Genomic DNA, 124325 nt, shown 5'->3' on the forward strand with positions numbered 1-124325 from the left:
CGCTGAGCTGCAATGTATTCAGCAATGCTTGCATTTGTGACAGAAGAAGTGTCACTGATTACGGGTTCAGTAGAGAAGTTCTCACTGATCCTTGTAGACAAAGAAGATGTTCTAGTAGATGCAGAGATGTTTGGTTGAACTACAACCGCTGGAGCATCTCTTGAGCTGACTGAAACACATTCAGAGGCAACATGTCCTCTGCTGCTACAAAAATAGCATTTTTTGTCAGAGGGGTTGCCTTCTTGATTCTGAATGAGAATGTCCCTCAGCTGAGAAGAAAGATCATTTACTCGCTGAGTAAGTTCATTTATTTGAGAAGAAGAGGAAGATGAAGCCTTGATCTTTTGCTTAGACTTGGATTTATTCCTTTGTCTAAGTTTAGGAGGGGGCAATTGAGGAACAGAACCAAGGATGGATTCACCATGATGATTTTGAGGATTTTGATGTCCTCTAATCATGGTCCATGCTTGCTTTCCAGTAGGATAGGAAGAAGAGGAACCCTGCTGAGACTGATTCACATGGTTAGGAGTTGTGGATCTGACTTGACGATTTGGAGTCACTGACCTCATTTGCCTATGAGGTAAGTACTCCTTGTTAGACACTGAGGATTGATTGTGTTGAGAAGGCACTTGTCCTCTTTGTGGAGTAGTAGGTCTCATTTGCTGATGTGGCAAATGTCCCCGCTGAGGAGTTATAGGCCTTACTTGCTGATGTGGTAAGTGTCCTCGCTGAGGAGTGGTAGACCTATTTTGTGAAGGCAGTCTTCCTCTTTTTGGAGTTATATGCCTTAGATTTGATTTTAAAGGCATAGATTGAGATGCCATATGAGTTTGAGTATCAGCAGGTACAGACTTTGTGGGAAGTACTTGCTGATGTCTTGTATCAGTGAACCTAACCCGTCTGTTCATTAGATGATCATGTTCAGACATGGGATTAGCATGGGTAGGTTCCAGCTGAGAGGAAAATTGAGCACTAGAGTGTTGCTGAACGACCTGATTAATCCGCTGAAGAGTACCATAGCCATAGGGAGCATCAATAGTGCTTCTTTTAAAGGGCTCAACACCTTTTGCAGATAGACACTGAGGAGAAATGGGTACATACCCATTACTTGAAATATCCCCTTTAAAGGTTCTGGGTGGAGAATGTGGTATTCTCCCTTCATGTGGCATCATGCCAACAATGGGAAGATGAGAGAACATGTCAAAAGTACTGGTTGAGGAACTGGTACTTTTAACATTTGAGGTAGAGGGCACACTGGTGGAAGATGTAGCCTTAGAATCCATCTAAGCGTGGTAGTAATTTTGTCCCTTGACAAAATACCACTTTTTCATCTCTTCATGAGAGATGGAAGATGAACAGGGTGGAGGAATAGAGATTTCAGGCTTTACATCATCATTAAATGAGTCAGCAATAGAGGCAGCATCATCAAAATTGCCACCAATCACTGCTTGTACTTGAGCAGGGACTTGCTCACTCAAGCATTGATGATGAAATTTGGAAGCCTTTGACCAGGAGGTCACAATCTTTTTCAGATTAGAAACTTCCGCCTTAAGAGTTTCATTCTCAAGCTGGAGTTTCTGAGTCATCAACTTATGAGATTGAAGTTCAACATGAACATTTTTCAATTTCATAAGTTTTTCAGATTTTTCAATTAACTCTACTCCAGCAGAGTTAAGTTTAGATTGAAGTTCAGCACGTAGACTTTCTACGAACTGAAGATCACAAGACAAAGACTCAATAATTTTGGTCTTGCCATGATCAGAAGAGGAAGAAAGAAGAGAGTGTACCTTTTTAACAGTGATGTTTACCCACTGACTAGAGGAGACTTGATCCTTTGTCAGAGCATCACTGTCAGCAAGTGCCATGAGGCATATGACATCAACATAATCATCATCATCAGAATCATTTGAGTCAGCCCAATCATGTTCTTCAGCAATTAGACCTTTTGCTGGAACTTTGGCATCCTCTGTTTCAACCACCTTAGCCTTCAGGTGATAGTATTTGTTCCTGTATTCATCAGCAGATTTAGAAGGGTTAGTTTTAGGAGCTGCAGGAGTGGGAATAGAGACTCTGCACTCCTTCTGGTAGTGGCCTTTTCTGCCACACCTCCAGCACTCTTCCTATGATTTATCAACAAGAGGTTTGAGGGGAGCAACTGTTTTGCGATTGTTCCACCTTCTGGAGTATCTTCTACCAGCAACAAGGGCAAATCCCATAAAGTCATTGAACAAATCTTGTTTTTCTTCATCATCTAGCTCATCAATGAGAGTCTGAATAGGTGCTGGAAGATTTGAAATACTGGCACCATCATATAGATCGATGGGCTCAGTAGAAACAAGAGCGATAGGGTCAGAAATAGGATGGGAGGAGATGCTGACAGAGGAAGAAGAAGACGAAGGGCCAACATGTCTTATGGCAACAGCAGAGGCTCGAATGTTTTGAGCCAATGCTCTCTCTTCAAATTGAAGAGTGCCAAAAAGTTCTTCAAGATGAAAATCTTGGATTTTCTTCATTGTACGAAGAGTTTGTCTTAAGTTTTGCCACTTAAGAGGAAAAGAGTCGATGAATTTATGACATACTTCAAAGTTATCATGAGTAATGCCAACATTTGTCATATCATTGAGCAACCCTTTAAAGCGAGTATAGGTGCTCTCAAGACATTCATCATGAAGAGAGAATAAGTTTTCATAAGCTCTTTTCAAATCAATTTTCTTGATTTTGATGAGGTTAGCAGATCCTTCATAGGTGCTAACCAGTCTATCCCATACTTCCTTTGAAGAGGGATACTTGATGACTAGCTTCACGATTTCAGTGGGAAGAGTAACTATAATCATGTTTTTCAACCTAGCATCAAGATTTACCAGCTTTCTGTCTTCATCTGTCCATTGAACCTCTGGTTTAACCAGGTCAGTGACTATCTCAGGAGCTTCAGGTGTAGCTCCTGGAGTCCTTTGGACATACATCGGTACGTATGGACCCTCAGTTAATATGGTCATTAAATAGGGTTCCACAGCAGAGATGTGAAGAAGCATGCTCTCCTTCCAAGACCTAAAATCCTTGGGCTTGAACTTAGGAGGTGTCGACACATAGCCAAAGTCACGTGTGTTCACTAGGCTGGGAACAGAAGACATGTTCTTGTTTTAGAAAGAAAGGGTTTCAAGAAAGATTAACGAACATAAATTTTAAATGTAAACACAAGGAGGCAAACAGATCTTGTTCCAATGATTTAGGAACGGTGGCTCTGATACCACTTGATGGTCCATGAATGCACAACTTATATTATATTTAAATTAGACAAGAAAGTAAATAAGCAGATAAATAACAAGAATAATAACAAGTTCAATTGTAATAAATCAATGCAAGGATAATCATATGTATCATTGATTAAACGATGAATACATGGTTGATCTTACACACTTGACTTACAAGAATACAAAAGAACAGGTAATTGCTAAGTCTAGACATACTAAAAACTTGAACAATTACAAGTGACACACACTTTCAAGGTGACTAACACACATGATACAATGCGGCTGTGTTGCTTTATATAGAGGAAGAACTAGATGGTGGTTGTCGACATTCCATTGGCTCCTTCTACTCCCAAGTAAGAGCCTTTGTCTTCTTTACCAAAACGGGTATGAAAGAGAAACCTCATTTTGGTCCCAACATGTACCTTTTCCATACAAGGCAAACTACAGTTGGTTAACCACCATGTGACTTCTTGTCTTCATTTGATTTAAATTCTTCCCGCCATGACCAACATGTTGGAGTATTCAACTTGCTGAAGAAGTCACTTCACCTGCTGATGACTTGCTGAAGACTCGCTAACGACATACGTCAGTGAGCAAGTCTTCTTCAGCGAATCCCAGACTTAACAGTAACCCATTGTTTCCTTTGGGTATCCTACAAAGATGCACTTAACGGATCTTGGTTCTAGTTTGATAGGCGTATCTCTTTTCACAAGAGCCTCACATCCCCAAACCCGTAAGTAAGACAAATTGGGAACACTCCCATGCCATAATTCATGCGGTGTCTTGTCAACCTTCTTGGTTGGAACCATATTGAGAATGCGTACAATAGTCTCCAGGGCATAATCCCAAAACGAAAATGGAAGAGTTGTAAGATTCATCATGGATCGAACCATTTCAAGCAATGTTCGATTCCTCCTCTCCGATACACCATTATGTTGTGGAGTATATGGAGGAGTAAGCTGTTGAATGATTACACAAGCTTTTAGATAATCTTTAAACTCTTGGCTTAAGTACTCACCACCTCGATTCGAATGAAGAATCTTGATGGTTCTACCGAGTTGATTTTCTACTTCACTTTTAAACACCTTGAATGTTTCAAAGACTTCATGTTTATGTTTCAGCAAGTAAACATAACCATAACGACTAAAATGATTTGTACACGTGACAAAATAGCTAGCACCTCTCCTTGACACATGTCTAAATGGGCCACATACATCCGAATGTATTAGTCCAAGTAGTTCCTTAGCCCTCTCCGGTTTATTTGGAAAAGGTTTATTTGTCATCTTGCCGGAAACACACGATATGCATTTATCAAATGATTCATCACTTGATTCTAATATCCCTTCACGTTGAAGTCTCTCAATGCGTTTCTTGCCAACATGAGCAAGTCGATAATGCCAAAGATAAGTCGATTCCAAATTTGTCTTGACTCGTTTGCTAACATTATACATTGAATTATTTGAATCACAACCACGCATATCAATTTCATAAATACCATCACAAGCAATAGCATCAAAATAATGAACATTATTTCGAGAAACTGAAATACCAATATCATTAAAAACATTAATGAATCTGTTGTCTTTTAACAAAGAAACTGAAATTACACCTCTAGTAATAGACGGCGCATAGTGACAATTGTCTAAAACAATAACTAAACTAGAATGTAAAACTAAATGATAGTCGCCTATTTCTTCTATAACCGCCGGTAGACCATTACCCACGAATAGTTGTAAAGATCCTGGTTTCAGCTTCTTTCTCCTTCTAAGCCCCTGTAAACAATTACAGATATGAGTACCACACCCAGTGTCATAAACCCATGACTTACGCTTAGAAAAGGAATATTATTCAATTGTGAAGATGCCTGAAGTACTGGTTGAACCAACTTGCTTCTTCTTTGCATTCAACTCGGCTAGGTATTAAGGACAATTCCTCTTCCAATGTCCCACTTCATTACAGTGAAAACAAGTTTGGTCCTTAGCCTGTTTTTCCTTTTTCGTTGGAGGCATTTTCTTTGGTTTTGGGACTGAAGTACTTTGCTTTCCCTCGCCATCTTTCTTGCCCTTAGCTTTTGGTTGCTTTCCTTTCTGGACTCTTCCCCCTTTGATCATGAGAACTTGGGGTGTAGGAGATTTCTTTGGAAGCTTCTTTTCATACTCATTAACCATAGCATGAAGTTCAGCAATGGTTTTATTCATGCTATGCATATTATAATTGCGCACAAACTCCTCAAAATCCTTAGATAAAGATTTGAGAATTATGCCAATCAGAACAGCAGGAGGGTAAGCATAATTCAACCTTTCCAATTGCTCAAAGTACGTTTTCATTTTCAGGACTTGAGGTCCAACCAGTGTTCCTTGCTCGTGCCTTAAGTCATGGAGTACATCAATTCGATCGAATAACTCCACTCCGTCTTGTTTCTCGTACAAAGACTTGAGTTCTTTGATCATATCACATGGGAAATAGTTCTTAAATTGCTTTTGAAGCTCAGCATTCATGCTTCCAAGCATCAAACAAGCAACCTCATTATGTCTGTCGTACTGAGCAGCATAATGAGCCAACTGCTCATTAGTAGCATTAGCTCTCAGAACAACGGGTCTCTCCTCTTCAAGGATTGCATATTTTCTTTCAGCTCTTAGAACTATTCTCAGCTAACGAAACCAATCATTGAAGTTTGGTATAGAAAGTTTTTCTCTTTTTAGCATCGACCTGAAAAGCCGATTGGTGTGTGTTTTGAGTAGGATTTGTTGTTGCCATCTACAAAACAGACAAAAGTTCAATTATCGGTATTTTCGATAATAATCCTTAAGAAATGTAATTTACCCATGTTAAATACTTATAACAATTAATTTTATTAAGGTTAGGATCCAATTTGACATACCATCATTTCATCAGTTGATCTGCTAGAAATGATTATATTCAAAATGGTAAGTAACGATTAGTAATTGCATATCTAATGCAACTCCTAGAGTTATGGAACTTACAATAACACTTAGAGATGTTTAATTGTTTTGTAAACATGTTTTGTTCCATCTTATGCCACGGGTCAAGGTCTCACCGTCTTAACTCGCCCAATTAAGAACGTGTAAATAGTCCGCCGCTGGTCTCACAGCGGGCCAGTAATCTACCCTCAAGAGATACCATCCGCCTACGGTCTAACGTAGGGTCAAATAGTACCTGGGAGGTGCTCTAAGCGAAGTGAGTGACAATGACTTAACTTTGAATGGGTAATGCATTTGATGTGAATCAAAGTTTATGTACGAAGACTCATGCAAATCTTCATAACATAATGTTTAATAAAATCATTTGTATAGTCTTAACAACACAAGGGAGCTCGGTAGCTCCATTTGAAAGCACAAAGAAGCGCAAGGGCAAAGGTTTGCGATGGACGCAATTAAAAACCCGCCCTTTTAGAAGGCTAGCGCACTCCGGCTTATACCTTTCTTAGAGTTTGTTCAAATGGGTGAGCCGATGTATCTCAAGGTTGTAAGACTCCAATTTTATTAAAAAATCTCTTATTTCTATATTGCTTAGTCAAGTTTATATTTTCTCAAAACTATTTTGCATCACCATTTATATCTCAATAAATACGTAAAATAATAATCTATTAACTATTAAGCATGCAACGAGTTATGGTAGGCCACCTAAAAATGTCACTATGGTTTCAATTATGTCTAATCCGACTCCCCCTTCAAAGAAGAGGACCACATACATCAAGTTGCCTTGATTGCGTAATCCTTAAACATATATAAAACAATCAATTATCACATAAGCACATAGTTGCTGACTGGAATTTTCCAGTAGCTTCACGACCTGTTTAGACCTGTTTCTGGTCCGATTCAACTTTCGACTAGAAATACAAAGTTTTATCCCTATGTGTTGAACATCTACAGTTCAAAGCACAGCCTCTAACTAATTACGGATTAAAAGATATGAACTTTTTAGTGAACTGTCGCAAAGCAGAAAAATCACACGAAAAATTCACATAGTCACATAATTATCTCATAATTAACCCTAATTATTGGATTATCATGCTATGCCTTTTATATCTCTATATCTTAGTAGTAATCACAAGGAATTTTGCATGAATCCCTTATGATTTTTACTATTATTTAACAACCTTAAATAAATCAAGTACACCAGCATACAATTTATATCAAATAAACATGCCAATTCATAATATCAAAAATTGCTTAGAGGGTTTGAATTAACCATTAAATTAGGTTGAACTTAATTAAACAAAACCCTAGTTTATTTAATTAAAAATTGACTTTTATAATAAAACAATTAAAACACAATTTTTTTAATATTTAATTATTCATAAAATCGAATCAATGCTAAACCCCCTTCAAGTTTTGATCTTTGTAACTAATAGATCACACAGGTGGCTCGTGATACCACTATTAGAATATATGAACATAAACACATAACAATCACGAGTATGCAACGGAAAAGAAACATTTATGCAATCATATTAATTAACAATGTAATGAATAGAATATGTGTACCTTTGTGCAAATCTTCCAATAATGTTGATAATAATAATAATTATTATTGTAGGGTCTAAACTAAAACCCCTCTACGATCGAACACTTGACACCCCTATATCGTACGCTAGTACCCGATCACGAACTCACAAACCCGTTGTGTTTTTCCCCTTGATGTCAAACCCCAAAACCGAAAAACCTTTAGGTTTTTGCTCACTGCCGAACAAGAGAGAGAAGAGAGAAGGAGAGATTTGTTTAGGGTTTTCAAAACTAATTGTCTTGAATGAATGAAAAACCCTTAACCCTTGATCTCTATTTAAGGGGATTAATTAGAAGGGTTTTCTAACTTGGTGAACAAGTTAGAGTGAGATTAGGAGACTCCCTAAGGAATTTCGGCCCCCCCTTTCCATATACATTTTGGAAACTTCTAATTTACAATTTAATTCTTCCTCTTTAATTAATTAAACACTATTAAACCTTTAACATAGTTTAATTAATAATTCAAGTGATCGTTTAATTAATATATTATTATAATATACTAATTAAATATATAACGTTAACGTGTCATTTTGTGTAACCCCGTAGGCTTAAATAAATACCGGAAATGCGTTTATTATAACGTGATCATATTCCAACATATTCGCTAAGGGTAGTTTCAATCGATCCAAATCGAACCTTGTACGTACTCAATATCATCTTATCTTTGTTGGAATATGATCACGTTATAATAAACGCATGTCGGAAAATCATTTAAGACTATGGGGTTACACAAAAATGACACGTTAACTCTATATATTTAATTAATATATTAAAGTAATATATTAATTAAACGATCATTTAAATAATTAATTAAACTATGTTAAAGGTTTAATAGTGTTTAATTAATAAAAGAGAAGGATTAAATTGTAAATTAGAAGTTTTCTAATTGTACAAGGAGGGGTGGGTCGAAATTCCTAGAGAGTTTCCTAATCCCACTCTAACTTGTCCACCAAGTTAGAAAACCATTCTAATTAATCCCTTTAAATAGAGATTAAAAGTTAAGGGTTTTTTCATTCATTCATAACAATTAGAATTGTAAAAACCCTAAACTTAATCCTTCTCTCTTTTCTTCTTTGTTTCGATCGACCAAAAGAAAACCATACTAACAAATTGGTTCTGTTTTTTCCGTAAAACTCATATAAATATTAGTTCATTCATGGAACATATATTTTACACAATAACCAATAAATATGCTTTATTTGTGGAGTTATTTGGTTTGACAATACAAGGCCTTCGTGCACAAGGGTTTATGAGTTCGTGATCGGGTACTAGCATACATCATAGAGGTGTCAAGTGTGTGATCGTAGAGGAGTTTTAGTTTAGATCCTATAATAATAATAATAATAATAATAATAATAATAATAATAATAATAATAATAATTAATAATAATATTATTGTAAGCATTGCGCAAAGGTACACATATTCTATTCATTACTTTGTTAATTAATAGTATTATATGTACGTTTCTTTTCTGCTGCGTACTCGTGAATTGTTATATGTTTATGCTCATATATTCTAACAGTGGTATCACGAGCCTTATATGTGATCTATTAGTTACAAAGATCAAAACTTGAAGGGGGTTTAGGGTTGGTTTAAATTTTAATTAATTATTAAATATTAAAATTAGTTTTCTTTATTTATTTTTAATTACAATTATTAAATTTTTGGCTATTAATAAAATAAAATTAGGGTTTTGTTTAATTAAGTTTAACCTAATTTAATGGTTAATTGAAACCCTCTAAGCAAGTTTTGATATTTTGAATTAATATGTTTATTTGATATAAATTGTATGCTTGTGTACTTTAATTATTTAAGGTTGTTAAATAATTGTAAAAATCATAAGGGATTCATGCAAAATTCCTTGTGATTACTACTGAGATATAGAGATATAAAAGGCATAGCATGATGATCTAATAATAAGGGTTAATTATGAGATAATTGTGTGACTATGTGAATTTTTCGTGTGATTTTTCTACTTTGCGACAGTTCACTAAAAAAATATATATCTTTTAATTCGTAATGTGTTAGAAGCTGTGCTTTGAACTGTAGATGCTCAACACACAGGGCTAAAACTTTTTAGTTCTGGTCGAAAGCTGAATCGGACTAGAAATAGGTCTAAACAAGTCGTGAACCTACTGAAAATTTCCAGTCAACATCTATGTGCTTATGTGATAATTGATTGTTTTATATATGTTTAAGGCTTACGCAATCAAGACAAGTTGATGTATGTGGTCCTCTTCTTTGAAGGGGGATCCGACTTAGACATAAATTACAACCATAGTGACATGTTTTGGTGACCTACCATAACTCGATGCATGATTAATAGTTAATAAATTAGTAAGTTTATTGATTTGCGTATTTATTGAGATATAAATGGTGATGCAAAATAGTTTTGAGAAAATATAAACCTGACTAAACATTATCGAAATAGAGATTTTTTTCTTAAAGTTGGAGTCTTACAACCTTGAGATACACCGGCTCACCCATTTGAACAAACTCTAAGAGAGGTATAAGCCGAAGTGCGCTAGCCTTCTAAAAGGGCGGGTTTTTAATTGTGTCCATCGCAAACCTTTGCCCTTGCGCTTCTTTGTGCATTCAAATGGACCTACTGAGCTCTCTTGTGTTGTTAAGACTATACAAATGATTTTATTAAACATTATGTTATGAAGATTTGCATGAGTCTTCGTACATAAACTTTGATTCACGTCAAATGCATTACCCATTCAAAGTTAAGTCATTGCAACCCACCTCGCTTAGAGCACCTCCCAGGTACTATTTGACCCTACGTGAGACCGTAGGCGGATGGTATCTCTTGAGGGTAGATTACCGGCCCGTTGTGAGACCAGCGGCGGACTATTTACACGTTCTTAATTGGGCGACTTAAAACGAGTTAAGACGGTTAGACCTTGACCCGTGGCATAAGATGGAACAAAACATGTTTACAAAACACTTAAACATCTCTAAGTGTTGTTGTAAGTTCCATAACTCTTGGAGTTGCATTAGATATGCAATTACTAATCGTTACTTACCATTTTGAATATAATCATTTCTAGCAGATCAACTGATGAAATGATGGTATGTCAAATTGGATCCTAGCCTTAATGAAATTAATTGTTAAAAATATTTAACATGGGTAAATTACATTTCTTAAGAATTAATTATCGAAAATACCTATAATTGAACTTGAATATGTTTTGTAAATGGCAACAAATCCTTCACAAAACATACACCAATCGACTTTCAGGTTGATGCTAGAAAGGGAAAACTTTCTGAAACCAAACTTCAATGACTGTTTTGTTAATAGAGAATTGTTCTAAGAGTTGAAAAGAAAACTGATGTCATTGAAACTCAGATGCCACTATTCCTAATGCGAGTACCACTACTTAGCAGTTGGAAACATAAAATACTCAGTAGAATAGACATATTGAGGTTGCTTATTTGATGCTAGAAGCATGGCTCCCGAGCTACAAAAAGAAATTCGGATTGCACAATCCATATGATGTGATTAGAGAACTCAAGTTTATGTACGGAAAACAAGTTGGAGTTGAATTACTTGAGTTAATTGAGTCACTCCATAATTTGAATACGAGTATGGGAAATCGGTGAGTGCTCATATACTCACGATAAAGAGTTACTTTGAGCATTTGGAAAGGTTTTACTATGCGTATCTTCTGCTTATTGTTATTGGCATAAGGGATTTTGAGAAGTTTATGCACAATTACAATTTGCACAACATAGTTGAACTTCATACCATGTTGATTGAGTATGAGAAATCCGAGACACCCCAAGTTCTTATGATCAAAGGGGGGAATGGTTTAGAAAGCAAACAACCGTAAGCTAAGGGCAAGAACTTTGGTAAGGGAAAACAAGGTGTTTTAGTCTCAAAACCTTTAAAGACCCTTCGGCAAAAGGAGCATACGGCAAAAGACCAGACTTGTCATCACTATGCTAAAGTGAGGCACTGGAAGAGGAATTGTCCTAAGTATCTAGCTGAGTTGAACAAGAAGAAATAGCAAGCTGGTTTAACCAGTTTCTTTAAATAGCTTCTTAACTGAATTATAAGTGTTGATGTGATTCAAATGATAATTCAATAGCAAAGGAGTCAAGTTTAACTTGGACTCTATCTATCTTTGACATTGTTATCTTGTTTAATTTTGTCAAGAATCGCATTTAAAGACTTCAAAATGAAGAGATCTTACAATCAAATGATGAATCATTTGATAAATGCATGTTTTTGGCATTATTGTTAACATGAAATGCATTAAAAGCTTTTAACGTGAAGAGATCTTACAATCGAATGATGAATCATTTGATAAATGTGTGTCTTTGGTATTGTCGTTAGCAAGAAAAGCATTGAAAGACTTCAAAGTGAAAGGATCTTACAACTAATGAATCATTTGTCAAATGCAAGTCTTGTGTTTTCGGCAAGATAACAAGAATACTTTTTTCCGTATAAAACCGGAGAGAGCTAAGGAACTACTTGGACTAATACATTCGGATGTATGTAGCCCTTTTAGACATATGTCAAGGAAAAGTGCTAGTTACTTGTCCATTTTTATGAATGATTTCAGTCATTATGGTTATGTTTACTTGTTGAAACATAAAACATGAAGTTTTTAAAACATTCAAAGAGTTTAAAGGTGAAGTAGAAAATCAACTCGGTAAACTCATCAAGATTCTTCGGATCAAGATGGAAGATACTTAAGAAAATAGTTAAGGATTATATAAAAGCTTGTGGATTTATTCAAAGCTTACTCCTATATAATGGTTTATTTGAGAGGAGAAATCGAACCCGGTTAAACATGGTTAGATTAAATGATGAACCTCAACACTCTCCTAATTAGGGATTATGCTCTAAATTGTTGTATGCATTCTCAAAATGGTTCCAACCAAGAAGGTTGACAAGACACCGCATGAATTGTGGCATGGGAGTATTCCCAATTTGTCTTACTTAAAGGCCTGGGGATGTGAGGCTCTTATGAAGAGAGATGAGCCTAACAAACTTGAACCTAGATCCGTTAAGTGCATCTTTGTAGGATACCCAAGGGAAACGATGAGTTACTACTTCTACTTTCCTACCAGAAACACTGTCAAAGTATTTTTGATTTGTTGAGCTCCTTAAAAGGAAACTCATATTTCAAGAAAACAGTGAGAGGATTGTTGACCTTGATGAGGCTCAAGAGCAAGATGTGTTAACTTCTGAAAAGATTAGCAATCATTAACATAGGGGGAAAATATTCAAAGAGATGAATCTCATGAATCTCAAGTTGAAGATAGTGAAAATGCGATTCCAATTCGTAAGTCCTTAAGGACAATACGTGCTCGTAAAAGATTAAATCTTATGATTGAGTCTGAAGAACACGTATTAGGAGACTTAATGGACCTCCTGATTTCAAATCTACATTGTCAGATCCGAAGTCTGGCAAATGGCTTGAAGCTGCGAATGTGGAAATGAAATCCATGAAAGATAATTAAGTTTGGAGCTTGGTTGATCTTCCACCAAATGGTAGAACTATTGGGTGTAAATGGATCTTCAAGAAGAAAACCGACATGGATGGAAATGTACATACCTATAAATCTCGTCTTGTGACAAAAGGCTATACTCAACTTTATGGAGTTGATTATGAGGAGACCTTTTCTCCCGTTGCGAACATAAGAGCTATTAGGATCATCTTAGCCATATCAGCGTACTATGACTTTGAGGTATGGCAAATGGATGTCAAAACCGCTTTCTTGAATGGTAATCTAGACGAGGAAGTCTATATGATTCAAGCATGAGGTTTTGTCGATCTAAAATATCCCAACAAAGTATGCAAGCTTCAAGGTCCGTTTATGGATTAAAGCAAGCATCAAGGTGTTGGAATAAAAGGTTTGATGAGAAAATCAAGAAATTTGGTTTTGCTCAAAATCCTGATGAGCCATGTGTATATCGCAAAGCTAGTGGGAGTAATGTTACTTGGGTAAAGTAGCATTCATTCTTGGAAACAAAATCTATAGAGATAAAAGTAAACGATTATTTAGATTAAGTCAAAGTGCTTATATAGATAAGATCTTAAAGCATGAAAAATTCTAAGCGTGGTTTCGTTCCCATGCAAGATAGACTTAACTTATCTAGCAAGAACGGTGCTTATACACCTTGGGAGGTGGAACGTATGCAAAGAGTTCCTTATGCTTCGGCTGTAGGATCTATCATGTATGCGGTAAGATGCACTAAGACATGACATTACGTTCGCGTAAAACATCGTTAGCCGATATTAACATAATCCAAGTAAGGATAACTGGATTGTTGTGAAGAAGAATTCTTAAGTCCATGTGTGCTATTAAAGAATTATTCTTGGTGTATGGTTGAAATCCCAATCCAAAATTCAAAGTGAATAGATACTGTGATACTGGATTTCAGACCGATAAAGATGATTCAAAATATCAATCGGGATAAGTTTTCTAAATGAAGACACAGTGGAATGCTATGAGCTAAAAACAAAGCACAGTTGCTATGTATGTGACAGAGTCTGAGTATATTGTCGCCTCAAGGAGCCGCCATGAAAGTTGTCTGGATTAGGAAGTTTATTTTTTGGGTCTTAACGTGATGCCCTCAAATAACACAGATAATACGGAAGCTATTATCATTGCCAATGAACTTGGAGTTCATAAATGTGCCAGACATTATTCTAGACGATATCACCTTGCAAGTGAACAAATCGAACTAGGAGAAATTAAGATACTCAAAGTTCACACAGATTATAACTTAGCTAATCCTTTTACAAAGACATTGGTAAAAGAAAGCTCAAATAAACATGCCGAGGACAGAGGTCTTATATTAGCTAGTTATCTCATGTAAATCTGTGATTAATATTTGGATAAGGGATGTTAAACAATTTTTATTTCAATAAATGAGTGCTTTCATTTCATAATGATTGTGTCATATATTTGTATGTTTAAATCTATGAATATTTATATATATTCTAAATGTCCATTGTCGATTAACTATATGGGAATATAGTTAAACTAAGACATATATGAGAGATTGGTAATATTCTGGTGAATATATGAAGATGGTTCTGCCAAACTCACATGATATCCATAGAGATGCATATCGGACTTAACCAACTTAACGAATTATCATTTTATCGATCGGCATCATTAAGTGAAATTCGTGAAATGGTTACTTTAGTTATCCTTAGACTTGAGATGCAAGTAGGTTAAGTGTGTATGGATCACATTCTCTTGATTTAGTTCTATGCTATCCTGAATAAGGTAGTAATAAGGGCTATTTCAGAAATGTTGAGAAGTAGCATGACTTGACACTTATAGTCAAAACATGATTTGTTCCTTCAATTTGCAACTGAAGAATGATACAATTTGGCGCTTTCACTAATTAGTTAAGATGTTTGTATGACCATACTCAAATGAACTCCAGAGGTTGTCTCGATTAATTTGGTAATCTTAATTAGTCGTAGAAATGAGAAACATGATCATTATATTATGGAATGACATTGATCCATATCCATAATTAACAAGGGTACCTGAAACAAAGGGATAATAAAGACTAAATCATTTCAAATGATATTTTAAGAAACTATACTTAAATATTTCCGGGAGCATTGGCGTGTTGCTAGACGCTAACCAATGTTATTGCTTTTATAATAACATGCTCAAGTTGGAGCTGTTGGAATATGATCACGTTATAATAAACGCATGTCCGAAAATCATTTAAGCCTACGGGGTTACACAAAAATGACACGTTAACTCTATATATTTAATTAGTATATTAAAGTAATATATTAATTAAACGATTACTTAAATAATTAATTAAACTATGTTAAAGGTTTAATAGTGTTTAATTTATAAAAGAGAAGGATTAAATTGTAAATTAGAAGTTTCCTAATTGTACAAGGAGGGGGTGGGTCGAAATTTCTGGAGAGTTTCTTAATCCCACTCTAAATTGTCCACCAAGTTAGAAAATCCTTCTAATTAATCCCTTTAAAGAGAGATTAAAAGTTAAGAGTTTTTTTCATTCATTCATACAAATTAGAATTGTAAAAACCCTAAACTTAATCCTTCTCTCTTTTCTTCTTTGTTCCGGTCGACAAAAAGAAAACCATACTAACAAATTGTTTTTTTTCCCGTAAAACTCATATAAAAATTAGTTCATTCATGGAACATATATTTTACGCAATAACCAATAGATTTTGCTTTATTTGTGGAGTTATTTGGTTCGACAATACAAGGCCTTCGTACACGAGGGGTTGTGAGTTCATGATCGGATACTAGCATACATCATAGAGGTGTCAAGTGTGCGTGCGATCGTTGAGGGTTTTAGTTTAGACCCTATAATAATAATAATAATAATAATAATAATAATAATAATAATAATAATAATAATTATTATTATTATTATTATTATTATTATTATTATTATTATTATTATTATTATTATTGGAAGCTTTGCGCAAAGATACACATATTCTATTCATTACTTTGTTAATTAATAGTATTACATATACGTTTCTTTTCCGCTACGTACTCGTGAATTGTTATATGTTTATGTTCATATATTCTAACAGTATTCTTTGTATATGCTAGCTTGGGTTCTTGTAATGTGGAGGTGAATAGTAGTTTCCTTAACGGACAGACTCAAAATCCCAAGAGACTAACCAATCGGACACTTCTTTATAACATCCCACGGACATGATACACGGCTCAAAATATATGGCCTATTACAGTATATGTATTATCATATTATTATGTAGCATGTACTCAAGCTTAATTATCAGGCTGCTGGCCCCTAGAGTTTTAATGATATGATCCTTGTCCTATGTAAATGTTTCATTGTGACAGATAATACTAATCCAAATACGAAAATGTCAGCACCTAGATAAATAAACCTGATGACATTATTACATGCTACATAATATGTCCATTGAAGTAATCATTAGCAAAACTTTAGAGTTGATCAAAATGTAACTCTCGTGAAAAACAATCATTAAGTAAAAGCAGACGTTAGACCTGCAACTCAATCAAATCTGCCGTGCTCACTATAAAATCTAAGAACAGACACAAGGACATTCTGAAAGAAAAGATAGAACTGGCAGAAAACCACGTTAAGTTCTAAGGCACTGCAACCAACAACCGTTTCCTAACGCTACCATGTAATTATGAATTTATGACCCATATAGGGTAATATGTATATGGCCATTGGCTCTGAAAAGACTTTCAATGATTCATGATTTCAAGGCTACCATTAAATTCTTGATCATGACAACATGTATATTGACCCAAACTAGTTGATATGTATGGGCACCGGATCTTGGAAGACTTTGAATGATTCAAGATTCTAAGTCTACTGTTAAAATCTTAAAAGACTTTTATTGATTCATGATTTCAAGGCTACCATTAAAATCTTGATCATGACAACATGTATATATGACCCAAAAAAGTTGATATGTACATAGGAACCGGCTCTTGGAAGAATTTGAATGATTCAAGATTCTAAGTCCACTATTAAAATGTCTTGTGTGATCCTTGACATCAAGTCTACTATTAAATGTCTTGTGGAATTCAGTCGATATCGACCTAAGTATACCTTCATAAAAGATTTTAAGGCATGCTGTGTTATATATGTGCCCCATATTCCCCAAACAATTGTTTGTCCAAAGATTAATAGAGCTTGATAATGGACTATGGTAACCAATAAAGAATATGTACCTGCATGCAATCTTGGTAACAGTGATTTGAGCCCGTTCAGAACGTTTTAAACTTAAATAGGCTCCTCTTCCAGCACTATACCAATTTTGACCCTACGAACCAGTAAAGAAAGGACAAAAAGAAAATAAAGATCTGAGAAGTGACAAATTTAATGATATGCAATCAATAAAGAAAATATAATCAATTGTAACAGCTTTAATGATATGATTAAAGAACCATTCTTAAACTACTCAACTACTATTGAACTTAAACCTTTCAAAGTGATGCAATCGAGCTCAAACACAATTACTACGATATGTCATCTTCTGTAACTTCAATTATATAATAACATATATATACACGTACAACATTCGAGAACAATCACTAACCTGATATAATCTGAAATGCATACCGCATCCACTACATCTTTGGCTGCTCGAAAAGACCTTGAACGCTATTGGTTCATTTTTGCCCTTGGGGCAACACTTATTTTTCAGTTGATATAAACTTATACTTTATTAGTTTTAAAAACAGATTTAAAAGTTTTTAATCACAAAACATACCTTTAGCCATGTATAGGAGTTTGTGTGGTCACACCATCAAATGAGGTTGAAGAAGGATGCATACATTTAAAAAGGTATATTATATACTGATAACCTTTCAACTTGAAAAGCTTTACTACTAAAGGAAACCACAATAACCGATAAATAACTAAGGGGTGAGCAAAGGTCAAAACACAAGCTGGCCCGACCCGGTGGGCCAAAAACTGAAAGTGCAGACCTGTATCAATATATTTGTACATGACCCAAACAAGTTGATATGTATGTGGCCACCAGCTCTTGAAAAACTTTGAATTATTCAAGATTCCAAGCCTTCTGTTAAAATCTTGATCACAACAATTGTGTGATTCATGGACACAAACAAGTTTTGCAAAATGCTGCAGCCAACAAGCATCATTGGCCCACAATAATAGGAGTAACACGTTAATATGTTATGGACCCAAACAAGCTTTTTCAATATGTCGATACTGTTACTTGAAAGACTTTGTGCGATCCTTGGCTACAAGTCTACTAATAGATGTCTTGTGAACTCAAGTCAATAATGGCCTAAATATATGCTCATAAAAGATTTTAAGGCATGCTATGTTATATATGTGCCCCATTTTCCCCTACTTCTACATTATACAACATACACCCTATCTTATCTAGTCCAAAATGGAATCCACTTTTCTTGTCATTTTTACATTATTATACCTGTTCTTTCAAACATCTAGCAAAAGCAGCAGCAACACCACGATCATGGCTTCCTCAAATGTTACATGTAACCAAAGGGAGCGGAAATCACTGCTTGAATTCAGAAAAGGCCTCACCGACGAATCAAATCGTCTGTCAACATGGACCGGAGTAGAATGTTGTGAGTGGCAGGGAGTTGGGTGTGACAGGAGGCATGGTCATATTGACAAACTTGATCTTCGATCTCCATCGTCTATCTGGGATGACACAAGCAAATTTCTCGAAGGTAAGGTAAGTCCTTCCTTACTCAACTTGGAGCATTTACGTTACTTAGACTTGAGCATGAACAATTTCTCAGGTCAAAATATTCCTGAATTCTTTGGGTCATTGAAGTATTTGGAATACCTTGACCTTTCTTACTCAGGTTTTAGTGGTGTTGTCCCTCCTCATCTAGGAAATCTCTCAAGGTTACAATATCTTAATCTTAACATCGGAGATAGGTATGACGTTTCGTTGATGATCAGGGATGATCTGCGGTGGGTGTCTTTGTTGTCGTCGTTAAAGCACTTGGATCTCTCAGGGATAAGAATCGGTAAACATATTGATTGGTTCCATCCGGTTAACATGTTACCTTCATTGCTTACACTGAACTTGACCAGGTGTGATATCAATATCTCCTCCATAAAATTCTTCAATTTCACTTCTCTAAATTCACTTGATCTCTATGGAAATAACATAAATTCCACCATTCCTGTTTGGTTATCAAACCTTACTAGCCTCGTGTATCTAAGACTTAAAAAAAACAACTTCCATGGCGGAATACCTGATTCTATTGGAAACTTGAGCTCTCTTTCTTTCATCTACCTTTCATATAATCTATTGTCAGGTCCAATACCTCCCTCACTTGGTGGCCTATCATCTCTAAGAGTGCTCTCTCTTTATGCAAATCAATTGAGTGGGAGCATACCTAAAAGCATTGGACAATTATCAATGCTTGAAACCCTTAATCTTTATTATAACCAATTGAGTGAGAGCATACCTGAAAGCATTAGACTACTCACAAGGCTACAAACTCTCGAACTTTCAACGAATCAATTGAGTGGGAGCATTCCCGCTAGTCTTTGTCAGCTTTCAAACCTCCAATACCTTGATCTTTCAAGTAATCAATTTAGTGGGAGCATACCTGAAAGAATTGGACAACTCACAAGGTTACAAGTGCTCGAACTTTCAAATAATCAATTTAGTGGGAGCATTCCCGCTAGTCTTGGTCAACTTGTAAACCTCCAGTACCTTGATCTTTCAAGTAATCAATTGAGTGGGGCTATCTCTGAATTTCACTTTAACAAACTCAACAATCTAACTGGATTGTCCTTGTCTGATAATCCATTAACGTTGAATGTAAGCCCTCATTGGATTCCTCCCTTCCATTTGAAGTATTTTTTTGCAAGCTCTTGCAACATCGGACCCCAATTCCCGTGTTTGATTCAGAAATCAACATATCTTAAAGTTTTACTTCTTTCAAATTCTAGTATTAGAGATAGCATACCAGGGTGGTTTGAGCACATCTCCTTACATATTGTGCACATGGATTTGTCCAACAATCAGATCAGTGGAAATCTGCCACGAATAAGAAACAGATCATCGAATCCATATTCAGGTATATAATTATGGCATAATAACTCTTTTGGTAATTTTGATGAAGACTTAACTTATGGGTGTTTGGGTTAGAGCTTTAACTTTGATTTTTATTAAGTTGCTTTTTATAATGGGTTTATATATGGATATCCCTAACCAAACATAATCAAAAGTATTTCGTTTTTTTTTTTTTTGACATTTTTAAATAGAGAAAATTACATTTATTATCTTTCAACTTAGCATGTTTTGCACTTTTTGTCCTTAAATGAAAAAATAGCAAAAAAAAAATCCCCATAAACTTGACACTTTTTTCACTTTTCGTCCCTGCGATAATGGTGTTAGTTTTCAAGGATGGAAATATGCTCGGCGGTCACTTCATGGTCGACCACTTTTAAGATTAAATTTTATTTCGTGGAGTTATAATGGAGTATAACATAGACTATAAATTATAAAGGAATTAATTGTTTGAAAGAATATATATTTAGTAATATCTTAACTAAATAAGTCAAAAACCATAAAATCTGTAATAATAATAATAATACATATACATATTTTTATTTATATAAATTTATTATGTTTCATTAAAAACTTGATTATCTTTAGTTACAAAAGTGATTTTTAAGCTTATTTTTCAAAGAATATAAGGACTAAAGTTGTTAATAGTAAAACTTATGGAAAAAACTAAAAATGGTTGTTATATATATATATATATATATATATAGGTTTTAGGTAAAATAAAACAAATATTAAAGTAAAACAAATAAAACAATAAGTTTTTCTTCAGTGATAATCACTGTGCATCATGAAAATTATCGTATATCAATTGTTCCGTGAATCTTCGTGCATCAATTTAACCATGATCTAATGGTCAATATATTGTCTTATTTGTTTTACTTTAATATTTGTTATACATTATCCAACCCCTATATATATATATATATATATCCCATTTTACGGTTGTCACAAAAGAAAAGTTGTTGTATCTTTTTCATATACCAACAAAACACAAAACTGAGATCTACCCTCTTTATCATCTTTAAACACAACAACATAAACAACAACAATAACACTCTCTATCGGTCTCTCTTTTGATCTTTTCTTTTATATTATCTTCTCTTTACCATTGATATTAAATATTAAGGTATAGCCTCTGCCGGAGGTGTAATTGCCAGATGTGGAGTGACCGGAGATGGAATGGACAGTCGCTTGTCACTGACTTTTGTTGAATAAATCTAAATGAAAAATAATGAAACCTACAAAATCTCGTAACACGTTCCTTTTCTTTTAAGAAAGTCAAACTTTTTGTTTGACCATTAAGACCGTTAATGCCCGTTATTTGATTGTTATGGCCGTTTTTTGACCGTTAAAGACCGAAACGTTAAATCTACCCTACAACCCCTTAACGTAACGGTGGACCTCCGTTAGCTGTTATTTACAACACTATTAGTTTTTCTCCGTTAAAGTTGCCAACATGTTTTATGTTCACTTTTCGTCCTTTCCTTTTTTTACCTTTTTTTTTTATTTTTGAAAATGTCAAAGCTTCCCAGCGATGTATACATGATTAGGCAACAAATCTTAAAAGAAACTATTAAATGAGTATAATCGGTATCAAATAATACAAAGAAAGCACAGATCTCTACGAATACATGACGATTTATTGAACAAGACAATTGCATCAAAAGTACAATTAACAAGATGTATAAATAAAATCAAACACATAATATGTCATCTCTACAAATATAATAAAATATATTTGGAGTTTTCTGTAAGTGACGCGTGACACTATATTTAAACGATTAAAATTAATATTATATTTATTATGATCATGTCTAATTAAACATACATACGTAAATTATTATTCTAACATTTTCGATTATTGAACTTTACAAATCATCAAAACAACCGACAAGTTATACTATAATGCTTTTGTTAAGTATATTGTGTTATCTAAATTTCAACAAATACATTTTGATAAGTATAAATATAAAAAAGATTGTAATATTCAATAAATATATTTTGATAAGTATAACATTTTGTTAAGTTTTGAAATTATCAAAATGAAAAAAAGTTATAAAAAAAGGGGAAGGACGAATAGTGAAAACAAAAAACTAATAAATGTTGGCAACCTTAACGAAGAAAAACTAACATCGTTATCGCGGGGACGAAAAATGAAAAAAGTGCCAAGTTTAAGGGTTTTTTTTTTCACTTTAAGAACGAAAAATGCAAAACGTGTCAAGTTTAAAGACGAAAAATGTAATTTTCTCTTTTAAATAAAATAAATTATTAAATAAATGTAAATAAAAAACCTTATAAGTTCAAATTGAAATATATTATAAAAAACACACTCGTAAATTAATATTCACCAAAAAAAAGCATGTACGAGTAATATAAATATCATATATGGTATCTTAGTTTTCCCTGTAACAAATTGGACCTTTATTGTAACACCCCAATAAGGCAGAATAATGGGATATCACAAGAAAAGCACAGCACGACATGTAAATTAAGTAGAGACAAATCTAGATGCATTAAAGGATTGAGAATCCATACAATTTAATCAATTACAAATCCGAGACGATACAAAAATGCATAAGGAGCACGACCATCAAACGTTTACAAAAGAGAGTACAAAAGATGGCATATGATCATAAGCATAACCCATAAGCGGGAACAATGAATCACGGATCCACAGTAAAGTCCAAGTCCAATCCTAGCATGCAAATAATGAATCATCATCCTATACGTCTTCCATTAACCTGTTCACCTGAAAAGTGTACTAAAATGTGTCAACATAAAGTTGGTGAGTTTGTAGGTTTGAGTAATAAGAGTAAGTGTTGGGATAACAACCGTTAAAAATTCACGTGGAATTTAATACCTAGTCACATTCGTACCAATCAACACAATCAACGTTTACGTTTAGTGATAGTTAAACAAGGCACGACTTACATAATACATAATGCGCGATAACCGACACGGTGATACTTAAACAAGGCACGACTTACATAATACATAATGCGTGACAACCAGCACGACTTACATGATGATCAATGCGCGATAACAGGCACGACTTACATGATAAACATTGCGCGATAATATGTTACGACTTACATATATTTCAAATGCGTCATTTCACATATCATGGCATAACAATCATTACAACCGATAGCCGTTAAGTAAAGAGTGCACTTTTCACCCCGGAATATAAGAGAAAATGGGGCTACAGAACTCACCTTTGCCTTACGCGTTTGTAGGATGTGACTAAGCGGGTAAGCGGGGAGCACGACGACCACAAACCTATTATAACAATATTAAATCATCACATTATGGTCTACGTTACAATATAAGTCACCCTAGGCCTTTGCAAGACACCCCAAGGTCGGACGTTGAATTCACGGTTGGAGAAACGAGGGACTAGGGAAAAATGGTGATAGATTCTCGTAAAAAGAAGGGTACTACGAGAAACTAGACTCTCATACAATTCTAACGATAGGTCATACACCTATAACGGACTTACGCATCAAAAGTTATGAACGTTTGAAGTTGACAAAAGAAGACATGCGGGCAGCAGGTTCTCACTGCGCCGCAGTCAGGACCAAGTAGTCCCACTGTGCCGCAGTGAGACTCGAAGCAGTAGGTCCGAAATATACCACTGCGCCGCAGTGGGTTCTGGTCTTCCCACTGCGCCGTAGTGGCCAGATACTAAAGCTAAACAACAGCAGTTCAGCAACAAGAATGAACCAAAAACCCAATTTTGACATCCAAATCGACTAGTGGTGCTTTGATGTGCAAAATCGAGCTTTAAATTTATAAAACTAGAACTACCTAAAAACTCACGGGCAGTGGACCCGATCGTTTGTAATATAGTTAAGAGATAAGTCCGCGTTCGTTCTCAGGGATCGGAAATGACTAGTTGCTTTATAAAATGGTTTAGAAAACAGGTGTTGCTTCGAAAATCCTCTTTGACAATTAAAGTAAAATTGATTTGCAAAGAAATTGCATAAAATTGAAAAGAACTTCAAACAATATAAATAAAAGTCATCCACCTTGACTTCACTCGACTTCAAATGTGATTGCATTTGATTAAGACCAAATTCTTTAGAATTTAAAGATAATCGTGACAACATTAAGATGCTCACGTGGTACCACCAACCGTGAACAAATTACCGAATCACCTAATTGCCAGTTTAATTACCCAAGCTGGTACCACCAAAGCAAAGACAACTTTTTCCAACAATTAGTTTATTTAACTATCGAATTATCAATTGAAACTATGTGACAACAACGTGGTACCACCAACCGCTATGAATCACGTTAACAAAATTAATCTTTTCTTAAAATGACATTCACTATCATACCATGAACTAGTGATAATTACTCATAAACAATTAACCGTTTTAAAATCACATATACATTCAACTGGTACCACCAACGAAGAAATATATGCAACCAATATCATATTTAATTATTGTAAAGAATTAAAATTATCAAGATCACAGAACAACGATAATTGAATAAACCCTTTTGAATTAAAAATATTGCAATCACATCATTCTATCTCATTTCATCAGGGTGGATGATAAACAATTTAGCTACTCATAATTATGTAACAATAATAATCAAATAAAGAGAAGAACATATTGTACCAATCGTTTAAGTGAAAGAAATTGCAAGACAATAAAAGTAGATACGATCTAGATGGGTGCTCGTGAATCTTCAACGAATCTGCCTAAGAAAAACTTGCTTGGAGATTGAAGAACCCTTGTAGAACAGCTCATAGAAAGATTTTTGATAGATTAGAATTAGGGTTTTGGTTTTATTTTATACCCTCTTAACATCTGATGCAGAAACACTCCAGATCTTCAGAGTGGGCATCACATTCTCCACTGCGGCACAGTCCAAATCCTCGGAGTCTTTTCCTCATTAACTGACGGCGGCGCAGTCTTTCTATTGCACTCCCCACTGCGGCGCAGTGGGGTTGCTTCACAATTTAGCTGTAGATAATGGTTGCGGCGCAGTGGACAAGATACGTCCCACTACGGCGCAGTCCGAAAAATATGTGCAAACATGTTCTTTCGACTTAGAAATTTGCTGAACCTTGCCATCTCTTTCACTTGAAACAACTCTCGATTATCAAAAATCACTTCTTGACCTAAGATCACCCGAAATTGTGCCAAATGAACGCGTAACCTGTTTAAAGCCTGTAAACACTAACAAACACCATAAACGCGCCAAATGCATACGAAAACGACTTAAAATACATAAGAATTAGACCAATAATGATGTGGGCGATGGGTATAAATTGGTCACATCATGCTTCAAGATTCGTTTTTAGGCTTAAACAAAATCATTAAGTATAACTAAACATATTTCATCAATCAAATCTAATCCTTTAACACAATTACATGTCCAAATCGTTCTTGACCCAAACTAACCCTAATGAAACCCTTATTTGACCCATTTTAAGTTTTAGCCTGATCTTGACCAAGGGTTTCTTAGATATGACTGGTAATGACGTTATAAACATAAAAGAGAAGATTTAAGACGAGTTTATCTTACCACAAGAGTCGAAATCCTCCAAGTTTCGGGTTTAGGGTAAAAACCTTGGATGAACACCTTTCAAACCTTGATTTCTTAGAGCTTGATGATTATTATTATTGTAGTAACTAAATTTGGGTAACTTATTATTAATATACAAAGCTTGGAAGAATTTAAGAAGAATTTATGATGGATTGTGGTGGTGGTTGAAGAGGAGAAGAGAAGAGTAATGAGGGAGAGAGGGAGCATAAGGAAAAGGTAAGGGAGAAATGATTGTGATGAGGGGGGAGGGGGAAGGGGCCGACCTAGGGAGTCCATTTTTGGGCTCCCGCTCCGCTAAATTCGACATATAGCTATACGATAACCATTTAAACGCTAAAACGACACCGATAACACAATTAGACTTCACGTTCAGTTACTATACGACAAAACGCTTGATAATCCATATAAGCTAACAAATTCATTCATCTTTCAATTTCATTAAATTACAAGTCAACTAAGTCAAAAATCACGAATGTTACATTTATGCAGTTGATGAATTGTATATGAAAGTTTATTTTAATATATATGTTAACAATTTATTTTATATATAATTGATATGCCAAGTAACGTACTTTATAATTTTTATGATGTGAATATAAATTATTATGTTGATTAGATTATCATCTAACTACTAAAATAAGGAAAATGATGAATCAACCTAATTGGTGTGCCTAAAGATATGCCTAAAACCTTAGGAATTTGACATGTGGAATGCAATAATTCTCTTTCCTAATCTTGTCCCCTGATTTTTTCACATGTCATCATCTTAAAATTAGACACAACTTTAGGCATACCAATTAGGTTGATTTATCATTATCCCTAAAATAAATATAAACTTTATACTTTTTTTGAGGATATGTTTTTTATAATTTAATTTTTAATAATCATAGAAAGATAAAAAAAAAATAATTAATTATATTTAAAATAAGAATTTAGCAAGATTTATTCTTTTATGAAATTCGGAGTGTTAATACTATTAATTATTGATAAAAACACAAAAAACTAAAATTAGAGGTTGATAATTGAAAATAAAAAAATAAATAAATATAAGATACGATATAAGCATTAAAAATAATTAAATAACATAATACCTTGTTAGATTTTGATCATGGAATAAGTACTCTCTAGTACTATAACTAAATATAACCAAATAACCAGATGCGATTTTGTTTATTGTATGGTACGTAGTAACGTGTTAAAATTTCCAAAGTTAACTGCTGAATCGGTGGGTAGCAGGTTACAAAATTTGAATTTTTAATAGTTTGACCACTAATATGAGAGGTTTATTTAGCATATTCAACACATATGTGATATATCTTTGTATATATACATACAACTATATGTCTACAATTAGCCATCTATCTATCTATATATATATATATATATATCTCAATCTATAACTCTTTACAAATACATATTTGCTCGTCTAGCTTGCACTACTCTTTTTTCTTCTCTATATACATATGTACATACAAGCAATTTAATAATTTAGAAGGGTTGATTAAAAAAAAGTTTTTTGGTGTATGGTAATGGTGGCGGTTACAATTTTCCGGCATCACTATCACCACCCTGATAACCACCACCATCACCACCCCCATCATTTCTAGTAACAAACTCTAGTCTAACCCAACTTGTCTCATAAATGTCAAATGGACTAATGATTGCTAATCCAACCTAGGTCTCCTTTATGTTATTCTGGGGAAAAATCACTTCACTGGAAGCGTTCCAACACAATTATGCAAGTTGGTTAGTGTAAAAATACTGGATTTATCGAATAATAACTTCTCTGGAGTTCTTCCCAAGTGCTTAGGGAGCTTAATTCAATTACGGGTGATGGATCTTGCATATAACACTATAACAGGTGATGTTCCAAATTCATTGGGTTTTCTATCATATCTCCAATCATTGCATTTGGGCAACAACAAATTTGAAGGCAATCTCCCGGTGGCTTTACAGAACTTGACAAGCTTAGTCATCGTTGATTTAGGGAACAATTTGTTAACTGGTAACATCCCTATTTGGATTGGAAAAAAGTTATCAAAGCTTAAAATCTTAAATCTTCAATCAAATAAGTTCAAAGGTAAGATTCCACTGGAACTCTGTCAAAACAATGCTCTTCAAGTTTTAAACTTGGCAAACAATAACATAACTGGTTTCATACCTCATTGCTTTTGTAATTTCACTGGTATGATCATGACCAGTGATAACTTTGTAAACTATGGCACAAGCATAATCATGACTAGTGATAAAGTAGCATACAATAGCACTAGATATGAAGAAAATATTTTGACTTACATGAAGGGAATTCCAATGAAGTACACCAAGACCGTTAGGTTTTTTATATCCTTGGATCTCTCAAGCAACAAATTTATTGGTGAAATTCCTAATGTTTTGATGAACCTTGTGGCGTTGAAGAATTTGAATCTTTCTAGAAACTTACTAAGCGGACATATTCCACTAAGGATTGGAAATCTAAAGCAAATGGAATCTCTAGATTTGTCGACAAATAGGCTCTCTGGTCAAATTCCTCCAAGTTTAGCTAGCTTAAACTTTATAAGCTACCTAAACCTATCCTTCAATAACTTAACTGGCCGAGTACCAGTTGGAAATCAACTTCAAACTTTAGGTGATCCATCTACTATATATGAAGGGAACGTGGAGCTATGTGGGCCCTCACTATCAAGAAGTTGCGAAGAAAAGAATTTATCGTATGCTCATGCCGTCAAGGATGAAGGTAAAGATGGGTCAAAAGGTTGCTCGTGGTTTTATGCTGGTACGGTCTCGGGTTTTGTTACGGGCTTCATGGGACTTGTTGGTAGCTTGCACTTCATTAGGATTTGGAGGGTAACTTACTTTGAGATGATAGAGAATGTTTACGTTTTTCTAATGATTTCAATTATACAAACTCTTGCCAAACTAAGGAGGAAGATTTTCTAATGAGGTATTTAGATTCACAAACATTACTCTTATAATTTTGTCTAAATATATGTTTCGTGCTTAGGTTAGTTGTCTTTACCTAAATGTATACCAGGACCCGTGAACCAACCCAAAAGTATGTATGGACCAAGTGATCTGACCAGCCAAGCTAGAGACTCTAAGAACCTAATGGCGCAACTTCTTTTATAATCCTTAGCGGGCTGCCTGAATAAATTGGGCTTGCATATGTTCGACGCCTAAATGTCTTGGAAATAACTGAAGTCGAAGCAGGTGCAGAAGCGGGATAATAGCAGAAGTTGAAGCAGAAGACGAAGTGTGCGTGTGGATCACCAACCAATTACGTCTAAGTAGAAGCAGAAGCTTAAAGACATGTATGGTGCAGCTGACGGTAGGGCTCCTGGTAGGAATAACGGGGCTGAAGAGGTCATTTGACTAGGTGGTTCGTCGAAACATATGTATATGCCATGAATGGATGTATGGCATATGGTAAAAGGGAAGTTGGCATGTATAATTTACTACAACAATGATATATGTTGCTCTCTTTGAGGTTAAGTTATTGTTCACTGTGTACTGTATCACTGATTAGCTTATCAAATTTTTTACTTTTGCATCTTTTTGAGCTTTCTTTTGGGGTTCAGATTTGTCGTATCAAGAGCTGATAATATTGATGGTGTGTTTATCATTTGACATGTTGAAATGTAGTTTCTTTTGACATGCCTGACTGCCTGTATATCAGTGTTATCTGCCGTTGTGAAAGTCAGCCAAGGGAAGGGACTTGCATGTGGTAAAAGTAAAATCTATCGAGGCCGATGTACTCATTTTCCACTCTTTTAAATTTTACAGCCTTTTTTTGTTTTATTCTTTTTGCCCCCTGTTTATACATATTTTATAAAAATAGGCCCCTCACTCTATAAATGTCTGGATTGACCTGTAAATAACTTCATTAACTTGATGCATAGTGAAACCGAACCACGTATACTCTTAAATTAAAAGAAGGAATAACATAAAACAATTCAAATGACATATGATTGAGCTTTAAAAAATCATTATATAAATGAAATATTGCACATTTTAGTTTTAATTAGATGTAATTGAGCTTGAATTATATTTAACAATATCTAATAATATGTGGTGGGTTTTAGATGGGAAAATTCAATTTAAGTAAATTAATTTATAAATTGTAAAATATTTTTAGACTTTACTAGATTTTAGACCCGTGTTCAACACTGGACACGAGACTTACGACATTATTAAAAATAGATGCTAATACATGTAACTCATAAAAACTTATAAGTTCAAAGTTGAAGATATATGTAGATTTTATGTGTTTAATTCAAATGTCAAGAATGTTAAGCTAATAGAAAGAAAACTAATGTAAACAAATAATATTGGAAGCATATACCCTCATTCGGCAATTGAAAAACTTTTTTATAAACGAAATTTATTGTAATGTCTTTTCTCTTCTCATCTTTGTCACATATTAACACCTTAGAGCCCCTTCTCGACTTAACTCGAGATACTGCGATGTATAATTATTCTTGTGTGAAAGCTGAACTTTGTAGATAGAAACCAATTTTAATAACATTGTAAAATAATTATTTTAGTTATTTGTTTCTTATTAATTAAATAAAATTATGTAAAAAACTAAATGGTGACATCATCGAGAGTCAATTTGATGAAATCGAGCGATATTATTGTATATATTCTAGTTATTATTTTATTGGATAATATTAGATATTATGCTATCAGATATATATTAAATATTATTATTTATTTATTATATCGAAATTATTGGGTAAAAAGTGTAAATTTGTGATGGAAAACAAAAAAGTGTAAACTAAAGTTAAAATTGAAAACAAAAGTCAACATTAACAAATCGAGAGCTATGATTGGTCGATAAGTTATTAGAGCAACTGTGCTTTAGTATAATAAAAGATATGTAATAAACTTTTAAATTAATTCCAATAAATTACATGTTTATGTCACGTGTTAACCATATGAATAAAATAAAACTTTATAGGGTAAAAACTAAAAAGTTAGTAGTATTTATTAATTGGGAAAAGTTAAATTAAGGACTCCTTATTTTAGGGACTGTTAGGAACTTCTTCTATCTCCTTCTCCGGCCACCACCACCATCATCTCTGACCACCACCACCACCATCATGATCATCTCCAACCACCACCATGATCCTCCGGCGACGGCGACCATCTCCGGTGAGACTTACACATGTGTAAGTAACTTGCACATGTTTTAAGTACAATTTTTTTTAGTTAGATCACCCATCAGCAGTCACCCCTTATGATCTATCACCCTCTATGACCTATCACACTATGACCTATCACCCTCAATGACCTATCACCCCACCAGCTTTGGTTTATAAAAATCCTTAAGGGAACCCACTCTGAATAATAATTTTTATTCAACTGTGTAAGTTGTACTTACACATGTGTAAGTCTCGCCGGAGATGTCGCAAGATATGAATATGGCCGGAGATGTCGCTGGAGATGATCAGTGGTGATTAGATTTGATGAAAATGGATGGTCTAGATCGAGTCCCTAACAGTCCCTAAAATAAGGAGTCCCTAATCTAACCCACCCCTGTATTAATATACATATATATTTTTTAGGAAAATGATTCGTACTGCATGACTTCACCAATTCTAGGTACTTCCATGTTAAAAAAAAGTTACAAATTAACCCTTTGAATTTGATAAACATACATAACCCCTTTGAATTTTACTTAATCTCCCCCTGAAAAACACATATTTTACCTAAGATAGGCACTGCATGTTTTACATAAGCTTTCCCCATATATTTTTTTTAACATTCATATTAACAAATTACGTTTGTTACGTATATGGCTATTTTATATGGTTACAATGACATCGTGTAACAAAAGATATGTTGTCTTTTTTAACACCTTAAATACGAAAGTCGACGTGTTTTTTTTTTGTTAAACAATACTTTAATCTACTCATACTCTTAAATTATGGTATGTCTAGAAATCAGACTTTCAAAAAACCCCATATTAATCCACCCTTACAAAGTGGTACTAGACCTTACCAATGGGTCACACTTTATCATTTAGATAATTACTTTATTTAATAAGCAATTTAATTTATATAAATTATATTTTGAAGAATGCATTTACTTGCAAGTTTGGAAAACGTAGTAGAGTGACGCTAGAGAAATATCAAACGGGGTAAGTCGATGGGTATCTAATTGTGATATTGGGGTTAGGGTTCCCCATTACCCTAAATAAAAATCTAACATATTTTTTTCAATTAGAATCTTCCTTAAAAGCAATAAAAGCAACTACATACACATGGAAGACCCTTATCTTGTCAAACCCGCCAATTACCTGTTCTTTGGTCTATTTCTCTATTATAACATCGCATTGTTTTTCCTTATACTCCACTTCAGCTCAATTGTCGGAGCTTCTACAAACTTCATTTTCACCGAGTTCTACATATAAAATAGAAAAGTTGAAGAAACGATAGTAATCTAGCTAATACATAAGTAATTTTCACAAACTTCATCTATATTCTTTCTAAATCGCTACATAATCGCACCGCACCAATCCAAGAGTTAAAAACCTCAGAAATATTATTGGTAATATAATCACACTTGGATGTTGTGCAAAACTTGCTTAGTACATTAGCAATTATCTTTAACAATCTCTCAAAGAATATCATTTTCTCCAGTATATGGTTCTGAGTCTTCCCTTCAGAGCTGAACATTTGAATATTAACCTACACATTTTCTTATTCCCCATTTGACCTTTATTGTGTGATAAAAATTGCATCAGTTTACTTGCTAATTAGATTTATAAAAACCGGCGGGGAAGAAAATGGGTCAGAACAGGTAATTTTTTGGAATGACAAATTGATCTTTTAAATATTCTTTAAATTGATTAGAATTAGACGATCACCTTTTAGTTAATTAAGTATGTAAACGTACTATAATTCACAATGCCTAATGTTGTTTTTTTTTCACCTGTGCTTTACCTATTCTTTGCTTAGTTACTTTTGGCTCGAAACATACATGATAACATTAAAGGCATATTTCTATTACCCAAAGAAGATCATTTTGGTCCCTTATCTATTCTTCTCATTCTATTCCTACTGGATTCGCCAAGTCTTTAAAAGTAAAAGCCATGTACCTGAACGCCGCAGCATTCTGGAAAAAGTAATGCACGATATCGACTTCATTGCAGTTATCCATGAAGTACATTCTGTATATTCAGGTCTCATATTCTCGGGTAACACTATGCAACTGACATACTTATTTGGGTAAGGTCTAGGTATGATCGTCTTTCCATGTTATAAACTTGACCTATTCTTAAAAATGGCAGCACGAACAGATATACTCATTCTATAGTTGAAGAAATAATGCAGTTCCTATCTGTTGATTCGCTAAGGTTAGTTTGAATTCATCAAAATTGAACCTTGTATGTACTCAAATATCATCTTGTCGATCTTTGTATATGCTAGCTTGTGTTCTGCTTGTAATGCATGTGGAGGCGAATAGTAATTTCCTCTGTATTATTTATCACAACTGAAAATCTTCCATGGACAGACTCGAAATCCCAAGAGACTAACCCAATCGAAATGGACAGGATTCAAGCCTCAAAATATATGGCCTATTAGAGTATGTATTATCATATTATGTACTAGCATGTACTCAGCCTAATCAGGCTGTTGGCCCCTAGAGTTTTAATGATATGATCCTTGTCCTATTTAAATGCTTCATTGTGACAAATAATATTAATCGAAATACAACAATGTCACCACCTAGATAAATAAACCTGATGGCTTTAATACATGCTCGCTACATAATATATGACCATTAAGTAAATAATCATTAGCAAAATCTTAGAGTTGATGAAACTGTAACTCTTGTAAAACCAATCATCAAGTAAAAGCAGACGTTAGAACTGCAACTCAATTAAATCTGCCGTGCTCACTATAAAATCTAAGGACAGACGCAAGGACATTCTGAAAGAAAAGATAGAACTGGCAGAAAACCACATGAAGTTCTAAGACACGTCTTGCTTGGATAGGAAAGTTTACATGTTTAACACTTCAACAAGCAACGGTTTACTAACGCTAACATGTTATTATGACCCAAACAAGATAATATGTATATGGCCATCGGCTCTTAAAAGACTTTCAATGATTCATGGCTCCAAGTCTGCCATTAAAATCTTGATCACGACAAACATGTATTTGTGACCCAATCAACTTGAATGATTCAAGATTCCACGTCTACTGTTAAAATCTTGATCATGACAATTGTGTCACATGAATATAAACAAGTTTTGCAAAGCACTGCATTCAAAAAGATTAATAGGACAAACAACACGCTTTTTCTGTATGTGGCTACTATTACTTGAAAGACTTTATGTGGTCCTTGACTCCAAGTCTACTATTAAATGTCTTGTGGAATCAAGTCGATATCAACCTAAGTATAAGTTCATAAAAGAATTTAAGGCATGGTGTGTTATATATGTGCCCCATTCCCCCTGCTTCTAAATTATACAACGTGTTCTCTTATCTTAATTACCCCAAAATGGAAACCACTTTTCTTGTCATTTTTACATTATTATACCTGTTCTTTCAAACATCATGCGCAATTAGCAGCAACACCACGATCATGGCTTCCTTGAATGTTACATGTAACCAAAGGGAGCGGCAATCACTGCTTGTTTTCAGACAAGGCCTCACGGACAAATCAAATCGTCTGTCAACATGGATCGGAGTAGAATGTTGTGAGTGGCAGGGAGTTGGGTGTGACATGAGAAATGGTAATGTTGTTAAACTTGATCTTCGATCTCCATTGTCTTTTAACGACGACGATACTTTAAACACAAGCAACTGGCTTAGAAGTATGGTAAGTCCTTCCTTACTCAACTTGAAGCATTTGAGTTACTTGGACCTGAGCATGAACAATTTCTCGGGACAAAATATTCCTGAATTCTTTGGGTCATTCAAGTATTTGGAATACCTTAACCTCTCTAACTCAGGTTTTAGTGGTGTAGTCCCTCCTCATCTAGGAAATCTCTCAAGGTTACAATATCTTGATCTTAATCTTGTAGATAGGTACAACATGTTTTCTCTCCCTTATGACGTTCCTTTGATGGTCAAGGATGATCTGCGGTGGGTGTCTTTGTTGTCGTCGTTAAAGCACTTGGATTTGTCAGGGATAACAATCGGTAACCATATTGACTGGTTCAATCCTATTAACATGTTACCTTCTTTGTTTACACTGAACTTGGCAAGGTGTGATATCAATATCCCCTCCATAAAATTCATCAATTTCACTTCTCTTAATTCACTCGATCTCTATGGAAACAACATAACTTCGATGATTCCTGTTTGGTTATCAAACCTTACGGGCCTCATGCATCTAACACTTAAAGAAAACAACTTCCATGGCCGAATACCTGTATCTATTGGAACCTTGAGCTCTCTCTCTTCTATCGACCTTTCATTAAATCATTTGTCAGGTCCAATACCTCCCTCACTTGGTGGACTATCATCTCTAAGAGAGCTCTATCTTGAGGAAAATCAATTGAGTGGGAGCATACCCGAAAGCATTGGACAACTAACGAGGCTACAAGTGCTTTGGCTTACAGGTAATCAATTGAATGAGAGCATACCCGAAAGCATTGGACTACTCACGAGGCTTGAAAGACTCTCTCTTGCAGATAATCAATTGAGTGGGAGCATACCTGAAAGCATTGGACTACTCACGAGGCTACAAGTGCTTGGTCTTTCTTTTAATCAATTAAGTGGAAGCATTCCCACTAGTCTTGGTCAGCTTTCAACCCTCCGAAACCTTATTCTGAGGGGTAATCAATTGAGTGGGGTTGTTTCTGAAATTTACTTCACCAAACTCAACAATCTAAATGGGTTGTCCTTGTCTGATAATCCATTCACATTGAATGTCAGCCCTCATTGGATTCCTCCCTTCCAATTAAAGTATTTTAGTGCAAGCTCCTGCAACATCGGGCCCCAATTTCCGAGTTTGATTCAGACATCAACACATCTTGAATGGTTAATTCTTTCAAATTCGAGTATTAGAGATAGCATACCAGAATGGTTTGAAAACATCTCCTCTCATCTTCAGATATTGGATTTGTCCCACAATCAGATCGGTGGAAAACTGCCACGAATAAGGAACAGATCACCAAACCCATATTCAGGTATACAATTACAAGATGATAACTTTTTATTTTTGCTACATGTCTTGCTCAGTTTGTTGTCTATCTCTAGATCTGAGAACTTAGACCGGTCCTTCTCTTTCAGCTTAGCCGTCGAGACAATTTTTCAAGGATAAAACCCTAGGTCGGAAGTCCTTAAGGAATTAGCCTCTTTACTTTTAAGTAGGGATAAAGATATCTAAGTCACACCACTCTTATACCTCGGCTCTTACCAGGATTGAATATCGTTATTGTTGTACTTATTTAGGGGTGTTTGGGTTAGAACTTATAAGAAATTTTTATAAGATAATGGGTTCATATGGATTTTTATGTCTAGACAAACATAATTAAAAGTATTCTTATTTTTTATTTTACAAAAACAAATAAAGGAAGAAAATAAGTAAAAGATTATGAAATTGAGTAAATCAATAAACATAATTAACATATTTAAGTTTTGGTTTTAGTAGTAACATTTATGTGTTTTTTAAATTACTTTTTACAAGTACGATTAAAAATATTTTTATTTATCATCTTATTTTAATTTTAATATATACTAAAAGAAAGTTGAGTTTGTTGTTGTTGTATATATTTTTTAATCTTAAGTCTAAGGCAAGAGGTCCTTTCGAAAGCAGTCTCTCCGTCTTTGGGTAGTGATAAGACTGTGTACATCATACCTCCCCCATACCCCACTTATGCAAAGATTGGGTACCGTTGTTGTATACTAAAAGAAAGTTATACTAACCAGATAATAATTTTAATTTGTTTAAAACTAGATTAATCTCCGTATGTTGAACAATTAAAAAAAAATTCATAAAGTAAAATATTTAAATTCATGAATAGGATCATCAAAGTTTTTAATATAAGGATATAGTTATCATGCAAATTAACGAAAAGTTTATAATTAAAATCATTATTAAGTAATAACTAAGTTACAAAAAAATCTAAGGATATATATATATATATATATTAGTACTAATACCCGTGTGTGCTGCATGGTTGACTCATAACTATTTTACATTTCATTTTATTTACAATGAACTTTATATTTATTAAATACTGTGATATGTGTCAATTAAATAATGTATCAATCTTGTTTTAGTATATTGACAGATTATTATTTTTTATCATAAGAAAATAATTAAAGTTGAACAAAATTACATTGTTGAAACTAAAATTGAATTAAAAAAAGGTAAACTATATTTTATATACATTAAATAAAAATTATGCATCTTTATATATTATTTTATCTTATTATTTGAAATAATATACCTTGTTCATGATTTATAAGTTATTTTTTTATTTTAATGATTGCAATAACAACGCATAAAAAACTTTATTTGCTATATACAATATAATGGTTTGATATAATATATGTCATGCAATAAGATATTTGTTAATGCTAATATGATATGTCTCAAAAATCATAAAGAATTTTCATATTTACAATGGGTAAATGATGGGTACAACATCTATACCCAATATTATGTAATCTATACACAAAATTTTAGATGATGTTACAAAGTAAACCTTTGTGTTTTATAAGTACACAAAACTGCCTCCTGAATATCACCTATGTAGTACCCAAATGGCCAAACATTTGTACTGCCCAAGGTACATATGTTATCCCCATTTACTATACATGAGGGTTGGTGCCCGCGAGTTGCGGCGGTTAAACGGTGATGATAATACAAAACAGTGGAGGAGGAATCAATAAGCGTGCGTGTAAGAAGAAATAAGAGAAAGAACTGACTGTGTATTAGACCTTGGTAGGGTTTTGTCCGATTGTGTTTCGAGATATAAAGTTAGAGATAATGTGTGAATTAAGGGAAATATGAGGATATTGAAAAGATTACTGAATTTCTTAAAATAAGGAGTCCAATATGTTTTATAAGAGATTATAGATAACACTATTTTAATTCGATCTATAAAAATTAAAAGAATAAAAAAGCAAGTGTTGATAATAATCAAGTATCAATCATAATAACACATAGAAGAATTAAGTAAATATAAAATCGATTTTGGATAATAATCCTCCTAAACCATCTTCCTAAAAATCCTTTTAACAATGAGATCATGACACTTGTTATAATCAAAAGATAATATTAGGAAAGAGAATGAATGTATTACACTTGTCAAGTTTTAAGGTTTTAGGAGAGACTATTTATTAGGAGGATCCATCATTTTCTTATTTATAATAATGAATAGATAGAGTTTTATGAAATAAATTTGTAAATGATAAGGTAAATTACACGAATGATACCTAATGTATAGTAGAAATTACCGGTTCATACCTCACGTGTCGCACACATGGGGTGACTTAACGGGAAACTGATGATTGTCTGAGCTAAGTATCGTCCGAGTGCAACATCAAATAGTTGAGAGATGACTAGCGTAATTTTTAAACTTTAGTTATGAAACCAGTAATATCCAAGATAGTTCAGGTTTCATTGTGTAATTAACCCTAACTATCTATATACAAAATACTTGCATATATGTGATCAACTTGCATACATATGATCATAGAATCTACGTCTTTACATATTTGTATAACGGATGATAATCTTTGTCTCTATATAATTATAAAATCCAAAATTGCATCTAAGTAACTCAAAATACAATAAAAAGAACAATCACAAGTAAAGAAAAATCAATAATTGAGTTTGATTTAAAAAGTTTCTAAAGATTCCTGCAATTTATGGGGTTCATAAAATAATTTTTCACTATATATATATATATTAGAAATGTCGTAAACATGTTATGTATTTGACACGAGTTTAAATCTAGTACAAACTAATTATGTGGCCAATGAGTTAGTGGGTCATTGGTTCTTTGACCATGGGAAATCCACAAGGGTTCAAGTCTCATTTCTTACATTTGTACGGGTGGATTATTGGAGGGTTTTTCGAGAGTTTTGGGTTCTATCTCAGACATACGTGAAAGTTAGGAGTAAGAGTAGATTAATTTTCCGTTTAAAAGAAATAAAAGTAGATAACTATATGAAAAAAAAGTACAAAAGTACACTCCACAGCCGTTGGATCAAAGCTTTGGACGGATCAGATCAAGCCTTCTTCCTCCTTCTCCGGCCAGAAGCCTGCTTCTTCTCTGGCGAGACTGCCACCGTCAGCCACCACATCCTTCTCCGGCGAGACAACCACTACCAGTCACCATCATCTCCGACCACCCCAACTGCGGCGCTGGCGCCGGCAGTAAGGGCTTCGCCCGTACCGTAGCAAACCGTCACCATCTCTTGGATCGTCGCCCATCAAATCCATACGATTCCCATATGCGTCCCTTGACAACCAATTTAGAACGGATGAGGGCTACTGGCCCGTACCGTATCCACCCGAAAACGAACCTGATTCTCACCGGAAACTCACCAGAGATGTCGCCGGAGATGGTGGCAGTGATTGTTCGCCAGAGAAGAAGAAAGAAGGAGGAGGTGTGGCGGTCGTCGGAGAAGAAGGTGACCGAAGAAGAAGGAAGAAGGTTGTACTTTTGTATTTTTTTCCCCTTGTACTCAAATTAACCCACATATATATATATATATATATATATATATATATATATTAAAAATATAGAAACATCTTTTGTATTTGACTCGAGTTTAAATCTAATACAAACTAGTTATTAGATAATAGTTACAATTTATAATACTAACAAATATAATAAAAATAATAATAAATTAGATAATAAACTAAAATAATTCTTAACTAATAGATAAGGATTACAATATATGTAACTAGGAATTTCATGTCGCCCAATGGGCGGTGTAAGTTTTTTAAAACGTTTGCGTTTGTGGGTGAGGTTAAAAAAAACCACAAATTTATGGCAGACAAAAATTATTGAAACGTAATTTTAAAAAATTACAAAAGGAATAAAAACAAAATGAAAAAGAGAAACAAAAAAACAAAAAGAAATACGAAAACTAAATGAATAAGTTATATAAAAAAACCAAATGTTACTTATGAAAAATGTATAAAAACAAAATGTTTAAAAGAATACAAAAGAAATACAACGCAACAAAAATTTTTTAAAAAAAGAACCAAAAAAACATAGTAAATAACAAAATATATAGCATTTTAAAAAGTTATAAAAAAAATGTTAAATGTGATAAAAGTATAAAAAAACACAAATTATATAAAGTTAGGTGGTTAAAGTAATAAAAGAGAAACATGAGGGACTGAAAAGTAAAAAGCAAAAAGATGAGCGGCTAAAATGCAAATACTTTACTATTAAAAAAACAAAAAGAGACCAACCACTCTACAAAATTCACTTTTGTTGTTATAATTGCTAATTCTATTATTAATATTAAAACTGCATATAAAGAAAAAAAAATGTACTATTCACATCCTACTCCTTTATTATAGTAGGTAAAAACTAGCTTATTACCCGCGTAATACTCAAAATTCGTATATTGCTTTTACATTAAAAAACTTTTTATGCATATATGAAAACGATTGACATCTAAATAAATATTTTATAAACTTGGAACCACAATAACCATATCATGTTCTTTGTCATTGAAAAATGTTAACAAATAATGTTGTCAACCATAAAACTAAAACTATGCATGGAACACATATGTTCTAATAAGTGTGTAAAAAAGAATAAATTCCCAGAAACTCCTTAGTCTCGTAAACGAATTTTTCCTCTCAAGTTACTGACCCTGCAACGCTGCCGGACGGTGAGACCCCAGGTTCACCATTATGTTAGCTATGAGATATTAAATACTCTCTCTGTCCCACTTTAATTGTCTTATTTTTGACAAGTCAATGTTTTTTCTTCCGAATTTGACCGCAAATATCTTTGTTTGTGTTATATATTACTTGATGAAAGTTATATTAATGAAAATACCTTTAAAACTCAATCAAGTCATATATGTTCGAGTGAAACAATAATATTTACGGTCAAAGTTGAATAAAAAAAAAACTTAAAAAACAACTATGACACTTAATATGGGACGGAGAGAGTACATATCATTATTAACATTAAGTTATAACTACATGACTTTACTTATATATTAGGAGTACCATAAGTGTTATTTTAATTTATGCAATCACATAAGAAAAAAAATCATGTAATATTTGTATCAAACCGTTCTAAGTGGAAATTTTGTGGAAAGTCGTATCATTTACACCACATTAGAAATACAAATATATAAAACTTTGTATACATGAAAATATAATATATACTATATAAATGAGTTTATCTATAAGTTATATATATTAAAGACTAAGAAGTACCATTATTGTATTAAAATAAATAAATATAAAAGACTTTATAAAACATAGTTATTTATATAAAATTATGAGGACCAAAAGTGTAATTTACATTCTTTAGTTAATGAGATAAATTAAACTATAATTAATTGAAAAATGTACCAGTACATGGGTTCTACTTTTTATTTTTCCTTTTAGGTTAAGGTTAATTACATATCTTAATTTTAATATATATTAAAAGATAACTGACCAAACTTCAATTGACCAATTATAATCATCGATTATTTTAAATTATCAAATTAAACATGTGACTTAATTCAATTTATTAAAATTAAGTTATGTTATTTAAAACTAAATTAAATCCCGATAAAAAAAAATTCTAGATTAATAAAGTTAAAACTAATTAGGTACGTATGTTATTTAACAGTAAATTATTGAAGATTAAATTAAAGAAACTTTATCTTAAAAATTAGGAAAAAATCCATAAAAAGGTAACCTTTTTATCCAAAATTCATAATAAAAGGAATCTATTTAATTTTCGTCTATTAAAAATATCTTATTTCTAAAAATTTTGCAATAAAAGGAATGTCGTTGGTTTTTAACACCAGTTTTTGTTAAATGTCAAGTCAACACTGCCACGTCATTAAATTTTGCTTACATAAACTTTGACTTTGACTAAAAATGATAAAGGATACTTTTTTTTTCTTTTTTATTGTCTTTCATTATATAATTAAATCAAAAGCAGCATGGTTGAATTAGTGGTAAATACCCCAACCTTTGGAGACAGAGATCAGGTTCAATCCTTATCACATGCAAAGATTGGAGGGTCTTTTCTACCATTTAAATAGAACATGAAAACAGCCTCTCTACTTAGATAGAAGTAAGATTTGCCTACAAATTAACCTTTCCTTTCCTTTCCATGTAAGGAATAAGTATTATTTTGTCTTTCATCATCAAATATCAACAACAAACAATCTTTATAGTTTTCCCCAGATTTTGCTACAAAATTAATATGGAGAATCATCAACTATTATACTTTTTCACTTCAACGACATAATGGGAGAAAGGAGCAACACCGTCAATATTAATCAATGACCCTTAAAGCATATTATACAAGTCCAAATTATATCTGCAAATCCACTACCGATATAAATAAATAAGGGGTGGGTTATTTTGAGAACCATAAAAAAAAAAAACGCGAGAACCAATCCTGACCATTGATTTTGATCTTGATGATATTTAATTTTCTCTCTCCTCATTTTTACCCAATTCATTCAAATGGTTTTATCTCACAAACCGTACATCGTTAAACGAAAAAAAAGCATGGGTAGTCTTAAAATTTCGTGCTCTTTCATTAAAGATGAACCTTAATATACTTTTGACAAACTTTTAAATTTCGATTTTTTTTTTTAATTTTTTTTTTAGCGATAATCCTACACATGTGTAGGATGTATATCATACACATGTGTAGGACATCCTATACATGTGCAGGACATGTGTAGGGTATACATCATACACATCCTACACATGTGTAGGTATGTCCTACACATGTGCAGGTAAAAAAAAAATTCGAAAAAAAAAAAATTTTCGAAATTTAAAAGTTTGTCAAAAGTATATCAAGTCGCATCTCTAATAAAAGAGGACGAAATTTTAAGACTACCCATGGTTTTTTTTCGTCTAACGATGCACGGTTTGTGAGATAAAACGTTTTGAAAAATTTGGATGAAAGTGATGAGAGAGAAAAAAGAAGATGAGATATGTGGCCCAGATTGGTTCTCGTGTTCTTTTTTTTTATTGTTCTCAAAATAACTTTCCTCTAGATACAGATATAGAGATAGACCAACGAATCATCGCGCCGTGGATGCCGGTGGTTAGATCGCATTCGATTACTGCCGAAATCTCTAACCACCGGAGAGACTCCGTCGTGAAATCGATGACGGCGAACGGTCCAAAGGATTTACGTTCGTTTTAACGAAAGAGAATGTTGACCGATGAAGAAAAATATGTTTCCGGCAATATATTGATACTTTGGGACGCGTGCATAATGTGCATTTTTGTCGGCGGCGGTGACCGAAAATAGTGCTCGCTTGTTTGTCGGCGGTGGAAGGAGGTTGAAGGACAGACGCACCACGATCTCTCACCACAACAGCAACAACCACCGCCTCCCAGCCGGAATTGGTTGCTTTGATGGTGGTTCGCCGGCGGAGGAAGGTTGTTACGGTGGTGGGACAATAGTAGTTGCCCCTCATTTCTGCAATCAATCATCTTATCCACATACATACGATATTATTAATGACAAGAGTTTATTTGAAGGGGAAAAAAAGAATTTAGAGATGTGAAGCCGTGAAGAGATAGATGGATTTCAAAATACTTCGTATATGTTTTCGATTTGGCCGATAGGTTTACTTTTGTTCATAAAAAAAGGAGATGACTAGATGTATGAAAAGGTTTACTTTTGTTCATAAAAAAGGAGATGACTAGGTTGAAGAATTAATTTTTATTTCTTAGATTAATTCTTTTTCCTAGTCAAAGGTCCACGTCAGAATTTTTTAATGACGTGGCAAGTCAATGTTACACTTAACAGATCACTAACATTAAAAATTAACGATGTTATCTTTATTGAAAATTTTTTAAAAATGAGATTCTTTTAATAAACGAAAATTAAATAGGTTCCACTTATTAAAAACTTTAGATAAAAAAGTTACCTTTTTATCCAAAAATTTTCGCTAAAAATTATCCATGTTGTACTAAAAGTCTGAGATCTTTTAATAAATAAAAAAAACCAACTTTGTTTACAATTAGTCTTCTTCCAATTATAATTATAACTTATTCAAGTTATTTATAATTATATAACTAACATAGTGCATAACTAATTATTATTATTTAAGTGTATATATATATATATTTATTTATATATAGGAGGGGGACAATCAAATAAGAACAGTTTTAAAATAAGAACGGTAAGAACACTTAAAAAACATCATTTGATACATTAAAAGTCCATAAAATTAACATAGTGCATAACTAATTATTATTATTTAAGTGTATAACAACACATTGGCCTGTCAAAATGAAGAAAATCATGTTTTTTGTTTTGTACATCCATCTTGGATGCATATTCTTCAAAATGATGCATTCACCAAAAAACATGATTTTTTCGATTTTGACGGAGCAATGTGTTGTTAAACACTTAAATAATGATAATTAGTTATGCACTATGTTAGTTTTATGGACTTTTAATGCATCAAAATGATGTTTTTTAAGTGTTCCCACCGGAGTGTTACCCTTTATATATATATATATATATATATATCTAATGATAACAATTATATAATCCAAAACTTCCCAGAAGGGTCACCTATTTGGCATTACTACCGCCCGAGCACGCTTAACTATGAAGTTCTCCTATCATCCACAGCCAATACGCCTAAAATGCGTTGTGTTATGTAAGACCATTGATGTCAACTTTATAGCCAGGATCCCCCTTGTATACATCGCTGACATACAAGTACCTTTATAACTACCATGCAAGGTTTTAATTGGCTCAAATTGGATTTAATCAACTCCATCCCCTTGTATACATTGCTGACATACGAGTACCTTTATAACTACCATGCAAGGTTTTAATTGGCTCAAACCGGATTTAATCGACTCCATGCGATGAGTATCCATTCAATACTTCAAGTATATTTATCAATGTTTTACATAAATTTAAGCCATTGCTTCCAATTTAATTCCTTTTTTTTTCTTAAAAAAAGAAATAAATATGAAAATACTTTATCAAAATCATCATGGATTTATAATCCGACATAAGTTTTTAGTAAAATAATTTTTTTTATGAAAGTTGTATATCATCTTCTTTCTTTATACTATTTGTCCACAAGATTTCATTCAAAGTTGTATATCATCTTCTTTCTTTACTATTCTAAATAACAATGGTTGTTGAAAACAATGAAAACTGTAATCAAATTTAGAATATTTGCTTCTCTCGAAACAATTCTTCAACAGATTTTCAGCTACACCATTAAACCTTGAGATGATATTTATAGATAATAATAAAATATTTTTGTCAACGTTCCAATATTACATTCTTTTACTTTAATTTTTATTACATTCTTTACAAGTAAATATACCGGTTGATTTTTACATATATTTTTATATTTGAACTTACAAGGTATACTGGGTTACATATATTTAATCTTATTTTGAAAATATCGTAAGCATCACATGTATTTGACACGATTCTAAATCTAGCATTATATTACGGAAAGAATAGATGAAGATAAGAAAGTAAAAAAGATTGGTATTTGAAAAGAAAGAAAAATAAACAAATATACAGTATAATAAAAGAAAAAAAATCACCAAATAACATAATAACTTGTGATATTTTGATCCAATATAATTGTGATGTCAACAAAGTTATACTAAATAAACTAAGAAAAAAAGATACGACCAACTTCTTTTAGGTTTTGTAATTGATTGTATCCAATTCAAGTTAAACCCTTAATGCAATACTTAACTAAAACACTAATTTTCAGTTGAAATTGAAAAATTTGCTTACACTTTATTTCATTTATTTGAATATTTAGATTAGACAACAATTAAATATTTAGTGTTTTAGTTAATTTTAACTAAATGATTGGTCCAACCTAACCCAACCCAACCCAACTTGTCTTGTAAATTTCAACTAAACTAATGATTGTCCATTCCAACCCAGGTCTCCTATATGTTATTCTTGGGGAAAATCACTTTACTGGAAGTGTTCCAACACACTTATGCGAGTTGTTTAGTATAAAAATACTTGATTTATCCCATAACAACTTCTCTGGAGTTCTTCCCAAGTGCTTAGGGAATTTGATTCAATTACGGGTGATGGATCTTACAAATAACACTATAACAGGTGATATTCCGAATATATTAGGTTCTCTATCATATCTTCAATCATTGCACTTGAACAACAACAAATTTGAGGGCAATCTTCCGGTCGCTTTACAGAAGTTGACAAGCTTAGTCACCTTTGATTTAGGGAAAAATTTGTTGACGGGTAACATCCCTTCATGGATTGGAAAAAAGTTATCAAAGCTTAAAATCTTGAATATCCAATCAAATAACTTCATGGGTAAGATTCCACTGGAACTCTGTTACAACAACGCTCTTCAACATTTAAACTTGGCAAATAATAACATAACCGGAACTATCCCTCATTGCTTTTATAACTTAACTAGTATGATCATGACTAGTGATAACTTTGTAAACTTTGGCATTGATATGAGCAAATCTAGTGATAACATTCAATACACTAGCATTGGATATGAAGAAAATACTGTGACTTACATAAAGGGCATTGAATTGAACTACACGAAGACCGTTAGGTTTCTTATATCCTTGGACCTCTCAAGCAACAAAATTATCGGTGAAATTCCTGATGTTTTGTTTAACCTTGTGTCGTTGAAGAATTTGAATCTTTCTAGAAACTTACTAAGCGGGAAGATTCCAGCAACGATTGGAAATCTAAAGCAAATGGAATCTTTAGATTTGTCAGCAAATAAGCTATCTGGCCAAATTCCTCCAAGTTTAGCTAGCTTGAACTTTCTGAGCTATTTGAACCTATCCTTCAATAACTTAAGTGGCCCGGTACCAATTGGAAATCACCTTCAAACGTTAGGCAATCCATCTACTATTTATGAAGGGAACATCGGGCTTTGTGGGCCATCACTATCAAGGAGTTGCAAAGAAAACAATTATGCCGACAAAGATGAAGGTAAAGATGGGTCACAAGGTTGCTCTTGGTTTTATGCCAGTATAGTCTCGGGTTTTGTTACAGGCTTCATGGGACTTGTTGGTAGCTTGCACTTTGTTACGATTTGGAGGGTAACTTACTTCGAGATGATAGAGAACGTTTACGCTTTTCTAATGATTTCAATTATACAAACTCTTGCCCAACTAAGAAGGAGGATTTTCTAATGAGGTATTTAGATTCACAAACATCACTCTTTTTATAATTTTGTCTAAAATGCTTAGGTTAGTTGTGTTTACCTGAATGTATACCAGGACCCGTGAACCAACCCAAAAATACGTATGGAATAACTTATTTGACCAGCCAAGCGACTCTAAGTACTTAATGGCGCAACCTCTTTTTTAACTGAATCTTTAGAGAGCTGCCTGAATAAATTGGATTTGAAACTGTTCTACACCTAAATGTGTTGGAAATAACTGAATTACTGAAGTCGAGGCAGGAACAGGAGTAGGAACAGAAGTAGAAGCAGAAGCCAAAAGATAGAACGTCTGCTTCTAGTAATCTAGCTAAACTTAAAGACATGTATGGCGACTTGACCACTGACAAGGGTAGTGCAACAGACGGTAGGGCTCCTGCTATGCTGAAGAGGTCATTCGGCTATGTGGTTCTTCTTGGGGGTAAAGGAGAGGTTGGCATGTACTTCATCATTGACTACAACAATTAAATATATGTTTGCTCTTTTTGAGGTTAAATTGTTCACTGTGTACTGTAACGTTGATTAGCTTATCAAATTTTTACTTTTGCATCTTTTTGAGCTTTCTTTTGGGGTTCAGTTTTGTTGTATCAAAAGCTGATTGATAATGATGGTATGTTTATCATTTGACATGTTGAATGCAGTTTCTTTTAACATGTTATCTGCCGTTGTGAAAGTCAGCCAAGGGAAGGGACTTGTGGTAAAAGTAAAATCTATCGAGAAACAATCATTTGCCGCGCTTCATACAGGTGTATTGTATGCTTTTAGAGGCCTTCTCAAGTTTTGGTAGTAAAGCATGTTCTGTAAACTTGATTAAATCTAAAACTAAAACCAAACTAATTAGCATAATCGATGTACATGACTATATAAATACACACTTGGTTCATCATTTTATTAGTCGGGATGAATATGTTAAGAGTTGAAACCGAATCGACGACATATAGTCTTAAATTAAAAGAGGGAATAGCATAATCCGATTCAAATGACATGATTGAGTTTTAGAAAATCATTATATTAATTGAATATTACACATTTTAATAATACAGGAATTTCCGATTTTAAGTGAAATAAATTTAATAAATTGTAAAATACTTTTAGACTAACAAATAATGGTATTATATATATATATATATATATATATTGCCACCAATGAGTCTTATTAATATTAAATCTTAATCATTCAATTGAATTTACTTTTCATCGCAGCTACATAAATTGTCCAATTAAAATGGAAGTATTGTTAAGTAGATAATAGAAACATGTTAAAATTTATTAGCATCACACTAACTAAATCCCCTCATTTTTAGCAAAAGTTTTACTACGTATTTTTTAAATGAATAGGGGATCTATTTTTAGTTACAGTCCATATCTTCATATTATTGTTTGATTAAAATCAATTAACATGGATTGAAAAATTATGAAATCATATCAAAAGGTTAACTGGATAAGACTTTGATGTTGTTTTGGAAATTCCATTAGAGCGAAAAGTACATATAATCAGCATGTGTGTATTAGTTTGTTGGCATTTGCGTATTTTATTGGTAATATTGCATTTCAAGTTTTGAGACAAGATAACAATTCAACTCATACTATTTTTATATAATTTTGTGTTTATAGCTGCTCTATAATGCAAAATATCGTTAAGAACATAATTAACCCCCAAAAAAACATGCTAATCGAATATCAAGAATCGAAATCAATTTTGCTTCAATAGACTAGATGGATACCCGCGCGATGCAGCGGCGGTGGACGGAAATGAAAGCGGTTGATGGTAGTAATTTCCATATCAACGTTAACAAAATTGTGGGTTACAAAAAAGGGACAATGGTTGGAGCGTGCCTGATTTTAAGGTGGAGAGGGTATTATGGGAATAAAAAATGTCCAAAGAGAAATAAGGTATTTCAAAAACAGAAAGAAAATATACAGAGCAGTTGAAAATAAAAGAAGCTTTGGTAAATATGGAATTTTTCATATTCTTTTTAATAGATTTTCATCATTTGTCCGAGTTTTTAATTTAGTTTGCTGATTTTTTTATAATTTTATTATTATTATGTGGGATGAACTATATTGTTTATTTGCTCGGAGTTTCTTATGAAAACAGTCTCTTTACCTTTGGATAGAGATAAGACTATTTACATTTCACTTCCATCGTACCCCGTGCATGTAACTATATTGTTCATTTGTTCCTATGTTTCTTTTGTTTTTTTCTTTCAATTTGTGTAAATTGATTAATATATGCCAGCTATGAAAAATTATAAACATCTCAAAAGGTAAACAAATATTTTTCAAACATTAAGATGTTTTGCAAAAACAAACATCCATAAGTAATATTTATATTTAAGTATAAACGGACTTAAGCTTTATTGTCTTAGGATTATATGATAGACTTAAGCATTATCAAGTAGAACAACTTAGAGACAAACATGTATATCGGTATGAACACTTTTAGTTATAAATTTGCATTTCTTATAATAAAGAGTATTAAATTTGATATATAGAACATTAACGTAGTACCGGGGTAGAGATAACATGTGGATATTACATTCTATTTAAATTGCAATTTAACTATGTTCAATTCAAATTCAAGTTAAAAAAAATGTTATAAAATGAACCTGAGCTACGCACGGGTATTGTTCTAGTTACTTATACTGATAATTTATACGTTATATCGGGACATCACGTAAAAAAAAGTAATTGGATGAAACCCCCAAGACTTCTCTTGAAAAGTGACAGCTGATAGCCATTGAACTATTACCCAATGGTTATATCATGTAACAAAAGTAAACATATGTTGTTTTTTTTTGGGAAAATTACACTTTTGGTCCCTGAACTTGACACGTTTTTCACTTTTAGTCACTAAACTTCAAAAATTGCAAATTATACACTGAACTTGTCACTTTTTTTCACTTTTGGTCACTGCGCCCAGTTTCGTTAGTTTTGCTCCGTTAAGTTGTCCAGATTCGTTAGTTTTATTTTTCACTTTTCGTCCTTCCCATTTTTTCATAACTAAAATCGATAATCGACAAACTTCAGTGATTAAAAGTGTAATTTACCTACTTTTTTATATATACCTTATTCGTCCAATTTTAAATTATATTATTTTGATTTTTTCTTAGTATTTTTACTTTTAACTTTGACTCTAAACATTTTTATTTGTAATATATAGTAGTTGGTGTAAATTAAATCAATGAAAAGTATATTTAAAAATTAGTTCATTATTATATGTTTTATAACAAATTTATATAACACAAACAAAAATATTTACGGTTAAATCATAAGGCGTTATAGATTATCAGAAAAACCTACAACACGTTACTTTAGATAAACATTACAATATCTTATTTTTATTATTGTTTATTAATAATTAATAAAATGAATTAAGAAAAACTATATAAGAAGACTCAAAATTGTTACTAAATAAATCTATCTTTATAAATAAACATTTCAATAACAATTATTTCATCGTCGTTAAAAATAAAAAACAATTATTTCACCTAATTAAACTACTGTATAACCTATTAGTAAACTGTAAACATAAAAAAATTGTTTCAAAACATAATAATTGAATATGTATTTTAACTAATCGGCCACAATATATAAGATGTGAAGTTGGACCGATTATCGATTTTAGTTATGGAATAATGGGAAGGACGAAAAGTGAAAAAAAAATTAACGAATCTGGGCAAGTTAACGGAGAAAAACTAACAAAGTTGACGCAGTGACCAAAAGTGAAAGAATGTGTCAAGTTCAGTGTATAATTTGCAATTTTTGAAGTTTAATGACTAAAAGTGAAAAATGTGTCAAGTTCAGAGACTAAAAGTGTAATTTTCCCTTTTTTTTTTAAACCTTAAATATGAAATATATCTTAGGCGCCCACCTACATATGATGTTTATGAGGCTATCTGTTTTTAGTTGGGACCTTGCACACTACTACAAATTTCAAACAATAGAGTCCGGTTAAATAAATAAAGACCGGTTGTTTTATAAAATAATGGTCTCTAAACTTATACAACCGGTCTCTATAGTTAGATAAGAATAAAGACCGGTTGAAAAAATAATATTAAACCTTTCTTTCTTATTATATTTGTAGATACATTGGAATAGTACAAGACTTTACGAGCACTCACACTTAGATGCTATGGTTCGTCTTTGGACAAGTGCATTCGAAACGACTAAAGTATGAACCATTTATTGAATTTTGGCTTTATTAGGAATTTTATTAGGAGTTTTCTGTTTTCCGAAGATATTTAGTTTTTAAATTCTATTTAGTAGTTTGATTGAGCATTAGGTGCACTACAAACAATATTGTATTTGTTCACACTTTTAGGTGAGTGTGAAGAAATTAAAATTTTTGTCACGCTTTTTAGTGTGTACAAATATATTGAATTAAAAGTGTGTGAAAATTTCTTCACACTAAAAAGTGTGTAGAAATAAAAGTTCACACTTTTTAGTGTGAATTTTCATAATTATTTTGTCACACTCCATTTGTCCACGGTAAATACTTTTAATTCAATATATTTGTACACACTAAAAAACGTGACCAAAAATTTAATTTGTTCACACTCACATAAAAGTGTAAACAAATGTAATATAATTTATAGTGGTGCTAGTAGTTTGGATTTTATTATTGAGCATCAAGTTAATTTGGTTTTGGTATCTATTGATGAGGACCAAGTTTGTTCAGGGTGTTTTGGTTTTGGTATTAATGTTGAAAGCATATATGGTGTTCTGTATGAATATTGGGATGTAAGAGCATATTTTGTTTTGGTAGCATTTTTGTTTATTTGGTATAATATAGCATAGTATGTTTTAGCAGCCATAATAGTTTTTTTTTTTAATTTAAAAAATGAATAGAGACCAGTTTGGTATAAAAAAACAGGTCTATAGAAAAAAATAGAGATCCGTTAGATTATAAAAAACTGGTTTCTATTCCCTTGGCGGAAAATATTATATAAGCGGGAATAATGAATAGAGACCTATTAGGTTAAGAGTTAGAATAGAGACGGGTCGACAACAAGTCTCTATTATAGAAATTAGTAGTCATAAAGACCGGTTGTAAAACAGGTCTTAAATCTATAGTCTTTTTTTTGTACTAGTGTTGGGTCTTTAGACTTTTACTATTATACACCAACATGTATGATTGTTTTATGATGAGACTTTGGGTTTTCTGGAAAAAGCAGTGACTAATTTAGAAAAATATGTTTGTGGGGTACGTAGTGGAATATCGTTAAATCCCTTTTCAACGTTGCAACAACCACTAAAAAAAATAATTGAATGTCGACCGAAAAAATACGTAAAGGGAATAACAATTATACTTTAGGAAAATATGTGCTAATACTTTACAAAGCATTAACCCCTACAACCATTTATACTTCCCTTTAAATATTTAATCAAACTTAATCATTTAAATAATTACTTTATTTAATAAGTTGCTTAATTTATATAACCTGTATTTTAAAGAACGCATTTAGTTGCAAGTTTCGAAACATGCTAAACTGGCATTGAAGAAATCTCTAGTGCGTATACTTTTTCTAAATTTATCTGTTGTGAACTAAGGACTAACGTATTTTCCTCAATTCGAATCCCTTATGAAAGCAATGAAAGCCGCTACATGGCTATATGCACACATAGAAGACCTTTAAGCTTTAACTTGTTAAACCTGACAACTACATGTTCTTTGGTCTGGTATGACATCCTATTGTTTTCCCTTATATTCCACTTCAGCTTGAATGTATTAGTTTCTACAAACTTCATTTTCAGCCAAGTTCTACATGTAAAATAGAAATGGAGAAGAAACAATAGTAATCTAAAATACATAAGTAATTCAAGTATGGAAGAAATAGAATAACTATATCCCAATGTACTTACCATAACATAATTGTAGCCATAGGAACTACTACTAGGGTACTATTCCAAATGTTCACAATCTTTTTCTATTTTCTTTCTGAAATCACTTCATAAGCTTTCCTCTAAATCCAAGAGTTAAGAACTTCAAAAATATTACAGTATTAATTATATAATTACACTTGGATGTTGCAAAACTTGTTTCGTACATCAGCAATATTCTTTAACGATCATTCAAAAGAATGTCATTTTCTGCTGTATATGTTTCTGAGCCAGGGTCTCCCCGTCAGAGCTGAACATCTGAACATTAACCAGTAGATTTTCTTATTCCACATTTGACCGTTTCTGTGCAATAAAGATTGCATATTTACCTGATAATTAGATGTACAAAAACGGGCGGGCGGGTAATGGGTCAGAACAAGTAAATTTTTGGTACCGACAAGCTGATCTTTTAAAATATTCGTTAAATTGATTAGTTATTATAGGCATATTTCTATTACCAAAAGAAGACAATTTTGGTACCTTAACTTTTCTTCTCATCCTATTCCCATTCGACTCCCTGAGTCTTGACCTATTTTTAATAAGGGGAGCACGAGTAAATATGCTCATTCTACAATTGAAAAAATAATGCAGTTCCTATCTGTTGATTCGCTAAGGGTAGTTTGAATTAATCGATCAAAATCAAAATTTCCAACGTCAAGATCATACCTTGTATGTACCCAAATATCATCTTGTCTTTGTATATGCTAGCTTCTAATATTCATCACAACTAAAAACCTTCCATGGACAGACTCAAAATCCAAAGACACTAAACCAAACACCTCCTTATAACACCCCATGTACGTATTATCATATTATGTAGCAGGTACTCAAGCTTATCAGGCTTTTGGCTCTATTTAAATGCTTCATTGTGATAAATAATATTAATCGAAATACAACAATGTCACTACCTAGATAAATAAACCTGATGTCTCTAATACATGCTACATAATATGACCATCAAGTAAAATGAACATTAGCAAAATTTTAGAGTTGATCAAATTGTAACTCGTGAAAAACAATCATTAAGTAAAAGCAGATGTTAGACCTGCAACTCAATCAAATCTGGGGTGCTCATTATAAAATCAAGGACAGACACAAAGTCATTCTGAAAGCCAAGATAGAAGTGGCAGAACACCACCTATGTTCTAAGACGCGTCCTACTTTGATAGGAAAATTTATGTGTTTAACAATGCAACCAGCCACGGTTTACTAACGGTAACATGTTATTATGACCCAAACAAGATAATATGTACGTGGCCATCGGCTCTTAAAAGACTTTCAATGATTCATGACTCCAAGTCTACCATTACAATCATGATCACGACAACATGTATTTGTGACCCAAACAAATTGATACGTATGTGGGCACCGACTCTTGGAAGACTTTGATTGATTCAAGATTCCAAGTCTACTATTAAAATCTTGATCACGACAATTATGTCATTCATGAACACAAACACGTTTTGCAAAACACTGCAATCAACAAAGCATCATTGGCTGGCAATAATAGGGGTAACATGTTACGGACCCAGACAAGCTTTTTGCCTTTTTCTGATGTGGCCACTATTACTTGAAAGACTTTGTGTGATCCTTGACTCCAAGTCTACTATTAAATGTCTTGTGGAATCAAGTCCATATCAACCTAAGCAAATGTTCTTATTTTAAGGCATGCTGTGTTATATATGTGCCCAATTTCCCCAAACAATTGTTTTGCATATTAGATTATCAACGATTGCGGTAAGCGGTAGCTTGTTTGTCCAAAGATTAACAGAGCTTGATAATAAACCATGGTAGCCAATAAAGAATATGTACCTGCAATCTTGGTAACAGTGATTCAAGCCCGTTCAGCACGTTTTAAACTTAAATGGGCTTCTCTTCCAACAGTATACAGATTGTTACCCTACGAACCAATAAAAAAAAGACAAAAAGAAAAAAAAGATCTGAGAAGTGACAAATATAACAATATGCAATCAATAAAGAAAATATAATCAATTGTAACAACTTTAATGATATGATTAAACAACCATACCTAAACTACTACAACTACTAGTTACTATTTAGCACATAATAAATCCTTCGAAATGATTCAATCCGAGCTCAAAATAAATTACTACGACATGTTATCTTCTGTAACACTACAAGGATAATTGACTTTTGTGACAACAAAAATTTGTGAGGACATAATTTTCTCACTAAAAAGCACTAAAAGACAAAAAAGATTAATTGTGTTGAATTTTTAGTTTGACCAGACGTTTTGTGAGGACTCTCCTCCTAAAACATTATTTTTGATTTTATTTTCGATTTTCTTTATGGAGTCAAAGTCAAAAAGAAAAAAAAAGTAATGAAACTTTTGTTGACTAGACATATAGTGAGAATTGTTCTCACAATAACTTTTATTATCTATAATATTAAACTTAAATATCTAAATATACAAATTTATATTTATATTTATTCGTATTGTGTATTTCTTTCAAAAATTTCAATTCCCACCAAATATATTAAAATTCTCGGTTTAATATATTGACAGGACTGTCCTCACAATAGTTTTTTCAGTAAAAAAAATAATTTCATTTTGTGTATCTTTTAAAAATTTTGACTCCCTCCATACAAAAAAAAAACCCGGGTAACCTTTTGTGAGGACTGTCCTTGCAGAAGATTTTTCATATTTCTTTTTATTTTAGAATTTATGTTTAGCAACAAAACCACAAAATGTGAAGAAAATGGATGATATTTGCTAAGAATATATACATATATATACCCATCTTCAAGTTCGTTCGATGAACGGGTGGTTCCTTGTTTTTAAAGGTTTTGATCATTTGTTTGCTACAGGATCTAACTTACGTTGTATTAACCGGGTCAGCATTAATAATGAGTTTTAATGAAATATTTAGTTATATAGTTTCATATATAATCATTAGTGTTTCATTTTAGTTTTATCTCGTAATCACTAACTATTGGGCTTAACGGGGCCAGTACACTTTCATGTTGTCTTAAATGGGCCTGATGGACCCATTTCCATTGTTTATTTCAATGTTAGGCCTATTAGGCCATTTGGGTCCATTAATTACTTTTGATGTGCTTGTTGGTATTTCCGAACGGTTTAACCACTCGAATTGATTCCCAACTCATTAATTAGTTATGTATCCGCTAGTAGTCCTAATAACTTGCTCAACACAATGTCAGGTAAACAATACTTAATAATTCAAATTCTTAAGAATGACCATAACCAGGTTAATTAACATTGTATTGTATAGGTCAAAGCGTGAGAAAGAATTTAAAAGTTAGCCTAACTACGTATGATTAAAATTGAGTGGTATTCATTATTTATGTATGACTTATATTCATTAGTGTTTTAACTCTAATTCGTCATCTTTAACTATTGGGCTTGTCGGGTCCCAATATACTTCCGTGTTGTCTTAAATGGGTCTGATGGGCCCATTTCAAATGTTTATCTCTCTGTTGGGCCAATTATGCCATTTGGGTTCATTAATTATTTTTGTTGGTTGTGTTGGGATTTCCAAACCGTTTAACCACTCGAATTAGTTTCCGGCCCATTAATTGCTTATGTATCCACTAGTAGTCTTAAAAACCTTTCCAGCACAATGTCACGTAAACAATACTTAATAATTGCAAAATTTTAACAATGACCATAACCATGTTAATTAACATTGTATTGTATAGGTCATAGCGTGAGAATGAGTTTAAGAGTTAACCTAACTACATATAACTAAAATTGAGTGTTACCCATTAATTATGTATGATTTATATTCATTAGTATTTCGTCTTAACTATAATTCGTCATCCTTAACTATTGGGCTTATCGGGTGCAATACAACTTCATGTGGTATTTAATGAGCCAGATGGTCCGTTTGAACTGTTTATTTCTCTTATGGTTTTATTAGGCCATTCGGGTCCATTAATTGATTATATTAGGCTTTCTAACTCGTTTAACCACTCGAATTGGTTTCCCGACTTACTAAGTACTTATAAATTTACGAGCAACTCTAATAACTTAATTGACGAACATATTGTGTAGAATACCTAATCATGTCAATTTGTAAGTGCTAAAAAAATAATATGTACGGACATAATAATTAATAAAAAATGTTAAGTAAATAATTAATATAAAATATAAAATACAAAATAAAAATAGTTATTATTTATTATAAAACAATAACTTTTTGAGTAAAAAATAGAAAATTTTTTATCAAAGTTATTAGTTAAATTATCTACCAATAAACTAAAACGGGATTGACATGTTTTCGAAACGACACGTGGCGTAATTGTTAGGTCGAAAATCGACTAAGTATAATTTGTTCAAAATAGTTGAAGCTCAGTGAAGAAAGCTTGCTCAGGATTCTGAAGTCGTTCAGAATATAGCACACTGAAGCTTCACTTCAGTTTTAGAATCAACCAACACTGAAGACGTTCATATGAAAGTCAAAGACTGAAGTCTGAGGAAGAAGATCATTTCTGAAGCAGAGCTCAGAGAAGATCTTACCTGAAGTCGAATCTGAAGAGGCTCAGTGAAAAAGTACTTACAACACTTTTTCACTGATTACGAGGAAAGTCTTTTTGCAGCTTTAACTACCTTTACCCGGTTAATTTCTATCAACCTGGGATTAGAAAAGTTTTAGCAAAAGGTTGGGAATAAAGTATGTCAAGTCACATCAAGAAATTGACATACTTTACCTTAAACAAGCATGTTATGGATTTGTCCTACAAATCCATCCAACCTTATTTTATACGGCATTTTGCCATGTCATCAAGACATACTTTGCCTATAAATATAAGACTTCTCACACTTGCAAAATTGCTTGGAACTTTGGCAATTGCAACGTGTGATATTACTCTAAGTATTCTTACGAGTAATTCCTCGTCACATAGATCATTTGTATTTCTGGGTTGTTTAGATACTTTCACAAGTGTGATTATCTTTGTTCCGCAACAACTCTTGTATTTTGTTTATAAGCAATAAATAAAATACATTGAAAGATACATCTTGACTCATTGCCATAATACTTGATTATATTTAGTAATTTATATAGTTTCAAGAAACTATACTTTATTACTCTTATCCATTATCTGGATCGTAATTCTAACTAGTCCTATCTAGTTTCGACTTACTTGCCAGTCGGGTTACTTGATATAACTTGTGATCTTTACTGTCTAACATTATATCTTGTTATATCTTGATCTTGTGTACATCTTGTTAGGTGGACTTACAATTGGTATCAGAGCCTCCCAGGTTAAATCATTAAGTTGTTATACCTGTTTTTGATCCTACAAGATGTCTGGAACCGAACAACCAAACCCTAACCCAAATGTCAATATGAATCAAAATCCACCACCTCCACCACCAGCTCAACCAAGTGTTCATGTTCATTTTCCAAACAATCCAGTACCTAAATTTAATGGAAATAGTGACACATTCATTACTTGGAAGGCATGTATGCTCAAATACATTGCTGGTGTTGAAAGACACTTAACCACCATCCTTGTTGAAGGTCCTTATGTTCCCATGAATGCTTCAACTGTTGTCTTTAATCAAGATGGGACCCCTAGGTTAACACCCAAAGAGAAGGATCATTGGTCTGAAGAAGATCATCGTTTGGCTGACCTAGATTCTAAGTTACAAAACATGATTCTCTTTGCTGTCCCAGAAAGCTTGAAACCTACTCTTGTTTTACTTGACAATTCTAAGTTGATGTGGGAAGAATTGCTAACTCAATTTGAAGGAACAAAGGAAACTGTTACCACAAGAAAAGTTTCTTTAAATAAAAAATATGAAGCATTTTTTGCATTGCCAAATGAGTCTTTAACTGAAACATATCTTAGATTTACAAATTTAGTCAATCAGTTAAAAGCTCTTGGTGTCACAAAAGACAAAGAAATTTTGCTTGAAAAATTTTGTGATATTTTACCTTCAAAATGGGAAAACTTGATCATGGTATTAAGACAAGGAAACACTCTTCACAGCCACACTCTTGCCTCTCTATATGGCACTTTTAGATTCACTGAGGAAAACAAAGCAGAAAGAGCAGTGGCTGAGCAAGATGCAAAGAATCACTCAATTACCAAAACAGCTTTGGTTCATTATTCTGAACCTCAAGACACTGCCCTACTGTCTTGTGAGAGTGACCAGTCTGACTCAGTGAAGAAGATAGTAGCTGAATTGATGAAAGTTGGTATTTCTGATTATGCATCACATGAATGTGATGAGGATGATGATGATGATCTAATTGCTATGATTGCCAAAACCTTTAATCGTTTTAAGTTTAAAAACAAAAGAAATGGCAAACAATTTTCATCTAATAACACTGTTGATAAGTCCAATCTTGAATGTTTTAAATGTGGAAAGAAAGGACATTTTATGAAGGAATGTAGATCATCACAACCTTCCTCATCACACACTGCCCCTAACCACTCTATCTTTCAGAAGCCAGATGATGGATACAAAGCTAAGTACAAAAAGCTTAAAGCCCACATGGCAATGATGGCACAAGAAGAATCCAACAAAAATAGCTGCATGGTAGCCAATACTGAAAAATGGGAGGATTCTAATGAGTCATCTGATGATGAAGAAGAAGTAAGGGATATGTGTTTTATGGCTCGAGAAGATCAAAGTCATGTTGTCAAATCTGATGTGGAATCTGGTCGTTGGGTGGATATTATCATGAAAAAGGTTAGTGAATTTGGTTTTGAGAATGATGAAGGACTTAAACTGGATCTTTTAGTTCGAATTGAGGCTGACATATCATATGTTGAGACTGTGCGTTCAGAAGGAATTAAAAATTTTGAAATAAACTCTTCTGAACTGAACGCTAGTCAGGCCAGATTAAAGGAACTGAAAGATGTTCAGTTGACTCTGAAAAGTTACCAATCAATGGTTTCAAAATTAGAATTGGAAAAAGAAGAATTGAAAATCATTTTAGAAAAAGAACAAAAAATAATCAAATCTTGGATGAAATCACCTTTTCCAGAAGCTGCCATAAAGAAAACCTTTGAAAATCAAAGAATTGCCTATGGCACTGGTGATCTTCATCTTGCTTCTGTAATAACTGATTTTGATGCTCTTCCAAAAGAAATGAGACCAGAAATTGTTTTTAAAAATCTTGGAAAAACAAAACTGATAACTGATCAAGCCCAGGAACAACATGAGGGCAAATCTGAAGCATGTCAGACCAGTGCTTCAGACAAGAAGGCTAAATCCAAGAAGCCCTCCCCTCAATCTTCAAATCAGGTTTCCAAAAACCAGAAAAAGAAGAAAAATGTCATCCCTGCTGAGTCCTCTACCTCAGATTCTGGTAGAACTCAGGTGTCTGATCATGAGTCTATTTTGTTAAGGATTGAGAGCCAATTTCAAAACTTGGCTAGGCAAGTGCAAAGCTGTAATGCACGATTGAAAAATGTTGAAAGCACTCCCCAAAATCCCAAACAAAACTCAAAACCTTTTTCAAAGAAAATCAAACTAGAAAAACAAAAATCTGAAAAGAAAAAGGTTCCTGAGATCATTAAACCAACTGTTTTTGTGTCATCAGAAGTTATGACCGAAATTCCCTTTGATCCATCTGTTCTACACATACCAAAGAAATCTGAGACTGTTCAAGGAAAGTCCAGTGAACCCATCAAAAGATGGGTTCCCAAAAGGAACTAATTTTTGTGTATGTGCAGGGTGACCGCAAAAAGAATACTTGGTTTCTTGACAGTGCTGCTGGCAGAACCATGACGGGTCACAAATCCCTGCTGGAGGAATATAGGGTGCAAGAGGGGCCCTCAATAACTTTTGGTAATGATGATCATGGACAAACTGAAGGATATGGTATTGTGAATAATGGTCAAGTCAAATTCACAAAAGTTGCATATGTGAATGGTTTGAAATATAACCTGATCAGTGTCAGTCAACTTTGTGATGATGGCTTTAAGGTTTTATTTGATATTTCACAAGGTACCATATTCAACAGAGATTGGAAGGTAGTAATGATTGCTCCCAGAAAAGGAAACATTTATGTAGTAGACATGAACAGTGCTACTTCTGAGCAATGTTTCTATACAAAGGCTGATGAGGACACCAACTGGTTATGGCACAAAAGACTATCCCATCTCAATTTCAAAAATATAAATAAATTATCAAGAAAACAACTTGCTGATGGAATACCAGCCATGTCTTTCAATAAAGACAAGCCATGTCCAGGGTGTGAAATGGGAAAGAAGAAACGAGCATCTTTCAAAACCAAGCAAAATTTCAGCATCAATGAACCACTTCACATGTTACACATGGATCTCTTTGGTCCTGTGAATGTTCAGACAAGAGCCGGGAAGAAGTACACTTTGGTTATAGTTGATGAATATTCAAGATATTGTTGGGTAATCTTCCTCAGAAATAAAAGTGAAGCTGCTGCTGAAATTATTGCCCTCATCAAACAAATTGAACTCAAGCACAAGCGAAAATTCTGTCAGCTCAGAAGTGACAACGGCACTAAGTTCAGAAATTCCACTTTGGAAACCTTCTGCACTGACTCTGGCATATCTCAGAATTTCTCCTCAGCACACACCCCAGAACAAAATGGTGTTGTAGAAAGAAAGAATCGAACACTGACAGAAGCTGCCAGAAGCATGTTGAATGAATCAGGTCTTCCAAAATGTTTTTGGGCTGAAGCTATTGCAACTGCTTGCTACAATCAGAATCGTTCTATCTATGTCAAAAGACATAAGAAGACTGCCTATGAAGTACTCAGAAATAGAAAGCCCAATATTGGATATTTTCATGTTTTTGGATGTCCAGTATACATTCTGAATGATTCCAGCAAATTGGGCAAATTTGATGCCAAAGCTGATGAAGGGTATTTCCTAGGATATTCAACAAATCGCAAGGCCTTTAGAGTCTATAATAAAAGACTTGAAAAGGTTAATGAGTCAGTTCATGTTACCTTTGATGAATCAAATTCAGCAATCTTTGATAAACCAATCTCTGAACAACCTTCAGGAAGTCCTCTCAATTTCGGTGATTCTGATCAATATGACAAATCAGATCAGTCACCTGAACATGTTTCTGTTCAATTTAGTTCAGAACCAATTTCAAATCAGCATAGTAACATTCCATTCTATCCTTCAGTCACATTCAAACTACCTCCTAAATTGACTATTGGATCAGATGTGCGTGCTACTCCTCAGATATCAGTTTCTCCTTAAATACTTCGAAATGAAGAATTTCATGATGCAAATCATGATCTACAAGATGATGAAGATGATGGAACTGAAATAGTTTATTCTGATCCATCTTCTGAAGTAGGACAGAGAACTTCTTGCACTGATATTATTGTTCATCCTGGTCATTACTCTAAATGGACTCGCTCACATCCAATTGATCAAGTGATCGGCGATCCAAGTAGAGGGGTTCAGACCAGAAGAGCCACAAGCGATCAATGCTTGTTCGTCAGCTTCTTATCACTGATAGAACCGAACAAGATTGACGAGGCTTTGAAAGATCCAAGTTGGGTTGAAGCAATGCAAGATGAGCTCAACCAATTTGAAAGGAACAATGTTTGGGAGCTTGTTCCATGTCCCACCAATCTGAAGAAAGAACCAATTGGGACAAGATGGGTCTTTAGAAACAAAGTAGATGAAGATGGTCATGTAATCAGAAACAAGGCCAGACTTGTTGCAAAGGGTTATGTACAAGAAGAAGGAATTGATTTTGATGAGACTTTTGCACCAGTGGCAAGACTAGAAGCTATCAAAATTTTCTTAGCTTTTGCAGCTCATCATGAGTTCAAAGTCTACCAAATGGATGTTAAAAGTGCATTCCTGAATGGAGAGCTAGAAGAAGTTGTGTATGTGTATCAACCTCCAGGGTTTGAAAGTAAAGAAAAACCTCATTGGGTGTATCGATTGAACAAAGCTTTGTATGGTCTGAGACAAGCACCTAGAGCCTGGTATGATACTCTAACTCGACACCTTTTAGATAATGGTTTTCGTAGAGGTGCTATAGATAACACTTTATTCATCTTGCATGAGAAAAGTGATATCTTACTTGTACAAGTATATGTTGATGATATTGTGTTTGGTTCTACAAATGAGAAATTATGTGACAAGTTTTCAAAAATTATGTCTTTTGAGTATGAAATGAGTATGATGGGTGAATTGACATATTTTCTGGGTCTTCAAGTAAAACAAACCAGTGATGGTATTTTTATTAATCAAGAAAAGTATGTCAAAGATTTATTAAAGAAATATCAATTTGATTCTGTTTCATCTAAAGATACTCCAGTTTCTGCACCATTAACTTTGGACTCAGATCCTAATGGAAAACCTGTTGATCCCACAAAATATCGTGGTATGGTGGGATCATTGATGTACTTAACTGCAAGTAGACCAGACATAATGTTTGCAACATGTCTTTGTGCACGATTTCAATCTGATCCCAGAGAAGCACACCAGAATGCTGTAAAAAGAATTTTTCGATACCTAAAAGGTGTCCCCAGACTAGGTCTTTGGTATCCCAAAGGCTCAAGTCTAGATCTCATGGGCTATTCAGATTCTGATCATGCAGGTTGTAAGATAGATAGGAAAAGTACCACAGGTGGGTGTCATTTCCTTGGTGGCAAATTAGTTAGTTGGACAAGCAAGAAGCAGACTGCAGTATCATTATCAACTGCTGAGGCTGAGTACATTTCTGCTGCAAGTTGTTGTGCTCAGATTTTATGGATGAAGAATCAACTAACTGATTATGGTGTTAAGTACACAAGAACGCCAATATTTTGTGATAATACAAGTGCCATCGCAATATCTCACAATCCTGTAATGCACTCTAAAACCAAGCATATTGATCTCAGGTACCATTTCATTCGTGATCATATTTTAAAAGGTGACATTGAAATTCATTTCATTCCCACTGATAAACAACTGGCTGATGTGTTTACAAAACCTTTAGATGTCAAAACTTTTAAAAATCTCATCAGTGAGTTAGGAATGCTAAATCCTGTGTAAGCATTTCAGGGGGAATAGACAAAAATGTTCTTACTAGAAAAAGAAATATTTTTTTTTTGAGGGGGAATTTTTGCCTCAGAAAACACTTTGTCTGAAATGTTTCAGAAACTGAAGGACTTCAGAATTTCTAAAACATGAGAAGGTTCAGATTGCACTTTCTTAATCTCTCTCAGAAATTTAATATTGTTAAATCTGAAGTCCATCAAAACCTGTTATTATACAATGGATATCTAGCTGACAAGTAGACACATGACTTTTACTGTTCCAGGATACCTTTTTTTTTTTTTTGATGTGTCATACCACTTGCGCCGTAAAGGAAAATGATCATTGTTTTTGCATTAAAAATGGTTGAACTTTTCTCGAAAAGGTGGGGTCATGCCGTTGTAACATTTAATGCGGACGTGTCGCCTAAAATTATTTCGGACTTCAAACCCGATCAAAATTACCATCAATAAAATATCTTTATATTTTCTTGAGTTTGAATTCCAAAATTCTTTTTATCTATTTTCATTTGAAAATCCTTTGAATTTCTTTGAAAATATATATACCTCTTTTCAAGATCATTCTTTCATTTACTTCATTTTTCATTTACTTCCAATCATACTTCTCTCTCATTCTCTTTAACATTCAATTCACTCTTTCAAGTATTCAATTTCCATTTCATCTGCTTTCATAACTTCAAACCCTAAAATTTCTTAACACATTTTCATCTCTTTCTCTTCATTTTACTCTATCTCCTTCTAAAAATAGCTTCATCATCCTCTGTTAAAGAACCTAGAACTCTCATCTCTTTCGAATATTCTCCACCAAAGTCTGCTGTTAAACCCAGCTCTCAATGGTCAAAAGACTTTGAGTCTAAGACCATTCGCTTTAATATGAATAATTTTAAGGCTGCCCTGAATGCCAAACCTGAAGGGCTTCTGGGCAGACTAAATTCCTTTCTTCTTCACTGTCCCATTTCATACGCTCTTACTGCTGACCCAGAGCGTTTATATCATCGCTATTTATTGGAGTTTTGGTATACGGCTGAAGTAGCCAAAGATGAGAAGTCAATTTCCTTTACGCTAAGGGAAGGAACGGTGAAGTGCGTATTGACGCTCGACGGATTTAGGGAGGCGTTGAGGCTGAACTATTTGCCTCCCAACACCCCGTACATGAAAAGACAGAAAGGGGTGAACTTCAGGGAAGTTTTGCAGGCTACAGGCCACAACCAGATTATTGATGATGATGGCAATTTGAAGACGTCGGGCCATATCTTCATTGCTGGTTTTAAGGGGTGCTGGAGATACTTCTGGACACAGATTGTAGAGTGTCTGGGAGGAAACAGTGGAGGACTGGATCAAATCTCCTTGATTCAGGTTGAGATGGGGTACTACTTATGGCATGGGATGAAGGTGGATTTTGCTGAGATGTTGTTTGCTCAGCTGTTGACTAAGTTGAAGGGGAAGAGGAGCATACATATTGCCTTTCCCAGGTTTTTGAGCGTTTGTTTTCTGGCGATTCTAGGAGACAGTTATGCTGACGTCCTTCAGGAGAGTTCTCAGACTGAATTCTGCAAGGATCTCTCAAAGCTGACCGAGTCTGAGGACGAACCTGAACTTTTCCCTGCTATGCTTCAGGTACTTAGTGACAACGTTAAAACTGACACAGCACGACCGGCTGGCTCAGAAAGATCACTGGGCGGGTCACAAAAGAATGTGAGACCCACCAGTCGATCTAGTGGCACCTCGCTACACTTGTTTAAACCCAAAACAAGTGTTACCCTGCCACTTTCATCTTCCACTGACCAACCTGAGGATCTCTCAAAAGACTCCTCAGGATTTCCAAAGGGTTTATTAACACTGCGTCCTTTTAGGCCATCCTTACAACCCAAGGATATTAGTACCCAAGCTCAGCCTTCTGAAATCTCAAAACAGGTTTCAGAAGAAGGTCAAATGGGAAACCCAAAAGCAGCCATCTCCAAAATTTCTTTAGGAGGAGATGGTGAAGACTTTAGTGTGTCAGCACAACACACATTAGAAGTTGTGTCTGCACATGCACTCCCTGTAACTTCACAAATCTTACACTCTTTGCTTGCACAAACTTTTGATGTTTCTCAGGTGATACCCAGAGAAATGGAGGTTTCACAATCTGCGGCCGATGATGAGACTCTTGGAACCAGCACAAGAGTTACTGAGGCACAACTGGTATCGTCTGAAGCAGTTCCATCCTTGACCAGTGACGATGCACCGGCTAAAGCGGCTGCTGAACTGGGTGCTGGTCTGGATTCTGGGAATCTAGACCAGGGCATATCTGACCAGGATGTAAATCTCTGGGATGAAGATGAGCTACCCGAGGGAAACCTCGAAGATTTTGTCTTTGATGAAGACTTACTGGGGTAGAATCTTTCAGATTCTGAGCCAACCCCCACTCTTTTTCAACAACAACAACAACAACAACAACTCATCGATCTTGATCCACCTTATCAACCACCACCAATTTCTCATCAACACCCTCTATTTCCACAAGGCACAACTCCTGCCTATGTCACTTCTGCTGTCTTCCAGCCACCTCTTCAATTTCTTCACCCACAAATCCATGATGTTCCACCAAGGAGGACATATGAGCTGCCAGAAGAACAAGAAAAAGATCTGGATTCTGAGACCGAGTCTGATGGTCCTTCTGAGAGAATCCTGGAAAGATCTCTGGCGAGCATCAGGACTACTCCCTTTGTTGCTTCAGCTTCCACTTCAACTGCTGCACCTTTAAGCATGGAAGCTCAGCTAGAGAAGTCGCAAACTGCAGTCCAAAACCTTCTCATTCAGGTTGAGGGCTTATCAAAATCTCTAGCTGCCAACACCAAGTCTCTGGCCGATTTGAAGGATGCCCAAAGTGTTATGGGTAATGAATTTACAAGAATAGCAGTTAATGAGAGCTTGGTGGTTGGGAAGCTGCACGAATTGGTGTCATCATGTAATGGATTAAGTAGGGCTATTGGTGAAGCTTTCAAGTTGACCAAGAGGGATGTGCAGAGTTCAGTAGTTGCGAATCTGCAATCCTGGTTGTTGATGATACAAGGTTCCTTCTTGGCACTTGAAAAGGAAGTGTGTGAGTTGGTAAAGAAGCCCAGTGTTGATGAAGAGTCGCTTGGTGCCTCAGTTGGTGATAAAGTTTCTGCGACACTGAAATCTATATTTTCTGAAGATATCATTTCTCAGATTTCAGTGTCAGTGGCAGACAAGGTTGAAGAGAGGGTCAGGGTGCTGGTATCTGAAGTATCTAAAGCAACAAATGACAAGGTTGACAGGGCGGTAACTGAAATGAAAAACTCTGTGTCAACTCTTGACAAACAAGTTCAGAACCAGTCAAAGCAACTGGATGAAATCCTGGCCCTACTCAAGAAAAATTCTGAAGTTGTTACTTCTCCTCCCTCTGGTATTTTATCTAAAGAAGACAAAGGGTTACTGAAGGAAGTCCTGGAGCATGAGAAGCTGAATCTGAACTCTACCTTCAGACTAAGAGCTCAGTTCGCCACTATGTCAAAGGGAATTTCTGACAGTATTTCCCAACAGAATTGGGAACCTCTACAGGGCATGCAAAAAGCCATTGAATTATATGCAAAGATGCCTGCGGAGATTCCCAAAGGGGGAAGTAGTGATGTGCCGATTGGGTTGCTGGCCAGCTCTCAAGAACTCATTGAAGCAACCAAAAGGACATCTCAAACTGAGGGGGAACAATCAAGGGTACAACCTGCACCTCAACCATCAGAACCATCAAGGAAAGATAAAGGCAAAGCAAAGATGGTTGAGGAGCCAAAGAAAAAGGGGACCAAGGACTCGGGTTTTGTGGTTGGTGAGAATGTGGATGAGCATGGTTATCCATTGCCAGATTTGGAAGCTGATCAGAAGAAGTTGGAAGCCCTTCAGAGACAAGTCTCCAATCAGTTCATTATGTGGAGAGAGACTCATGAAAGAGAAAGGGCCCAACACTTGGCAATGGGTACCATCGATCTGGTGGATGCTGCAGCTCTTGGTCTTACAAAAGAAAGATATCAGAAGATCAAGCATGACGCAAGAGTGCAGAAAGCGTTGGTGGACATGGCAGAATATGAATATGGGATGAGGTATTCTCCCTTGGAACAGAAACTGGACCATCTCACTTTCAAGATGTCTATTGAAGACCTGATAAAGAATAGAAAGCAAGAGATGGAGATCAAAAAGAAAGAAATTATGTCCAGTGTTCTGAAAGCTGAAAAGGAAATCTGCAGGCCACCCCAGAAGCCCAAACTTACTGGCCCAAGGACTTCAAGAAAAACTGCTCGAGATGCTGACCTCTCTACATTCGTACCCATTTCCAAAGAAGTTGCTCAGGTAAATGATAAACATGAGAAGGATCAGTATGATTACTACATGAAACACAGGTGTCATCCTGCAAAGATCCTGGATGTGCAAATTCTGAAGGAAGATGGTCTGAAGCTGTTCAATCTGACTGTGAAAAGAGAAGGTAGAGCTGAAGAAGAGTATGAGCAGGTGTCGGTGCATAAGTTTGGGTATTCTGAGCATAAGGAGATGATCAATGCGCTGAAAGGAAAACCGAAGTCTCATCTGAATGGCGCCTGGATGCTGAAGATCCAACAGAAAATGAAGGCCAAGGTTGAGATGGAGGAAAGATTATTTGGAAAGATCAGCTCTCCTAAGAGAAAAGCTACTGAAGCACCTTCTGGCTCAAGGCCTGCGAAGAAGTAGTGTATCTCTTTGTAAATATTTGTACTTGTAAATATTTTCATTTTATTTCATTTCTGTACTTGTAACTGAACAATCATCTCAGTATCCTCTATATAGTTGCAAGTTACATCATATTATTAGAAAATAGTTTAAGTTAGAAAAACAAACTAGAAAATTTTCTTAAGGCATCGTGATCTATGAGATGTCCTTAGAAATATTTTTACAACTTAAACAAAAACTTGTATTTTTAGACTTACAAACTTGTATAGATAGAAGTCTAAAATACATGAACTATTTTAGAACAAATAGGGGGAATCTGTTAGGTCGAAAATCGACTAAGTATAATTTGTTCAAAATAGTTGAAGCTCAGTGAAGAAAGCTTGCTCAGGATTCTGAAGTCGTTCAGAATATAGCACACTGAAGCTTCACTTCAGTTTTAGAATCAACCAACACTGAAGACGTTCATATGAAAGTCAAAGACTGAAGTCTGAGGAAGAAGATCATTTCTGAAGCAGAGCTCAGAGAAGATCTTACCTGAAGTCGAATCTGAAGAGGCTCAGTGAAAAAGTACTTACAACACTTTTTCACTGATTACGAGGAAAGTCTTTTTGCAGCTTTAACTACCTTTACCCGGTTAATTTCTATCAACCTGGGATTAGAAAAGTTTTAGCAAAAGGTTGGGAATAAAGTATGTCAAGTCACATCAAGAAATTGACATACTTTACCTTAAACAAGCATGTTATGGATTTGTCCTACAAATCCATCCAACCTTATTTTATACGGCATTTTGCCATGTCATCAAGACATACTTTGCCTATAAATATAAGACTTCTCACACTCAAAATTGCTTGGAACTTTGGCAATTGCAACGTGTGATATTACTCTAAGTATTCTTACGAGTAATTCCTCGTCACATAGATCATTTGTATTTCTGGGTTGTTTAGATACTTTCACAAGTGTGATTATCTTTGTTCCGCAACAACTCTTGTATTTTGTTTATAAGCAATAAATAAAATACATTGAAAAATACATCTTGACTCATTGCCATAATACTTGATTATATTTAGTAATTTATATAGTTTCAAGCAACTATACTTTATTACTCTTATCCATTATCTGGATCGTAATTCTAACTAGTCCTATCTAGTTTCGACTTACTTGCCAGTCGGGTTACTTGATATAACTTGTGATCTTTACTGTCTAACATTATATCTTGTTATATCTTGATCTTGTGTACATCTTGTTAGGTGGACTTACAGTAATCCTTAATCGACATGTGTCCTTTAAATTATCTATTTTAAAATTAGTTTTTCTAATTGTATAAAGATTCAACAGTTTCCTTATTAGTGGCGTAATACCTAATAAACTCTAACTCTTAGCTTATAGATACAAAATACATTAAACTCTAACTAAACATATATTATATGTATCACTACTGTTTATTATAATTTAGCTTCGATCATTGGTATACTTTAAGCACAATTTATTTCATAATCATGAATCATGTATGTGGCATATTCCAATTTCTTTATGATACAATCTATATAGCTACCGTACATCGTACGGATATTAGGACTAGTATGTGTATATATTATCAAATATAACTAATTATTATTATTTATCAAATAAATGATTAGTAAGTTTTATTATCAAATAAAAAATGTAAATATAGAATATTATCATTGGCTAGACACAAAACCCCAAAAACCCTTATACAACAACAAAAAAAGAGCATTTTACCAGGAATTCTAGATCTGATCTAAATTTACCCTCCAAAACTCTTTTTCATCTCCAACAAAAAAATCCTTATACAACCCACTGAACAATCCAACAAAAACCCTTATAGCATGTGGCCGGTAATATTAACTACATACAATACGCCCCCATGGTTGTGTATGAAAGAGACTTCATTGATGTTGACATTGTTAATTCCTGGGCCCAAATAAGCCGCGAAAGACATTGATATTTATTTCGAGCCATTGGTTGATGAATTGAAAAGTTTGTGGTCTGAAGGAGTTTATACAAGAGATGCTGCTACAAACGAGGTCTTCAAAATGCGTGCCATGCTTTTATGGACCATTAGTGATTTTCCTGCTCGCAGTTACTTGTCTGGTTGGTCTGGTCAGGGCTACTTGGCATGTCCTACATGTAATGAAGACACTCCATCGACTCGTGTAAGGGGAAAAATTGCTTACGTTGGTCACAGAAGACTCCTACCCGAGAATCATAAGTGGAGGATGAACAAGAACTTCAATGGTAAAATAGAAACTAGACGGCCTCCGAAAGATTTCAGTGAAAATGATATCTTATCGCAACTAAACAAGTTGCCGAAACTTATGCCGGGGAAGCATCCTAGTTATGGGGGTAAGAATTTAAAAAGAAAACGTGAAGAATATGAGTTGAATTGGAGTAAACGTTCTATCTTTTTCGATCTCGAGTATTGGTCTTCTCTTACACTGAAACACAACCTCGATGTCATGCACATCGAGAAAAATGTATGTGAGAGTTTGTTAGGGACCTTGTTAATGAATGACAAGTCCAAAGACACGATCAATGCAAGAAAAGACTTGAAAGATTTGAATATTTGTAAAGACTTGTGGCTCATTGAAAGAGGTGGTAAGCTTTTAAAGCCTCAACCCAAATTCTCTTTTACACCTGAAGATAGAAATCTTTTTTGTAAATTCATTAAGGGAGTAAAATTTCCCGATGGATTTGGATCTAACTTCAAAAACAAAGTTGTCAATAATGACAACAACATAACTGGTATGAAGTCTCATGACTATCATATCATGATGCAACGGTTGATGCCGCTTGGAGTTCGAGCGTTCTTGGACCCTACTGTTTCAACACCAATAATCGAGCTTTGTGCATTCTTTAAGCAACTTTGTGCTCGAAACCTCATGGTGAAGGACATGGTTGATGCTAAATATATCCTCCAGCATTTTTTGACATAATGATTCATTTGGTTGTGCATCTACCTGAAGAAGCTATTCAAGGTGGTCCCATCTTCATGAGATGGATGTATCCATTTGAAAGATACATGAAGAAACTAAAATTATGTTAGAAACAAAGCTAGGCCTGAAGGTTCTATAGCGGAAGGTTATGTTGCTGAAGAAGTGGTAACTTTTTGTTCAAAGTATTTTCGTGGTGTATCGACCAAATTCAATCGCCCGGACAGAAATGAGGATGCTCCAGCTCCAACACGTGAGTTGCATGTGTTCCAATCAGTATGTACGCCAATTAGCAAAAGTACAACTGTAGAGTTGAATCGCGTACTTCGGACGAAAGTTGAATGGTTTGTACTTAACAACAGCCCTGAGATTGCTGAATACATCAACGTAAGTGTACTTAATTTGAAAAATCTTTTCACATGTCGTCTTTTTAATGATTCCACTAAGATCATTAACATTCACAGTGAGTTGACTACTACCATGCCCGAGAATGATGCACAAACAACATTTCCTGACTGGTTCAAGGAAAAGGTAAACTCATTGTATGTGTTTCCCAACTTATCAACAAACATTTAAACCATTGATGTCTTTTTCTTAGATTAATCGGAGGGAAGTAGATGCTAATGCACGGCGTAGTAACCATGAGTTACATTCTTTGGCAAACGGACCAATGTTTGCAAACACTTACCCCTCTTGCATAGTTAATGGTGTGAGGTTTGTGGTTCAGAGTCGTGATGAAAGGCGTACAACTCAGAATAGTGGGATTTCAACACCTGGGATTGAAGGACAAAAGTTTTATGGTGTATTGGAAGAAATTCTGGAGCTAACTTATATGCGTGGTTACAAGGTTGTGTTGTTTCGATGTAAATGGTTCAAAACCGATAACCAGCATTGTGTCACCAAAAATAACATAACTAGTATTTCTACTCAATATGAGTGGTTTAAAGAAGACCAATACATATTGGCAACACAAGCAAATCAAGTATTTTACCTTGATGACCCATCTAAAAGACAAGATTATTGGAAGGTCGTTCAAGAGGTGAACCATCGAAAGATATGGGACAGGGATATCACCACAGAAGCTATTGAAGATGTCATTCATGATGACAATTCGAATGATCTTAAATTGTCTGCCAATTTGGATAATTTGACTTATTCTAGTATGAGTATAGGTCGTAACATCGAGGTTCAAGATATTCCTATTGCTGCCCCTCACGATGATGACGATTTTATTGATGATGTAGACAACAATGATGATTCTGATAGTGATACATCTGATGATGAAGTTGATAATGAAAATGTTGAACGTGTTTATTCTAGTGATGAATCTGATTGAATTGGTACTGTAATTTGTATGAATTTAACTAGTTCAGATTAATATATTTTGCATTATATCTTGAATTGGTATTGTAATTTGTAATTTGAACGTGTTTATTCTAGTGATGAATATGATTGATTGGTATTGATTTTATTTAACATATATATGTATGTATTGTATTTGAATGTATGCCTATTGGGTTTTATTTATAATGATCTTATGAACAAACACTAGTTTGTATTGTTGTATTTGAATTTTCAGATGGCAGACGTTGTTGCGCGGGAACACGGTGGAGATGGCCAAGGTGATCCTCCACCGGGAGGATGGAACCCAGTCTCAGGTTGCGCGGCGAGTGGTAATAAATAGTTTACTTTATACATTTTTTTATTAATTTGTTTACTTGAATCTTTTTATAATGTTTTTACTGAAACTTGTAGGCCCTAAACCACGTGGCAGGACCAAAAACAAGAAGCTTCTATCAATTTGGGAAGAGAATGACCACAATCCATTGTCGATAGTGTTCCATTATGAGGACCATGCTACACTGAGGCCAGTTGGGAAAAACGCGAAGCACTTCAAGGCCCTTCTAGGGGTTACATTGAGGCAAACTGTCCCTCTCATGTATGATTCTTGGGATAATGTCCCCAAGGAGAGGAAAACTGCTATATATCCACAGCTTCAGGTTGAAACTATTTAAACTATGAAGTTGTAAAAATATACTTTATTGCTAATTATTTTCTATAAAATTCAGACCTACTTTGATATTGGGAGATACATCGGTCCCAATGGCGTATGTGACTCGTTCGAGAGAGGCATCAATAGGTTGTGTGCCTCGCTTTACTCGACTGCTAAGTATCAATTCAAATACAGGCATTTCACTAAACTCGGGGGGTACGACAACAGAGAGAACATTCGTCAGATTGTCCCCCCAAACATGGAGGCAGAAGCATGGAGTAACCTCGTTGACTTCTACATTCGAGATGACAACCTCCATAGGTCGAAAGTGAACTCGGATAACAGAGCTAATCACCATTACCCCTCTTACTAGGGCTCTAAGTCGTTTGTTGAAATACTCTATGAAAGGGTAAGTCATAAAATTTTTTTCTTTTGTTGTTTTATTGCTATCAAGTATACACATTCATTTCATTTCATGTGTTTACAGAAAAAGCCAGATGGCACTGGTCTTAGTCTCATAGAGTTGTTTAAGGAAAAACATACAAAAAAGCTGCCAAATGGGACGTACTATATGCCTGAGCTTGCAATGCAACATTATGTAAGTACTTGTGTCATATTTGGAATTCTTACACTAAAGTACATGGATGCTAGTAAGTCAAATGGTTGTTACCTAGTCAATGATATTAGCATAGTTACAACTAGAAATATGGCTCATAATGTTTAGTGTTGTTTCTATGTTGGTTTTAGGCTGTTTGTTAGCTTATATATACGGCTGTTTTGGTGGTGTTTTACTGCAGTTTTAATGCAGTTTTTGGTGCTGTTTTTGGCTATTTTAGTGCTGGTTTTGGTGTCATTTAGTGCCGTTTTTTACTGCTGCTTTTAGTGATGTTTTAGGTTGTTTCTAGTGTTGTTTTAGGCTGCTGTTGTTGGCTGTTTAACTGTTTTGTGTTATATATGTGTGCATAAAACTGCCAGTGAGAACCAATACCAATTTTAAGTGTAAAAAGTGTAACTAGCCATTTGACTTCAAAAGTCAAACATAAACTCTAAAAACCCTTTTGGTTTCTTAACTTGATAGGAAAAGATGAAAAAGTTGCTCAATGACCAAGAGGGTGTGGAGTACCCGATGACTGAGGAGGCTATCCTCGATGAGGTTTTGGGTAAAAGACGGGGTTTCAAGCGAGGACGTGGTCATATTGTATCTGGATACTCCTCTTCATCAAGTTCCGGGGCTGGTACATCTAATCCATCGGGACGTGTGTACACTCAAGCCGAAGTTGATGCATTCTTAAAAGCAACTTTCAAAGCAGCAAAGAGGGAAACAAAGATTCTAACTAAAAAGTGGACATAATGGCAAATGCTATGGCAGAGAAAGGATTTGATATTGTGTGGGAAGAGGAGGAGGTAGAAGAAGAAGACGATTCGGACTCCGACTAGGTTTGTGGCTGAAATATTTTGAGTTGTGGTGGAAATATTTTGTACTTGAATATGTCTTTTGTACTTGAATATGTCTTAAGTTGAATTTGTCAAACATTATGTTTAGCTATTGTTCGGATATGTTAAGTAGATTCTATTAATGGTATTTGTGGTAGTTTGATGACATTGTTGTTGTTGTTGATGTTTGATGAAAATCTGGATAGGGAACAGGTTAATAGACCCGGAAAAATTCTGGGCGGGAAGCTGCATTTGCAGCAGATTCCTGCCAAAATTTTTTAAGCTATTTGTGAGGACAGTCCTTACTAAAGTTTATTGTGAGGCCATAATATGTAATACTTTTGGTGAGGACAGTTCTTGCCAAACCTCGTATTTACTGTAGCAACATACGATATATAATTTAATTTATACTTTTGAAATACAGAGAATATATATTTTTACGTATTTAAATAAGTTTTTTGAAATTAAAACTATTTTATTTCTTGCAAGGACAGTCCTCACAACATATTATTTTCTATTTCTATTTCTTTTTTCTTTTTCTTGGTCAATGTCCTCACAATAACCAACAAATGTCCTCACCAGTTACCTATTGTGACGGGGCTTCAGTGACGAACCTTATTGTGAGGACATTTCCTCACTAACTACTTATTGTGAGAATATTTGGACTTGTTGTGAGGAATCTGTTCTCACAAAAAATGATTTTTGTTGTAGTGTAACTCTAATTATATGATAACATAACATCAGCTTCATATATACAAGAGTAAATTACATTTTTTGTCCTTGAAGTTGGCACGTTTTTCACTTTTCATCCCTTAAGTAAAAAAATTACAATTTTGACTTTAAAGTTGACAGATTTTTTTAATCAATGTCCCTCGCCAAACGTCGTTAAGTTTCAGCCGTTAAGTCGGACACATGTGTCACACGTGAGGGACTGAAACTGCAAAAAAATGACAAGTTCAGGGACAAAAACTGAAATTTACTTTTCTAGTTGTCATCATCTTGATTTTCTCCGGCTGACTTTCGTCGGAAAATTTGCCGGAAAACTTAAAATATCGATGTCTCACTCGTTTCTTCGAATTAAACCACGAAACCACCACCAAACCTCTCAAAATTAATTTCCGCACGAATCCTATAACCGAAACGAGATCCAATGAATTGGTTGTCACACCCGAATTCTTTGTATCTCAATCTACTAATCTAACTATTATAACAACTTAATAACCTTAACGACCAGTAAACTATATCAAAAACCTTACGATGAAACTAGCATCTAACTAAATCGCCAAAAATGAAAGGTAACGAATCGCTATGAAACTTAACACAATACTAGATGAATCAATAGTAAACTTGTAACAACTTTCAGAATGAGATTTTGACGTAAGGATTTCACGAACAACGGATTTAAAGTTTCTATACAAAATATATAACAAGAGCTATAATCAACCAAATGACGAACTGTAAATTGCTTTGAACTTCTATTACATAAACTAAGAATCGGGTGACGATGATCAGAATTTTTGATCTGAAATATTTGAGTTGCAGGGGCTTGTTAGGCCTCCTGGTCCTTTCGTCCCTCTTTGCTTCCTCCTTATATATATTTCTAATTTTCTGATCTTATGTCTTTGCCTCATTGACAAAAACCGAACCCACGTGAAGGTCTCTCCCCATTTTGTACTTTTCTTTTTGATGCAGAGCTTATGGAATAATAAATGAGACACACCATTGGTGTCTTAGTAAGGAGCACGTACACCTAATCCAACATGGACTTATTTGCGAAAACAAAAATATTGCATTCTTGGAACAAGCTAAATCGTACAAAAATATTACTCAAAATCCATGTTATGGGTATTTTGAGTTTTCCAGCAAGTGTTGAATCTGAAATCTTTTGGTTAGGATTCGTGCGAAAATTAATTTTGAGAAGTTTGGTGGTGGTTTCGTGGTCTAATTTGAAGAAATGAGTGAGATATCGGCATTTTAAGTTTTCCGACGAAAGTCAGCCGGAGAAGATGAAGATGATGATAACAGAAAAGTAAGTTTCAGTTTTCGTCCTTGAACTTGTCATTTTTTGCAGTTTCAGTCCCTCACGTGTGTTGCACGTGTCCGACTTAACGGCTGAAACTTAACAACGTTTGGCGAGGGACGATGATTGAAAAAATCTGCCAACTTTAAGGTCAAAATTGTAATTTTTCACTTAAGGGATGAAAGGTGAAAAACGTGTCAACTTCAGGGACGAAAAATGTAATTTACTCTATATACAAAGACAATTGCTAACCTGATGCAATCGAGCTCTCTTCTGAAAATTTTTTTGTCTTTATATCGATCAGCCTGCCACCAGAATAAGCTGTTCCACTTTCATAAGACGTAGCTGAGAAGTGAGCAATCTAGCTGAGAAGTGAGCAAAAACAGAAATTCTTAAGTATCTAAAATAACAAAAAAACATACTTCATTCGCTGCATATTAATTTGGCTGCTCGAAAACGTCTTGAATGCTGTTTGCTTTTTGCCCATGGAGCAACACCATCTATATGTACTCTATTAGTGTTAAAAAGAGATTTTAAATTTTTAAATAATAAAACATACAAACATTCATGTATAGGAGTTCGTGTGGTCACACCATCACAAAATGAGGTTCTATGTAATCAAACATGCACTTGAACACCACATCAAATGAGTTGAAGGAGGCTGCATACATTTAAAAAGGTATAATACATATTGATAACCTTTAACTTGCAAAACTTTACTACTAAAAGAAACCACAATTACGCGATGATCACAGGTCAATACCCGAAAGTTCAGCAAACTGAAACTAGAGGCCCTGACCTGCATTTTAACCTTATTACCTTGTGTTTGTTACCAGTTAATTACTACATTTCATCTCAAACTTGTACTCACTTTATGAATAATCAAGATATCATAAATATCTGTATATGACCCAAACAAGCTTTTTCTGTATCTGGCCATTATTACTTGAAAGACTTTGTGTGATCCTTGACTGCAAGTCTACAATTATGTCTTTTGGACTCAAGTTAATATCGACCTAACTCTAATTATGAATGTATTACATTCATAAAAGAAAGATCTTCAGGCATGCGTATTATATATGTGCTTCATTTTCCCCTGCTTTTGCATTATATATACAACGTGCACTCTATCTTCATTACTCCAAAATGGTATCCACTTCTCTTGTCATTTTTACACTATTATGCCTGTTTTCTCAACAAGCATCATTGGCCCACAATAATAGGAGTAACACGTTAATATGTTATGGACCCAAACAAGCTTTTTCAATATGTCAATACTGTTACTTGAAAGACTTTGTGCGATCCTTGACTACAAGTCTGCTAATAGATGTCTTGTGAACTCAAGTCAATAATGGCCTAAATATATGCTCATAAAAGATTTTAAGGCATGCTATGTTATATATGTGCCCCATTTTCCCCTACTTCTACATTATACAACATACACCCTATCTTATCTAGTCCAAAATGGAATCCACTTTTCTTGTCATTTTTACATTATTATACCTGTTCTTTCAAACATCTAGCACAAGCAGCAGCAACACCACGATCATGGCTTCCTCAAATGTTACATGTAACCAAAGGGAGCGGAAATCACTGCTTGCATTCAGAAAAGGCCTGACTGACGAATCAAATCGTCTGTCAACATGGACCGGATTAGAATGTTGTGAGTGACAGGGAGTTGGGTGTGACAGGAGGCATGGTCATGTTGACAAACTTGATCTTCGATCTCCATTGTCTATCTTGGACGACCATCCTTTATACAGAAGGTAAGGTAAGTCCTTCCTTACTCAACTTGGAGCATTTGCGTTACTTGGACCTGAGCATGAACAATTTCTCGGGTCAAAATATTCCTGATATCTTTGGGTCTTTCAAGTATTTGGAATACCTTGACCTCTCTTACTCTGGTTTTGGTGGTGTAGTCCCTCCTCATCTAGGAAATCTCTCAAGGTTACAATACCTTAATCTTAACGTCGGAGATAGGTATGACGTTTTGTTGATGGCTAGGGATAATCTGCGGTGGGTGTCTTTGTTGTCGTCGTTAAAGCACTTGGATCTCTCAGGGATAACAATCGGTAAACATATTGATTGGTTCCATCCAGTTAACATGTTACCTTCTTTGCTTACACTAATATTGACCAGGTGTGATATCAATATCCCCTCCATAAAATCCTTCAATTTCACTTCTCTAAATTCACTCGATCTCTATAGAAACAACATAAGTTCGGCCATTCCTGTGTGGTTATCAAACCTTACCAGCCTCGTGTATTTAAGACTTAAAGAAAACAACTTCCATGGCCGAATACCAAATTCTATTGGAAACTTGAGCTCTCTTTCTATCATCAGCCTTTCATATAATCAATTGTCAGGTCCAATACCCCCCTCCCTTGGTGGCCTATCATCTCTAAGAGGGCTCTATCTTTATGAAAATCAATTGAGTGGGAGCATTCCGGCTAGTCTTGGTCAGCTTTCAAACCTCCAAGAGCTTCATCTTGAAAATAATGAATTGAATGGGAGCATACCTCAAAGCACTGGACAACTAACGAGGCTACAAGTGCTCTGGCTTGCAGGTAATCAATTGAGTGGGAGCATTCCCGCTAGTCTTGGTCAGCTTTCAAACCTCCAATGGCTTAATCTTGAAAGTAATCAATTGAGTGGGAGCATACCTGAAAGCATTGGACAACTAACGAGGCTACAAAAGCTCTGGCTTTCAGGTAATCAATTGAGTAGGAACATTCCCGCTAGTCTGGGTCAGCTTTCAAACCTCCAAGCGCTCTTTCTTTGGGGTACTCAATTGAGTGGGGTGATTTCCGAAATCCACTTCTCCAAACTCAACAATCTACGTGGATTGTCCTTGTCGGAAAATCCATTGATAACGTTGAATGTGAGCCCTCATTGGATTCCTCCCTTCCAATTGAAGTATTTTAGTGCATTCTCCTGCAACATCGGACCCCAATTCCCGAGTTTGATTCGGAACTCCACACATCTTCAACATCTAACTCTTTCAAATGCAAGTATTAGAGATAACATACCAGAATGGTTTGAGAGCATTTCCTCTCATCTTTTTTACTTGGATTTGTCGGACAATGAGATCAGTGGAAATCTGCCACGAATACGGAACAGATCACCAGACCCAATTTCAGGTATACTAATTATATGATATTAACTTTTTTTTTTTTTTGAAAAGTATACTTTATTCACAAATCGCCAAACTCGCACAATAGTGGAGTGGCCAAGTATTACATACAAGTAATTACATATCAAGGGTTTTGATCATTTGAAAACTAAAATTTTCGTGAAAACTAGAAAACTGTCAAACACACTGTGATCTGAATTTAACACAATGTGTTTTAAATATGTTTTTCGAAAACACATTGTGTTAAGTTCATATCACAGTGTGTTTGAACAATTTTCCGATTTACAACGTTATCCAAAACACACCGTGATTTAAAACTTAACACAACGTATTTTAGGTTACACAATAAAAACACATTGTGTTTTATAAAAACACATTGTGTTAAATTCATATCACAGTGTGTTTTGGTCAGTTTTCTAGTTTTCACAAAAAATTTAGTTTTCAAATGAATATTTCACTACATATCAAACCTCAAAAGTGTTCCATTCTTTCCAACTAATGGTGCCAACTCTCGATCCATTTCTATACCATAAAAAGCTAGTGGTCTTGATATCTTGAAAAACCTACATTGATCTCCCGGTCTTGAAACCTCTTCTCGTTTCTTGTCTTCCATATGCACCAACATGAGACAAACATCACGCCTTTGAAAATCTTGCATTTTTTCCCTGTTAGGCCAACATGCTTGCTAGATTCGAAAATGTCTTTAACGGAGAAAAAGAAGAGTGGGCTTGTTTTACACCATTTGCTAACTCTGAACCAAATATCCAGGGCCATATTACATGAGCATAGGAGATGCTCAATCGATTCTTCCTCCTCCTCACAGAAGACGTAATCCAAGCTGCCAAAATTAACATTCCTTGCTCTAAGTGTTGTCATTGTCGGGACTCTATCCATGGAAACCCTCCGCATAAAGACGTTACATTTTTTTGTGACCCATTTTGACCACTTAAAAATATACCTCCCTCCATAGTCATTACCACCCCTTAAAAATTCTTTTACCCCTTTGATTGAGAAGTCACCGTTTTTTCCACCGACCCATGTCCATTTGTCCACCTGCCATTTCAAAACCACACTGTCCATCATGATCATTAACGCGTTCCATTCATGTAGTTCTTCGGTGGATGTTGGCATTCAGCTCCACATGCCCATGGTCCCGAAATGTCCAGTAGTATCAAGGAACCTTTCTTTTAAAAGACACTTTTTTCCTTTTCAAGTTTAAAAAGGTTTGGAAAAACCTCCTTAAGTGGCTGATCTTTTATCCAGCCATCAAGCCAAAACCGTATGACTTCACCATTCCCATAATCCCCTCTAAAACATCTATTTAAAAGTGCCCCTTTAACATTAACTTTGTCGATGCAGTTTACAATCGAATTCCATACCCCAGTTAACACTTTATTCCTTGGCACCGACTCCCAACATCGCTTTGTATTGTGAAGAGAATCAATTACTCTTTTCCATAACACGCCGTGTTCATTACGGTATCTCCAAGCCCATTTAGACAAAAGAGCTATATTTCACAATCTGGGCATCACCTTTGTCTTCTTGTCTTCTTGCTGTTGATTCTCTTCGTTTTTTTTTTTGTTATTCACGTGCTGCCAGTCGCCTTCTCTCATGCTCTCTCTCACCCATATTGTTGTATGTTAGGTTTATTATGTCTGTTAAAACATATATGATATTAACTTTTTACTTTTGCTAATTGTCTTGGTATCTTCGATGAGTCTTTTTCTGGGGTGTTTGGTTAGAGCTTATATAACAACTACTGTCATTTTTACTGTATTTTTTAATAAGCCAGCAAGTTGAGTTTTAAAATGGGCTCATACGGATTATTTTCGTTTCTTTTTATTTTTATGACTTGATAAATATAATCTTTATGAGATGGATACCCGCGCAATGCGACGGTAGTGGCGGCAACGGGTGGTGCTAGTGGCGGTGGTTCTAACGATGTGGTTGTTAATTTAAAAGTAATTGACGTAAATGATAGTGTAGTTATTTTATGGTTAAGATATGCATCTTTTGTAAATAGTTTTTATTAAGAATATTATGGAGATATTATGTGGAAATATTTAATTAATTAATAAAAGAGATAGATAGTTCGGATAAATATGGGTGTAAAATAGTTTAGTGATATATTGGGTAGATTTAATGTGTGAGTTAGAAATGTGTTGAAAATTACGGATATTTTGAGTATTTTAAAGGTAGAAAGTTAAAAAGGATAGTTTGTTTATTAATATAGTATAGATTTTAATAATATATATATATACCAGGTCTTTTACCCCGCGCGATGCGCAGTTGTTTAAAAATATAGTTCAATTAAGTGTTGGCTAAAATTATATATACACGCTAACAATTATTAACAAATTGTTTTTCTGCTTTAATAGTATATATAAACTCAGTCTATTTATTATTTATGTTGTTAATTATTAATTGAAACCAAAAATTTTATATACAAAAACGAAAGATTTTTCACTAACACCTTTGATTAACAACCATCATGAGATTTGCCATTAAAAATGGTCACCCAAAATCTAAGAAAAAAAGTATTGTAGTTGAATAACAATAACAATAAAGCAAAGAAAAGATAAATCTTACTGTAATTAAGTTGTGCCATAACTAATAAATTAAGAAAAATAAAAAAAGACATGCAATAGAACACATGAAATATAAAAAATCGGTTAACTTGCATATTGAAAGTGGTAAAGAAAAAAATTAAAGAGAAAACCTAAGAATTTTATATAATTGTGTCGATAGGCATTAGGAAGCATATTTGTATAGAAATAAACAATATATTTACCACAAGTAATGTGTGTACTTTTGGAAAAATATTTTTTTAGAAATAAACAATATATTTACCACAAGTAATGTGTGTATTTTTGGAAAAAAAATCAAAAAATATATTTAATATTTTTTATAAATATAAATAAAGGAAAATATAAATAAATATATTGTAAAAAAATATGGGGATACCACCTAGGATAAATCCTATGTGGCAATATTTAAAGGTAGCTTTATAATAAGGAGGATGTCTTAGAATGTTTGGATAATTACTGTTTTATTAATTAGATAGATATATAGTGAAAAGTTATTTTGAGAACCCTTTTTTTGCGAGAACCTTTGAGAACTTTTCAAATCAAGCCCAACCGATGACTATTCTTTACATGAAAATTGTTTTTTGATTGTTTTCTGAATAACTTATATGTAATTTTGAAGTTTATAATTGTGTGGAGACATGGATTATCATCTGTTATACAATTATGTGGAGATTTAGATTCTTGATCACATGTGCACGAATATTGCTATGATTGCATGTGAGGAAAGTTATTTGTAGTACATGTACTTTTTATAGTACATGTGTAACTTAACTTACACACTTCTTCTTTCTTCTTCCTTCCATCTCCGACCACCACCACCACCATGATCATCTCTAACCACCACCATGATCCTCCGGCTACGGCGACCATCTCCAGCGAGACTTACACATGTGTAACTAACTTACACATGTGAAAGTACAACTTTTTTTTAGCATTTTAGCGTTTAAAATTTCTAGGTTTTTTCCTTCGCAAGACAACCACCACCAGCCACCATCATCTCCGACCACCCAGCGACGGTGCCGGCATCGGCAGCAAGGGCGGAGCCCATACCGTAGCACACCGCCACCATCTCTTGGATCACTGCCCATCAAATCCATACGATTCCCATATGCATCCCTTGACGGTTAAGTTTAGAATGGATAAGGGCCTCTGGCCCGTACCGTAAACACCCGAAAACGAACCTGATTCTCGCCGGAAAGTTAACTTACGCATGTGTAAGTTGTACTTACACATGTGTAAGTTTCGCCGGAGATGGTCGCCGTTGTCGGAGTATCATGGTGGTGGTTGGAGATGATCATGGTGGTGGTCGGAATTGGAAGGAAGAAGGAAGAAGAAGTGTGTAAGTTAAGTTACACATGGACTATAAAAAGTACATGTAATACAAATAACCCACCCCTATATATATATATATATATATATATTTAAGGGTGGGTTATTTATAGTACAAGCATTTAAAAAAGTACAAAAAGTATATGTCTAAGTTAACTTACACATGCTTGTTCCTTCCATCTCCGACCACCACCACCACCACCATGATCATCTCCGACCACCACCATGATTCTCCAGCGACGGCGACCATCTCCGGCGAGACTTACACATGTGTAACTACAACTTGCACATGTGTAAGTTAACTTTCCGGCGAGAATCAGGTTCGTTTTCGGGTGGATACAGTACGGGCCAGAGGCCCTCATCCGTTCTAAGCTGACCATCAAGGGACGCATATGGGAATCGTATGGATTTGATGGGCGGCGATCCAAGAGATGGTGACGGTTTGCTACGGTACGGGCGAAACCCTTGATGCCGGCGCCGGCGCCGTGGTTGGGGTGGTCGGAGATGATGGTGGCTGGTGGTGATTGTCTTGCGAAGGAAAAAACCTAGAAATTTTAGACCCTAAAATGCTAAAAAAGGGTTGTACTTACACATGTGTAAGTTAGTTACACATGTGTAACTCTTGCCGGAGATGGTCGCCGGAGGATCATGGTGGTGGTCGGAGATGATCATGGTGGTGGTAGTGGTGGTCGGAGTTGGAAGGAAGAATGAAGAAAAAGAAGGAAATCCTTTGTACTTTTTGTACTTTTTTAAACCCTTATACTAAAAATAACTTTCCTCTCTCTATATATATAAGAAAAAGTTAAATTAGGGACTCTTTATTTTAGGGACCATTAGGGACACTTCTCAATCATTCATTTTTCATCATCTCCTACCACCACTAGCACCATCACCACCACCACACCATCATCTCCGACAACCACCATGATCCTCCGGTGACGGCGACCACCACCACCACGACTTACATATGTGTAAGTACAACTTACATTGTACTTACACATGTGTAAGTTATACAACCACCATCATTACCACCACCACCATCATCTCCGACCACCACCATGATCCTCCGGTGACGGCAACCATTGCCACCACGACTTACACATGTGTAAGATACAACTTACACATGTGTAAGTTACATGTCCCTAATGGTCCCTAAAATAAGGAGTCCCCAATATAACCTAACCCTGTATATATATATATATACATATTAAAACAATAAGAATCCTAGCATTTTAAAGTCCTCTTCAATTTAAAAGTATTTTTAAAAATTGCCACCTAAGATTTTATACTACGTGGCATCCTCATATATTTTTGACAATATTTATCTTATTTTATATACAAAACTATAAAAGTAATAATATGTATATTTTTTTTAAAATCGCCAGGTGTGTGTATGTTTACATTTTTTTTAATGTAAATCTATACGCTAAGGATTTTAAGGTCATACATTAAAACTTATAGTGTTCACTATACTTTATCTTTATTTAACAAGTTCTTGAAAAAATGATTAATCCTTATAAAATCAACTTAAAGATTCTCTCAAAACAATATGAATGTGATAAGTGGATTCCACTTAATCTCTTTCTAAATCTTACTTCTTGCACATGCTATCATCCTATAAATTAAGGAAATTTGCACGCTTATAAATTAAGAGAATTAATCATCTCTAAGTTTTTATTGTCATTCATTCATAAAACATGTGACATTCCTTCTTCAACCAAATTGTCGCAAGTACTTAATTTTACCTCATATAAATTGCAAGTACTTAATTTTACCTCATATAAATTTACTACACTGCTCAATGTATCAAATATTTTTTTAATTTTTTTTTCCTATGTATTTGAAAAAGAAAAAAATATTAATAATTTTAAAAAATTGTAAATAAAAATGTTTGTACACAATTTTTAGTAAATATTTTTTAACATCCGCACATCGTGCGGGTAATAAACCTTGTATATATATATAACTAAGAATGGATATGAAAAATCCTATATGTCATATTTATCTTGATTGCAACAAAGATTTTGTATTTTTTTTACATGTCATGTATAATAATAATAATAATAATAATAATAATAATAATAATAATAATAATAATAATAATAATAATAATAATAATAATAATAATAATAATAATACGAATTTCTTGCTAGAAGAGTGGGGGCCCAGATAGTATCTCGGCTTTTCACTAATTTCTTGTAAATCCTACGAATTTTCTAATGAAATGATAATAATAATAATAATAATAATAATAATAATAATAATAATAATAATAATAATAATAATAATAATAATTTCACTAATTTCTTGTAAATCCTATGAATTTTCTAATGAAATGATAATAATGATAATAATAATAATAATAATAATAATAATAATAATAATAATAATTGTATATAAACAAGAAAATAGACTTCACTATAGTTTAACAAAGATGTATATACATTTGTAAGGCGGCTCAACCTAAGAGGGAACTTAAAGCGAGTTTTTATTATGGGTCTTTTTGGATTAATAGAACTATTCCTACTTTTTTTACTTATTTTTTTTATTGTGTTAATATGTTTTCAAACTATTACACTAATTTGTTCACATATAATATATATGTAGCTGAATATGTTCACGTATAATATATATACATGTAACTGAATATGTTCACATATCACGTAAACATAAATTTATGTATCTTTTTTCCTTAAACTTTTTTGTGATTTTCGTTTGTTCCACATTTGATGTATAATTATAAAAAAGGGGCCTTTAAAATTTGGGAGGCTTCAAGCCCTTGCTTTACTTGTCTTACCTTATCTTTGAGCCACTACTGATTTGTATTAATATATATACCAAATAGATTGCTAAAACAAAATGAAATAGCCATCTTCTTTATATATATGAAAAATAATTAAGAAAGAATACTAAAAAACTTTATTATATAACAAGTAAGATTTTTGCTCAGTTGTAATTTTTGCAAATGTTTTTCGTTTGTCCCACATTTGATGAATAATTATAAAAAAGAGGCCTTTAAAATTTCAGAGGCTTAAAGTCCCTGTTTCACTTGCCTTATTTTTGAGCCACTACTTATTTATGTTAATATTTTATTTAATACCTATCTATATCTATATATACCAAATAAATTGCTAAAACAAAATGAAATAGCTATCTTCTTTATATATATATATATATATATATATATATATTTAGGTTTTAGTTAAAATAAAACAGGTATTAAAGTAAACAAATAAAACAATATGTTTTTTTCTTCACTGAAAATTACAGTGCATCATGAAAATCACCGTGCATCATGAAAATCACCGTGCATCAATTGCTTCATGAATCTATGTGCATCAATTTAACCATGATCTAAATGTCAAGATCTTGTCTTATTTATTTTACTTTAACACTTGTTTTACAATACTCAATCCCTATATATGTATATATATATATATATAAAATAATTAAGAGAGAATATAAAAAATCTTTATTATGTAACAAATAAGATTTTTGCTCAGTTGTAATTTTTCCAAATGTTCTGTATTATTTGCATGACATATAGATTATTAGTAGTTAAAGTAAATTTTGTAATTATTTCTTTATAATCTTTAAATTTAGTTAATCACTTTATATTTAATATATGTATATATAGTTAATATATTTAATCTCTTTATATTTAATATGGATAATTTAGGGCTAATGTGGCTTGAGTCTCAAATTAGTTTTTTACTTATCTGCCATTTTTTCTCATCTTTTTAGTATTTTGTGATATCATTTAAATAAAATATTTAGTCAAATCTATTATTTAAGGATTACTAGGTTTATATCCGTCTGATGGACGGACTGAGTTTAAATATTAATTAAATAAACATACTTTATGTAAATTTTTATAAAAATATAAAATATAAGTTGAAATGGTATTAACATAGAAATAATATGACAAATCCTAAAAGGCATGGAACTAATGCAATATCTGGACCCTATGAATGAACCCAAAACAAGCTAATTTAGGAACTTTAAATCAAAAAGAAAAAAAAACTAATTATAGTTAGAACTCTTAGGATTAGCCCTATGAATAAACCCAAAACAAGCTAATTTAGGAACATTAATTAAATAAATATATTTTACGTAAAATTTTATAAAAATATAAAATATAGTTGAAATGGTATTAACTTAGAAATAATATGACAAATCCTAAAAGGCATTGAAGTAATACGATATCTGCACCCTATGAATGAATCCAAAACAAACTAATTTATGAACTTCAAATCAAAAGGAAAAAAAAATACTAACTATAATTAGCAAATAAAAAACAAGCTAATTTAGGAACATTAATCAAATAAATATACTTTACCTTGAATAAAATCAAATCCATCCTAAATAAAATATAAGTTGAAATGGTGTTAACTTAGAAATACTTTGTAAAATATAAACAACTCAATGAAAAACTGCAAAACAACTCAAAATTGATAAAAACAGGTCAAAACTACCGAAATCAACTCAAAACTGTTGAAAAACGGCACAAAACTGCTAAAGAACTGCAAAACAGCTCAAAAAATGCCGAAAATTGTTGGAAAAACTGCTTAATGCTGAAAAAGTTGTATAATAGCTCAAAAAAATGCTGAAAAATACTGCTGAAAAAACTGTTGAAAACTGCTGAGAAAACTTCTGAAAATTGCTGAAAAAACTGCTGAAAACTGCAAAACAACTTTAGAATGCTGAAAAATAGCTCAAAACCGCTGAAAAATTGCAAAACGGCTCAAAAATGATTAAAAAACTCGAAATTACTGAAGTACAACTCAAAATGTTGGCGATACACCACTAAATGTGCTTTATAGTATTGTACTTCACAGCACAATAAAGCATATTTGGTGGTGTATTGTCAAAAACTGATCACCACCCATTACTAATATTTTATTTATTGTTAGAAATATGAACATGTATGAATTGTAATAAATAATTATAAATAATAGCTTAACAAAAACAACCGTTCAAGTAAAAATAAAATAAACCCGTTTAATATGAAATAATATATGCAAATAAAATGAAAAAAAGGTATAAACTACGTGTCGATCGGGTAATACAATAAAATTCGATTTATGGTTATCAACGTCCTGCCAGATGCAAACAACTCCAGCCACTAAAAATTATTATCCCATCTCCATTGAATGATGCAACAAACAGGAAAAGAAAGGGATGAAAGAGAAAAAGAGAAAGAAAGTGAAAAAAAAAACAAATAAAGCTAATGAATAAAGGAAAAGACAAAATGTGTGAGTAAAATCTAAAATATCCCTTTAAGTAAAATCACTTAAAGTCAACAGTCAAATGTCTTAAAATAAAACTCATTTCTCTATTATATATAGTATCTCTATATATAATAAAACAAGATTGTCTATATAATATATTTTTAGAAAAATTCTAATGTGGCAAGCTTGAATTATTTCCTACCAATATTTATAAAAGTACATGATGTCATATATATTTTCTTTTTATTTTTTCTATTCACACATTTTCTCAGAAAAAATTTAATAAATAAATTGTTTTTATGTTTTTATTTGTGTCTTTTAATATTTTAATTTTAAAAATCATCCTTTATATGTCTTTAACTATGAATTTTCATGTTATAAACAACTATCTTGTTAAGACTTATCTTGCCAAAAATTTCTTAGTTTAATTTGCATACTTGTATTTTTTTTGTTTTAAGTAGTCGTTATATTTGTTTGTGCTAATGTGTTTTTTCTATTACTATTATTATTGAAAACTTCCCCCGAATTGACAAAAAAAAATTCCCAACACGTCTGGTTAAAGTATATTTTGTCTTTACCACAAGCCATTTTTCGGCTAAATTCTTTAAACTTTGGCACATATTTGCGGGTTCATCAACAATAACTAGAACATTTTTTTTTAAGTCTAAACCTTTTTAGTGCAGCTCTTAGTTAATAAACTTATACATTTTTGCAAATTAAATATAAATCTATCAACAACACAAATAACATATTACTTACTTTTTGTTAAAAGATTTATAAAATAACCCGGATTTAATCCGGGTTGATTAACTAGTAGATATAATGAATAAAAACTTTTAAATTTTAAACTTAGTCGCATACATAATTAAGTTTTTATTTAGGGTAACAATTACATATTGATTATATCGAATTATTTTAGTATTGAATTAAATATGATTTAGGGAATTTTTTCCTTTTCATTCTTTAAATTTTAAAAGATCTTATTTTACTTTTTAGTTATTAAATAAGAATCTTATTTCTTTCTCAAGTTCAATAAATTATTCATTTATTGAAAATTAACTCTTTTATGCTTTATGCATTGAAATTGAACTTACGTTGATGGGCATTTATGAAGTATATTTTATATATCTTATTCCTTTAATTTCCTTTGTTGTTTGTATAATTTAAAAATTATGAAGTATTAGAAAAACAAGTCTATTGGTTAGTATTAAAATATATTCATTTACGATTTAACTGTTTTTAATAAGTAAATCATTTGAATGCATTGTTGCCACAATATTGTAGTCTTATACTTTAAATTTAAAAAATGCATTATTTAATTTTAACAGATTTTTACGATAACAATTATTCACCATACAATGCATGAGCTTAATCTAGTTAAAAATAACTAGTGTTGTCACTAGAACACTAACCGGAAGATAACATTTATATCATCACAAACACATACACAACCATTTTGATAACATTGGTATAAATATATAATGTCTTACAGTGCGTCATCTATACTCCCTATATAAACAAACTACCTCTCTCCAAATTAAACACTCTACCTTTAAATTCCCTATTTTACCTTTTTAATTTACACTATCACCAAACACTTTAATCCTGAAATACCGAAAATACCCTTAAGAAAACTTTACGCCCAATTTGTCTCTCTTCCTTTCCCCTGAAGCTGCTCACATATTATACCAAAAAACACACTCATACATCCCCCTAGAACAAAATACACACATACATCCCCTCAGGATCGCCTCCCTCTAAAACACACATAGCCATAGGTACGGTGATCCGATAATCGCGCGGGTACCACTAATTAACCAACGGTTTTTTCCTAAGCCCACCGCATCGCGCGGGTACAAGGCTAGTATACCAACATACGAGTAACATATAGCGTTATGGTAATAACTATATTAAACACATTTAGAAGCTAAACAATAATTGTTTTAATATAAATAGGGAAACATAAAGAACACTAATTTGTTAATGATTTAAAAATATTTTTATTATCTAACTTATAAGGATAATTTTATATCAATTATGTCAAATGTAAAAGCTAAAAGACAATTGTATCAATACAAATAACAAAACATGAATTACAAATTTACAATAACTATATTAACACCCATAATGACACTTTTATTAAAATAATATAATTGTTAAAACGAAACAGGCCGGTAATATTAGTATTCAAAACAATATTACAATTATATATTATTAATATTAATAACGACACTTGTACAACTTATAATGTGTTACCAACATAACGTAGTGTAACAATGATAAAAAATACAAAAATAAAAAAAATAAAAAAAAATAAAAAACTTATAGCAAAATATATAATAAGATACGAATTAAAATAGTTAAAAAAAAGTTAATATATACTACACAGATTTTATTTTTTATATTTATAGAAACAAATAAAGAAAGAAAAGAAGTAAAAGGATATTGATATTGAGTAAATACAAAGACATAATTAACATATTTAAGTTTTGATTTTAGTATTAACACTATGTCTTTCCCTTTTAATATCTTTTATAGACATGATTAAATTTTTTTTATTTCTTTTATTATAATATAAAAAGAATGGAAAAAGATAAAAAGGTGAAAAAAGATTTATATTTGAAGTAAATAAATAAGTATATGATATTGTAACATAATAACTTGTTAGAATTTGATCAAATAGAAATAATGATGTGAACAAAGTTATACAATAAATTTTAGTTTTAAATAAACTAATATATGACATACTTATTTTGAGTGTGTAATCTATCGGGGGTTGTGTAATTTATTGAGTCTAATATTTGATTAAAATAGTAATTTTTAGTTTAAATATCAAAAAGTTGTTTACATATAATTTTTTGTCTTTTATTTTTATATAAATATTTTGCATTAGAAATAATTAATTATTTAGCGTTTTCGGAAATTTCTACTTAACGACTGGTCTAACCTAACCTAAACCAACTTGTCTTATATCTCAAACTAGACTAGCTAATGATTGTCCAATCCAACCCAGGTGTCTCTTATGTTATTCTTGGGAAAAACCGCTTCACTGGAAATGTTCCAACACACTTATGCAAGTTGCGTAGTATGAAAATATTGGATTTATCTAATAATAACTTCTCTGGAGTTCTTCCCAACTGCTTAGGGAGCTTGATTCATTTACGCGTGGTGGATCTTACAAATAATACTATTAGAGGTGATGTCCCGAATTCATTAGGTTCTATATCATTTCTCCGATCATTGCACTTGAGCAATAACAAATTTGAAGGCAATCTCCCAGTAGCCTTACAGAACTTGATAAGCTTAGTCACCTTTGATTTAGGGAACAACTTGTTGACCGGTAAGATCCCTTATTGGATTGGAAAAAAGTTATCGAAGCTTAAAATCTTGAGTCTTCAATCAAATAAGTTCATGGGTAAAATTCCACTAGAACTATGTGAAATCAACGCTCTTCAGCATTTAAACTTGGCAAATAATAACATAACTGGAACGGTCCCTCATTGTTTTTGTAATTTAGCTTGTATGATCATGACTAGTATAACTTTGTAGACTATGGTATTGGTATGATCAATAGTAGTTACGGTGGCAATAAGACCGTAAGTACCGATATCATTTATTACAATAGCACTGGATATGAAGAAAATATTGTGACTTATATAAAAGGTAATCAATTGAAGTACACCAAGAGCATTAGGTTTCTTATATCCTTGGAGCTCTCAAGCAACAAACTCATTGGTGAAATTCCCGATGTTTTGATGAAACTTGTGGCGTTAAAGAATTTGAATCTTTCTAAAAACTTATTAAGCGGACAAATTCCAACAACCATCGGAAATCTAAAGCAAATGAAATCTTTAGATATGTCGGCAAATAAGTTTTCTGGTCAAATTCCTTCAAGCTTAGCTAGCTTGAACTTTCTAAACTACTTGAACATATCCTTGAATAATTTATCTGGCCCAATACCAATTGGAAATCAGCTGCAAAGTTTAGGTGATCCATCTACTATTTATAAAGGGAACAATGAGCTATGTGGCCCCTCACTATTAAGGAGTTGCGAAAAAGACAATTTATTGGATGCTCATGCTAGCAAGGATGAAGGTAAAGATGGGTCACAAGGTTGTACGTGGTTTTATGCTGGTATAATCTCGGGTTTTTTTACGGGCTTGACGGGACTTGTTGGTAGCTTGCACTTTATTAGGATTTTGAGGGTAACTTACTTTGAGATGATAGAGAACGTTTACACTTTTCTAACAATTTCAACCATACAAATTTTTACGCGACCAAGGAGGAAGATTTTCTAATGAGGTATTTATATTCACAAATATCACTCTTTTATAATTTTTTCTAAACATATGTTTGATGCTTGGGTTAGTTGTCTTTACCATAATGGATTAACTGATTTGACCAGCCAAGAAACTCTAGCAACCTAGAGTCTGCTTCTAGCAACCTAAACAAGCTTAAAGACATGTATGGTGACTTGACTACCGATAAGGATGGTGCACCAGACTCTAGGGCTCCTTCTGGGCTGAAGAGGTCATTTCCGCTTGGTGATTCTTCTTGGAGGTAATCATGAACTGCTAATATAGTTGTCAAAACATAGTATGGTTGGCATGCATAAATTGTTGCTCTCTTTGGGGTTAAATTGTTCACTGTACTGTACTGTATCTGATTAGCTTATCAAATTTTTACTTTTTCATCTTTTTGAGCTTTCTTTTGGGCTTCAGATTTGTTGTGTTAAGAGCTGATTAATAATGATGGTGTTTATCATTTGACATGTTGAAATGTAGTTTCTTTTAACATGCTCTGCTATTGTGAAAGTCAGTCAAGCAAAAGGACTTGTGGCAATGAAAGGTAAAATATATCGAGGCTACCAAACTCATTTTTCACACTTTCGAAAAGATAATAGTTACAAACCAATCATTTACTTGATCAGATTAAAATGAAGTATATTATTAATTATGGTTCTTCACATGAAGTATATTACTTATAATTAAGGACTTAAGGTCGTATTGAAAACCTAATCAAATGACTCAATACCAATACGATGTTAGGCACCACAATGGCAGATCAACAGCAGTCAGTATAATACCCTGTAAATTTAGTTAATTTGATGGATATACTTAATAATGTTGTATAACTCATTAATAATTTTATTATAGCACTGAAAATATATGAACGATAATACTCTTGTATGCAGTCAAATAATCTAAAACGATCATTCATCTTTATTAATATACCGTAAATATGTATACAAATATTAGTCTTCAATTCGATATCCCAAATTTTTTATTTCTACAATATATAGAGTTTAGGTAAAAAAAAAAAACAAATATTAAAATAAAACAAATAAAACAATAAGTTTTTTCTTCATGTTCATCATGAAAATCATCGTGCATCAATTGTTTCTTCAATCTTCGTGCATCAATTTAACCATGATCTTAAGGGTCAAGATTTTGTCTTATTTGTTTTACTTTAATACTTATTTTATAATACCCAACAAAATATATAGTCTTAACTAGAGAACACCCCCGTGTATGCACGGTCTTGTGAAAACATCTAACAATATCTTGTAAAACGCAAAGTAAAACTACTTGATACTCCGTATTATTGTATACAACTCTTTGAAACAACTCAATGATCAGTTCTTGATTTCTGGGTGCACATGTCACTATGTCAGTCAACTACGCACATAAGTCCACTATGTTCCGTTAGGAAACAATAGCAGTCTTAATTAGGAATAATATAATAGATAAGTCCTAATTAGGAATAGTAAGACAGATAGTGTAGCCAAATTATTATTATTAGTTGTGAAATAGCATGGCAGTCAAAATGGAACAACCAATGAAAGCCACAGAATAACAAGGAACCATTTATCAATTGATTATTTGGCCACAAAACCAATAAATTATAGCCATGGCAAATAGCTTCCATTTTAAAATTAGTTCATTACCAAAGATGAGGAAAGAAACTGGTTTAACAATCTAGTAACCAGGTGCATTCATGAACATGCAACGAGATAGATCCACCATAAAAAGGTCAATCCTTGCATGTTTCATGAGTGTAATCTGAGACAAAGATTATAATCCAATCAAATTAAGAACCAGAAGCTTCGATAACAAGCCCATGCCCTTTTCAAGAAGTTTTGATGGGACATGATTCAATTGTTCCCTCTACAAAAGATACCACAAACCTAACACTTATGCACATTAACAAAAAATATAAAAGCAAACACATGATTGAAGAGAGAAAAAAAAAAAAGCAAACGGCAGTAAGGATCATGGGAAATCCAATAACAAAAAAAAAAACCCAAATAACCAATATTCAGTCAAAAACCTATAACAATACTGACAATAGTAGATACCAATATGGGAAGTAACAAGGCACTACACTTGATCAAGAAACAGATGGCAGCAATACAACAGTAGCAAAAATTATGCGAGGCATTTAAGATCAATGCCGACATATGCAATTAAGACCTATAAATGAACACCATAACAAAATACGAAGATAGTAGAGAGGTTAGTATACTCTGTCTAATAATCAGCCTTCCATGCTACACCTTCCTATTAGAAACCATCTAGAAAACCATAAGCCTAACAAGGACACAGATAACAAACAAGAACATATAACTCTGGAATACCTCGTAACAATAACCATCTAAGAAAAAGTGAATCCAACAAAAATTGGAAAAGCTTTTAAGATAATACTAGCACGGTACCGACGTTATGCGGCGGTGTTTGTGGCGGCGACGGTGTTATAGTGGGAGACGACTGTTGGTGGTAGAAACAGGGTCCAGTTGTGTAGATAAATGATGTAAAAAGTAATTGATGTAAATGGTTAATTAAAATATTTCAAAAGATAAAGAACTAATAATTGTAATATAATCATTCAAGTTATTTTAGACATTTTCACCATGTAACTTTCAACAGGAAGGCTATTCTTTTTATAATATAGTATAGAAGTATAGATATAGATATATAAAATGAAGCCGTTGTCTCGGTTAAAAACTTAAAACAAACAAAACTAAGATACAAAAAGTCTGTAATGAAAGAACAGCGAAAACCTATTTCAGAATGCACAACCTGCCAGAAAAACGAGAAAAAGAAAAATCTTAACCGTAACTAAGACAAAACCCATGATCGGAAAGACCACGTATAAATCGAAGAGTACCAGGTGGTTATATCATTATTGCAGTTTAGTTGCCAAGCAAACACTATAGACGCAGAGCAAATTCAAAACACAGTACCTGTTGACTTGAAAGCCGAAAGATCCAAGTGACTTTTTACAACATAAACATTATACTGTGATAATAAGAGCTTGCAAAGAAGACCATTAACTTCTGATAAAGCCATTCAGGGTACCGTATTACATTAAATGTGGTCAGGAAGGTCTCACAAATAAACAAGGAATACCATAAAAAAGTTGTCAATTACATAACCTTTCTACTACTATTCAACAAAGATAATAATCATCGCCCTTGTCCAAGCATAGCCAACATGTCATCAACAGAAAAACTAGTACAGCAAGATGCATGGATTTTCAATCAGCATAAAGACAACTAATCATAACTAGAACCCTAAATCTTGATGAAGCTGTATAATGATGGTATCTAAATATGTAAACATGACAAGTAACGAGGTTTGTATGCCTCTAAAAGTATAAAATAAACCAATAACACAGCAACATGCCATAAACCTATAAAAGAGCCATGTTTAAACAAGAAAACAACAGCAAACATCGGGTCATCCGTCGTACCGTCTAAAAACTCGAACCAATGAACCAGCCATAATATACATTACACTAGCTTTAGATAAGACATCAAGTCATAGAGAGCAGTGATGGACAAAGTAGGATTTTCGTTTGCATGGCAACAAGGACCATATTGCTCAACAACCTATCAACAAAACAAGGAACACAACCCTTCCTCATGCCCACCTTTTAATAGTAACTAGTTGTAATATTGTAATATAACACTATAACAGAAACAAAACGGATTTAACTATTTATGATCGAATCGTAATATACAATAACTCAATAAGGAACTACAAACAAAAAGAAACATACCAGCCTTGAAAAGTAAATCAAGAAATCCAAATGATAGGAATCTAGCGGCAAGCCAATCACCACCCAGTTGAAGGGAGCCGCAAGAACATCCTATCTAGCAAGTACCCGAGCTCCCTTGATCTGCCCCCTAAAAAGACCTATATAATAACCATGAACCTAACAGAGGCCTACAAGTTGTGGTATATAATCATGAGTTACAATTGAAAACCTATATAATAGCCGAAAGTTAGCAGCAAGCTAGTCACGCCCCACTTGGAGAGTGCCGCAAGAACATCCTATCTAGGAAGTACTCAAGCTAGTCTGCCCACTAAGAGAGCCTATCTAATAACCATTAACCTGAGAGAGGCCTACAAACGTAATGATATATTATAAAAAAGAACACTGAAGTACTAGAATACGTCACAATGATGACATCTATCTAATAACGATATATCAGTAAGCCACACAACTTCTAAGGATACACAGAAAGAGAACCGACAATCATGACTTAAATAATGATCAACACCATGTCGGAGAAATCGTACATGAGCTATTCTGGCAACACTTTCTGATGATAATGTAGCAAACAACATAAACATTGATTTTACAATAAGCCATGATACATAGTCTTAAAAAGCTGCCTGTAATATGATCTAGTCAAAATATTGCAATAATAAAGATAATACTTTGGTTATCATGAACTTCTTGGATAATAACTTGTCAACCAATAACCTAATCAAGCTCTAACAAAGAGCTGCAAATCGATATTCTAACATATAAAAGTAACTAAAGCAAGTATAGCAAAGATCCCCTGAAAAAACACTCAAATACAAGTGACAGGAACTCATGTCCAGTGATCCTTCTTAACAAACAAAAACTTGTATTGTAGTGATATGATAAATTCCAAAAAACAGTAGCTAAAGAGAGCAACTATAAGTTAAGTCTTACTCAACCCTATGAGAAGGACCTCTGGTTTCACATGATTCTAAAGAACAAGCCATAAATGATAGATGTAAGCATCCCTCAAGAAATATTTTTTACCAATGATTAGTCAGATGACATTCCAATTGTTGTATGATATTAGACATATAATTAGTTTCTATATATTAAGTTCCATAGTATTAGTTTCTATATATTAGGTTAGGTTACTCTATAAATATAGCCTCTTGTAATCCTCTACAATAACACAACAATATAATACAACGATTATAATTACAATAACCGATAAGGTTTATCATGATATCAAAGCCAAGAATCCGGACACAATTCCGGCTACAGATTCCGACCAAGGAAAAAAAAACTAAATATGTTCGTCTACAATTAACCCTCTAGATCTTCGAATCAAACTACACCTCCACCACCATTAGTTTAGGAATCAAATTCCAAAAAACCCTTTAAAATTTCGTTGTTGACAGAGATCAGACGCGCTGCTACGCGCTGCCATGCGCCGCCCCTATTGCCGCCGGAATTTTTCGAATTCCGGCAATTACTTCCTTTATCCGGCAATTTTTCGAATTTTTCTTTTTTCTTTCAGAATTCACTTGAAAAAAAAGGTTTAGAGATCGTTCCAACAAACGACGGTCCTATACAACAGCGGTTAGAGATCGTTCCAATTAAAGGCGGTCCTATCCACTTCGCAAGAACAATCTCCATATGAAATACTAGTTTAGATATCGTACCGACAATGGCGGTCCTATCCACTTCACGGAAACAATCTGCATATGAAATACTAGTTAGAGATCGTTCCGGCAACGGCAGTCTTAGCCACTCCTATTCACAAATTTCCGCCATAGAAAGGAGGCACCGACAACAACGGTTTGCTTCTCTTTTCTGGCACAAATACAAGACGGAGGCAGAAACGGGGAGAAAAGGAGTTTGAAGAGAAGAAGTTGAAGATGAAGACATTACTTTTAGAAGTTGTATTTAGATTTAAGTTTTTTATGTTTCTTCTTATTTGTTTTTCAAGCTAGAATCGCTCCGCGCTTAGCTTGCGGGGGAGTATTAGACATATAATTAGTTTCTATATATTAAGTTTCCATAGTATTAGTTTCTATGTATTAGGTGAGGTTACTCTCTAAATATAGTCCCTTGTAATCCTCTTCAATAACACAACAATATAATACAACAATTATAATTACAATAACCTAGAAGCACGCAGGATATGATCTAACTGCTCTTGCTTGTAATCAAATTAAATGAATATAAAAATGAGAGAAAATGGTTATCGGCTAATCGAGTAAATCTTACTACAACTTGTGAAAAAGGGCAAGGACCCCCAGGCCCTGATTTATTTAACATGGACAACCCTGACCCAACCACTCTGCCATGATGGTTGGTCATTATCAGAGAAAAAGTAACCAGCAAAAAAACCGCGAATTAGCAACAGAAACTTCTTGCACAATGATCTAGTCCCAAGTTTATGATAATTTTATTTACCATTAACGGGTTATCATGCATTAACTAAACATGGGTAAACAGATTTCATAATCAAGATCTTACAAATAGCTTGAAAATCGATATTTCCAGATATAATAGATAGTCGACCTGATCTGAAATAAGAAAACATTTTAGAGCAAAAAACTTACCAGTTAATAGCGATTGAATCCAGCTTACAGTAGCTAATGAGGTGAAAGGGAATCAGTCACAATCACCCCATTGCAAGGAACTGAGGTGAATTGATTTCCATGGAGAACCTTCTCAATAAGCACAACCCTACAGACTCTTTGACATTAATACAAGAAACTAAATTTGAACAAATGCCAAACCTAAAAGACAAATAAAATTTAAAAAACATATAGTGAATAGGTTGGCTTACAACTAAATTTGATAATCGAAATCAACATGAAAACGATCCAAAGTCCTTGTCTCCTTGATCCTACAAAACCCTAAGCCATCAAAAATTAAACACGACAATTAGTTATATTCAGAAAAAGAAGATGTGAGAATTGAAGAACCTGCAAGAACCAATCGCTCTGCAATAGCGAATAGTGTCACTGTCAAAACTTTGCTTTTCAGCTGATATTGAATTTCAAACCTACAATCTGACATCATTAATCACACACTACGCGATTGTAGTCATAGCTGGAGACAAAAAAAAAACTCATTACCTGACAAATATACCGCCTTTTTTGTAAAATCAACCAGAAGAATTCATCATGAACTCCTTGCATGATAATAATACCAAACCATGCCTTTTGAAGCAAATATGAAGATTATCTCACTTGCTAGGAATTGATTGAACTTGAAGCCACGGATCTCTTGACAACCACCAAGTCCTCGAAAAATATAAGAAATTCTGAAACGTAGCGACAAGTAAAGAGGGCAACAATCAGCTAAATGTTACTTTGCCTATGAAAAGAAAAACCATGAACCAGTGCCACCCGCAATCTAGTATATACACCAACACCTTGTAGCCAAAGTAATAAGATAGTAATGCATAACCTTAACCCAACTACTCTACAAACATCCGATTACAAAAAAGTCACGGGAACTGATGACCATGGAACCTTCTAAACCAACAAAACTCAACAAAATGACAGCAGAAACATATCCACATAAATATTAAGATGAACAGTCACCATTCATAAAAGGATGCTAGAGTAATCCATAGACCTCTATGTCCGGTCATCAAGTCATGTTTCAAATTTCTTTCTAAAACTTTATTTTCAGGACCATCTAAAGGACTCTAGACAGTATAGATTCCGCATATGAAACAGCAAACAGAGAGGCTTCACATTCAACCTCTGCCATCCCATCCATAGTTTCCCATGGTACAAAGTGAAATAATCCAGATACCTTGCATTAAAAATAATCAATTAAAAACCATCTGGAAGACAGGAACTTTATGATCAAGTAAATGCAAGTAATAACCAGTTAACAGTGTGTGATCTACATATTGTGGCCTAATTTACATACCTTACTAAGTGTCCTACATAGCAAAACAAGCACACACTTTATCAAATATTTAAAATTCAATGTAGTATTTAAATTACATCTAGATATCGAAACTTTTAATCTATATATTAAAACATGATCCCATGTTCATGTGTACAAGCAAGAAAGATAAACATGCCTTATAAGTTTGACTTAGTCATCTTAAATGCAATGCCTGCTACAAGAATAGCCTAAATACACATGATCATACCTCAAGTACAGGCAAGAAAAGTTAGAACATGTGTTCAGGTGTTCTGATTTGTGAATACAGAATCAAATTGAAATATTTGATGTAACCCCATTATATAAAAACGCCAAAAACAAAGTAGAGCAAGTAAAAGCTAAAGCAATCTATGCCATGACAACCAGCTAGATACAAATGATCGACCCTCAAGTATAAGCCTCAAAGTACAAGAGTAGCTGAATTATCAGGTGTGATAGTAACACAATCAAACACCCAAAGCACAAGGGAATTTGAAAGTAATGATTAGGTGTTATGGTAGTTGGAAAATAAAAAAACAGTGGAAAATTTTAACATATGTAATCCAATTACTTAAAAAGTACGGGGAGTTCAAAAGCAAAAGCAATCCCCGTTAAAACAACAGCCTAAATACACACAATCAAACACCCAAAGTACAAGCCTCAAAGTACAAGAGCATTTGAAACAGGTGATTAAGTGTTATAGTAGTTGGAAAATACAAAAGCAGTTGAAAACCACAACATATGTAACCCTGTCAAAACCACAAAAAGTAAGAGAATTCCAAAGCTAAAGCGATCCCCACTACGACAGTTTAAATACACACAATCAAACCCTCAAGTACAAGCCTCAAAGTACAAGAGAGACTGAAAAATGTGATCAGGTGTGATAGTAGAATTGATAATACAAAAGCGATTGAAAATTTTAAAAACATATGAAACCCCGATATTAAAATCATTAAAACCAACACGTCAAAACTCAAAACCAGAAAACCTAAGGGACTTCAAAAGCTAAAGCAATCCCCGCTAAAACAACAACCTAAATACACACAATCAAACACCCAAAAGTACAAGCCTCAAAGTACAAGAGCATTTGAAATGGGTGATTAGGTGTTATAGTAGTTGGAAAATACAAAAGCAGTTGAAAACTATAGCATATGTAACCCCGTCAAAACCACAAAGGTAAAAGAATTTGAAAGCTAAAGCCATCCCCACTACAACAGCCTAAATACACACTATCAAACCCTCAAGTACAAGCCTCAAAGTACAAGAGAGGATGAAACATGTGATCATGTGTGATAGTAGAGTTGATAATACAAAAGCAATTGAAAATTTTGAAAATATATACATCAAAACCACATAAAGTTTGGGAAGTCAAAAGCTAAAGCAATCCCCGCTACACCAACAACCTAGATACACACAATCATACTCTCAAGTACAAGCCTCAAAGTACAGGAGAAGTTGAAATGAGTGATTATGTGTTGTAATAGTTGGGAGATACAAAAGCAGACGATTAAAGCATATGTAACCCCGTCAAACCACAAAAAGTAAGGGAATTCGAAAGTTAAAGCAATCACCACTATAAAGACCTAAATACACAAGCTCAAACCCTCAAGTACAAAAGTATTTACAATGATTTTTAGGTGTTCTTGTAGTTGGAGAATACAACACTAGAAAAATTTAAAACATATGTAACCCCTTCAAGAAAAATATCGAAGTATACCTGGGTAATCAGAAGGAAAATACTTTCTTGTTTGTACAAACCATGAATTATACTAAAACCATAAATACACAATCAACCTCCAAGTCCTATTTTCCAAAAAAGGAGAATGATAATCAAAACTTAATTTAGAACAAGGAATACCTGGCAGAAGATCAAGTCAAAAAAAATTCTGTCGAAAGCCCCTAACAATAAGACATGAACTTAAACGGTAATCGTTAGGATGGAAACCGGTATTATATGAAGTATGACAAGGATGATGCATAGATGTACACATTCTACAGGTTATGCCAAAACTAAATTAGAATTCCCGCCCGGATGAAAAAGAATGCTTTACAACCTATAATCAAAACAAAGACCATAAACCTTTAACAAGCCACCTTCTACAGAACACACAAATTAGAGATATTGTTTAAAATTGAATAACTATAAGCAATCAAAACTTACAAATGAAGAAGGAGGACACCGACCATGTGAAGAGACCAGGCACTTAAACGAAAGAATTCACAAAACCAGTAATCAGCAACAAAAACTTCTTGCACAATGATCTAGTCCAAAGTTTACAACACTTTTATTTACCCTTAATCGGTTATCAAGAATTACATAGACATGGGCAAACAGATTTCCTAATCGAAATACATCAAATAGCTTGCAAATTAATATTAATATTCGCAGATATAGAAGATGACTTACCTGACCTGTAAAAAGAAGTCGCTTTAGATCAGAAAATTTACCTGTTCGATTGAATCCACAGTACAGTAACCAAGGCAAGTAGGAGGAAAAGGATCAGACACAATCATCCAATTGCAAGCAATTGAGAAGAATTGATTGCCATGGAGAACCTTCTCAGCCAAGCACAAATAAGTTTTTGGATGAACACCAGAACTAAAGATATAAATAAAGCCCTAACCCATTAAAAATAGACACGAGCATTAGTTATAATCAGAGAAAGAATACGCAAGAATAGTAGAAGAACCTAAAGATATAAATAAAGATATAAAAATATGCATAAAAGAATGAAAGAATAGCAGCATACCCACTTTTACATTTAATGGGGAAAAAAAGCCCTAGTCTTGATCAGAAATAAAAAAAAGAATGCAATGTCTGTTGAAAAATCCCCTAAATCCTCGCTTTAAGCCCTAATCCTGCGGCATCACAGAAATACACTGACAAAATATCACGAATTATTACAAAACAATACAGCGTATAAAGAGAAGAAAAAAAAAAACCTGTAATCTTGTTATATTGAACGTTGATGTTCCTTGGAAGCCTAACTGGCGAATCGAAACACATCAAACTATTATAGAACATTAATAAGAGAAAACGTAAATAATAATTTTGTATAAAGCTTTAACCTTGATACATAAATAGTTAGATAGATACAATATGTATCGATAGATGGCAATCGGAAGAAGAATAAAATTAGGGTTTAGGGTTTATGATGATATGTCGACCGTTGGAGGAGCGGGTTGGGTGGTGAATTACTAGTTTGGAAGGAAGAAGGAGCGGTGACTGGTGAGAATGAACGAATGAAAGATTTACTATTTTACAGTTACTATATATAAACTTACAGTCGGTATATGTCGGTTTCGGGTTTGGCGTTGATTAAACGCGGGTAATAATATTAACGCGGGGAATAATACTCAATGTTTCCTTATTTCTTTTCCTAATTAAATACAGTACTTTTTACCTTGTTTGTTTTCTTTTATCAAATATTTTTGTTTTAACGGATATTTTATCTTTATAAATTTGTTTTATATACTGAATAAATAGTATCTCGAAAATAATTAAAATTTAATGATTTAATTAATTACTAAATTTTAGGCCTGTGTGTAATAAACGAGAGTTTATGACATTATCAATATTATATATTAATTTATAATATTTTAAAATTTTATTAATAAAAAATTGATCTATATATTAAAACTTTAAACTTTATATATAAATATTTTTAAAAATATGTTCATCGAAGTCGTTTACTATGATATAATTATCGATATTTGAATATTACAAAAACATAATATGTCCATTGAAGTTGTACACTGTAAAATATTTAACAATATTTGAATATTTTTTATTTGTTTTATCGTTATGCATGGCGTATTAAATTCTTATTTTGCACTATAATTATATATATCTTATTATGAAATGAAACATATCCTAAATATGTGATATAAAATATGATAATATTATATGTGTTTCCTATAAAGATAATATTTTTACACGTTTTGTCTTTTTTATATGTGTCATGACAATTTTTAAAAAAAAAATCAAAATAAAATAATTGTACAATTACTTTTAAAATATGAATATATTTATAATTTACATTAAATTATATTTATTTTTATGTAATTAAGTTTATATTTATGAGATGAAACGTAATATTAGGATATATATTAGTTATTATTTTATTGGATATATATTAACTATTATTCTTGATTTATTATATTAAAATTATTGGGTACAAAATGTAAATTTATGATGGAAAACAAAAAAGTGTAAATTAAAGTCAAAATTGAAAATAAAAGTCAACAATAGAAAATAAAGATTTATGATTGATGAATAAATTATTAGAACATCCGTGTTTTAGTATATTAAAAAATTATATATCAATATGAAAGGGATGAAAATAAAAACGAAATAAAACAATTTTAAGAGTATATCATTGTTATGGTTGTATTGTATGATATGATTGTGTGATTGACTTTAATGGTTATTATAAAAAATAAATTTTGTTAAAAAGTATTATTATAAGTTTTCATATATGTATTCATTAAATGTAAACTTATTATTTATTAAATTTAAAAAAAGATTATTATCATTATATAAAATGTTAAAAATTGTATCATATAACATTATCATTATCATATAACATAATTAAAAAATTTTAATATTATATATATAACAAATCAACAAAATTTGGATGTGGGTTATTTACTGCAAATAAGAACTACCAATGACAAATTTAGGTATATGCTTTTTTTTTTCTCTTAATTACAGAACCATAAATATTATTTTGTAGTAAGAGAGATTAATGGAGTTAGAAATACACTTTTGATGGTCTCACCTAAAACTTTTGTAGCTATAAGTTCTAACTTAAAATAAAAAGGTCAAATATAAACAAATAAATAAAGGGGTCTTAGTTATATCATTTTAACTAACCGATAGTTAGGTAACAAAAGTTATATCAAAATAAAAAAAATATATGTATATTTTTCTTGTGAAATGTTCATTTGAAAACTATATATTATGTAAAAATTAAAAAACTGTCAAACACATACTGTGATCTGAATGTAACACAATGTGTTTTAATTGTATTTTTTAGTGTAATCCAAACACACATTGTGTTATGTTTTAAATTACAGTGTGTTTGATAACGCGTAAAAATCAGAAAATTGCTCAAACACACTGTGATATGAACTTAACATAATGTGTTCCCTAAAAAAATTTGAACACACATTGTGTTAGAAATCTAACACAGTGTATTTTGGCCAATTTTTGAGTTTTCACGAAAAATTTAGTTTTCAAATGATCAAAACCCTATTTTTCTAATATGAAATATTTACCAATTTGTCTTAAATATACAATACCTACCAATTTAATTTAATGTATTAACTTACCAATGCAAAATTTAATCTTGTAACAAAAAACATGTTTGTTTTCAATGTCATTTAATGTACCAAACTACTAACCAAGTATTGGGGGTGAGATTTAACATTCAAGATCCTGAACAAGATATCTAACAATTCTTATAATCACTTTGTTATATTCAACGAGTGTTGACAATATATAGGATGTTGAACTAAAGATATTGAGAACAACATAACGGTCATAATTCAAGATACTGAAGGCCTGAAGACATTCTAACGGCTAGAATTGGAAATGAACACATTTCAAAGGATAGTTTAGTTTTCCAAGGAAGCTTAAACGTGTTATTTACTTAGTCATCCATGGAAATCGAAATTAAAAAAACATTCACATGTGAAAAGAGACTCAACGTTCACTTAATTAGTCCAAGCTTTATCTTCATTGTTCTTACTTAACTTTCTCTAAAATCTATTCCTAAGATCTTTACAAAGCTTTTGTAACACCCCAAGCTAGGCTCAGAATATTACCGAAAAGATATAGCGTATGCATGGAATTATCGTTGAACATAAACTATATGACATAAAAGGATTCGGTGAATCCAACATTAAACATTCAAGGTAAAATGCACATAAAGAATATGAAACCTTAAAAGGGGTATATGAATCACGGATCCATGTAAGTCTAAGTCCAAGCCCTAGTAAATGCAACAATCAACCATCACGTCTCGGATTCACTTGAGTACCAGAAAAGTGTACAACACAAAGTAAACACTAGTTTGGTGAGTTCGTAGTAATAGATCAGAAGGAACCATCGTCAACAATCACAACATGAATAAGGAAAAGTAAGTAATGTCTTACAAGTAGCCTTTACAAGGTACAAAGGAAATCAAGGTAGGTAAACCGATAGTAAACCTCATCACATAACAAGCCAATAGTGTATCAACAATGATGGGGGATGCGTGTCACAACCAAACATAAGTGATGTCAATATCAAAGAATATGCGAAACAGTATGGATGCAAAAAGTATATGTGCATGAGACATGATCAAATGTATGAGTGTAGATCATATGTCTCTCAACAATCATCAAATGCAAGTATGTCTGACTACATACTTGGGATGCGTGTGCGTCCCGCACAATGCAACGATACTCACATGTCATCACAATGAACAATGTGGCATCTCAAAATTATCAGTGTATATATGTCTATATACCCGGAGGCATGTACATATCATCAATAGCGCACAAGTTTCCCGGGGAGCGAACGTTCTCGCACACGTTTCCCATACAAAGGGGTGCGTACGTTCCCACTGACGTTTCCCATAGATTGATGATGCGTACGTCTCATCAATAACCATATCATTACATATGCATGTTTGTCTCATTCACAAGTCCATCATTCTTCAAACCATCAAACTAACCAAATCGATACGTACATACACTTAGGAGGATTCTACTTTCAACGAGTAGTAGATGCTTATATATAGGGTGACCCGCGGCCTTCCCACCACATCTAAAACCCTTTGAAGGCATAACCGACTTCCATGTATGTACGACTATCCTAAGTTATCACACTATCACAATCATATGCGTAAACCATCCAACAATCATGGAGTCAATCAAAACCATCCATCAGTCAATCAATAAGCCGTCAATCAAGTCAACCAAACAATCAAACAAACAATTAGCCAATCAATAAGCCGTCCATCAAATCAACCAAACAATTAAAAAAACACGTATGTGTACACTTTTCACCCCGAATCTCAATTGAGTAGGGAGCTACGGAACTCACCTGACGCGTGCAATACAATTCCAAGATGAAAGGAAGTAGAAGTAATGTCCACGATAGCTGAAACTTATCATACACATATTACATTAATCCTAAAGCATATCAAGAGGTAAGGTTCTATCCATATTGACCTAATATTACTACAAAAGCTTCATTATGTCGATTTTATAAAGTTTTGATCTAACTGAGGTGGAATCGTTATGTTTTGTTTCACAATGACTAGTCGGGACATGACCACTGTTGCTTAATCAAAACTTTTGAATTTTTCAAACTATGTTCTGGACTCAGATACCTATACCATTGGAAAGTATACTCATTTACGCTTCCGTAGCCTCTTGAATGGTTGAAAACGGACTTACAGTTCAAAAGTTATGATCGTTACAAGACTAGAGCATTGTCTGGGACGCCCAGATTGGCATCTGAGACGCCAGAACGTCTGGCCCAGCATCTGGGACGCTGGTACCTGCACACCCAAGATCAGCAAATCCCTTATCCCAAGCTAAACACGACCCAAATTCGACCAAACTCGATTTTGAACATCAAAGGACCATTTTGAAGCTAGGAGACATGTTACAAACATAATTTTGACAAAACCCATCACCAAATCCTTTCCAAAACACAATCTAACTCAAATCGAACCCTAGATTCCAACCCAAAACCCTAGAAACTCAAAAATCAGTTTTGACAACTTAAGGGACAAGTGATGTTTAGATTCTACCAAGAAACATAATAAGAAATATATATAATGATGAATTGGAGCTAAGAAACAATTACCAAATCGACACGAAGCTTTCAATCCGAATTTGGGGCTAAAATGGAGATGAACACTTGATGTTACCTAAAAATCTTAGGGCGCGTTTGGTTCACAGAATGTTTTTGGAAGGAATGAAATCTTTGAAAGGAATTGGAATATAAAGGAATGGAATTTGACGGAATGTTTTTTATTTTTTAAAGATTCGAGTGAGGGACGGAATGAAATTCCTTCCCCCATCCCCGAGGAATAGAAATTCCATCAAATCAAGGAATCGATTCTTCCATCTTTAACCATCCAAACACACTAAGGATGGAATTCAATTCCAATACCATCAAATTCCATCACATTCTGTGAACCAAACGCGACCTTAGAGTTTAAGAGTAGGGAATTATTTAACAAATTTCTAACACTTTTGATGCTAACCAAGGCCTTAGATCCGAATTTATGAAAAAAATTTGGCTTGTGTGTGTTTGTGTGTGTTCTTGAAATTGAGAGAGAAAGAGAGATAGAAAGTGAGTGGTGAAAGAATGGGTGGAAGGGATTGGGGGATGGATAGGATAGGGTTGGTTCATGGGTTGTGGGTTTGACCCATGGGTTGACTCGACCACTTTACTAGTTAAATCAAACGTTTCCTCGTATCGTCTAGTATCATATCAAAATAGGTGGGGTCAACTGACCCGTTAAGCATATCGTACGTCGTTAAGTCTCAAAATGAACTCAATTAACGTTAATAAATTTCGATAGTCAAAGTACGCGTAAAGTCAAACGGTCAAAAGTCACGGATGTTACAACTGTCTAAAATCTTTCATTAAATCAATTTCTTATTAGTATTTACCTTTATGTATTTTAAGATCATAAACACTGGTTCTCACTTACAAATATTTGGTAACGAAGTTATTTCGAATCTTTGTAAAAAATCATCTTGAGTAATTTTTGCCCAAAACACCAAGTAATCAATGTTATTTACTTACTACACTAAATGTCATGCAACCAAAACTTAATAACTTTATAAAAATGTGCAAATCATGCCACCGACCAAATTAAAACTTGCACGTGACAACTATATGAGTTGCCACGTATATGATGTTACATTATTTGGACAATTACCAAGTTGTCAACATACAATATCCAAAAATCTTAATTTGTTCCACTATAGACATATAGTAATAGGAGGTAATACTTGTACCACTATTGTTGATAAATGATAATCCACCACAGTTGTGCATTAATAATTTGTACAATGTGATAAATTTATCAAAAAGTGTAATACAAATATCGCTACTTGTTAGTAATAGTTACTTACATCTTGGCTACTTACCTAATCTTCAAATGAGGGTACTTAACCCAATCTTCAAATGAGTTACGTATAATCTTATCTTACTCTCTATTAAAAGAAAACACCTTATTTTTCAATTAACTAAATGGAGGTGAATTACACCTCATCATACTTTTATACTAGTTGCATAAAAGTCCATAAAATTTAGTATTTTATATCCATTACATCTTTAATATGTTAATACAACAACAAAACTTTATTTATTTTTAGAAAATACTTTTTATAACTCTATCTCATGATAAAAAAATAATAACGATACAAAAATTAAAAAAAATTTAAAATCTTCATATCTTTTGTATAACATAAGAAAACTTCATTAATGCATCTATTTATATTTACTAGTTAATCATCCCGGGTTCAACACGGGTTAACTTATAAATAAATAAATCAAATTCTACCTGCGTAATTTTAAAATATGTTTTCATGTTAAAATGTATAACAACGTTAAATAAATTGAAAAGTTGTGATAACAACGTTAAATAAAAAGGAACTACATATGTAGCCTAAACCGGTCCTCAAGGTATTTCATTTTTTATTCTTTTTTATGATTCAAATTCAAGACATGACAGGGTCATTGTAATAGTAAAGTGACCAGATTATACCCATTTCTTTTTGGTAATTATATACCATCCATTTCCATTCCCTTTTATTTAGTACTAAACGGATTTATCGTGTTTATCTCAATCCATGTTTTGAAACAAGGATCACACTTATCCCAGAATAGCAATAGCAATGAGAAGCCTATCATCCAGGTCATTATCATTTGTATTTCTTATAACTTAATTCTATCAATTTATATTCAATAAAGCTCGTGAGGTTGTGATTGTGTATTTTTTATAAGACAACAGAGAAGTTACTTAACAAGACAGCAAAGGCAATGGTACTGTTTGATAACAGTCAAGGCAATCTCGGGATAGCCAATGCTTTGTTAGACCATTCAAGCATTAAGTTTCCTATTTCATGTTAGCAGGTATATATATTCGCTTTTAAAGTTCTTTGGTTGAAACTCAAATCGATTTTCAAAAATTAGACAGTAAACGTTTAATGAAACTGCCTTAAACGAAGATCTGGACAAATCGTGGGAGGTTATTGCTGAACATTGTCTATCTTGCTTTCATAATATATCTTCTTTTAAACTGGTTTCTGTTTTGATAATTGCATGAGTCCTTTTTTAATTCTCTTAGTTACTGAAGTAGGTTCACCTAGTGATATCTTCATCACTATGTCATGCATAATGAAAAATGAGATCTCTACTTTTTTGCAATTGGTTGACACTAAATGTCGTTTGTTATATGTTGCAAAAGGGCTAAAAAGGTTGCATGTCAAGAGACTAAATGGTCCTGGGCTAAATGGGTCTTTTAACCTGAAACTGGACATGTAGTTGTTAGTCTTTGTTGCAAGTCTAGTGTGTGGACGATTCGGTCTTTCTTTGACCGAGCATCCAGGAGGTCTTAGTATACATCAGAGTTGTAGTTTTGTTGCAACAGGTTTACTGATTAAATTGATATATTAAATGCAAGTGGTTAATCTGAAAGGTTAAATTAGGAGGATCAAATAATGCTGCAAGATATGTTGCTTCACGACCTATTTTTATGTAAGTACACGTATGCTTAAGTAGTGTTTTTTTGTGTGCTTATTGTTGATTTTTATGTGGTTTTGTCATCTTTGCAGAAGATTGAAATAACTTTTAGCGTTATTTGATTATTATTAAATTATTAACTTTGAGGATCATTTCTTTAGAACATTAATTCCATCGAGACTTGGGCTTTATTTCTAATGGGTTCTGTTCGTTAATCAAGAAGACCTCAAATTTCTAACGGAGCCATTACAGCTGGTACAACATCTTTTAAAAGATGGATGGCCAAATTAAGTACTACGATGGTCAGAAGGAACGTTATGTCGGGAAGCTTCTAAGATACTTGTCTTTTGTTTCTAATCTCTAAGTAAAGTGTGTATTGTGCTTATATGTTGCTAAAAGTTTATATGGCAGATCAAGTCATCGACTTAAGAATCAAGCAATAAAGAAGTGAATATCAAGGTATATATTTTGTTCATGATAGACAATTTATATAACGAGTCTTTGTAGATCCATTTTTCTTTGTTTTTTGGGTTTTTCTTAAACATATGATTTTTCGTTTAATCAGTTCGAGTCTTATGAGGAGTCTCATGGAAAATGTCTCTTTATTTTGTTTGTAATGCAGAGTTCTATAGATCATGAATAGATGTTGTTGACTAGTCACTTCACATTTTATTTATTTGTTGTTTTAGTACCCTCTTGCCATTAAATATTGAATTTAAAGGAGCCTCTGGGTGTTTGATAGGAGGGAATCATAAAGAATGAAAATGTAATAGAGAATGGAAATAGTGAGAAAGAGAATGAGTATTTGGAAAAAAAATGGATTCCGTTGTTTGGTACCCACAGAGAATGAATATATATAAAAAAATAAAATTTTAAATAATAATACATTTATTACATATAACATCTTAAAAATTTATTTTTTTTTTCTTTTCCATTCTCACCCATTTTCTACAATTTGTAGTGAATGGAGATAATGGAATTGATTCCCCTTTCTCCTTTCCCATTCCCTTTCTTTGTCGCAAACAAACAAGGGAAGTCTTTCCCATTCCCTTTCTCCCCTTTCCATTTTATCATACCAAATACCCCCTTAGTTTCAATAAATTGTGAAAAGCCTAAGCACCATAAATTTTTCGTACAAGTTTCCTGGTAAATGTTGCGTTACAATGTGGAGACCCTTGGCCGGGCTAAGTTTGAGTTGTTGAGTTATATAGCTACAAGACCTATATTTGAAACATTGTCCATGTTTTCTGCAGTTTGATGAATGAACAGGGGTAGCCGAGTAGGGCTTTAGTTAAATGGGCTTTTTTTGCTTTGTATAATGACTTTGGGTTGACTATTTTTCTCGATAAAAGCATATATTCAGGATGGACTACCGAGTAGTTGTTGAGTATTAATTAACTAATGGTGTGTAGTGGATCTAAAGTCCTGGACCAATGGTGAGAAGAGCAGCAACTGCAGAATATCACCTCTTGCCATTAAAATGTTGAATTCTGAGGAGCCTCTTAGTTTCGATAAATTGCAAAAAGCCTAAGCACCATCAATCTTTCACGGTTTTCTTAGAAATGTTGCGTTACAATGTCGAGACAAGTGGATATAATAGCCATATAGGGGAGGTTGTGCATTCAGTGAGTTATGTTAAATGGTTTGAATTTTCTTTTTCATCTCTTTACACGCCACCCTCTTTACAGGTTTGAGTAAATTTTGATTGATAATTTTAGTGTATTAAGTTATCTATGCTTTGTATTATGGTGAATGGCTTTTTATATGTAAAGCTTCACTTAGAGTAGTTGCAATTTGTCTTCCTCCTATGTCTATATATTGTTTGTCTTCCATTGGTATATACTTCTAAGAAAAAGATATGAATATTTAGTTACGATGCGTTTTGCAATTCTGATCTATTTTTATAGTCCATTTTTATTTGCATTTTCGTTAATTCATTCTATCTTTCTAGATGATGTTAAACATGTTTTGTTTATATGTATTTATTGTCTCTAACCTGGTCAACGATCGGGTATAGATCTAGTTAGTTTATGTTGTTGAATTCTGTATTCGGTACATAATAATGATGACATAACAATGTTAATATATTGTTAAGATATTTATAATCTTATATATATATATATATATATATATATATCTAAAGTTGTAAGATTTGCAATCAATTCTAAACCTTTATATTAAACCTTTATATTAATGATGATATTTATGATTTTAAAGTGTAATTAACTTAGAATAGGTAATTAGTATGTATGAATTGAAGGGTTAGACTATAAGTATGTATGTATGCATATGAATTGAAGCAATTATATTTATGACACTTAAAGTTATGATTTATGATGATAATGATGGTGAAATCTTTATATTAATGGATTACTAGCTAATTAAACCCGGGTTCAACCCTGGTTTTTGAAATTAAATCGGAACTGATCCAGACATTTTCCGTTCAGATCAATATTAGAACAATATTAGAAGAAAAAAGTTGAAAAGTTCAAAATTTTTTGAAAAAAACCCGTAAAAGGTTTAATATTAATGTTGATTACTATTTGTTTATCATTGTATATATGTTTTAAAAATTATTTTTATGAGGATAGAAAAATGGATGAAAGTTTAAGATAGCTAAAGGAATTAAACATGTTTAAGGTAAAAAAAAAAACAATAAAAAATAAAAATACAAAGATTATGATGTCATGTCTATTTAAATATTGTGTTAGCAAAATATGAAGGTTTGCCGTATTATTCTTTTTCTAAAAATAGTTTTTGAAAACAATTTTGCTTTATTAATATAAGAGATGGTATTGTAATTGTGGCTTTGTGAAAATTGCTTCATAATAAAATTTACGAAGTAATTAATAATGTTTACATATATAGTTTGGTTTGCCGTCAATTATGTCTCAGTAATCCATTAATTTCTCATAAATAGAAGAAGGCATTTGAGAAGGCACATGCCTGTTGAAAACCGGATAAAAGAAGGCATTAATTCATAAAATATGAGAAGGCGGTGTTTTTGTAATTGATGCCGCTAGAGGTTTAGAATATCCCCATGAAGCGGCTGCCCCAAGATATTTGCGCAGGGGTGACAAATCATCAAACATTTTCTTAGGTATAAAGTGGATTCGATATCATAAAAGATTTATAATGTGCATAGTTTGATTTCTGATGAGATTGAATATGTTATTTGATTACTGTTCTTATCATTGGCTAAAAGCTTGATTTGCCTCTTTTCTTTGTTGATGCCTTGTGAATTTTTTTTTTCCAGTTTTTCTGGATAACATGAAACTTTTTATTACAATAATTTTTCGAGAGCTGAGCATGGTATATTAACGACGGAGGATCACAGTGTTGTTTACCCAAAAGTGAGCCTTTTTATTCATTTATTTATTAGGTTGATTTATATATTTATTTTATTTGGTTTTGTTTTTTAATTCAACCAAATTTGGTTGATAATATTTTAATTAATACGATTTTTTTAATTTGAATTGTACTATTTGTACAGTTCCTATTTTGCAGCCTCATTGGTCATTTGAGATTATGCTAAAGCTGTTCGATGAAAGGTTTGAGACTCAAATTGTTTGTAATTTTAATTTATACGTAGTATATTGTTACATTATTCTAAGGTTTTTTGTTTTTATAATTTTGTTAAGTGAAAATTTTGTGTAAGCATTTTTAATTAAAGGTACGTGCTCATGCTAACTGTGGTTAAATTTTTCTTTATTTTCGCCCAGCACCATATATGATGAAGACATCAACAAAGATATCGGTAGACTGAAAGGAAAACACCATCAACATATAAAAATGTCTGATGACCAACTGGCAAAGTAGAACTTTTATAATCCTAACTAATAGTGCTCTTAACGTATATTTTTACATTGATAATACTACTAATTAGGAAGTTTTGAATATATAAGTAATTGCTATTCTATATGCTGTTTGTGATTTTGAAAAATATAGAAAGAGGTTATTGTCATAGTTTTGTATTAATTATCCATTGTGCATATTGACTTTGTTCGGATTAATCTAATTGGTAGCAACAAGGTCTATGCGGAAATAGAGAGTATTCGGAGAAATTAAGAAGCTAAAATTCACAAAGGTCATCTTTGTGTATATATTTGTGTTTTCTGCATTTAGATGTATTGCCAATAGAATTTCTTAATGTGTAGTGACAGCCAATGGTCTGATATATTTGTGTTTTCTGCATTTAGATGTATTCACACAAATCGTTTTCATTCTCTATTTGCATGAGTGTATGTGGAAAACCATACTTTGGTTTTCAATAAACATCAAAGGGAATCACATTTATTTGAAAGAGTTTTACGTCGAGCATGGCTACATATGAAACTTTGTTTAATAAGATTTAGATAAGGTCTTTTTCTTAAGCATCATCAAGGATCAATAAGGTAGATGTAGAATGTGAACTGTATGCTCAATTTCTGTTTGCAAACCACGAATATGATTTCTGTTGTTTTTTGGTCTAGCTTTTTATTACATTGTTTTGAGTATAATTTTTGGACATAAAATGAATTTGATGTTATGTCCTCTTATGGAAAAAGGGACAAGTGGCCATTGTTGCTCATGATGTCGATCATTGAGTAGGAAAAATGCAACAGATTTGTGCTTTAAGTACAGTTCAGAATAAAAATAAGATGGAGTTCAACAAATCTTGGAGCCATTGAGGTCTGTTTTCAAATTAACTTTGATTGACCATGTTGCTTTTTGGAAATTATATGGTTACAGAAATGGTCGTCGGACTACATACACGTGTCGCTTGGATCATGTGCAAGCAAGACGATGTCCCAGATGCTATTGTAAGAACTGGTGCAAGCAAGGCGGTGTCCCAGATGCTATTGTAAGAACTGGACACCTTAATTGTTTTAGTACTCTTATTTATCACATATGATTGTCGGGCCATGGATCAGATTCATAAATATCAGTTTAAACCAACCCTTCTATTAAAAAGATGTAACAGTCGTGGTTGAAGGTGGCTTTTACGCATTTGTTTGCCAGCATTTTTGTTTTCCTATCTTAACTTTACGAGTGCATTCAGAAGAGGAAAAGTTGCTACTATGTTCGTTTACGATTCGCGAATTGTGACATAAAAACAAATGTAATGGTTTTTGTTATGATCCTTTTAAACCCAACAAGCCTTATAACCCCAATATTTAGGCATGGACAGGATGGCGTGTTTTGTTTATTTTTTCTCACTAATTGTATCTTTTATTTTTGGATATCGAACTCTAGCTAACTTAACTTTTATAATTCAAATCTCTACAGGTTCACTAAATTTGGTGGTGAGGGGCATAAGAGGCATGTGGAACATTTGGCATTTGCTGCTGTCATACAAAAAGGTGGATCATTTGTTAATGTATCTGTAAGTGTACTACTTCAGATTTTTTGTACTTTTTTAATATAAATTTCTTCGATTATGTTTGTGATTATTCGATAACTTAAGTACATTATGCCATCGTTTATAGCCCGTTTACTGCTACAACCCATTATTGATCCACTTAGCACTTAACTACTTAAAGCATCTACTGAGTTGCATTGTCAGGCTAACAACAGGTTACGACCTTACATTGTCTTCAAAGTGAGGACAATTTTCTTCATGTGTCCATACTACTATCATGGCTCTAATAGTTTTAGTGGTCAAAAGCAATTATCCTGTTTTGCATAGTTATATGCTACATAACATTGTCTATGTTAATGTTACATACTTTGCAGATATAAGAGTTTACTGTTAATGTTGTGTACTTTGCAGATCATCATTAAAGATTTCAAGTCCTCCAACTTAGTTAGCCACAAGTTACTTTAAACTTTCATGAGCAAGGTTAAGATTCACGACATTGAGAAGGTGTTGAACCATTATTTCACAACTAGAGATTGAACAAGATACTAAGGAACCATCCCGAAACTTCACAGATCTCATGGTGGAAAAATGGGTGGATCAAGGAGGTTGGGCGAGGGGTCATAGTGGTTCAATGTTGTGCAGGTCAAATATGGACCGTGTGGGTTAATCCGAAACATGTCTTCCAAAACTTTATAATTATAGTACCACATGTGGGATAAAACAAAATACTGTTTTGCTTAATAAATTGTTTTGAATACTAATAAATTTAGAATAATTAAAACATTTAATTCTTTTAATTTTAAGGATTTTCCAAATCTCTGTCAAACAACCAAGTCATTTGGCTTGAATTTTTTTTTTTCTTTTTTCTTATTATTGTGGTTTTTTTTATTTATAAATGCATAATACGGTTTTATGAAAAAACTTTCCATACCTATTTAAAAAACGGAAACAAAAAAATACAAACAATATATTTAAAACACGAAAACAAAAAAAACGCAAACAATATATTTAAAACACTAAGTGCGTAGCATGAGTATTAAAACCCTCATGATCTCTTAAAATTACTAGAAGTTACTATTAGTATATGCGTACCACTAATGTCAAAATGTATGATTAATAATTTTTTTAAGACATTATTAACTATTGGCTGGTCGTTATAAAGCTATCCATGTGTAACTTTATCTAACTATATATTTGTCAAGTATAATAAATCACAATTACTACAAGTCCGTGTGTTAGCACAGGACTAAATCATATAGAAATAACACTACTACGTAAGTAACCACTAACTATGTCACTAACAATTACACGATTGACTGTTTCAAATAAAAACGTGATAGTATAAAAACTAAGTACACTTAATCCTAATAAGTGTATACTATGCAACCAGGTCGATCATAAGATTGTTATCACGAAAGACTTCATCTAGCATTTTATTTCATTCTCATTTATGTGAAGCGATATAAAGTACTGCAAATCTGCAACAAATGCGACCTTGTAGCATTTGACACGCTTTTGTCTGTCACCCAAAACGATAAGAGTGTTGTCTTGATCTCTTATCATATTCCACCGGTTCCGAGAGGCTGCCTTGAGGTATCACCGGAAGCCCATGCTTGATAGTCTTTCACCAAGTGCATTCACATAGAGAGTAACACGTGATATTCTAGCTATAACACCCCAACAATGAAGGCGGAATCATGAGGGTTACATACTAAGCACAGCACGACATGAAAATTAAGTAGAGACAAACTAAATGCATTAAAAGAATTGGACAATCCATAAATAAATCAATTACAAGTACCGGAAACATACAAAAAGGCATAAGGAGCACGCCCATCAAACATTTACAAAAGAATAGTTCAAAAGATGGTAAATGATCCTAAGCATAACCCATAATTGGGAACTATGAATCACGGATCCATGAAGTCGAAATCGAAGTCCAAGTCCAAGTCCAAGTCCAGTCCTAGCTCAATCAAGCAAATAATCATCCAATACGTCTTTGATTAACTTGTTCACCTGAAAAGTGTACTAAAACATGTCAACATAAAGTTGTTGAGTTCGTAGGTTAAAATAATGAAAATCGAGTGTCAGGATATCAACCGTTAACGATACACGATGATTAGAATGCCTAATCACATTCACACAATCAACACAAGTCAACGTTTACGTTTAATATTAGTTATAACGGCACGACTTACATAGTAAATAATGCGCGATAAACCGACACGACTTACATGATTTACAATGCGCGAAATACGTTTCTGGCACGACTTACTTAATAAATAATGCGCGATAAACCGGCACGACTTACATGATGAACAATGCGCGATAACAAACACATACAATCACGTAAACAAGCAAAACAAGTAACCATTTACGTCTCGTTCCATATCATAACAAAGCGAATCAACCGACAACCATTTAATAACGAGTATACTTACCACCCCAAATAATATAAACGTAGGGGCTACGAGACTCATCTTGCTCGACAACACAAACAATAACAAGTTGAGATTTGAGTTATAAACGCGTTCAATCGTCACGCGTCCACAACCTATCAATGTATATAACATGTTTACAAATCAAGACTTTATGTATGGTTTTTAGATAGTTCAGATACATGTTATTGTTAAGTCTGGAATTCGCTGAAGAAGACTTGCTCGCTGACGTATGGCGTCAGCAAGTCTTTAGCAAGTCATCAGCAGGTGAAGTGACGTCTTCAGCAAGTTGAATACTCCAACATGGTGGTCATGGCGGGAAGAATTCAAATCAAATGAAGACAAGAAGTCACATGATGGTTAACCAACTGTAATTTGCCTTGAATGGCAAAAGTACATGTTGGGACCAAAGCAAGGGTTCTCTCTCTCTCATACCCGATTTGGTATAGAAGACAAGGGCACATGATTCAAGTACCATGAGCCAATTGGATGTCGACAACCACCATCAAGTCACAATCAAAGAAGGCTGTGTTGCCCTAATTCTTCATCTATATAAAGCAACATAGCCACATTGTATCAAGTGTGTTAGTCACCTTGAAAGTGTGTATCACTTGTAATTGTTTAAGTTTTTAGTGTGTCTAGGCTTAACAATTACCTTTGTTCTTTTGTAATCTTGTAAGTCAAGTGTGTAAGATCAACCATGTATTCATCGTTTAATCAATGATACATATGATTATCCTTGCATTGATGTACTACAATTGAACTTGATATTGTTCTTGTTATTTACTCTCTTGTCTAATTTAAATAAAACATAAGTTGTGCATTCAAGGACCATCAAGTGGTATCAGAGCCACCGTTCCTAAATCATTGGAACAAGATCCGTTTGCCTCCTTGTGTTTACATTTAAAACTTATGTTCTTTAATTTTTTCTTGAAACCTTTTTTTTTTGTTAAAAACAAGAACATGTCTTCTGTTCCCAGCCTTGTGAACACACGTGACTTTGGCTACATGTCGACACCTCCTAAGTTCGAGCCCAAAGATTTTGGGTCTTGGAAGGAGAGGATGCTTCTTGACATCTCTGGTGTGGAACCCTATTTAATGACCATATTAACTGAGGGTCCATACGTACCGATGTATGTCCAAAGGACTCTAGGAGCTACACCTGAAGCTCCTGAGATAGTCACTGACCTGGTTAAACCAGAGGTTCAATGGACAGATGAAGAAAGAAAGCTGGTAAATCTTGATGCTAGATTGAAAAACATGATTATCGTTACTCTTCCCACTGAAATCATGAAACTAGTCATCAAGTATCCCTCTTCAAAGGAAGTATGGGACAGACTTGTCAGCACCTATGAAGGATCTGCTGACCTCATCAAAATCAAGAAAATTGATTTGAAAAGAGCTTATGAAAACTTCTTCTCTCTTCCTGATGAAAGTCTTGAGAGCACCTATACTCGTTTTAAAGGGTTGCTCTATGATATGATAAATGTTGGCATTACTCATGATAACTTTGAGGTATGTCATAAATTCATCGACTCTCTTCCTCTTAAGTAGCAAAACTTAAGACAAACTCTTCGTACAACGAAGAAAATCCAAGATTTTGATCTTAGAAGAACTTTTTGGCACTCTTCAATTTGAAGAAAGAGCATTGGCTCAAAATATTCGAGCCTCTACTGATGCCAAAAGACATGCTGACCCTTCTTCTTCTTCTTCTTCTGTCAGCATCTCCTCTCATCCTATTTCTGACCCTATCGCTCTTGTTTCTACTGAGCCCATCGATCTCTATGATGGTGCCAGTACTTCTAATCTTCCAGCATCCATTCAGACCCTCATTGATGAGCTGGATGATGAAGAAAAACAAGATTTGTTCAATGACTTCATGGGCTTTGCCCTGGTTGCTGGAAGAAGATACTCCAGAAGGTGGAATAATTGCAAAACGGTTACTCCCCTCAAACCTCCTGTTGATAAATCACAGGAAGAGTGCTGGAGGTATGGCAGAAAAGGCCACTACCAGAAGGAGTGCAGAGTCTCTTTACCCAATCCTGCTGCTCCCAAAACTAATCCTTCCAAATCTGCTGATGAATATAGGAACAAATACTATCAGCTGAAGGCTAAGGTGGCTGAAACAGAGGATGTCAAAGTTCCAGCAAAAGGTCTAATTGCTGAAGAATATGAATGGGCTGACTCAGATGATTCTGATGATGACAATTATGTTGATGCCATGTGCCTCATGACACTTGCTGACAGTGATGCTCTGACAAAGGATCAAGTCTCCTCTAGTCAGTGGGTGAACGTCACTATTAAAAAGGTACACTCTCTTCTTTCTTCCTCTTCTAATCAAGACAAGACCAAAATTATTGAGTCATTGTCTTGTGATCTTCGGTTCGTAGAAAGTCTACGCGCTGAACTTCAATCTAAACTTAACTCTGCTGGAGTAGAGTTAAGTGAAAAATCTGAAAAACTTGTGAAATTGAAAAATGTTCATGTTGAACTTCAATCTCATGAGTTGATGACTCAAAAACTCCAACTTGAGAATGAAACTCTCAAGGCTGAAGTTTCTAATCAAAAGAAGATTGTGACCTCCTGGTCAAAGGCTTCCAAATTTCATCATCAATGCTTGAGCGAGCAAGTCCCTACCCATGCAAATTCAATGTCTGATCATCTAATGAACAGAAGGGTTAGGTTCGCTGATGTAAGACACCAGCAAGTACTTCCCATAAAGGCTGTATATGCTGATGCTCAAACTAATACAACATCTCAATCTATGCCTTCAAAATTAAATCTAAGGCATGTTATTCCTAAAAGAGGAAGACTGCCTTCTCAAAACAGATCTACCACTCCTCAGCAAGGACACCTTCCTCATCAGCAGGTAAGGCACATAACTCCTCAGCGAGGACATTTGCCACATCAATAAATGAGACCTACTACTCCACAAAGAGGACAAGTGCCCTCTCAGCACAGTCAATCCTCAGTGTCCAACAGGGAGTACCTACCTCATAGGCAAATGAGGTCAGTCACTCCAAAACGTCAAGTCAGATCCACAACTTCTAACCATGAGAATCAGTCTCAGCAGGGTTCCTCTTCTTCCTATCCTGCTGGAAAGCAAGCATGGACCATGATTAGAGGACATCAGAATCCTCAAAATCATCATGGTGAATCCATCCTTGGTCCTGTTCCTCAATTGCCCCCGCCTAAACTTAGACAAAGGATTAAGTCCAAGTCTAAGCAAAGGAGCAAGGCTTCCTCTTCCTATACTCCTCAAATAACTGAACTTACTTAGCGAGTAAATGATCTTTCCTCTCAGCTGAGGGACTTTCTCATTCAAAATCAAGGCAATTCCTCTGACAAAAAATGCTATCTTTGTAGCAGCAGAGGACTGTTGCCTCTGAATGTGTGTTATACAGCCCAAGAGATGCTCCAGCGGTTGTATTTCAACCAAACATCTCTACAGCTACTGAAACATCTTCCTTCTCTACACGGATCAGTGAGAACCTCTCTACTGAACCAGTTATCAGTGACACCTCTTCTGTCACAAATGCAAGCATTGCTGAATACATTGCAGCTCAGTGCTTTGAAATTCCCCATTCTCAAAGGGTTATTTCAAATGCTTGGGGACAACCCTCAATGTTGGTTGAGTATAGAGCTCCTGATGTAGTGAGCAGCTATGCATATCTTCATAGTAATGAAACCAGCATAATGTCCTCCAATGAAGATAACACTACCCCTGTCTCTGTGGGAAATCACATTACTCTTGAGGAGGCTCTCTCTGTAGAGCCAATTTCCTCCCATGAAGTACCTTCAGATAATCCTGCTGACATAGCAATGGATGAACAAAGTGAACCTTAAATCCTTTCTTTTCATCCATGAAAGGCTCGCTAGGTAAAAGAGTGTAGTATTTGGACAACGGTTGTTCAAAACACATGACAGGCTCTAAGTCCCTGCTGGATAACTATACTGAGGCACCTGGTCCTACAGTGGTGTTTGGTGACTACTCCACTGGACAGACTGAAGGGTATGGTCTTCTTTCTAATGGCCTCATAAAATTCTCAAAAGTTGCTTATGTAAATGGATTAAAGCATAATCTCATCAGCATAAGTCAACTATGTGATGCTGACTACAAGGTAATCCTTGATAAACATCAAGGCACTGTAGTAAACATCAACAAGGAAGTCGTCTTGGTTGCACCAAGAAAAAGAGATGTATATCTTGTAGACTTCACTCCTATCAAGACTGATAGTGAGACTTGTTTCTTTGCTAAATCAGCATCCGAGTTAAATTGGTTATGGCACAAGCGTATGTCGCATGTGAATTTCAAAACC

At 33.6% G+C, this 124325-nt stretch overlaps 6 protein-coding genes and 4 long non-coding RNA genes across 11 annotated transcripts; 8 read left to right on the forward strand and 2 right to left on the reverse strand.

Annotated features, from left to right (window-relative positions):
• Window positions 1–18760: 18760 nt before the first annotated feature.
• On the forward strand, window positions 18761–20359 carry LOC122590134 (receptor-like protein EIX1). Its single transcript, XM_043762474.1, has one exon. It carries the CDS (start codon window positions 18761–18763, stop codon window positions 20357–20359), a length of 1599 nt encoding a protein of 532 aa, XP_043618409.1.
• Window positions 20360–28403: 8044 nt separating this feature from the next.
• On the forward strand, window positions 28404–29453 carry LOC122585872. Its single transcript, XR_006321809.1, has 2 exons — window positions 28404–28847; window positions 28938–29453. It is a non-coding gene; the product is annotated as an uncharacterized LOC122585872 (long non-coding RNA).
• Window positions 29454–34498: 5045 nt separating this feature from the next.
• LOC122590145 (receptor-like protein EIX1) lies at window positions 34499–36184 on the forward strand. Its single transcript, XM_043762486.1, has one exon. The coding sequence runs from the start codon at window positions 34499–34501 to the stop codon at window positions 36182–36184; it is 1686 nt and encodes a 561-aa protein (XP_043618421.1).
• Window positions 36185–45961: 9777 nt separating this feature from the next.
• On the forward strand, window positions 45962–47822 carry LOC122590157 (receptor-like protein 19). Its single transcript, XM_043762495.1, has 2 exons — window positions 45962–47234; window positions 47318–47822. Exon 1 carries the CDS (start codon window positions 45962–45964, stop codon window positions 47228–47230), a length of 1269 nt encoding a protein of 422 aa, XP_043618430.1. The 3' UTR covers window positions 47231–47234; window positions 47318–47822.
• A 5265-nt stretch (window positions 47823–53087) lies between these two features.
• LOC122585808 lies at window positions 53088–55286 on the reverse strand. 2 transcript variants are annotated; one of them, XR_006321790.1, is made up of 4 exons: window positions 55172–55286; window positions 54955–55042; window positions 53623–53671; window positions 53088–53471 (listed from the first exon to the last, which is right to left on the reverse strand). It is a non-coding gene; the product is annotated as an uncharacterized LOC122585808 (long non-coding RNA). The 2 variants fall into 2 exon arrangements; XR_006321789.1 differs by lacking the exon at window positions 53623–53671 and having other exon boundaries at window positions 53174–53471.
• An 18834-nt stretch (window positions 55287–74120) lies between these two features.
• On the forward strand, window positions 74121–75008 carry LOC122598707. The gene is made up of 3 exons (XR_006323702.1): window positions 74121–74187; window positions 74266–74376; window positions 74857–75008. It is a non-coding gene; the product is annotated as an uncharacterized LOC122598707 (long non-coding RNA).
• Window positions 75009–79054: 4046 nt separating this feature from the next.
• On the forward strand, window positions 79055–80389 carry LOC122590168 (receptor-like protein EIX1). The gene has a single exon (XM_043762503.1). The coding sequence runs from the start codon at window positions 79055–79057 to the stop codon at window positions 80387–80389; it is 1335 nt and encodes a 444-aa protein (XP_043618438.1).
• Window positions 80390–92504: 12115 nt separating this feature from the next.
• LOC122590177 (receptor-like protein EIX2) lies at window positions 92505–94077 on the forward strand. The gene is made up of 3 exons (XM_043762513.1): window positions 92505–93021; window positions 93063–93718; window positions 93919–94077. The coding sequence occupies exons 1-3, from the start codon at window positions 92505–92507 to the stop codon at window positions 94075–94077; spliced, it is 1332 nt and encodes a 443-aa protein (XP_043618448.1).
• Window positions 94078–100063: 5986 nt separating this feature from the next.
• On the reverse strand, window positions 100064–101043 carry LOC122590350. Its single transcript, XR_006322491.1, has 3 exons — window positions 100661–101043; window positions 100369–100438; window positions 100064–100265 (listed from the first exon to the last, which is right to left on the reverse strand). It is a non-coding gene; the product is annotated as an uncharacterized LOC122590350 (long non-coding RNA).
• Window positions 101044–116985: 15942 nt separating this feature from the next.
• LOC122597327 (beta-galactosidase 9-like) lies at window positions 116986–118293 on the forward strand. Its single transcript, XM_043769935.1, has 3 exons — window positions 116986–117070; window positions 117496–117592; window positions 117980–118293. Exons 1-3 carry the CDS (start codon window positions 116997–116999, stop codon window positions 118031–118033), a joined length of 225 nt encoding a protein of 74 aa, XP_043625870.1. The 5' UTR covers window positions 116986–116996; the 3' UTR covers window positions 118034–118293.
• The last annotated feature ends 6032 nt before the right edge of the window (window positions 118294–124325 follow it).

Source organism: Erigeron canadensis, chromosome 1 (genome assembly GCF_010389155.1).
Source record: "Erigeron canadensis isolate Cc75 chromosome 1, C_canadensis_v1, whole genome shotgun sequence".
Classification (NCBI taxonomy): Eukaryota; Viridiplantae; Streptophyta; class Magnoliopsida; order Asterales; family Asteraceae; genus Erigeron; species Erigeron canadensis.

Bases quoted from the DNA above. Each gene is read 5' to 3' on its own strand.
- LOC122590134 (XM_043762474.1), top strand. From the start codon at position 18,761: ATGGCTTCCTCAAATGTTACATGTAACCAAAGGGAGCGGAAATCACTG.
- LOC122590145 (XM_043762486.1), top strand. From the start codon at position 34,499: ATGGCTTCCTTGAATGTTACATGTAACCAAAGGGAGCGGCAATCACTG.
- LOC122590157 (XM_043762495.1), top strand. From the start codon at position 45,962: ATGATTGTCCATTCCAACCCAGGTCTCCTATATGTTATTCTTGGGGAA.
- LOC122590168 (XM_043762503.1), top strand. From the start codon at position 79,055: ATGAACAATTTCTCGGGTCAAAATATTCCTGATATCTTTGGGTCTTTC.
- LOC122590177 (XM_043762513.1), top strand. From the start codon at position 92,505: ATGATTGTCCAATCCAACCCAGGTGTCTCTTATGTTATTCTTGGGAAA. The intron at 93,022-93,062 runs GTAATTTAGCTT...ATAACTTTGTAG, and splicing joins AACGGTCCCTCATTGTTTTT to ACTATGGTATTGGTATGATC. The intron at 93,719-93,918 runs GTAACTTACTTT...TGATTTGACCAG, and splicing joins ACTTTATTAGGATTTTGAGG to CCAAGAAACTCTAGCAACCT.
- LOC122597327 (XM_043769935.1), top strand. From the start codon at position 116,997: ATGTGCAAGCAAGACGATGTCCCAGATGCTATTGTAAGAACTGGTGCA. The intron at 117,071-117,495 runs GTAAGAACTGGA...AAATCTCTACAG, and splicing joins GCGGTGTCCCAGATGCTATT to GTTCACTAAATTTGGTGGTG. The intron at 117,593-117,979 runs GTAAGTGTACTA...TGTACTTTGCAG, and splicing joins GATCATTTGTTAATGTATCT to ATCATCATTAAAGATTTCAA.